The sequence below is a fragment of the Ictalurus punctatus genome, chromosome 1 (genome assembly GCF_001660625.3).
Source record: "Ictalurus punctatus breed USDA103 chromosome 1, Coco_2.0, whole genome shotgun sequence".
Taxonomy (NCBI): Eukaryota; Metazoa; Chordata; class Actinopteri; order Siluriformes; family Ictaluridae; genus Ictalurus; species Ictalurus punctatus.
The window spans coordinates 28,819,164-28,941,344 of NC_030416.2; the positions used below are offsets into that span (position 1 = coordinate 28,819,164).

The following is a 122,181-nucleotide window of genomic DNA, read 5'->3' on the forward strand; positions in this document are numbered from 1 at the left end:
TGATGCAATGCTCTATTTTATTCGCAAGTTCTACATCTGTCTATCATAGAGACGTGGATAAAATTCAACTGATGCTATCCATGCAAACCGGATGAGCGCTGACATGGGCCATCGCTATGTTCAACCAAGGGAAAAGGGACATTTCTGCACTGAATGACAACCATGGCCTAAGGACATCCAGCATAACCAGGTGAGCCACCCCTTTACACCCATGATAGAGAACAAGAAAATATATTTGAAAAAGAGAACAAGAAAAGATCTATCTTTGTATGTTTATTCTGGTGTTCACAATCCCAATACTTTCCAGTGTTCAGAGATTCAAGTGCAGATGGAAACTTTTTGGATGAAGAAATCGCCTGTTCAAAATTTCTCTTGTCTCATGCACATGGCTTGGACAGATCACAACTAGGGCCAGGATAAGTAACCAAGTGTACCATCCCACTACAAGTGTGCACTAGAGTCTTGCAAAATAAACTATTTTCTTCACTGTCACAAAATCGATCTAGAATTACACCATTTTAGGATCATTGTGGCTCTTCACATATGACTCAAACATTTTCTGGAAGGAATGTGAACTTCTTTCATGGGGTTTAAAGTGTTTTACTACCTGTCTCCCTTTTCCCTGTCACATAAACCAGATTGAAAGCCCTGAAGTACAAATCAAAGTTAAGATACCCACTGCTTACCTTACTTAGAAGTGATATAGCAGAGGAACTTCCTCTGAAGTTTCTCACCAATCTTGGGATTCTGCCATCAATCTGCTACCTGCATCATCCCACCCTCATAGCAGAACCTACCCTCTGTCGATTCCAAAGTCAAAAGTTATGGAGAAGCATATCCAGGAAGTCCTTAAACTCGGGTACATTCCTCCATCCACTGGGTTCTTTTTTGTGGAAAAAAGATGGAGCTCCTCAGCCATGCACTGAAGCATGGATAAAGTACACCATGAAGTATCGGTACCCTCTCACAAAACTTTCAAACACCATAAAGTATTACTACCCATGTTTTCGCAAAACTTGATCATGTAAGTTTATCTGCATCTGAGAAGGTGATGAAGCCTTAATGATGACGCCAGGCCACCACAAATATTTGGATATGCCATATGGGCTCATTAACACATCATCATTCTTCCAACCCTTCCTAAATGAAGTCCTCAGAGAGTTCCCGAACCAGTTGATCGTCAACATTGATGGCACCCCGATCTTTTCAACCAGTGAAGAAGAACATGTTCTGACAAGTGATGACAAAATTGCTGGACAGCTACTTCTTCGTCAAAATAGGAAAATGTTAGTTTGATAATCTGTTAGTAAAATGTTTGGACTATGTGCTCAATGACAGGGGAGTGGAGATAGATAAGTCCAAAATGGAGGCAGCTACTTTGCACTACTACGGATCTGCAAAGTTTCCTTGGTTTCTCAGACAATTCCCCTGCAGAAGTAAAAGCCCAAGATACTTAAGTGAACAGAAGAAACCACTCAAGCATTTGAAAAACTGAAAAAATAGTTCATTGGGGCTTCCTTATTGCACCATTCCAACATTTTGCTACCTTTAATTGTGAAGGTTGGTGCTTCAGGGAGTGGAATTGGGACTGTGCTTTCTCAATGTTGGGGGAATCCTCCCAAAAGGCCATCAAACCAGCACTTGAGGAGTAGCGACATTGGGTGTCATGGGATAACAACCATTCCTAATCCTTATGTAGGTTAAATCAGCAAAGAGGGAGGGAGTTCTGTGACCTCTGTCTGGGACAATTCACCACCATGCTACCAGAGGGCACCCTCCCCCAAATTCTAAGCACTTTGTCAGTTGTCTTAGTCACTTCCTGTTCACTAGTATGATAAGGATTTAATTATTTTAATAATCACCGATAATGATTCCAATCCTTCGCCAGTACATCTGTATGTACATTTCCCTCCTAAAATTAGAATAGCCGCTTACTTTTTTTTTGGAAAGTTTATATTAAGTAATCCATGTCAAACACTATTATTCACCCTAATCTACCTGGATCTTACATGGCATTTTCAGATGCCTCTGCAAATACCCTTAATCCCAGGTCTCCCCAGACCATTTACCAGTGCACCCTTCGAAGTTATCAGGCTTTCTGAAATGAGATGTACAATTAAGTATTCTAAAGCCAATTATGATAATGTGCAACTCCCAGTTGTTCTCACCAACTGAGTAAGCTCCTTTGATAAGGCGTTAATTAAAGCAGGAGAGAAAAACAAATGAGTAGATGACTCTCACGGGGAAAGTGTAAATGCATCTTAGTTGTCATTTCGGATTTAATGAGAAATGTGCTAAACTTCCAATCCAGTTGGGTTTAGAATGTGATCAGTTTTTAAGGACTACAGGAAATAGAAAAGCATGGTTCATCAACTACAGCATGATCTGTGTATAGGCTAATGTACCATTCAATGCTTCACTTTAATTCACAGATATAAAATACTTGCCATACCATCTGACTGAAGCCTCTTCTAGTCAGTTTCCTGTTGATCAAAGGTCATCTTTCCATTCACTAGGGCTCTGTAATTTCTAGTTGTAGCATGATTTGGATGTTTAACTCCCAAAAGGCTTTTTACATTGTACAAAAGGAGTTTTACATTGTTAATCTGCAACTGCATAGTGGACCTATGAATTATTGAGTATCAATTGTCTTCTTACTGGTTCTATTAAATGAATCCCAGATAATCTTGGTTATTCCAATAAACATCATATAAGTGAATTTTTGAATGTTAAACCAATAATATAGCGGTTAACATAGAAAGTAAATCCTTAAGTTGTCCAATTTGCCATAACATATCCATCCATCCATCCATTTTCTATACCGCTTATCCTTCCTTCAGGATCACGGAGAACCTGGAGCCTATTCCAGGGAGCATGGGGCACAAGGCGGGGTACACCCTGGACAGGGGCCATAACATATGTATGAGAAATTATCATTATTACCATTTATTACCATAATTGTTACCATTTACCATTTTATTACCATTTTTACACATAATGCACATAATTTAAGAGTTTCCTTTATTCAGTACATGCTGGTTCTTGCATTCCATGCTCTGTGCTGTAAAATATGATATCAAGTTAAAATATCGTGCATATAATCAAATTCATCTACACTGTATGGTGTAAAGTATGTAGACAAATGACCAATCACACCTTTATGTGCTTCTTGAACATCCCATTCAAATTTAGTCCCCCCTTTGCTGTGATAATAACCTCCACTCTTCTGGGAAGGCTTTACACTAGATTTTGGAGAGGTGCTGTGGGGATTTTTGGACATTCAGCTACAAGAGCGTTAGTGAGGTCAGGCACTGATGTTGGATGAGGAGGGCTGGAGTGCAGTCAGCTTTCTGGTTCATCTCAAAGGTTTCAATGGTGTTGAGGTCAGGACTCTGTGCAGGACACTCTTCCACACCAACCTTGGCAAACCATGTAACCATGCACAGTTTAAGACTAAATGCAGCTCATGCCTCCGTATTACTCCTTCATCCATGGCAGCAAATTATAACAAATAATAAAAAAAAAGCCTTTATAACAAGGTGAAAAAAAGAGAAAGATTTAGAAAAAGTATTTCCCCTATTCCCTGTTCAGAGCATAGTATACTGTCACTGAGACCCAGACTACTTACTTGTTCAGCAAATTCAGTCTCATCCCTATTCTGCTGTTCCTGTATCCCATTCTGATTACCATGTGTAGTCTTTTTCTTGCCTTGCAGCTCCTGGCAGGTCTTCTGATCATCATCTGCAAACTCAGCTCAAATCCCTTTTTCTGTGCATTTCTGCCAGTTCATAGCTTCAAGGTTCCCTCTTTAGATCAATATCTGCCATCACAGATCGATTCAACAGTTCAAACACAATCAGCCTGTCACTCTAGGCTTTCAGCTCCAACTTTGATATCTTTTTGACTTTTTTTGAGTTCCTTCATTGAGGCTTGAAAGAAATTATCCTTGAGAGGAATTTGAATCGCCCTGAAGTTTCAAAAATACCACCTTATAAAATAATACCCACAAGTTTTAAAACGTACCTAATTTATATTGAAATTGACTTTATTGTCAGAAAAGGTCTGAAATTTTTCTTGCATGACAGTATGTTCATTCACAATTCATAAATCACTAAACCTTCACATTCAAATAAGTACAACAAATACACATCGCACAAAAAGCACATTCCAATTAGTGTAGTTCTTATTTTTTAGGTGCCTTATTCAATTCAAGGACGGCTTGATGCACGAAAGACTTCTTTAGTCACACTTGATTAAATTTCGGTCCCTCGTACTGACGGTTAGATGGTAAAAGTACAAATTAATTGTGCAGCACATGATTCGGCTCAGAAATAATATTATTGGCCAACCCTAAAAGACTTAATAATTCCTCACTTCATCCATATTTGACAGTGTCAATCATAACTGACCAACAAATGAATATTGAATTTATTACACCTACCGATTGGGAATTGCAGGTGTTTGGGAGCTTTCTGACAGCCATGATTTCTCCAACAAAACCCGAACGCAGCCACTCTATTACATAAACATGTGGTGCATCCAAAGAAATAAAGTTCTATCTTCCAAATTCACTTGCATGAAATCTGTTGGCAAGACTAGAAAGTGACAGGTTACTCACACTCTCAGAAATAAATGTTTTGTACCTTTGAAAAAGCTTTTAAAAAATAATTTAAGGTACACAACTGGACTGTAAAGGCCACTAAACCACAAACTAATTAAAGGTACACCATGTAGACTTTCTCAGGTAAGAGCTGCATACATAATGTTCAAAACATGTACTCTTAGTACCTTTATTTCTGAGAGTGTAGGGCTCAATAACATTTCAGGTCAGGGGAGAAATTTTTTTTTCTCATAATCCACCGAATTTCCTTCAGTTCTGAGATGCAATTAAGCATCATATCAGGAAAACTGTCAGAGTATCCCACAGCCCTGGAAAATCAAGCTGTAGTAGAAAAAGTCTGATAATGTTTCTGAAAAATTAGAGTAGCTGTCAGCCCTCAGCTATGGAGGTGTCTGATCTTCTCATTATGTGGTGAAATATATCATTAATCAGGTTCCATGAACTCACTCGGCATTCTTGCTCTAACTCACAGGAAATGTTTCAGTATCCCACTGTGCAAGTTCATTATAAATGACAGCAGGTGATTTGACATCTCCACAGTGGTGATAGTAGTGGATCTGGTGTTACAGGGAAGATAATATATGTTCAGATGTCCTATTCTATGATATTCATGGTGCCAGATGAAAAAGAAAGATTACTTTTCTTTTTTCTTGTCTTGATTCCTACCGCTGCTCTGTGTGTGCGGAGTTTTCATGTTCTCCCTGTGCTGTGGGGATTTCCTAAAGGTACTCCGGTTTCCTCCCCGAGTCCAAAGATATGCATGGTAGGCTGATTGACATGCCCAAAGTGTCCATAGCATATGAATGGGTGTGTGAATGTGATTGTGCCCTGGGATGGATTGGAGCCTGGTGCCCCATGCTCCGTGGGATAGGCTCCAGGTTCCCCGTGACCCTGAAGGATAAGTGGTATAGAAAATGGATGGATGGGTGGACTTTTCTTTTCATAAATTAGAGTCTTATTTAACTGAGTAGTGGTAATGATAATAGTGATGTAATGAACTTATCTGTAGAGACTATTTAAAATTTTCACAGTGTGCTGGTAGTTTTTTAAAATAGGTGAAGCAATGGAGTCTGTTATTTAAGCCATATCGTACAAGCAAGCGTGTGGTTATATTGAATACCAGCATGGCTGTGAGTCGGATGTAGGCATGAGCGTAGGCAAGCAGGTAATCACAGCTGTGCCGATACAACAGTTCTGTAAACAAGTATGGACACAGTATGGCCCAATGTTCAGTTTATTTTTGCTAATTAGTTTTAATAATAGCTCACATTAATTTGCACATTCCTGTTAAAGGTGTTTGCGGTGAAATCGGTGTGCCTTCTTCGTTTGCATTTTCATCTGATGAGCTACCCACTGGTGCTGACCCATATTCACAACAATCTATATTTAATAATTATATTAATAATTAAGGTTTCTGGGAATTAAGTAATACTTTGGATGCTATACACTTATCCAGTTAATATATACACGTTTAAACATAAAAGGGTTAAGGGTTCAATGGATAAATAATATTTTGTTACCCTCCAAAAAAGTTCTGATAGGATTATTGGAGCACGTTTAGTGGTCTTATATTTTGTTATTACCTCATAAATGTTTTATGAGGTTGGTGGTGGTGGAAGCATAAATATGCTTTTAATACACACAGAACTAACCATGACTGCATCTCCCCTCAAGTTTCCACATCATGTCACTCATATCTGTGACTCACAGCAATGTGAAATCTGCTGAACTTGCAGATTTGAACCTGAATATCAAAACAGCTTCTGTCAGTATGAGCTGTCAGGAGAGATCATGTCTTATGGCCAGTGAAATTTCATTATTCATAATGTAAAAAAAAAAAAAAATAGAAAGAAAGAAAAAACCCTGTTCATTTTCCTTCTTACTGAAGGAGCACATTTTTGTCATTCACTGATAGTAAAATCAGGGGAACGTTACTAATACAGTCATGATACATGATACAAGATTCATTATTCACATATTGCTTTGAAGCATGTCATATGCACTACCAATTAATATCCATAATGGTCAGCGAAATGTGATATTAGCTTCCTGCAGTATATTTATAAATTATTTGGTAATAAATCTGCATAATAATACATAATAACCCTGTCTTAATGCAGTGCTTATTAAACCAAAACTGCATTAGAAATGACTCTTGATCCTGAATCTAAGTAAATGAATACCAAATTGGTTTTAGTTTGACTTTTTATGATCTATATATGCAAAACAAGAAATGCATTTTAAAAAAGAATTCCTGTGTTCGCACTTGTCCTGATTAAATCTTCAGCCGTATTTATAAGTTATTTATACGTAATATAAAGGAATAACAGTGTGTGCTGGAATTGTTCTGAGTGCAGCTGAGTTGTATAGCTGTATTGCATTCTGGAAATTTCCATCCAGCATTTGCTGTCTCCACTACCTCTATGCTAGATTTCTCATTAATATGATATTGAACATTGCTTGGACCCCCTAAAAAAACAAAACAAAACAAAAAAAACCTTATATTTATTTTAGCCAACAGTTTCTTTGTGATTGTTGAAAGTACTCACAGGAATAATGAAAATATAGCAACAACCAACAAATTAGCACCAGCATCAATAAGCACATGTTGAATCATATAAACATGTTGAAATTTTCCTATCATTTCCACAAAATGATTAGAAACAAATAAAAAGCCATAACTAAACTCGAAGGCTGGAATAAATGCAGATAGTCAGGGATACTAAGCACTGGTCACTGGTAGGCTCCGGTGCCACCATGAACCCTCACCTGGATGAAGCACTTACTGAAGATGAGTGAATAAATGAATTGACTTCTCCTTATTGCACTTTCCCACAAGTAAAGAAAATGATTAAAAAGTGACATTAATGGGGCATAAACATTTCAATTGAAGCTTTTATGACCTAATGAGCTAACAATAACTGCAATCAACCAAACTGTGTGCTGGCCTACTGAAACAGGGCATGCATACAGAAATGACAAATATGCTTTCATTTTTACTATAACCTATTGGACCAGAGGCAACAAAAGACATACACAAGATGAACCAGTAATAGCTCAACAACTACAAGTGCTATACTCATCTTAGGGTCTCAGTAACCTCTACACTATGAGAAAAAAGGTACTGTACAGGCAGAGATTAGATTGTAATAGAACTTATGGGAGATGATTTCTCTAACTTTGGTTTATGCAAAAGACAAACAGAACTCAGTGTTAAGTACTATCATTTGATTGGCATCAGTGGGAATGGTGTCTTTGTGGTTAGCATGTTTGCCACGCATCTCCAGGGTTGGGGGTTTAAATCCCGCCTCTGTCCTGTGTGCGGAGTTTGCAGTTCTCCTTGTGCTTGATGATGGATGGATCAAATTGATGATGGACAATTTGATGGATGGATAATAGATCATTGGTGGTATTAATAATGATGATGCAGTACCTACAGTATGCCAAAACTGACAAATAAGGAACATTGAAATCTTTCAGCCATGATTAAATTAAGTCCTTAGGACAAAAAAGTTTATATATATATATATATATATATATATATATATATATATATATATATATATATATATATATATATATATGGTATCTCACAAAAGTGAGTACACCCCTCACATTTTTGTAAATATTTGATTATATCTTTTCATGTGACAACACTGAAGAAATGACACTTTGCTACAATGTCAAGTAGTGAGTGTACAGCTTGTGTAACAGTGTAAATTTGCTGTCCCCTCAAACGGAAGGTGGAGGAGCACAAGGTCTCTAACATCCACCAGCTCCGTAATGTCGTCATGGAGGAGTGGAAGAGGACTCCAGTGGCAACCTGTGAAGCTCTGGTGAACTCCATGCCCAAGAGGGTTAAGGCAGTGCTGGAAAATAATGGTGGCCACACAAAATATTGACACTTTGGGCCCAATTTGGACATTTTCACTTAGGGGTGTACTCACTGTTGTTGCCAGCGGTTTAGACATTAATGGCTTAATGGCTGTGTGTTGAGTTATTTTGAGGGGACAGCAAATTTACACTGTTACACAAGCTGTACACTCACTACTTGTAGTAGTGTACTCACTACTGTATATAATAAATCCTAATTGATCTACGGTGTACAGGTATATTTTGCTTCTCAGGGTAAAACCACTGGAAATATACCCTTACAGTAAATGTACAACATAATTTTCCAATAATGTGTAATAATCCAGTAACATGGTTGATATACATGCAAAATAGAAAGATATTTATTTCAGTCCAGGAAAGACCTGTTAAATTATCTTTTAAATTATTATGACATTTCTGTATTATAAATTCTTTATTGTAATATTTTCGAGATATTGGATTTTTGATTTCCACGAGCTGTAATCATCAAGATTAAAAAAAACAAACAAAAAAAGGCTTAAAATATTTCATATTATGTGTAATGAATCTACAGTATATGAAAATTCTACTTTTTAAATTAAATTACGGAAAAAAAGAGAAATTTTCCACGATATCCTAATTTTTTGAGAGGCACCTGTACCCTGTACACCGGGGTAGTACCATCAAGAGTATCTTTAGTGTACATCTGGAAAGGTACTTCTAGTATAAAGTATTAGAGTGTAAAGTAAAGAATAAAGATACAACAGTGGCCCTTAAGGACCAGTTGTATATTTGTAAATGATTTTTAAAGGTAAATGATATTTTGGGGCATTATGGCGGTGTTGTCTAAAAGAAATCAAATGGATTGTCAATGAGGAAGGAAAAGAGAGAGAGAGAGAGAGAGAGAGAGAGAGAGGTGGTGGTGTGTGTGTGTGTGTGGGGGGGCTGGTTATGGATTTGTTTGCTGTACAATCCGGTGCCTGGAGCAAACCGGGGTCGCCATCTGTTTCCTCCGAGACTGTGAGTCAAATGTTAGAGATCTCTGCTCGCCGTTGACGGTGTGCGCGTGCCGCCGCTTTCCCCGCTTCTGATGCAGCCTCTCCAGTCTGTGTGAAGAAAAAAGGAGGAAATGACAGAGGGGACATTTGGTGAATTACTCTGGGATGGAGATGGAGGATGTATCACATATTACACGGGTTTCTAACCAGATCGTGGGTAGATTCTCTCTCTCTCTCTCTCTCTCTCTCTCTCTCTCTCTCTCTCTCTCTCTCTCTCTCTCTCTCTCTGTTAGAATAAACTAACAAACCCTTATAATAAAGAAACGGAGCGTCTCTGCGGTCATCACTAAGGATGCCATGCTGAACGGGAAATGTGCCACTTTTTCTCTAAATTGGTGAGACACACATTACTTTTGTTTATCAGTATTAATAAGCAGTTCTCTGTGGAGGAAAGTTTTTAAAAAAAAAACCAAAAAAAAAAAACCAAACAATAATAAATAAATAAATAAATAATCTCTAATTGCAGTAGGAAATTAAATACAAACGCTCTAGCTAATTTTCGCATAGACTAACATTTATTGATTAATTGATAGGATTGTAACCTACGCCGTTGCATCCTGTTCTTTGCTTAAATTGGTATTAAATTCGGCATGCATGGATTATAAGGCATTAACTGTTGCTGTTATTATTAGGAAACATGCTATTGCTGTAGCAGCCTTGAATAAAAACGAATCCATGAATGAATGAATGAATAGGGTGCAGTCTGTGAATGGGAGCAGTAGGTCTTAATCCTAATAGAAGTTGCAGACAGGTCGCGGCCTAATCACTTTCTCTTTTCACTGTAATCTGACAGAGATCCTTTCCTCCAGATCCTTGCCCTGATTCTTGACATTGGCCACTGCGCTGACTAACACCCAGCAGGGACATCTGCACCAAGTCATTTCCCATCTCTAGAAAACAAAAACGCGTTTTTATTCTCCGCTCGCCTCAGCGGACGACACGTTTGGCCTCGGTGAGCCGCCGTAGAAATGGGAGACAGTATGTCGAAGAGATTAAAGCTGGTGACGGCGTCTGAGTCGGAGATGGAGGAGCGTTCATTTCCTAATCCCTTTCCCGACTGGGACCAAGGAGTTCTCACATCTTCACCCTCAGCTGCTAACAGCAGTACTGGAGACCTTTTTGATGCAGATGGAAAAGTAAGTCATGCTGTAATTTTGCAGAATTTAACCTGTATTTTCCTGCAGGTCCCGCCTCCTTATGCTAAGCTAGACGCTAGTGTAGGTGTGGTTCCAAATGGCTCCATAGTCCCTTTATAGGTGCACTATGTAGAGCACAAAATAACCACCTCTACACTGTATGTAGTGCACTAGTAGTGTGATAGGGAGCAATTTGGACTGCAACTTCAAAACTGTTGGCTGATAAATAGTGCTTTAAATGATACAGTATCTGGTTTACTGCTTCATTAAAATTGGATAAAGTTAATTTCATAACTTTGTTTAGTTTATCTAACATTTTATTCCTTATTTTTTAGATGCCTATAGGATTTAACCTGTATCCACTAGCACTACTAGTACTACTAGTAGTCATAGTATTACAGCTAGTAGTATTTCTACTTATTTCTTATTAAATTTTTAATTTTGAATGCACAGACTAAGGAGGAGTAGGCCAGGATTTCATTTCATTTTAAGTTATATACCATATGTAACTGTGTATGTGACACAAAAACTCTGACCAATTTTACCTTTACCATGTTATTTGATCATCTAGATTCAATATTTATATGTATAATAATAATAATAATAATAATAATAATAATAATAATAATAATGTCAATCATCACTTATTCTTCTGACGTTAAGGTGTAAACAAGCCTGTACAATGCCTTGCGTAAGGATTGATCCCCCTGTCCTGTTCCATAATTTGTCGTATTAGAAACTGAAATGAGTTACACTATATGGCGAAAAGTTTGTGGACACCTGACCATCACACCTGTATGTGCTTGTTGAACATCCCGTGCAGGGTTTAGTCCTACTCTTTTTGCTTTTGGGAAGACTTTCCACTAGATTTTGGAGCGTGTCTGTTGGGGATTTTGTGATCATTCAGTCAGAAGAGTTAGAGAGGTTTGGGGTGCAGTCAGAGTTCCTCTTCATTGCAAAGGTGTTCAGTGGGGTTGAGGTCAGGGCTCTGTGCAGGACACTCGAGTTCTTCCACTCCAACCTTCACAAACCATGTCTTCATGGAGCTCGCTTTGTTCACAGGGTCATTGCCATGCTTGGACAGGTTTGGGCCTCTTAGTTCCAGTGAAGGGAAATTATAAAACTAAAGCATACCAAGACATCCTAGATAACTGTGTCCTTCTAACTTTGTGGCAACAGTTTGGCGGAGAACCTCATTCACTAATATTATCACCCTTGGTAAATACGAGCAAAGAAGGCTGTGAAAAATTGACTTTATTGTTTAACCTTTTGATCTTTTGTTCTAAAATTTCACAAAAATATTCTGCTCTCATGGATATCAAACAACTGCAAACAAAACAGAGGTGTATCAAAATATATCTTTGTTAAATATAGGTGTGCACCAATTATTGGCACCATTTTAGTCAATACTTGTGGAAAAGTTCAAGGAGGTGAATACTTAAGCAAAACATTGTTCATTTAACTGTGTCACTTTTAAAGGACACAAATAACAGTATTGTTTTACAATTATTTTCCATTATTATCCCTATATTCCTTCAAATGTAGACATCTTTGAATGAAAATAAGGCTTCTACACATTGATTGAACAGCACTTTTGAATGCTAAATAAAGACAATTACACTGATTTAAAAAAAAAACAACAACACTTTATTAGGAATAAATATGTCCACCATCTCCCTCATGTAATTATCCAAGCATATTGGCAGCAGCACAGTGTATAAAACCATGCAGATACAGGTCATGAGTATTTTAGAATAAACTTTAGAATAAACATCAGAATGGGGAACAAAATGTGACCTTGACTGTGGCATGGTTGTTGGTGCCAGATGGGCTAGTTTGAGTATTTCAGAAACTGCTGATCTCCTGGAATTTTCATGCAATGCAGTCTCTAGAGTTGACACAGAATGGTGTGAAAAGCAACAAATGTGATTAATTGTGCAGTCCTGAGTTTGTCCATTTTGAATAGCTGCTTGCTGTATTTTGCTCCTTCCAATTCAGAAGCAGTTTTTTGTGTTTCCACCAGAATTATCTCCCAGATGCCCTCTGTTGCCTCCTGGCTTATTCAGTAAGCTCATTTATCCGACGACGTCCCACTTAGACATAGCTCTGTGTGTGTGTGTGTGTGTGTGTGTGTGTGTGTGTGTGTGTGTGTGTGTGTGTGTGTGCGCACTGTGCTGTAGTATGTGTGTTGGAGAACTGTTAAGGTCTTTACCTCTTTAAAGGTGACATTAAAGGTACAATTCATCTTTTTATGAATTCAGACTCGTGTCATTCGTTTAAAAGTAGGCTAAGTAATTGATCTAAAATGGCATCTTTAGCTTAGTCTCAGTTTCAGCTCGATCCTCTTTGAAACAGTGCTTGTTAATAAAGGTGATACACTCTGTCAAATGACACATAAAATTGACCTTTTGTAGTAATTTTCACAATTTAAATGAACAAAAAACAAATCAGTCACATGGAAAAAGTAAGTACACCCCTACACTTATCACAACTTCAAATCCATCAAATTAGAATCAGGTGTTCAGGATTGGGTGCCAGTGATCAGAACCTGCTTAGGGAGTACAGGTGGAACCTGTCTTATTTACACCCCTCTCATATCTAGTGTCTGGTGTTCCCTTTGCTATCGAGGTGTGTGGTGTCATCATGCCAAGATCTCAAGAGTTCTGTAAGGCCTTCAGAAAAAAGGTTGTGAATGCCTTGCCTGTCTGGTAAGGGATTTAAAAAGATCTCCAAATTATTTGAAATACCTCATTCCACTGTAAGGAAAATCATCTACAAATAACGCAGATTTCAAAAGACTGCCAATTTGTCCAGGACTGGCCGTCCCAGCAAATTCAGCCCAAGAGGAGACCGTCTAATTCAAAAAGTAGTCTCCAAGAACCTCAACATTTCATCACAGGATCTGCTAGTAAGTCTTACAACTGTTGGTGTCAAAGTGCATACTTCTACAATCAGAAAGAGATTGCACAAATTTGTCCTGGATGGGAGGTGTGCCAGGAAAAAAAAAAACCCTTTGCTGTCTAAAAAAAATTTTTTAAAGCAAGTCTACAGTTTGCCAGTGAGTATATAGGCAAAGACCAGGCCTTTTGGAATAATGTGCTCTGGACAGACGAATCAAAGATAGAGTTGTTTTTCGACAGTAACAGAAGACATGTTTAGCGCAGACCAAAGACAGCTTTTCAGGAGAAGCACCTCATACCAACTGTGAAGCACAGTGGTGGAAATGTTATGGTTTGGGGTTGCTTCGCTGCCTCAGGGACTGGACAGCTGGCATTCATTGATTCAACTATGAATTCTGCATCTTATCAAAGAGTGCTTGACGATAATGTGAGTCCATCTGTTCGAAAATTGAAGTTGAACCAAAGGACCTTTCAACAGGATAATGTTCCTAAGCACACTAGCAAATCCACCAAGGAATGGCTCAAAAAGAAAAAATGGAGGGTTATGGAATGGTCTAGTCAAAGCTTGGCTTTGAATCCCATTTAAATGTTATGGGGAGATTTGAAACAGGCAGTACATGCAAGAAAACCTTCAAACATATTGCAACTGAAAGAATATTGCATGGAAGAGTGGTCAAAAATTCCAGCAAGCCTGGTGGACATTTATGCAAAAAGTTATTTCTGCTAAAAGTAGCAATCCTAACTTCTGAGGCCAAGAAGAATTTCACATCTTTTGATATGTCTTTTGAATGAATAATTGAAAAAGCTATTTTCCCCTGTGCTTTTGGTTAATGTATCAACTTTATTAATAGGCACTGACTGTTTCAAAGAGAATCAAATGTTTGCTTGTCCAGATATGTCAAAAAAGCCAACCATTTCCATGAGGTGTACTTATTTTTTCACATGAATGTATTTTGTACACTTTTCTGGCCACAAGCTTCCTAAAGTTTGAATGGTTCTCTGCATTTCCATGTATGCACAGATCTGTGTGCATGAACAAAAACTTTTGAATAATGTCTGCTTTTCTGAGTAAGATATAGTCACTAGATTGAAAATGGTTCATGGAAATATCTTCTTTAACAATTATTAAAGAATTTGTATGAAGCACTTAGGGTAGGAAAAGGTCTGTCCTGTGACCTTTAAAATCAAAATCCAATGTTGATCGCATGTTTGTTGTAGATAAACAGGGACAACTGTTTTCTGTGATCATTTAATAGTATCCAAAAGCAGTCTTGTTTCCAGCCATCATGATCGCCACAGAAGTGGAGAAGTGTCTAATTGATTGACTCCTCTTTGCACAGTAAAAGCCTTTCGTTTTGCTCTAATTGGACATTTCATTAATTATTTATCCAGGCTTGTTTTCTTCTCATTAGACATAGCTACTCTATTTTCCTCAGATGTGAAGAGAACGAATAGTTCATTTTTTTGAGGTTTAATTCTCAATTCATTCTGGCTAGTTTCCAAGTAAAAGCACCGAAAGTATTTGAGTAAATAAGATACTGCTACTACTCTCTCTCCATTTTTTCCACCTGAGATCACATCAGTGACGAGGATGAGGCTCAGTAGTAGACAAATCAGTATCCTGAGCACCTGTGACCTATAGAAAATAGAGTTCTTGTCAGGGTTTTTAGTTTGTTTATTCATAGTTGTCCCATAGACATGTAGATCAGTAGACTTAACAACCAGAAGAACCTTTGTTGCAGAATAAAAGTTTTCGTTTGGTATGCACATTGGAAGAATAAGCTTAATGAGTGCACTTAATTCAAATGCATACATCGATTTCACGTGATTCAAATTTACATTAATGCAGTTTGTTTTTTCGTAGTTTCATCCAACATGATTTTATCAGGTATTTTCAAAGCCCTGAATAAAATCGAACTCTGTGCTCTCACCTGGACTGCGGATCAAACCCAGGCCTCAGCCGTTTTGTATTAGACACACTACCGCTACATTGTTCTACCGCACATGTGTTAATCAAGTTACTTTAATACTATAGTTATAGTTCCTTTAACTGTTATACTGTAATTGGTTTTCGTTAATACTATGTGAATGGATCACATTTACTCTATATAATTCAACCTAGAAATTAGAAATGTGATTAAGTTTACTCAGTGAAACTTTTATTTTTTATCGAAACAATGCGTTATATAATTCTCTTACGTCTGACTGACCACGTATTCCCATTTCTTCAGTGTATGTTTAAAATTTCAGTGATTTGATGCACCTCGATGCTGTAACTTTCAGATGTTGCTACTGGATCTCTCCATCTGCTGCAATACAGACAGCAGCCAAGACATGATCCAGTTGGTGGTGGTGGAATGATTTTAGCTGGATTATTTAGCGTGCATGGATAGCATATGACTTTTTCAAAATCAGGAACATGTAGGTACGTGGAAACGATGAAAAAACTGAGTGAAACGGGAGACAGGAGTGTGCAGAGAGTGAGAAATTAAATATGCCATCTTGAGTCATAATACTTTCTGTGTGTGACGCAAGGACTGAACACCAAATCTCATAGAAGAAACGTTTGGCTTTTTTTTCACCAAGGGTGCAAATGCAGAGTGCTACATGTTCATGTACCTATTTGTTGTTTTCAGTCTGTAATAATACACTTGAACATTTAAAATTTTTAAATTTTTTTTCCTAATCGGTTTCCAGCAACAAAACGGAAGAGGACAAGCACATTGGAGCTTTGCTAACCTGGTGGGCTAGCTTATGAATTTATCATTTGAAACCGTAAGGTGTGAAACAGGCTTCTATTGGTGTGGTGTATTTGATTGATAAGGCAGATAAAAGTATAATAATGAGTCTTTATTGGTCACATATACATTAGAGTACAGTGAAATTCTTTTCTTTGCATACCCCAGCCTGTCAGGAAGCTGTGTTCAGAGCGCAGGGTCAGCCATGATACGTCGCCCCTGGAGCAGAGAGGGTTAAGGGCCTTGCTCAAGGGCCCAATAGTGGCAGCTCAGCAGTGCTGGGGCTTGGACCCCCGACCTTCCGATCAGTAACCCAGAGCCTTAACCACTAAGCCACCACTGCCCCTGAAAAGTACACCATACACTGAAAAGTCTGCTATCATGTTGGATGAAAATTATGCCCGAAATAAAACACAAGGCATACAACTGTGTGAAAACAAGGGAATATTATTAAGGGAAAAGGGTACACAGGTTAAGAATGAGGGCTGGTAGGAGAATAATCAGTTGGGGAGCGGGGAGGAGATAGAGAAGAGTGTGGAGAGTAACTGGGAGAGTAAGGAGAGGGACTGGGAAAATCAGCCGAGTTATCAGCAGGGCTAAAACCATATTCAGCCCCAGACGCAGTCATGTCTTCATCAGAGGGCAGCTCAAAGGGGTCCCCAGAGAAAAAGACTGAAGTTGTCTGTTTGCGCATCCACATATAACTGCAGCTGGGACAATCCTGTAGCAGAGAGGTGGCGGAAAACCAGAGACACTGTGCTCAGCAAGGAGCTGTTATATTAATATGCTGTTACAGCGCTTATTGTTGAGCTCTATGTTCTGTTTCTGCCGCTATTATGGGCATTTCTGTCCCAAAGATTCCGGCGGTCATGTATATATCTGATCTAGGACTTTTCAGGTTTTTGCCTTCACATTTAGGCTATATTAGATGTATGCAATGAGAATGTTTGCTTTAGTCTCAGATGAGCGGAACCCACATGCCATCTGCTCATTTTTCACTGTTTGTTTTCTCTGTCAGTCTGTGGAGGAGTGGAAGTGTCTGCTCGCCGTCTTTATCTTCTGTATGTTAGCGTGCGCTCTGCAGCTTAACACTCATCATGAAGCCTGTCTGCATAAGGGAGTCATTACTGTATCAGTTGTACACAGGTTGCTTTAGTTTGGATGCAGTTACGGATGTTCTGACTGGACACTGAGTATCAGATCAGGGCTGATGGTGGCGTCTTGGATGAGATTTGACATAATTTCCAATCCAGCCTGCTGTATGTGTAACACGACACATCATGCACATGAGCTCGAGTCCTCGCAAGTGAAAACGATTCCGCATCATGGCAAACACAGTAAACACATAGATTAAAAAAAAAAACAAAAACAGTTGTAGCCTAATATTAATCAACAAAATGTAAATCCTTCCAGAAACGTAGCCCTCATGTTCATCTATTGAGTCATGATCATGCGGCAAGTTTAGTGGTCTGATGAAATGCACTTATTGCACATGACCACTGCAAAGCCACTGGTATTAAATGCAACGTGATTAACATTGGAGCATTTGCAAGCCCTGCTGTTCTGTCTTTTTGGTCTACTCGACAGTGTTTAAACACGTCAAGCAAAAAACGAATCCTCTAGCTGATGAATGGAAAAACACTGTAGGCCATATAAAAATTGAAGCGAAATCAGTACCCAGGAATTCGGATAATGATCACATTTTCACATCCCTCGTGAACAGGACACAAGTTAGCTTAAAGCACGCTGCCATCATGCCTCTGCAAGTGTCTGCTGCCAAGTCACGAAAAACAGAGTCGGTGTCGGCTCGGCTGCTGAACGTGTCCCAGTATCAGGAGATATGTCTGTTTAGATAGTTAGCCAGATCCTGTTTATCTCCTTCCAACATACTGATTAAATTTCCTGACTTTTATGACCCTGTGTGGCTGGGATTTTAATATGTGGGTAGACAAAACTAACACAACAGCCAGTTGACTAATAGAACAAGTAAGTAGGCATGAGACGATACTGAAGCCAGGATACAAGACATATCTTGACACAGGCTTCACGACATGATATTGACACACCAAAATATCAAATTAATTACATTTATTTTGTTATGACAACAAATCGAACCACTGACATATTAGTACATTTAAGCAGATCAGGATTTATAATTTAAGGTGTAATTTCCCTGTTATTAATGTTATTTTGATCTTTTTCGGTGTCATAAATGTATTTCATGGCAATGTTATTAACATGGAAAGGATGTTTGATGGTAGATTGTGCTTTAAATATCAAACGTGTGTCACCGTGGACATCCACCCGAAATGCAGATGCTCATCACACTTACCAGTTTAAAGTGTACAGATGAGAAAAATGGGTTTATTTAGTATATTTTCCCATCCCTACTGGATTCATTTCTGGTTATGCAACTGCCAGAACAACAGATGAAGTGCTTCCGAATTGTCTTAGACATGAGAGGATCTTGCATCAAGCACAGCACACAGACATTGATTTTAACCGGCGTCTCAGGCTGCGGTCCAGCCACTGTAGAAACTGGAGTGCAAGTGTATATACAGTGGTTTATGATGAGTACCCTTTGGATAGCTACGGATCTGCTGTGAATTTTGTACCATGTGAAAATGTCGAGCCGTGGTGTACTACGGGCCGTTTCAGTATGATTTTTTTTTTTTTTTTTTTTTTTACCAAATGAAACAAGGCTGCCGTCCGTGTGTTTGACACATGTGCCATAAAGTTTTTGGACTTTAAGTAAGCATTCTTCGAGGCCGTTAGGTTCCCACCCGCAAACTTCGTGCTCTGTATGAAGAAGAGATAGAGCTCATAATGAATACTAAGCTTAAATATTGTGATTATGCTATATGAGCAGCACATTTGTCTTTAGTATTTTGTATTGCGATATTCCGGACAACGATATTCTGTCTCATGCGTACAACCAAGTAGTAAAACACTTTAGGTCATTCAGTTATAAGAAAATAATCAGTGACAGGGTGGTGTCATGTGGCTTAATGTGAAGCGGGCTGAACTTGACTAATTGACGAATGAAATTCTTGGATTCTTGAAATAGTGTTCCCCCCCTCCATTATTTATTATTATATACATTTTTTACTTTTCACCATCTCAGACAACAGGGTGCAGTGTGCTGCAGGTCTGAGCTGAGCCAACCTTCTTTTATTAGCATTCATCTCTCAGAGAGCACTGCTGCAAATGAACTGCCAGTAGACTCTCTTCAGTTCTTTCTTTGTGTTCGAGATACTGATAACAACTTATCTCCTGCCATGTGTGTGAGAGGAGCCGATCAGTAGTGCTGCACTAGCTCTGAACATCCCTCTGTGATTATGATCAGTAGCCTCTGAACCGTCCTTTCTCTGCAACTAAAGGCTTTCTTTGTGTCCGAGCCAGCACCCAGCTCTGTACCACTGTCAGCCAGGAACAAGTCTTTCTGTTGGACTGACCACAAAGAGATCAGACTTGTTCTGTTAACGTGTTAATTTTGTAAGAGAACCTGGTAGAAGTACCTCGGTCCATTGAAATGTAATAAATTACAATATAATGACCTTATAAGGAACACAGGAATCGGTTCGCTATATGAGTACATAGTGTCGGAGCTGCAACGTTGTAGGTCTAAGGCAGGGATTCTCAACCTGCTTTGGTCGGTGACTCCGTTGGCGTTTTTATAATTTCAAAATTCATTTTATGCAATAGCAGAGCAGCGGTGCTACAGTCCCATGTGCTGCTTAGATTATGAGCATAGAGTGCAAGGTATGCCACGAATGTTGTATTTTTAGTGTTTCTAGATGAAACGCGCCACCGTGTCTCATAAAAATGATCTTCATACAGTGTGTGGTGTGAAGACCACTTTGATTAGACTGTCATGAGAGCGTGCCAGGCAAAGTGGTGTAAAATGGGCTCAAGATTAGCTCCAAACTGAATGAAGACTTGAAATGTTAATAATAATATTAATAATAATAATAATCTGACAGTTTGAATTACTTTTATAATATTCCGTAAATTAAGTTCATATGTATAGAACCACATAACTGTTTGTACAAATCTCTTGTAATCCCAAGGATGAGAACCAACGGTCTAAGGCTTAGCTGGAGACTACACTGTAGTATGTTGCTTTGCTTTGTTGCAATATTGGAAAGGTGTTTTTATATATATATATATATATATATATATATATATATATATATATATATATATATATATATATATATATATATATATATATATATATATATATAAATAAAAATATATATAAAAATTAGGCCCTTAATGTACTATTTCTCCAAATTCTATTAATTTCTGGAAGTGCATTGTGAGATCCCACACAGCTCAATGCTGGGTCTTCTACTTATCATACTAATGCAGTCTCGAGTATTGCCTTTATTGCTTTCTGGAGCGCTGCTAAATCCAATCCAATGTCTGTCAGTGTTTGTAATGGTAAAATGATGAATTCTTTTATTTATGTAATAAAAATTTAAGATGTGCAGCTTTAATAAGAAAAGTCAGCAGCCAGTCACGTCTAGATGAAGAATCCTCAACAAAGAGTCTTTTTTTCATAAATGTTAAATAAATGTCTGCGTAAGGGAAGATGATAGATTTTTGCTAAATAATTGCACATTTTTTATTATTAGGTTTGGATTACGTGGCACATCCTCCATACAGTTCGCCGTGTAAGGTGTTAGAACAGACGTGATCGCATGTTAGAACAAGAGCATTAATATAAAACTGTGATCTGCCTTGCAGCCAGAACTGTCCGAGCTGCTGGTAGAGAAAATGAATTCAACAGCGCTGTAGTTTAAGTATTGTAAGCTTATCGCAGTGTTCCACTGGTTGGATTTATGCAACAGCACATTCACAATTTTTTTTGTGCAAGTGTTAACTGCTCAAAAGGTTTACATACAGCCCTAGTTTTGTTTAAAAAAAAAAAAACAAGACATCTCTGTTTATGACTTTTTGTTTCTCACTATTAAACAGATCACAGAGGCCTTTCAGAAGAAAGTACAGAATAAGATCAAAGATCTTCTCCAGCAGATGGAAGAGGGATTAAAGACTTCAGACCCACATGACTTCTCCACCTACACCGGCTGGACAGGTGAGGATTCTCTGGTGGCCTCATAACAAGTAATGATTTTCCCCATCCCCATTTAGTTCCCCAACTAAATTGAACTTCATCATTTGTTGACATTTAATCCCTGTCATTCTAGTGTGAATTTACTGACCGGAAGTTATGTGATTGTACTTTAATGATTGCGTGGCATGTTATTTTAAAGCGGTCGTTGATGTTCTGTAGGAATTGCCCTGCTGTACCTGCAGCTGCATCGTGTGAGTGCTGATTCCTCTCACTTGCAGCGCTCTCTGGATTATGTTAAACGTACGCTGCGCAACCTGAACGGCCGGAAAGTCACTTTTCTGTGCGGTGACGCTGGACCACTGGCTGTTGCTGCCGTCGTCCACCATCGACTAAAGAACCAGGCTGACTCAAAAGAGTTCCTCACCAAGTATGATACTAATTTCACACCATGTCCTTCTAACTCTCCTATTTGTCACCAACTTACACAAAAATGTTCCAGCTTTGACACTGCCATGAAAGCTATGGTTTAAACAGCAGCTTTGTGTGCAGACATTGTACATGTAGAGGGTTGGGAGGTTTAATACCCAGTTTCTACAGACCAGGACTGTGAAGTGGTGCAGGGTCTGGTGCTTGCTCCAGGTTGAGCGCAGAAATGTCCTTTTCAGATGTGAAAAATTGGTGGCTAACAGGGTGGCACAGTGATGCAGAGGTTAGCATTGCCTTCTCAGTGCTTCAGGGTCCTTAGTTTGGTCTGTGGAGTTTCACATGTTCTCCATGTGTCCCTGTAGGTTTTCTCTGGGTTCTCTAGTTTCTTCCCACCTCTTAAACACAGTCCAGTAAGTGTATTGGTGCTAAATTGCCCCTAGACTTTCCGTAGGTGGGAATGTGCATGTAATGTCCTGTAATGGACTGACATCCCATTCTGACTGGATTTTCTGTCTCGCAACCAGTGTTCCCGAGATCCACCTCAACCCTGACCCAGATAAACTGGTTACTAAAGATGAATGAATGGATAAATGAATGTATGGTTGGCTGGATTGATGGATGAATGGCTGGACGAATTGAATGGATGGATAAATGAATGAATGGGTGAAAGAATGAACGAATGGCCGGATGGGTGAATGGATGGATGGGTGGGGGTATGGATGGATGGATGGATGGATGAATGAATGAATGAATAGATGGATGGATGGATGGATGGATGAATGAATGAATGAATGAATAGATGGATGGATGGATGGATTAATGACACCTCTAGAGACTTTCAAGTTACACTTTGGGCTTAAAATAGACAATAGTAAAAATTAGATTAAAATGCCTGGGAGAAGAGATGTGTTTTAAGCCTCTTTTTAAAAGTTGTAATAGAAGGTGCAAAGCGGATGTCCAGTGGCAACTGATTCCATAGATGAGGGGCAGCAACTGAAAAAGCTCTATCCCTCTTTGTTTTTAACCGGGAACGAGGGACATGCAAAAGAGATCTTCAGATCAGAAGATCTTTAGAAGTCTGTTCGATAAATGTGGTGTAAGAAGATCCTTGAGATAGGAAGGAGCTTGATCATTAAGAGTTTTAAAAACAAACATCAGAATTTTAAACTGAATCCTAAAATGGACTGGGAGCCAATGGAGTGATGCTAAAATTGGGGTGACACGATAAAATTTCTTTGCCCTAGTCAACAGCCTTGCAGCTGCATTCTGAACCATCTGGAGATGAGCCAGAGAAGACTGAGGAAGACCCAAGTATAATGAATTATAATAATCTAAGCACGGCGTGATAAAAGCATGAATAACCTTCTCCAAATTTTGGAAAGACAAAAATGTTTTAAGTTTAGAAATAATCTGTAATTGATAAACTATTCTTAACGACAGAATTTATTTGCTTGGTTAAGCATAATTCTGAATACAGAATGATGCCAAGGTTCCTAACCTGGGAAGAAATTGAGGGGAAATGGTTACGAAGCTCATTAATGAGACCATCTCTCAATCTCAGGGGGCCAAAAACAATTATTTCGGTTTTGTCTTCATTAAGTTGGAGGAAATTATTTGTTAACCATTTTTTAATGTCATCCAGACATGGCTGAATGGAGTCACCAGCTTTCAATGGAATGTACAACTGGGTATCATCAGCAGGTAAATGAAAAGGGCCATTGTGTGCCCTAATAATATTCCCCAACGTATGCTGATAAGTTAAAAAAGAAGTGGGCCCAGAATAGATCCTTGAGGTACACCACTAATAATAGGAGCGGAAGATGAGGAGAAATTACCCAACACTACCGAGAAGGACCTGTCCTTAAGATATGAGCTGAACCATTGTAGGGCGGTACCCTTGATACCAAACAGATGCTCTAAGCGCCAAAGAAGTCAAAGGCAGCTGTAAGATCTAGTAGCATCACCACAGTATTTTTTTTTTTTCTTGCATCCACTGCCAGTAAAATGTCATTGGACACTTTTAACAAAGCAGACTCTGTGCTATGATAAGCAGTGAAACCAGATTGTAAAGGTTCCAATAGCACAGCTGAATTTAAAAACAGGAGCAATTGTGACTGTACTACTTTCTCTAGCAGCTTTGACAGAAATGATAGTGTAGAGACAGGCTGATAATTAATAAAGCAACCTTCATCCAAACCCTGTTTCTTAAGCAAAGGTTGAACAATAGCATGCTTAAAACAATTCGGGACCACCCCAGCATTCAAAGATGAATTTATCAACATCTGGATACTGGGGCCAATTTCAGAAAAAGTTGCTTTTATAATCACAGAGGGAACAACATCAAGTGTAGTGGCCGTTATTTTCATCTGGTCAACCAGATCACACAGTTCCTTTAGAGAAACATGTTGAAATTGATCAAAGGAAACCGGTATAGCCAGCGAATTCAGGGACTGGTCTGAGAACTGCGAAGTGAAGGAAGAACGAATGGTAATTACTTTATCGGCAAAAAACATTAAAAACTTCTCACAAGGTGCAGCCGAAGGTTCCCCATGGAATTGGCAACTCGGATTAATAATTGAATTTATCGTGGTGAATAAAACCTTAGGTCTGTGACAGTAGTAATTATAGTGTAGTGTAGTAATTAAATCAGAGAAATACCTAGACCTAGCTGACTTTGCTGCATTCTGAAACTTAAACAAACAAACTTTAAAAAGCTGAAAGAACACAGTTAAATGATCAAAAAGCAGCATGGCGTGGTAAGAGGTGAGGTTGGCAGGAGTGTATGGGATAATTTGCTGCTTTGTGTACTCGTGCATATTCATAGATACGTGCATTCTTTAGGATGGAAGAGATGTCGAGATTTTCATATGCCATTTTGTTTCGGATCTTTTTAATGGCAGTTCCATACACAATTCATTGGAGTTTTTGGCATGACAGCTCATGACTTGACCATTTTTTTGTTTCCAGACCAGCAGGTTTCTGGTGGTGTAGTGGAAACACGATTTCTACCTGAGAACCTGATCTTTTGTGTTGGAAAGATACGGCTCCATCACCTTCATTTGGCATTGTGCACTGTGCACTATTGGTTTGTTCATATTAGCTGTCTGAGTTGAAGCTGAATGCCTCAAGGCATACTACATACCTCACTCTAGGCTTGTGTGTGTGTGTTGAACGTTAATGAGATTAATGAGCAGGACTGCTTGCTGTGTTCACTGCACACCCCTGGCAATGAGAACTCTGCAGCTCTCGGCATGAGACTGAATACATATCGTGTAAACTCAGATCTTGCTCTGTAATATACACATACACAGCTGATAAATGAAAGAAAATAACAACATAAAGTGTCTAAATTATGTGTTTGACTGCCACAAGCCACCAGAACAGCTTCAATGCACCTTGGCACAGATTTTACAAGGGTTGAACACCATTCGTCCAAAAAATATTTGCTGTTTTGATGCTGAAGATGGAGAACACTGTCTAACATGTCAAAATCTGTTCAGTTGGGTTAAGATTTGGTGACTATGAAGGCCACTGCTTATGGTTGATTTTACATCGTTTTCATCTTCATCAAACCACTCAGTGAACGCTCTTGCTCTGTGGATGGGGCAGAGTCATCTTGGAAGAGACCACTTCCATCAGGATAGACATGTTTTCTCATAGGACAATGATGAGTCAGAAGAACTTTGTATTGATTTGCAGTGTCTGTTCCCTCTGAGGTGACAAGTGAGCCCAAAAAATTCCAGCAAAATGTCTCCCAAATTATAATGGAGCCATTGTTTCTTCTTTTAATTTGCCACCTGTCTATATATATATATATATATATATATATATATATATATATATATATATATATGACTGCCAAGTCATCGTCTTCTTTCAGCGTTGCCGTTCCAGCGTTTGTTTGTTTGTTTGTTTTTTTTTTTTTTTTTTTCTTTTCCTCAGCCTGTAGCCCATGCTGTAGTATGTTGGCAGTTTTACTGGCCTCTTGCTGAGTAGCCCATCTGCTTAAAACTAGCTATATCACTGAAATGACTTCTTCATTCTTTTTCATCTCTAAGAATCTCTTTTAGAGGGCAATTTGGTACTGTGGCAATTTGTATTTGCATCTGGTTAATAAGTTTAAGATGATCCTTTTCCTGTTTCCTTTGATTCTGGCATCCTGCAGGCTGCTTCAACTCCAGCGCTCAGTCATCAGTCCAGACTCTGAGATTCCAGATGAGCTGCTGTACGGCCGTGCTGGATACCTTTATGCCCTGCTCTACGTTAACAAGGAGATCGGCCCAGAAACGGTGGATGAGAAGATCATCGCTAATGTGAGCACCATCTTTACTTAAACTTTATACCCAATTTATTGCACAAACTGGTTTAGGCCAAGCAAGGGCACACCAAAATCCTGCCTGAATTAATTAAGTTTTATAAAGCATGGATGTTGGCTTCGGTATTATATGCAATTTATATAATTTATATATATATATATATATATATATATATATATATATATATATATATATATATATATATATATATATATATATATATATATATATATATATATATAAGGGGGTAAAAGTGAGCTAAATCCAAAAAGGGCAAAGCACAAATGGGATTAAGAACAGGTGATAATCAGTGCAACCATTTGAGTGACACAGGATGCGTATGATGCACAAGAAGCGCAGTGGTCTGCATAGGTATGTAGTATGATGAAATCTGGAAAGCGTCAGTCCAATCAATAGGAAACCAGGAGGTGGAGTCAAGGCACATGGATATCGTTGATCATCCAATGAGGAACCAAAGGCAGGAACAATGAACACAGTGATGGGTAGGACCTGAAAGATGGAACACACCCACATACACACATACAGCATGCAGGACAGATAAAATTACAATAAAGTTAGGTAGTAAAGTGTTCACAATATTCACTAGAGTGGCAGTGAGAGTGGCAAATCGTCCACTATATTTTCAGAACCCTGCAAAATCTAGCTCATTTTAGATGTCGGCACACATTTATCTTAAAATTGAAAGCAGTGATGCACTGAAATGAAAATCCTTAGCTAAAACCCAAACCAAAAAGTCAGAATGCATTGACAAATATTGAATGAAGTGTATTTCATTTTCTATTTCCTTATGCATTCGAATGAAAATTATAATTGGCGGGAAAAAAAGTTAAGCATTGAAAAAAGAAAAGGGAAAAAAAAGAAAACATGAATTGTTTACTAATAGTAAAGATTAAGTGTTGCTAGAAATATGATGTGTGCAAAATGGACAAAGGACACTGAACATATATTGCCCAATATGGCAACCCTGAATTTATTGAATCATGACCAGTCAAAAAAAAAAAAAGAGGGAGATTAATTGGCAAATTATAACCACCAGCCCAAAGCCATTAATATTAGTGTCAAGGTCATTTAGACACAGGCCAGGCAAAGCAGTTTGGCAACACCGAAGGAGTTGGTCACTTTTTGAACTTGTCTGTGCAGGAGAGCAAAGGGAATTAAAGCAGTGTAACTACTTTCTTTTTGTTTTTCTAATTTTGTTGACCAAAATGTAATTGCATGTGGGATGGTGTTTTCCTCCTCACTGAACCATATACAATAACGTAAATTAAGCTAGAACAAAAGATAATTATGTTTAAAACGCTTCTCAAGGAGTTTAACTTGCTCGATCCGTTCCAGTCCCCTATACCCCCGAGGCACTTACTGGCACACTGACACATTTGGCTCAGTGGATTGGGAGCTGGACTAGATAAAAGCACAGCTAGCTTGGGACATGTTTGAGATTTCTGTGGCAATACACAATCTACCACCATGCTGTGTGAGGATATGGAAGCGCTGATCTAGAAAGGAGCAAAAAAAATGTTGGTGCTGGAGTAGCTAAGGATTGAGAATCCAAAGACCACGTGATGCTGCTCACAGGTACTGCTTTTTCAGCTTATTCATAACAAAGTGGCTTTCACATTTGAGGGTGTTTTCTTTTTTTTCCCTGCCGCACTTTGAAATGCATTATTTTCAATATAATGCAGGCATGTGGCGTAAGTGCATTTTATTTGCAATTTAACCGAGAAACTGGAAAGCATAAACACTTCTGAGCTGATAAACATTGCAAAACACCTTCACTATTGCAAAGCACTTACAACTGAGTCTCCTTCTGTAAGTATTAAATATGTTAACAACACATTTTTAAACACAGTTTATTATGTGGAGCGTTCACCATACAAGTTCCTGTATATGAACTGTTGCTATAGAAACAATAGTTATAGTGTGTGTGTACGTATATATGTGTGTATAATAATAGTTAACAAAATCAAAATATTAGAATATATTACAATTGGAACGAATGCGTTACAGTATATTAACTGCTTATGTTATATCTGGAACTGTTTTCTGAACCGTGCTGTTATATGAAAAAAATGCACCCCTAAGAAAATTAATAAACACCTTTGTGACCAATCAGATTCGTGAATTCAAGAGCATTGTGGTATAAAATTGGTTAAAGTTACACTCGCTAAAGGGTAGCGTCTATTTTTCTTGACCAGGTATAGTGGGCTCAATATAATATAAGTTGACATAAGGTACCTGTATAGAGAGTCTGTGAGGTAACAGGGACTGTGATGATTTCAGTGCTAAAGGTATGAGTGGAAACCATGTGATTTGGGAAAGAGGAAGAGAAGAGTTGAAAAAGCACAGAGAGAGCAGTGAGAAGAGGGGAGAGGAAAGGGTAAAAAAAAAAAAAACTAGAAGCGAGAGGATGATAAAGACAGAAAAGAAGAGTGAGTGTGCAGTGTGAGTGAGTGAAATGAAGAAATGATGGAGCAACATTATGACTTGTTGCAGCCAGTTATCTGACACCAAGGTGATAAGATGCTTAAATAACTGTGTACTCGGGCAATATTTTACCCGATTTGTAACCCCATGCCTTTTAGTGATATTACATGTAGATGCAATGTCACCATTAACATTAATGAAGTGGTTGAACTTTAAAGTGTAAGAGCAAGAAAATTTCTCATTTGTTGCTTCTTTACATCGGGAAGACCTCCCAGTAGGTCACTTATGTTTTGTGTGAGTCTCTTAGAAAGAGACTTTACTAGATACTGACCTTAATACTGTGTAAAATAAATAAATAACATTTTATGGGAAAAGGGATTACATGGCACATTTTCCCTTCAGTTTATGCATTTGCATAATATTAGTATGAATATTTTTGGTTATAACTACCAAGTGTATTTTGTGTAAACACGGTGTGTTCAAACATTAAGTATTTACTGAACAAGAGGCATGTGCTGCAATTGACTCCTTGCCTATCCCACCAGATAACAGAAGGGGCAGGGCCTGTTGCAGACAAACAGAACAGAAATGGTTACCATTTATGGCAGTGAAGAGTTTGTTGTTAGTGGTGTTTTTGTATCCACCTAAAAACTGCAACTGGTGAAAACTGCAAATTCTATATTACAAAGAAAATACCTAGTATAGTTCATTAGTTAAATCAGCAAGCTAACATTAGATACCATTGCCCCCCCCTCTTTTTAAAAAAGTGGTCATATGATTATTTTCAAAGTACATTATTTTTCTTATTGGGTGTAATAGAATAGGATAACGTTTAAATGATTAAAAAAAAAAAAAAACTTTATTTTTCATATATTGTACATTATTACATACTTTAGCGTTGTTGTGTATATATTGTTGTTGGGCTGCATCATACCACCCCGTCAGTGATTATTTTCCTTTACCAGCACTTCCTGTCATGTTTTATTCCTTACTTGGTACATGTCAATACTTTCCAGTATTATGCCACAGTACTTAGGATGCATTTAAGACACAGTTGGGAAGATGAGAATATGCCATTTTTTTCCATTTCACTTCAATACCCAGTATCAAATTTGTTCATCCATGAAAATCCATGTAGTTTGATAACTACAGTTTGGTGTTCCTAATCTTTGTCTTTTTTATTTGATTCTCTGTCCTCATGTTCCTCACTCTTGCTTCCTCCTGTACTCTCTGGTGGTGCAGTGCTTCTTCGATGACAAAGCTGTTTTGTGGTTATAATTACTTGGCTCTGTATCGTACCGGAAAATAGGCCTGTTGTGGGAGAATGTCATGTTCTTTTCAGTCATCCATGCATAAACTACGAGCTGATTGGGTGGTAAGCTCCGTCTGTGAACACACGAGGTTAATGCTGACTCACGGGAAACCTTCCACTGGGGCTCTGGTTTTAGATTTGTTCCTGGGGTAAAAATCGTAACATGATGATGCATATTTATGACTATTAAACACTGCAGCAGAATTCTTTCTTTGAACTATAATTGCTTGTGGTACTGAGGGATGTTTTCTAAATAACGGATGTTGAATTGCCATTTTAGCATTGATTTAAGTTTCTTCAAAACGAGAGCAAATATACACGTTTCTTAAGTGAACTTAACACCGTTATATGTAACCGTGGTTGTTACATGGCTGGGGGAACCTACAGTATAACTATCATACGATTTCATTTGTTCTGAATTCTTTCCTTTGCCTACTCTGCTTCTCATAGGTGGTGACCGCCATCTTGGAGTCAGGGAAGAACCTGTCCAGAGAAGAGAAGAAGACCGAACGATGCCCGCTGCTCTATGAGTGGCATAAGAAGCAGTATGTTGGAGCAGCACATGGACTGTCAGGCATCTACTACATGCTGATGCAGGTGAGAGGAGGCCTGAGACACTCATAAAACAGCATCTGATCTTTTATTCAGCTCTTAATTAGTAGCTTATTACGAATGAGAAATGCCTGGACTCAATCATGCACGTAAAGACCCCTGAAGGTAGCAGTGCCCTTTTATAATCAAGAACGTGTGTTTGTGTGGCCGTGTGCTAATCCAGTAATTGATTGGAAAATTGCAGGAATGTAGGATAATGAACTGAAGAGGAAAGATACTAATACACACTGTAGTGCAACAGAAAGTGTAGAGCAGTGTAGAGCACTGTAGTGCGGAAATATTGACATAAGCTTAGTTTAGTCTTAAGCTTCCCACATAAAAAGTTGCAACAGCTTATTGTACAGTGGGCCTCTTTAATCTTTCAATAAAGTCCTGTGTAAATGGGTTCATAGGCCAAACCAACCCAAAAAAATCCTGTGAGATTTATGTTTGGGTAATGCTGACTTTCTTTGTACTCACATGCGTATGACGATAGATGCCAATTGACTGTAAATTATTAAGTGTGATTTCAAAGCACGGCTGATTTTCATTGTGATTAAGTTAAGACGACAAAATGACAATTAAATGATTTCCTAAGCGTGTGTGCGCTAAAGCTTCCTGTTATGCAGCTCATCCATTGCAGTGCATCAGCTACCACAGACGTGTACTAACTTCCTCCTTTTATACTCAACATCACTTTTGTGAGGTTGAATATAAAATTAATTGTATAGAATTTAATTAATCAATATAGAATTAATTAAATGGCTAGTCTTATTTGTCTTAATTTATGGCTTTATTTTAGATTGCTTTCGGGAAGAGTGACTTGGTGACTTAGTAGCTTGCACGTTTGCTTCTTCATGGGTTGGGGGTTCAATTCCACCTCTGCCCTGTGTTTGCGGAGTTTGCTTGTTCTCCTTTTCCTCTGGGTACTCCGGTCATGTGGGGGGGAGCTTTTGCAAAACTGCAGTTTCCAAATATGTAAAAAAAAAAAACCCCAACAATTTCCATGGGGTGTATTTGTTTTTTCACATGACTGTATATTCTTTGTATTCAGTTTTCAACAGGATGCACATCTGGATAAATGGAACTTACCATTAACCATATTAGACTTTTGAACTTTGTCCATAGAAAACACAACACTGACACATTCACCGATTGTCAGTTTGATGGAATTATTTTACAACAACAAAATCGGCATTCACAGACTAGCTGAATCCCATCTGGCCAGTGGAAGAATATAGAATATTGGAAGAAACTATTTTAAGACATTGGTGGCATCCTTACTTGACAGGATTAGGTCTGTTAGTAAGTTAAGGTGAAGCATAACCAAATACTATGGAAATAATGACTTTTTTCTGGGTAGCTTATTGTCACTGCAGTTTATGTGGTGAGTTCCAGTTAATTCATTTATTCATCTTCAGCAAGTGCTTTATCCTGGTCAGGGTCATGGTGAATCTGGAGACTATGCCGGGTACACTAATGCATCGCAAGACACTATGCGTACACACATTGACACACTCATTCACACCTAGGGACACTTTAGAGTCACCAATCCACCTAATAGCATGTTTTTGGGAGCTTGGAGGAAACATGGACAAGGGGCGAACATGCAGAACTCCAGACAAACAGTAACCTGAGCCCAGGATGGGACCCTGGAGCTATGAGGCAGTAACACTACCCTCTGTGCCACTAGTCCCAATTAAATTTTACTTTATTTTGAGAATAGCTTGCAGGAGATCATTATGACTGTGACATCAAAATGTGAGATTATGATTGCTGTGACCTAAGGGAATTTGGCCTATGTGTTACCTCGTATTTATACCTGTGTGAAACAGGAAGTCATTGAAACAAGTTACTGTTCCTAGTCACTCAGGTGTACCAAAAAAAAAAAAGAGTAAAATATGAATGGGAATATTCTTCAAAAATTTACTCATATGAATTCACAGGGGTGCCAATAATTGCTGTGCACCTATATTTAACAATATATATATATATTTTTTGGATAAACCCATGTTGTGTTTGCAATTGTTTGACATCCATGAGAGCAGAGTATTTTTTTTTTGTGATTTCTTTTAACAAATGGTCAAAAAGGTAAACAGTAAAGACAATTTTCCCCAGCCTTCTTTGCTCATTTTTACCAAGCGTGCCAATATGTATTTATGATAATGTAAGCCAGTGTGATTTAATTGATTTATTTATAGCCCCGGAGTCTTTCCTGAAGGTCACAGAAATGAAATGGCAGTATATGAGCACATAAGAAGCTTTTATTAACTGTCTCTTTACATATGCACGTAGTCCTCATTTTTAAAGTTATTGGACCGTTCAGTGTAACTTGGGTCATAAATCATGACTGATGTTCCAGCAGTCATCCAGGTGGTGAAGTGCGGCTTTTTAAATGTGGAATTTACTGATTTTTCTATTTCTTTTTATTGCTCTCTCTCTCTCTCTCTCTCTCTGCTTTGAAAACAATGCACACAGCAGGGCCCAGAACACATGCATTACTGTTCTCAGGAGAATTCTGCAGCTCTCTAATGCTAATGCTTTATTGTGCTGTGTAATGCAGAATATCTGATGAAGGCATTTGTTGTGTCTCGGATTCTGTTCTTTGTCGAGCATCATGACCCAGGCTGGCTTCTGGAATATCCCTAAAGATTATCATCCCAGGTTACACTGCATGATTCAATACTATGTGCATATGTAAAGAGACAGCTAATAAAAGCTCCTCATGCACTCAAACACTGCCATTTCATTTCTGTGCCCTTCAGAAAAGACTCCGGTGCTATAAATAAACAATCACTCTGGCATAAAATAATCATAAATACATATTTGCCTGGGCAGAAGTTGTTTAAATGATGCAGCCAGCACAGTCTTGCCTGCATGATGTTCAGACTTTATTCAAGTCGGTGATAAACATGTAGATTTAATCAAGAATACTATGCATAATTCAATATTCTGGGCAGACCCCCCACATTCCTATTATTATTATTATTATTATTATTATTATTATTATTATTATTATTATTTTTTTTTTTCCCCTTTAATTTTAAACCACTACTTTATAAATAATACGATCTCAACTTAGTTCACCTGTTCAGTTATTTGGAAAACCCTGGTGAATAATTTATGTACGTACTTTTTAAGACATCACTCGCGTTCATGGAACACGGGGCGTAAAATGGAAAAACGCAATGGAGTAGACTCCAGTCCATCTCAGGACATTTTTAAGATATCTATTCACATTTACCCGAGTATTAATGTTTACTATATATATAATATATTCTACAAGTTTTAATCCTGCAGTTTTGTTGCTTTATTAGCACATACACTATATGGCCAGAAGTACAGTATGTGGGCACTTGACCATCACACCCATACGTGGTTCTTAATGGTAAGGATAATCAGTCTTTATTTAGTACGTATTTACGTTACAGCACAGTGAAATTCTTTTCTTTGCAAAACCCAAGCATGTTAGGAAGTTGGGGTCAGAGTGCAGGGTCAGCCATGATACAGTGCCCCTTGAGCAGAGAGTGCCCAACAGTGGCAGCTTGGCAGTGCTGGGGCTTGAACCCCCGACCTTCTGATCAGTAACACTGAGCCTTAACCTCCCAAACCACCACTGCCTCCGTTCTTCCACAAACTGTTGCCACAAAGTTGGAAGCCCACACTTGTACAGAATTACTTTGTATGCTGATGTATTGCAATTTCCCTTTAATGGAATTAAGAGGTCCAAACCCGTTCTAGCATGATGGTGCCACAGTGCACAAAGCGAGCTCCATGAAGACATGGTTTGTGAAGTTTGGTGTGGAAGAACTCGAGTGTCCTGCACAGAGCCCTGACCTCAACCCCACTGAACATCTTTGCAATAAACTGGAACACCGACTGCACCCCAGACCTGCTCAACCAATATCAGTGTCTGACCTCCCTAATGCTCTTGTGACTGAATGATCACAAATCCCCACAGCCACACTCCAAAATCTAGTGGAAATCCTTCCTAGAAGAGTGGAGGTCATTATCAAAGCAAAGAGGGAGTAAATCTTTAATGGGATGTTCAAGAAGCACATGTGTGTGATGGTCAGGTGTCCAAAACTTTTGGCCTGTGTATGTATTGTCTTGAATGGTTCCTCTGGTCGTTCCTATTGAGCATGTGGTCCAATTTTAGTTTCCCCTCTCACAACTTTAGTTCCAACCTGCAATTAGTTCAGGTTTACTGTTTGATACTCGAAAATAGAAGAAAAACATATCGATGTGGTTTCATCTTTTCCAGTCCTATATGACTGCTCATTAAGTCTGTGTATAGAGACATTAGGAATAAAACGAAATGAACTGGAAAATGAACTCCTCTTTTTTTTTTTTAATGTGCAGCTGAAAAAGCTGTCTTTGCTTATGTGGCCTGATTACTGACATGCATGCATAAGTGTAGCTCTCTAACCTCCAGTGTGTGACTGGTCATTTGAACTCTGATTTAAACCCTGGAGCTCTCTAGTTTCTTTTAATGGCACTTTCAGAGCTGCTACTGCAAAACCAAACAACGGCTATAATGAAAATCTATGAGGGAGGGAGGGAGAGAGAATGTGTGTTCATGTTCGTTCTTGCATGGGAAGGTGAAAACGTAATGAGGTGATTAAATGATGTGTGCACTGCTGTGTTCAGTCAAGAGAGGAGAAGTCTGCATGCATGTGTTTTTTATTGTGCCGTTTTTTGCCTCCTATAGCGAACCACATTGACAAGGTGCAATCGCCAGCTTTCCTGATGGCAGAATTTCAGGAAGATAACGCACATACATTTTATTTCTTTTCTTTTCCTCCACTTCCTCTCTTATTCTCCATCCACCCCCACCCTTTATAACTTCCTTCCAAATTATCGATCTGCTCACATAATGGGACAGTTCCAGCTTCTTCAACGTCCGCGAATGCGGATGAATTGTCGGCTGCTATCAATAAAGTCAGCCTACTTGTAGCGTTCAGAAGCAAAGCATGGTATTCACAAATAACACCTCGGAAACACCCAGTGGATCGTCTTAGGATCGTGTCGAAGGCAAGAAATGAATTATTAATAAGAGTCATAAATTGTTATGCTTGAACGTCATCCCATAAATGTAAGTTAAGGTAGATGAAGTGGTACACACACACACACACACACACACACACACACACACATGCGGACCTCACACAGAGCCTGTGAGCTGATTGGGTGGAGCTCATGCATGGTTGCTAAGGCGATAGGACCGTGCGTAATGGTGACGCAGATGGACATGCGCCACTGCTCATAATAATGCATTGTTTTGTCTTTGTAATGGTTCAGGGTATGTGTGTTGTATGAGATTTGCTTGAATTCAGCCTCTTTGTTTGTATAGCTCAATTGTATGACAATTGACAGAACACAATATAGTGTCAGGGTGGAAAGGTCAGCCTTTAGAGCACCGTATGAATTTGTGTATGCTACTGCAGCGGTAGCTTATGTGTTCTAAACAGACGTAGCATCACTGATGTTTTTGAGAGGAGGTTTACTGTAATTCCCTGTGAACGGTGCTCAATTGTTCCTGATTAGTGTCAACAATATTGAAATTGGTGTGCGTCGTAACCAGCAGTGCTGTCAGCAGTGGTACCTGCAGCAGCTGTGCCAACATTGGTAGCCCGTTTTCAATGCCGTCTGCGTAGAGAGTGTTCTGGCAATGCAGTGAGATGGCACACAGCTGCTCTGTGCAAGCAAGACTGAGCGCTCATCTCACACCTTCGACTGCTCGCACAGCAGTATGCCATTATTCTTCGAGGAAGCCTTCGGCAGTGCCTCACACCCAAGCCTGGTCCTTTATTTATTTTTTTTTTACATCCTTCCAACCCTGAAGAACAAAACCAGTAAAAGCTCTGCAAAAGCAGCAGTAGTGGAGAGTGAGGGCAAAAGCTGGGGTTTTGGTTCCAACTGAGCTGCTTTTCTGTCAGCAAATGCCTCTGTGTACATGTACTAGACTGCACAATAAATAACATTTTGGGTATGGAAATGGTTTCTCAGTGGTTAAGGCTTTGGACTGCTGATCGAGAGATTGAGTTCAAATCCCAGAATTTTCCTTGAGCAAAACCCATAACTTTGAACTGCTCAGTTGTGTACTGTCTCAGTTATAAGTCGCTTTGGATCAAAGTCACTTTGTTTCCTATCAACTCATTTCCTATGACTCATTTCCTTTCAAATCCTATTGATTCATTTGAGATGAGTTGTTGTTTCCAACAGGAACATGCTGGAAATGGTTAAGGAATTAGTTCTGGTTTTCTTCTGTTGATCTGATCTCCTTCATGACCTTATTGTATGACTTTTTCTTATCACAGCTAATGTTGCACATTTTTCTCTTCCACTGAAAAGCTCCCTGCTTTTATCGCTCCAAACCATTTCTCATTGGAAGTTGAATCATTGGTCACCCCCCCCCCCCCCCCCCCCCCCTCTCTCTCTGTGTGTCTCTCTAGCCCACGGCTAAGGTTAATTCTGAAATTCTGACTGAGTTGGTCCGGCCAAGTATAGATTATGTACGGCACAAAAAGTTCCGCTCGGGCAACTACCCATCATCCCTCAGCAATGAGACCGACAGACTGGTGCACTGGTGCCACGGAGCGCCTGGCGTGGTTCACATGCTCATCATGGCACGTAAGGTGAGTGACAAACAGATTCCCAATCCTTACACATACAAAGCACAGTGTGTTTATTCTTTAACATACACACAATGGAGAGAGATATTCATGCAAGAGGAAGCTTCTTGAAATGTTTTGAAATTCAAATGGACTTGCTTAATGAAATTTTTAAGCAAATTTGTTACAATTGAATGATGAACTGTGTAAATAATAATTTTCACATGGCCTTCCTGGAGTTACAGGTCCCTATATCTGTCTTTTTGTTTCACTCAGGGGTTGTTTAAAAGATAAGCGGCAATGTTTTTGGCCGTAATGATGAATATCAGCTATAGGCACAGGGAGATAATCAGAATGATTGATGAATGCAAAAAAAGATGATTCTGAAGATGGATGACCAGCAGTGAACAGGATTCAGACTCAATAATGTAATAACTCATTCAGTTCCCACATCCTAGGTTTTAAACCTGTAGATTTATTAACGAGGTCAGGACGTCCCAATACCGCTCACTGAATTTCAATGCCTCCTGTTTTTCTCTAAGAATACCACAGTGCCATCTAGTGGTTGAGTTACACATGAACACACTATATGGTTTAACATAAACATAGCACTACGTTCTAGATCTACCAACAAACCAGTGGCTAGATTTTAAGGCAAGGTGTTTCTATGCTGAAAATGAAAATGATGATAAGAGATGGCTTGTTATGGGCTAACGTGAGCAGCATACAGGATTATGCATCAGTGCCTCTGTGATCTCATACATGTCCTTTTACTAACATTCGTCACAGTCATAGTGAGCTTAACGTTGTTTGAGTAAAACAATTTCTCTTATCTGGCATCCAGAGGAATTTGAACTGAAATGGACTTTTTATCGCAGCTAATATGCACCTGCTCCAGTAAAAATTAAATAATTAAATGAATAAATCAATCTTGCCTGCCTTTGCTTCTCATGAACAGATGGGCCATTTGCTTGCATGTTCATTTTCTCCTTCTCTCTTTCTCTCTACTGTCTCTGACAAAATTGATAACGCCTAAGAGCAGTTAGGGGAAATCAAGCATGTGCTATATTTGGAAACTGCATTTCCTCAGTAGCATGTTTAACTCTGCAGTTCTGATAAATTACGCTGTGCTATTCAGCTGTCACTTGAAAGCCAGAGTCAGATGTCTAAGGAGGCATTTTGAGACTAGGTTTACACCCACCACAGTCACAAGCTTCTTAAAATGTAGGCACATTCTTGCGTTACGTTTTCATGTTATGGTAACATTATTTTATTTATTTTTGTTTTTTAAATTTTATTATAATTATTGGTTTCTCAATATACAGTGTATTTAAAATTTTATTAACCTACCTGGTGGCGTATGCTCTATATGGCCAAAAGTTTGTGAACTCCTGGCAGTCACTCCAATATGAGGTTCTTCCCCAAACTGTTACCAGAACGTTGGTAGCACACAGTTGTCTTGGAAGTCTTTTGTATGCTGTAGCCTTACAATTATTATTATTATTTTTAAATAAATCTGTCTTTTGTTTGCAATTGTTTATCCATGAGAGCAGAGTATTTTTGTGAATTTTTAGAACAAAAGATCACAAAGGTTAAACAATACAGACAATTTTTCACAGCCTGCTTTGCTTGTATTTACCAAGGGTGATAATATTAGTGAATGAGGTTCTCCCCCAAACTGTTGCCACAAAGTTGGAAGGACACAGTTATCTAGGATGTCTTGGTATGCTTTAGTTTTATAATTTCCCTTCACTGGAACCAAGAGGCCCAAACATGTTCCAGGATGATGGTACCCCTGTGCACAAAGCGAGCTCCATGAAGACATGGTTTGTGAAGCTTGGTGTGGAAGAACTCGAGTGTCCTGCACAGAGCCCTGACCTCAACCCCACTGAACACCTTTGAGATGAATTCTCACCCAACGTCAGTGCCTGACCTCACTAATGCTCTTGTGGCTGAATAGGCACCCGCTCCGAAATCTAGTGGAAAGTCTTCCCAGATGAATGGAGGTTATTACATATCCAGCAAAGTGGGGACTAAATCTGGAATGAAATGTTCAACAAGCACATACTGTGTAGGTGTGATTGGTCAGATGTCCACATACTTCTGGCCATGTCATGTTTGAAATGCTGCTATAATGATAAAGAATATGCTTATTTTTTAATTTAATACACTTGGTAGTGTTTGATTGTTTGAGATCATTGTGGAAGAGTAATGATTTTATAATTGTAGAGGAGGTCTGGTTCCTGTCTCAAGGGGATTTTCATTGTCTCGGTCACGTCTGGCTTGCGTATCAAGGATCTAAAGCTGCGTCTGAATTTTTCTGCTTTGAGACAATGTTCATTTTATTTTAACTCGGATGATCAGCAGGATTCAGGGCGACCATCATACACTGTATCTCCTGCTCTGTATTCTTAGGTAGGGTACATATGAAAGATAGATCAGACTAAGGTAGTTGGATAGCTACCACATAACATATGCTGTCTCTCAGCTCGCATGGCATTGAATAACCGAGTGTGAAATGAAATTAGGGCTTAATTAAGAGTAGTTGAAAGAAATAATTGCTTGTGGCTGGTGATCAGCTGTTTGTGCATTTTTTGTGTGTGTGTGTTCTCAGGTGTTTAAGGATGAGAAGTATCTGAAGGATGCGGCAGAGTGCGGTGAGGTGATTTGGCAGAGAGGTTTACTGCGCAAAGGCTATGGCATCTGTCATGGCACCGCCGGCAACGGTTACGCTTTCCTCTCCCTGTACAAGCTCACACAGGAGCAGAAGTACCTGTACCGTGCCTGCAAGGTATACAGCAAAATACTGAGAGAAATTGTTTGTGTGGGTGTTCTGCTCAGCAGATGCTGTTCAGTTTGATTTATATTTATGTAGATAGATCAGTGTTGCAATTATTTTGTCTGGATTTTTATTTTTATTTCTGCTCCGCCCACTCCGCCAAGGGCTGAAGGCAGGCAGCACAGCTCTGAGAAAGCGATGACATTTTAGGTGATACATGATCAGTCTTTCTCTCTCCAGTTCCAAATTCAAATAACACCTTCACACTGCAGCACTACCCCCCCCCCCCCCTTCTCCCACTTTCACGTGCAGTTCATTCAGCTCCTCTGAGTGTAAACTGTGGGAAAACTGCCATTTTTGTGGAGTTATTTTCCACACATTTAAAAAGCACCTCGAGTCAGACTGAACACTGAAAATTTGTGCAATATACACTTACCGTTCACTTTATTAGGAACACACATACAACTGCACGTTCATGCAGTGATCTAATCAGCCAATCAGGTGGCAGCAGCACAATGCAAAAAACACCTTCAGATCAAAAGGTTTTTAAGATCATGAGAAACATTTCAGTCAAATGTCTCCAAACTTTTGACCGGTAGTGTACATCTTTTATTTATTTTAATATTTGTTAATAGTTAATATACATTAATATTTATATATTTATTTATTTTTTTAGAAAGTACAGTACATTTTCATGGTACCGTCAGTACTGTTTATTTTTGTAGTAAAGTTCAGTAATATATTACTTCAGTATTTTCATTCAGAACTATCAAAACTATCGGTTTCTTTCAAAACTATTTGTTGATTAATCGGTTAGTGGCAGGTACTGCCCAACTTGATTATTGGTATTGGTAAAATCTACTCAGTCGACCCCTACACACCCAACAGTCTCTAGAGTCTACACAGAAGGGTACGAAAAACAAAGAACATTGAGCGAGCGACAGTTCTGTGGGTGGAAATGACTTGTTGATTGAGAGATAAGAGGAAAATAGCCAGATTGGTTCAAGCTGCCAGGAAGGATATAGTAAATCATATAATCACTCTTTACAACCACTGTGAACAGAAAAGCTATGTGTATGTATATGTATGTATGTGTGTGTGTGTGTGTGTGTGTGTGTATGTGTGTATATATATATATTATATTATATTATATTATATTATATTATATTATATTATATAAAAAAACTGAGACATATTAAGAAGTTGCCTATGGACTGAAGAACGTTATCAGTTGTCCGGTTAATTTAGACAGGAAAGTAACAGAGGTGGTAACCACCTGATGCTAAACATTGTCCATTTTCCTTATGACTTTACAAATACATGATCTACAGAGAAATGTACTATCATGTTTGAAAATGTAGTGAGTAGAAACTAGGTTTTTATTTTTTATTTTAAATAAGTCAGCGGTGAAAAAATAACTGAAGCAGATTTTTTTAGCACTAGACTTAAGTATGGTAAAGTATTTGAAAATTCAATATTCAAATACTTACACTGTATTTTTATATTTTTTGATACTAATTTTTTATATTGTTTTTATATTGTTATTTGACCTTATATTGTTATATTGAACTTATAATTTTCTTTCTTTTCAGTTATTTAAAAAAAAGTGTGTGTGTGTGTGTGTGTGTGTGTGTGTGTGTATATATGTATATAATATATTATATATAATTATATATAATATATATAATTTTGGAGCACATTATGTGATCAGTGTGTGGGTATATATATTTTTTATAAAGTAATTTTTTGATGGTTTCGCCCAACACTGTGGCAACATTGTGTACAACAACCTCCTGGATCAGATGGTTTCCTAAAACATTATGCATGCTGAAGCTCACAGCAGAACTGCTCTCCACACTGACTCTCTATCCCTCTCACTACTGAGGGACAGAGGAGGAGCTGAGAGGGGAATACAGAGTGTCCTCTTCTAGTGCAAAGCCACATTCCTGCTAGAACACTGATAATTACTGCAGTCTACCCAAAGTGCCATGTAATGAAAGCATAATGGACTCTGCTGTTCCCACATCATCACAGCAGCCTTTTATAGCTGGAGTCATTTTCTAGCACAAATGAATCACCAGCTTTCATCTGTTCCTTGGTTTACTTACTGACTCCTGGTTGAAGCGAAGAACTCCAAATGCGAGGCACATCAGATGTTCCTGAAAAGGTGAAACAAAAATTGCCTCGCCTTATCCAAACAGTTTGATTGCACTAATTATTCGGGTGTTTATTTTTATTCAAGCAAGAATTTTATGTGAAGACACGGGTACAGGTCTTAATTTCAACTTCATACTTTTAACGCAAGCTAAAAATGACTAGGTAACAGGGGTGTACACACCATAAATGTGTAAGCTAGCCCATCGTTCAAGTAAAACCTCATGTGCTGCCCAGTCTTGTGTTTTGGTGGTTCAAAAACATGATTGTATACTTTAGCTACCACATTTTAGCTTAATGTAATAACATGTGGTGAGCTAGTTTTGTGATGTAGAACCCTCCAAAAACATTTGGCTTGGAGCTGTGGTGTTTTCTCTTAACTTCGCGTATAAAATATCAGTCCCTCCAGGATTCTGCAGATTTGCGGTCGCACAAATTAACGCGAAATCAAGCAAGCTTTGTTTTGTCTGCAATTGTTTGATATACATGAGAGCAGAGAATTTTTGTGACTTTTTGAACAAAAGATCAAAAGGTTAAACAATAAAGACAAATTTTCACAGCCTTCTTTGCTCCTATATTTAAATTAAAATGAAAAAAGGAGTAGGTTTTGTTTTTATTTGTATGGTTTCTTACTTGTTCACAGAATCATACACTAATAGCTCGTACACAAGATCTGCTCATCCCAGGCACATGGGAGGATAACAATAGGAGGATTTCAATGTAAATATTTAATCTAGAAATACACCTCTATGGATTTTCCATTGATCTCTGTTGGACCCTATTAGTAACAGAGCAGGTACTGTTTCCTAATGCATATCATATTTACATTTTTTTTTTTTTAAACAATTAAAAAAAAGAAACTGACTTCTTACCAGTTAAATCTCTCATTGCCTATGAACAGCACACAAACAATCCTATGCAACAGTTATGATATAGTGTATGTTTAGCGTATAGCTTTTTAGTGTAAAGAATTTTGTTCTCATGGTAAATTTAGCATTTTCCCATGCAGTTGGCTTTCTTGGATCATTGATTCATAGTTGATCAATACTTTTTCACAATATTTTCGTATACAATATAGGTTTTTTTTTGTTTGTTTGTTTTGTTGTTGCTTGAGTTGTTACTGACTTTTACTGGCTGATTTTTGATTTGCTTCTAGGGGCTTAGTGGTAGTAGAAAGCTTGTGTATGCAGGTTTATGCACTCGCATACAAACCACTGTGATGTTATTTATCCCTTCTTGTTGTGTATGTGTTTTAGTTTGCAGAGTGGTGTCTAGACTACGGGACGCATGGCTGCCGTATTCCAGACCGACCGTATTCCCTCTTTGAAGGTAAAGTTTTTGTATCCGTCTCTCATACACGTCACCCGCAAATTATGTTCGAAGCACCTGACCTTAAATATCTGCTCTCTAAAAAGTGAGTCGGCGAAATGATTGCCATAATTACTGTGACTCATTCAACCCAGACAGCCTTCTGCAATTGTATTGATGTTTTTATTTATTTAACAAAAACCAGTTACGAAAACGTTATTAGGCGTTTTTTTTTTTTTTTTTTGCCTGTGTGCTTATCCATAAAGACACATGCCCTCTTGTTTAACTCATCTGTAATCAGACCTAGTCATTGTCTGGGAGAAAATGACAGACAGACAGAGGTTTCTGTAAACTCTCCTTTGTCTGGTTTATGTCTTTCTGCACGCTAAACTATCATCAGTAATGAAATCCTGGGTTTTATACTCGTGGGCTGAATGCAGTAAAAAGACAGTCTGTACACTCATTAGGCAGAATAGAGCGAGTAGAAATGGAAGAGGAGTAGACATCAGCCTTTTAAAAAGTCAATAACCGAGTGTTTGCCAATATAAAATGAAAAGAAGCTTGCTCTTTAATAACAAGACTAGGAAGACTAGAAAATGTATTATTGTTCTCAATTTCAGACTACATTACACACTCACAAATAGCCCGTCATCATGGCAGGTTCAATTTAAACACGAACCATTATTATTGTTACAGCCCTTTTTCCAAGTACCAAACTGAAGCTATTATATTTTTATTATATAATACAGCAGTGGGTAAGGTTTCTCATCAGGCACGCTGGATCTGAGAAGGCTTCTTCAAAAACTTTCCGAATGCACTTCACCCTTGTTAAGGGGATGATAAGCAGGTGCTACATGACCCTGAGTCTGTCCACATGGCACCACAGTGGCACTCTGGGCTGACTGCCAGCCTGCCATCTAACTCCACTCCAGTCTCAAAGAGTTGGCATCCAGCACCATGTATCTGCTGCCTCACCTTATTGTTGCCATAGTAACACCCTTTTCTGCTCCGGAGTCCGAGTAGTGGTGGCCTCTGATTGGTGGAGCGGTTCCTCTCGGTAGTTTCAGTGTGGCTAGCAGTAGACATGAGCCTCGGGACACATTCCCACACACACACACACACACACACACACACACACACACACACACGTGTAATGCTCCCACAGTTTTCGTTCAGTGTTACCTCAATGTGCTGGATGATCATGTACTGACTTGTTGATCATTTTTAGTGCAGGAAAAATAAATATGCTCACTGGCCACTTTAATAGGGACACCGTTCACATGCGCATTCCTGCAATTATTGAATTAGTCAATGGGCTACTTGCACTCCTATCGTATCATTGGGCACGTTAGCTCGCGGGTTGTTTTGCATCACTAGGTATTTTCTTAACTTCATAGTTGTTTATGTATGATGAAGCCTACAGTCTAATTCAGTTCACAGGTTCATATCAAACGTCAAAATGGGGATTTTTATGGGATATTCACACACATTTCTATAGAGTATACACAAATTGGTGCAGTTCTGTGGGCGAACAAGCCTTGTTGATGAGAGAAGTCCACCATCCTTCCCATAGACTGTTCACACTCGATACCAGAAGAATAATCCAGCCTCCCATGTTACAGAGCCACATTTGTGCTTTCGTTTAACAAAGATAATAGTTAATGACTCTTCACACCTACTGCAGTTCTGCAGCACTCATCTAGCCATATGTACAGCAAAAAGCTGAGTGTGTAGAATACTTATTATTATTATTATTATTATTATTATTATTATAGTAATGTGTGTTAATATAGTAATGTATATTAAGGTGTATTAAATACATGTTCTTTTTGTAGTATTGTTCAGCCATGACCAAAAAGGCGTTTGAAAATCTCTACTAGTTGTCAAATTTCCAGCTGTTTTCTTTTGTTAGACCTTCCAGCATTAAATAATGATCATGTTTTCCTTATTGCCTTAAAGCCAAATCATTATATCAGTGTAGTTTTGGTATATGGTTTAATCTGTCATTATGTGACAAAACACAGATCTGGTGTGCCTTCAAGCAGATTTTCTGAAACCAAAGGCTTTGTGTCTTCCTCTCTCTCACAGGAATGGCTGGCGCGATCCACTTCCTCTCAGACCTCGCCCAGCCAGAGGGTTCTTGCTTCCCTGCCTTTGAACTTTGACCTGGGCTTCTGGGCGCACTGACTTTTACTTTGAACAGTTCTGAGACTGTGAAAGCTCTTCTGGCTCTTCCAGCACTGAACAGCATCACTGAACTTGTGCAGACGCAAAACAAACAAACAAACAAACAAACAAAAAAAAAAAAACACCTCCTGCCTATAACTTTAAGCCACATTGAGTTCTCACTGTCGTTTCCAAGTCTTTGCTCCTTCTGTGGTATAATTTTAAATATAATTTTTACTGTAAAAATGATCTGTGTTGCCATCCACGGCACTGTTTAATGTTTTCACTTCCAAAGCTTAGCATTCAGTTGAAATGGGGTCTTTGTGCTGCATGCTTGTGTTCTGAATGTATTGCACTGCCTCAGTTGACCTTGTCTTTGTCTCGTGTATTTCAGTCCTGTCTTTGTTGTCTATGCATGGGGATGGCTGAAATGAGCTTGTGTACGCTTTAGCAAAAATTATTGACGTCTGTAATATCAGTTAAGCGTCCACAATGGCTTGGGTGTCACTCTGTCTGTATGATGAAACTGTGTTTTTGAGGTTGATAACTCGGTGAAAGATTGTGAGAAAAATGAAGCAAACCTTTCCATTAAATATCATTTCATTAGGCAATGATGTTATGAATGTTACAATAAATTGGACTCCTTTAACTGAACCACATGTGACTGCATTTAAAATCTATTATATTGAGAACAAATCACAAGGGCTTGGCATGATGCCATTACCACCCCGTTGATTATTTTCCTATAACAGGAAGTCTTGAAGTAGTTTATTCCTATTCCACAGCAGTTTGCCACCAAGTGTTATTTTTGGCTAAAAAAAAAAGTGATACTTTTTGTCTGTTTATAATTACATGTAATCTTGTGAAACATCCCCAAACAGTTATTGTTGTCATGTTACAGAGAACATGTAAAGCCCTGAACACTTAGTTACAGCTTCACCTCTAACGGTTACAAAGCCTCGACACTGGAGACTCCTTCCCAAAATCTCATGTCAACATCTCCTTCTGATCAGTTGGAATGGAGAATTCAACAGCTTTGTGAGGTAACAGGAAACAATGCCTGCAGTCTTTTTATTATTGAAAATATTGATGATAATAATAATAATAATAATAATAATAATAATAATATTGTCTATTTGAATATAACAGATGAAAACTCAATTAAACTCTGAAATTATTACACATAAGGGACAGATGGTTGATGAGATAACGGATAGAAAGAAATACTTAAGCAGTTGGAAATCCCATTAAGTACAGTGAAAAGTTTTAAAAGTCTGGCGCAGTTGAAAATTTGCCAGAAATGAGGTGCGTGAGTATACTGACCTCCTGCACAGTGAGAAGGATGGTGAGGGATGTGGGGAAAAAAGATCAAAGATTACAGTTTCAGAATTGTTTCTTGAGGAGGAGCAAGTTAGAAAACTATTAGATGCTACCTTAGTAAAAACAAGCTGTTTGGACGTGTTGCGCAGAAGAAACCCTTCCTGAGAGCAACATGCAAACTGCAGAACCTAAAACTCGCCAAGAGTGATTGGAAGTACAAATGGATCTGTGTTGTGGCCAAAATCAAACTTAAAAAAACCCCCAAACAATTACCCTCCTTCATATTTCATTGAATGTTGCGTTAAGTGTGATATTTTGTTTTTTTTATGGGTTTTTATATGTGGTGGTATTTTCCTAAAGGTTGCTCATTAATAGCGAAGTCCAAGGTCGACTAAGGAGGGCTGCTGGTAATTAACAGGCGTATTTCGACTTTTATTTAACAGTTAACAGTCCTTAGTCAGCCTTGGACTCTTGGCTTTCACTATTAATGTCCAATTTTCAATTTAGTTTTCAGTTAGATTTTCAGTTAAAACCAACTGGCCACTCAAGAGGTCTTAAAATGGAGAATAATTCTGAACAAACATTATATACTTCTTAACTCCAAGTGGTAAAGGATTTAATTACTGTGACTAATTCAAGTCTGATCTATGAGGGTGAGTCAAATGAAAACCTTTACTATTTAAATTATTATTTTTTAAATTGTTTATTTCAAATAGGTGTCTCAAAGTTGTCATGTTTAAGGTTGCAGTAGATGGGGGACATGTAGTACATATTTCCTTTTGCAACTACAAATGTACTGTTTCTCTAATTTATTACACACTTTTAAGGCAAGATCATGTGACTCAAATTCATGTATGGTGATGGTGTTGTGGCATCATAGTCACAGTAATGATCACATATATTTGAAAACATATTCTGGACTTTTACCTCTATTGAACATTGTAGAATACTTCTAAGTTTAGTTTTAAATAAGGATCCAGACCAGCATGAACATCAGGAGGCATCATCATAAACACTCAGGCAGGATTATTAGTATTCCAGTAGTTTGCGAGTCTTTAGTTCAGAAATCAGTGTTTTCAGTTGTTGTTGCAGTACAGTGGGGTTCAAAAGTCTGAGACCACATCAATTTAAAACTGGAAATAAATAGTGTGTTAGAATTTAGAAAATTCTAAAGAAAAAAATATATGAAAAAGCAAATATGCAACATCTTGAGTGTCATCAAGATGTAGTAGAATTTCTAGGTCCCTATTTAAATGTAAGCAAATTTGATATTGACCATGTTGACTCCTTTGTATGGGGGCACGGTGGCTCAGTGATTAGCATGTTTGTCTCGCACCTCCAGGGTTGGGGGTTTGAATCCCACCTCTCCCCTGTGTGCATGGAGTTTGCTTATTCTCTCCATGCTTCTGGGGTTTCCTCTGGGTACTCTGGTTTCCTCCCCCAGTCCAAAGACATGCATTGTAAAGTGATTGGTATCTCTAAATTGTCTGTAGTGTGTGTGAATGTGTGCGAATGTGTACAATTGTGCCCTGTGATGCGTTGGCACCCCGTCCAGGGTTTCCCCCGCCCTGTGCCCCGAGTCCCCTGGGATAGTCTCCAGGCTCCCCCACGACCCTGTGTCGGATAAGTGATACAGAAGATGGATGGATGGACGGACGGATGGACTCCTTCATACAAAAGGTCAGATTTTCTGTGAGTCTTATCCCATCCACTGAAGGACGTATTCAGACAACACGCTGATGGATTCGATATAACATGGATCATCGGGTTTTGCACAAACTCGTGGAGTCTGGGTCAACTCGAATGCACACCCTCAATAAAGCAAAAAGGGGACCATATCAAATACTAAGAAACTCTGAAATTCATGTAAATATTTCTAAGATTCTATTTTTCACTCAAGCTGTCGTCAATAATATAATTTGTAATGAAAATTGTTGTATTAAATTAGAAAAGAATGCAAAATACAAACATTTTCCCTAGTGCTCTCAGACTTTTGAACTCCACTGTATTCATAAAGGGGATATGCACCTAAAAGTTGAAAATGACGGATCAACTAAAATGTCTCCAATTGAGTCCTTATAAATAAACTTAAATGTCTTACTGTGTACAGTTGCATGGATACTCGCGGCATACAAATGCAGTGTGGAAACGGGGCGGGGGGGAAGCACATTTCTGATGAGAATATAAAATTTTTGTGTTGAATTCATAAATCCTCTGACATTAAGCATGACACTTGTTTGTTGGTTACTGACATGTCAATGACGGTTTATTGGATACAATATGACAGAGAACAGTATATCTTATTTAGATTAAGGACGGAAATTCTTGTGTCTTAATTTTTTACGGCTTGTCACTTGATTTCATGTAATAGCACTTATACCTTCAACTTGCATGTCTTTCAGCCAAGTCTCATACAGTGATACAACACACACCTAACAGCTACGCAAGTTGTACATATAACAGACCCGATCTTTACCTTGCATAGAACAGCCATGAAAATGTACATAATCAACACAAATATAACTAGCAAGTGTAATCCTGTCCAAAATTTTATTTCCTCATCTCTCCTACTCAGCCTACTTGAATATTTTAACTAGAACATCTAAAATCCCTTAAAACCTTGTAAGAATACCTCAAACCTTTTTTTCTTTAAAGATCAATTTAAAGTCCTGTTTCTTTTACATGATAAAAGAACGATGTTGGGCTTCAATGTATGTCATCATTAAGGTGTTGATCAAATGCTAATTACTTATTTCATCACTGTACCTTTTTGTCAAAGAAAGTTGACACAGCTGTGATAAGAATAATAATTTATTGTCATTTTTGGGCTGAGTTTCTGCCTAGGTTTTATGCACTTTTCTTTCAACCACAAAGCTATAAATTGCTAAAAAGCATAAAAGTTCATACTAGCTGTTAATTGTGCACTTTGTAGTTCTTATCTCCATCCATCAAGAGTGTGCTTTTGAGCGAACGCTTTCGGTCCTGGACACTTTTACATGTATTTATGATTGGAACAAGTTACAGAGGATCACCAGACTGCCTTCATGTTCAAGGGTAAAATGGCAAGTCCAGTAACTACATTAGGAAAACAAAGTAACTGATTTTGATCACTTACATTTGGGCAAGGTGGCTTGACCTCAGCTTGGCTGTATGTATGGCAGTGAAATGGCTGCATGCTGGGTATCAGGGATGGACTAACCTTGGCCTTGTCCTCATCAGTTATAACACCGTCAAGCTATTTGAAGATGAAGCTGATTCAGGATCTGACCTTCACTTACAATAACCAATGGCCTTTGGTGTATAATGGATTACGAGGATGAATGAATGACCTGTATTGACCTGCTTGAGTATTGGATTGAAAGGTGTGCTGTCCTGCCGGCTTAGTTATCACCACACTCTGCTCAGTTGCCTTAGGATGTGTCTTCACACTCTGCTTCAGCACAGAAATTGTCGGTGCCTGCAAAGTTCCTCTTCTTCAAACACAACAAAGTCCTTGCTACAGTCCCTAGTAAAGATGGTCTGATTTTCTCTGTTCCAAGCCTCCAGGCTTCCAAACTGCCCAACCAGCACAGTGGACTTGGTAAGGGAAGATGTCCTTCAAAGATAAGTCATTTTTGTCTGTACAGTTACTGAACAACAGTAAAATCACGACACAGTTGGATTTACTGCAATCCTCTTTCCAGTGTACCATTATCCATCTTTTGCCTCCACCCAGTTCCTTTACCCTGAACTCTGAAACTCTGAATATTTGAGCTGAGATGCAGTTCATGTTCTGCATGTCCTTCCATCCAGAAAATCTTCATGTTCTTTTTTTAAATTGTTTTATTTAAATACACAGTCCAATAAAAGCAGCTCTGTCCACCTCTAAAATGTTGAACAATGAACATAAAAAATGCTGTATCCTAAAACAAGCACACAAAATTAAAACAAGCCACTTGAAGCTACTCGAGACTGAGTTGTAGGCTGCCAGAGGTTCAGGGCAGCATCATGTCGAGTTGTCCTGACTCAGATCGCTGATCTGCTGGAGTGTGTTGTGCCATGGTGACCATCTGGACCTACTTCTTTTCTGTGGAATTGAAGACCTGGTCATAAGATGGTGGAGGATGGTTGCAGTAGGACGGCGGCGGTGGGTATGAACTCATCATGTGGGCTGTGCTTGGTTGGCCCGGGTAGGCCGGAGCCAGAGGCATTGTCATGGCAACGCTGGGGTCACCATAGCCCTGAATACCAGGCTGCTGAGAAACTGTAGAAAGAAATATAAGAGATTGAGCTTCTTGTAAAAACGAACAAAAATACACAAAGTATAATGATGTGAAATAAGTTAAATCAACATCAGTTTTGCCTAAAGACCAATTCTGAAAATTACAGATCATTTACATTTACTGTCACCACAGAGGTACAATGAAATGATCAACAAAAGATGCACATTTGCTTCTGGTATTGTTTACTTTCCCTTCCTTTGACCTGTGAATTCACGAGTCTTGGTCTTGTGAGCCAACAGAAAACTAAGTGGGTGGGACTATGGTCTCTTATTCAGTTAAAAAAAAAATCAAATGTGTTGCTGCTAATTATTAAGTAGGGGTTATACCAGACTTTTGTCTTGCTGTTTTCTTACTGTTGCTTGGGACAAAATGACAGAAAAAAGAGCTGATTTGTGTAAAAATACTGTTTTTTCCTCTCTCCCTGCCTCCTAGCATTTTATTGCAATGTTGCTGCCACTATACTTGTATTCTTGATGATTTTGTGTCTATATGTGTAGCCACAGATTTGATTTTGGGCATGCTGTTGGCTCTTTAAATACCACTATTGAAAGGTCAGACATTTCAAAGGGCAGACAGACAACATCAGAAGAAATACAGCATTTCCTCTTATCTATGTTATGATGTTAACAAGTAATAGGGATTGGTGCTCTGCAGGGAGACAGATGTCCTTTAGAAACATACAACTTGGTCAATTTTGAAGGTTGACAAGACATGTGGAGGACATGACCTTGTTTGTTTTTACTGAAGGGAAATGCAGAGCTCTCAGACCAAAGGAAGGACCAGTAATAAATCCTCTCTCATACTATTGTTATAGTTTTTGCCATTTTACTTTCCTTATATCTAATATTATTTCTGCAGTGCACTATTATTGCTGAGAGCATCATAAACATGTTTTATTTTTTACTTTGGCAAATGCTCCAAATATGTCTTCCAAAGGGATTTTGGCATTTTTGGACTTTCAGACTTTTATTTAATAATTCTTAGAAGGTGCAGGTGTCCATGGAGACATGGCTAAATAAGCTAATTCCAGTGACAACAGAGACCATTATGAATGGAGCAATGAGGGAAATCATTAAAAGGTGCTATTTGGTTTTATATTAGGAAGATAAACCCATATATTTCCCCTGAGAGTATTTTGTATTCTAACTGCCATTTCTGTTCTTCTGTTCATATGATCTACAGAAGAATAGATAATTAATATAACGTATGCCACTAGGAAAGAGAAAATACTTGATCATTGCTGCACTAAAATCAAAAACAAATACTGTGCTGTCCTTTGAAAGGCCCTTATGCATTCCAGTTATGCAGAGGACCACTTTATTCTTTTATCCAGGCAAAGACTGCATTGTAATAAGTCTGTGGTTAAAAGAACAACATAATGGACATGTGGAGCTGTCTTAAAAGCTCTTTTGATTCCTCAGACTGGAACGTTTCTAGGAACATATGAAGGACTGTTATATTATCAAGTATGACTGTGATACAATCAGATACAGTTGCAATCAAAATGATCCAACCTCCATTGCAAATCAGCAATGAACAAGCAATGAACAAATCAAACAAAAGCAATTGAAATAGTTCAACACAACGAATGCTTCAAGTAGTTTCCCCAAATTCAACTGAAAATGCAACTTCTTCATGGCAAGCATCTTCAGTACTGAGTAGAGCACCCTTTTGCTGTTATGACCTGCTGCAAATGAGATGCATAGCCAGACGCCAGCTTCCTGAGGAATCTCAGCCCATTTCTCATGAGCAATGGCCTCCAGTTCAGTAATATTCTTGGGTTTGCGTGCTGCAACCGCCTTCTTCAAATCCCACCAGAGATTTTCTATGGGATTCAAGTCAGGTGACTATGATGGCTCTGTAGAATCTTCCAGGACTTCTGCAACCAAGCCTTGGTGGAATTTAAGGTATGCTTTGAATCATTGTCCTGTTGGAAGGTCCAATGATGCCCAAGCTTCAGCTTCCTCATAGATGCCATGACATTTTAGGATTTAGGATTTCCTGATACTTCACTGAATCCATCTTACCTTCCACACGCTGCAGATATCCAGTGCCAGAGGATGCAAAGCAGCCCCAGAGCAACACCGAGCCACCACCATGCTTGACTGTGGACAGAGTGTTCTTTCTTCATTCTTCTTCCTCCAGACATACCGCTGATCCGTCGTACCAAAAAGTTCCAGTTTTGTTTCATCACTCCAAAAACATCTGTGGCTTATTGATATGATTTTGAGCAAATTTTCTTGTGCTTTTGGGTCCGTAGTGGTGTACGTTTTGGAGTTCTGGCAAGGAAACCTTCTGTATTTAGCACATGCCTTACTGTGCTCACTGAAACCTCAGTGCCTGTTGCCACCAAGTCCTCATCTTTTGCAGTCACTCCAGGGTTTTTCACAACCTGCCTGCTCAGAAACCTGGTTGCAGCTGTTCATCGCGTCCTTTTTCTGCCCCGTCCAGGTATTTCATACATTTTCTGCCCCTAGCCAGTTCAGGTGTTTCATGTGTTCCAGCTCGACACACCTGGTGCAACTAATGAAGCTCTTGATTAGTTGCGTCAGGTGTGTTTGAGACAACATCTGTTTTGCATATTTGTGCTATTGTGAGGGATTATGTTCAGGGAGTTGAATAATTTTGAAACTGGAGAGATCATTATAAGTTGCATTTCCAGTTGAATTTGGGGAAACCACTTGAAGCATTCTTTGTGTTGAACTATTTCAATTGCTTTTGTTTGATTTGTTCATTGCAAACAGCTGAAAGTTGAATACAAGACATTTATTAACTTATGCATGTTCTTTAAGTTTTCCACTGGAGCTGGTGGTATACTTTAAATAGCAAAAGATCTAATTAAAATCTGCACAACCAAACATGCAATTAACATAGATCTTTTTGGAAAACTCTGCACTTGGATGCAGAATAGCTTTAAGAAGATGTTGAGCTGAGCAGACTTAATATCATTACAGCAGTACCAGGCTGTAATGCCACTGCAATACCATCTCGCTCATATCTACAGCTACCCATAACCAATGATAATCAATGAGAGGCTCTTTGAAAGAGAAAACTAGCGACCTTATGATCCACACTCACTCTCCCCAGCCATACTGACCAGCATTCTTCACTTACCACGTATCTTTGACCTGCCATTGAACCGTTGCATTATTGCACATTGCTTAAAAACCTCTGCGACAATAATACCCAAGGCCCAAATAATGCTGACATCTGTAGAAAGGCATCACAGATCCCATCTCAGACACCATGCAGTTAGCCTGCAAGACCAACATATTTATGGATGCTACAATCAGTCTGCACCTTTTGCAGATACTATTACATCTGCCTGGAAGCACATGCAAAGATTCTGTTTCAGGATATTACCAGTGCATTTAACACCATCATCTCAAAGCACCTACAGATCACATTTTCTGAGCTGTCAGTGCTGTAAGTTGTCAGTAGGTGGACCAACAACTTTATTTTTTCACAAACAGGAAACATAATGTGAGGCTTAGCAAATTTACTGTACATGTACTGTAGATCTACTGACCCTTAGCACTGGCCTACCACAGACTCTGTACTGTCACCTCTTCCGTTTTCTATTTACACCAATGATTGCATCTTAAAATAGCTCTCTGTAAAACTCCTACAGTTTGCAGATGACACCACACTGTTTGGACTGATACTCAGTGGGGATGAGTCTGCTGTTAAATGTATGATCGATTGTAGACTTTAAGAGATCAATCCACTTGTACCTCATTCTGGCGACCATAACTGTTACATGGTTATAGGTAAGTAAAATATGAGAAGTAAACATACTGCCCCATAAAACAAAAATCTTTTTGCAATGTGTTATTGTATCATGTTGTGGAAAAGGACTATTATAGTCTAGAAGGTTGAGATGCTGGAGGTTCAAATAGGTTTCAGAATGTGGTGTTAGTCCAAAGTAATCAAAGTCCAGAAAGTGTCAGGGATGAGTCATCAGGGGCAGTAGTTAGGGGTATAAGCTGGTTTTAAACTGGTAATTACAGATGTCTTTTAAGAGTATTACTAGTCACACTGTAGGAGATGAGCTGAATTATATAAGGGGCTGTGTGAGAACCTGTGTTCTCCATGTCCAATTATACGATGAAAAACTAATGAGTGACAGACCTGAAATTAAAGACAATTAGTATGTTATGCTTACAGAAGAAGAAGCCTGTATTTGTCACATATACACAGCACAGTGGAATTATTTTCTTTGCATATTCCAGATTGTTAGGAAGCTATGGTCTGAGCAAAGGATCAGCCATGATACTGCACCCCTGGAGCAGGAAGGATTATGGGCCTTGCTCAAGGGCCCAACAGTGGCAGCTTGGTGATGCTTGAACCCCTGAACTTCCAATCAGTAACCCATAGCCTTAACCATTGAGACACCACTGGCCATCAGCCATCAGTGCAAAATGTTTTTTTTAAATAATAATGATAAATCCCATAACTAGAACTGTGCTTCACTGTGAGCTTGATCAAATATTTATATTTTATCTGGATATTTTTTTTCTGTCCATTAGCATGTTTGGTTTATGTTTTGCCATTGCCTCTACTATATTTGTTGCTGCCAGTTTTGAATAATCCTATGTTATCCTCCTATTGGTGGCATTTAAATGAGCATTTTACCAGAAGTCGCACTCAGACATTTTGAGAAAATATTTCTGACAGTGCCAGAATTTTGTTGTAATGTCACTAAGCCAGCTAAGATCGTTCTAAGATCGTTCAATCTCAACTCTCAACCAAAGAATTCTTTACTATGTGTTTTGTCTTCAACAACAAATATGGGGTACAGTGTAAATCTATCTTCAGTATTGGGTCTAGATGTAGGCAGTGATGGTGTATGGAGGAGCCAGGAGCTCAGCTGGGTAACAACGTTGTGTGCACAAATGTAAACCTATAGCACTCCTCAGATGGACAAGCAGACTGGATAGGTCTGGTAAAAAGGTTGGGTTGTTTAAACGTTTATGTCTGTGAGAGATTTTTCATAATGCTCGGCTGAAATCAATGAATAACACTGTGTAAGACATGCCAGACTTTGTGGGAGTGTTGTTTCTGCTAGATTATAAGTAGCTACCAGATTAGAACGAATTATATAAATGAATGAATACAGTACATAATTTAAAACCCCCTGTTCAAAAATAAAACACTGCTTTTGGCACATTTTAGAAATTAGTCTTCTTAATTAATGTGGGGATTAATATATTTTATATATTGTTACTCTTGTGTTTTAGTGCCTAGTTTATCTCTTTTCAAAACTGTACTATTTTCCCCTATATTATATATTTTATACAGTCTGTATTGTACAGTATATGAGGTCCGGCTGGCCTAACAGGGGTTGTGAGTGAAGCAGAGAGCAGGGTGGTGGTGAACAACCACAGGGTGTCACTAAGCACAAATCAGTGCTGCGCTGGCAGTTAATCAGCTAAGACTCTGTTCACTCTGTTCAGTAGAAACACTCTTGACACACAAACCTCAGTTCTACAATTGAATGAATGCACTTGTACAATTAGATAAAAAACAAAAACTGAACACTGTGGGATTTCCATGTTTCATGTTCCACAGAGCACACATGAACAGTCCAACCTTATGAAAAGAATTAGGTACCACCCTGCATTATTTAAGCTTAATTCAGTTTTCCACATGAGCGAGTGTGCTAATGACAGAACCCAATTAATTCCCCTCAATTCATATAGTGATGATTCAAAAGCCAAGGAAAGCCAATCACCTACTTTTGTCTCTAAACGCTAATGAAAAAAGGTTAAAAAAAAAAAAAAGTATCAAGCTAAAGATACAGAAAGCAAACAAAATTACAGTTAAGTACAGTACTCACAGTAAAATACAGTATGACCATCATTTTACCCATTCAGTTACAGTAAGCATTAGTAATTTTAATGCTGGAAGATTTCTAGTCTTCCTTTAACTTTAGTATGGATTATGTTTTTTTTATTGTTTCATTTCTTTGCTGTAGATTTAGTGTTTATTAACTAGAATAAATTCTAATCTATACTGTCAATAAATGATTGAAATCTAAGTTATAAAACCTATATAAAAATGTACATAAATGAAAACTACTCTTCTGGTGGGATATAGTTTCTGAGTGGTTAAAATGTTGTCTATAATAATCAATTCACGCAGGATAAGCACTCTCTGTATGGATGTAAATCACAGAGGTGGGAGTGTCTTCATGATGTGCGTGTGGGCATTACTTTAAAAATTCCATGCGTGTTCTCTACATCTGGTATTAATACAAACTGATTGTTTTGACCTTTATCATAAGCACTTGTTGGCACGCAGGTTAATCATTAGTAGGTCACATGACTATAATATGTATGCAGGCTATACTGTACTTGTTCTAGAAATTCAATAACTTGCGTAATAAACCCCTAGAATCATCACTTCTCTGACATATCCTGTTAAACATCATCTATATTTTATTGTTCTACTTGAATACTTGATTTAAGTTTGCTTTTTGATGCGAGACAATAGATGAATAAAGTGTCTCCATACTGAAGAAAAAGCACAAACCCTCTGTTCCCATAGTATATAACAGAACTTTACTGACATGTCAGTTTATATTGGGATATATATTACTCAGGGTTATATCTACTGGTCATTCCAAATCCGGGAATGTGAAGTTTGTAAAAAATGTAGATTGAGACAATCCCAGAAATACACTAGTAATATTTAAATTGGCCAACACTCCCGATGCAAAATTATTACAGCCTGAATAGGGCTTAACATAACTAAACTACAAAACTAAAATAACTGAACATGATATAAAAAGCAACTCTATAATAATACTGGAGGATACCTTTGGAGGAAAAAAGGGTCCATATTTGTAACACTAGTGCATGTGTTCTAATGCTCTCTAAAATGAACGCCAATACTTTTGGATATTCTGATACTTACAATAGAACAACAGAGATTTTATCCTACTATGTAAATTTCACTATTCCAAGTACAGCATGGTGAGTACAGAATTGTATACGCATGCAGTTACAGAAGTCTGTTGCTCAGTAATATTGTTTGCCTCATCTATTCTGAACAGCAGGAAGTTGGTGGTGGCCATATGCTCATGCCATATTTGTTTACAATCACACATGCTTTATCTGAGAGTTCCTGCTTATCCTGCAAGCAGAGAGGGAGAAATGTTGGGAAGGGCAGAAACAGAGGAGATGCAGTTGATGAGGAAATATCTCACGCCTGTAACTAGCCTGTGGCTCTCTGGACCTCAGAGTACAGGACTGATAATAAATGTCTGTCTCACTGTCTGAGCTATGGCTCCCCACTGTACTCCAAGCTTATGTGTGTTGGGAAATGTGGAGGTAGAAGGATCATTAAGAGCTTAGGTAACACAAAATCTGTACGAAGTTGTGTGTAGACAATCCGGAATGTCCTGCAATGATATAGCAAGATTAAGTGTCCCATTGTTCATGACCAAAACAGAAAAGCTAAATAAGCATAAAAACTCCTTATAACAAACTGGACAGGAAGTAGGCGTCCTTACCTGGTGTGCTCACAGGGTGTCTGGTGAATGACACGTTAAAGGCGGGCTCTTCGCTCAGAGGAGATGGATACATACGTCGGCGAATGAAAAAACCAGCTCCGCAGCAGAAAAGCACTCCCATCATCAGCAACAGCCTAATTTACAGACAGGCAACGGAAATGAGAGGAACACCATCACGAGTATGTTCTATTACATTCATCTCTGTGCATTATCCTAACTTCATTGAAGCTCCCATTTAATGGGTACATTATTAAATCTGAAGCTTTTACAACATCCGAGAAACAATGCTCCCTACACTTACAGTATATTCTCTATCAGAGTTCGTCATTTTTAGAGATCTTGGCATTGTTCAAGGCTATCAAATGATCTGAAACTGTGTTTGTCTGGTGGTGTTTCATCTACATTAAGAATAAAGCTATATAAATATGTACAGATGCCTTAACCCCTTAGAGCAGGATTCTTTAATCCTATCCACAAAGGCTGCAGACAAACAGCAGGAGCCACACCTGATTTCACTTGTTTAATCAGTTCACCTTAGTCTCCCATTGACTATTAAGTGTGCCTCCAATGTGGCTGTAAAGAAAACCTGCAGCCACACTGACCCTTTGCGGATAAGAATGAAGACCCCTGCCTTAGAGTCTTCATTAGTCATTCATCTTAAAGCATACCATTCAGTAAATACTATATTATTTAATTCAATTCTATTCAGTTTTGTCTGTATAGTGCTGTTTTTAACAGTATATATTATCACAGAGCAGCTTCGCAGAAATTCAGATGTAGAATTAGATCCTAGAGGTGGCAGTGGCAAGGAAAAATCTCCCTCACATGAGGAAGAAACTGTAAAACTGTGTACTATGAAGTCAGATAGTACTAATAGTGTTGAAAGGATGTTTATTATGAGTGTCATAGTGTTTATGCTTACAGCAGCAGGTCTTAGGTACAAATCTACAGTAGCCAGATGACATTACCCACTGAAACAAGCATAAGACCTGAGCATAAGCTGTTTTTGGTGTGTAATAAACATACATTTTATGGCATTTTGCAGATGCCCTTATCCAGAGCGATTTTGAAGTCTCTATCAATAAATGCAGTCTGATACCATTTCACTAGGTCACGGACTAAGAATACCATCAGTATAAAAAACTCTGTTGGGAAGGTTATATAGTAATAAAAGCACACAGCCAACACTTTTCTAATTTAAGTCCTTCAGGAAGAGTTAGCTCTCTCTTTAGACATCATTTGGAGACTGCCAGTGACTCATCTGTTTGGACAACTAGTGGAAGTTCATTCCACCACCTAGGTGCTAGAATGGTGAAGAGTCTTGATGCATGCCTTCCCTGTACCCAGACAGATGGTGGGACCAGTCGAGGAGTGATAGAGGATCGGCACGAGCATGGTGCAGTGCTTAACATGGTTACCCTAAAGCACTATAATAAAACTATGGCAGTACTGTGGTTTAGCATATAGTATCTTTCGTACATTTATGGCTATATCATGTTTGGGTTTGATATCTGTAGTAATGACATAGTGTATCACACTGAAACTACAGTGTTATAGCAAAACCATAATAAAATATAGTGAATCATCATGTACAATGATGACTATGTACAATACTAAGTCTACATTAGTATTTAAAAAGAAATAGTAACAAGTTCAGTTCAGCAACATGAACTGAACAAAATCCAACAGTTATATCTGTGTGTTACATACAGTGAGGGAAAAAAGTATTTGATCCCCTGCTCATTTTGTACGTTTGCCCACTGACAAAGAAATGATCATTCTATAATTTTAATGGTAGATTTATTTGAACAATGAGAGACAGAATAACAACAACAACAAAAAAATCCAGAAAAACGCATGTCAAAAATGTTATAAATTGATTTGCATTTTAATGAGGGAAATATGTATTTGACCCCTCTGCAAAACATGACTTAGTACTTGGTGGCAAAACCCTTGTTGGCAATCACAGAGGTCAGACGTTTCTTGTAGTTGGTCACTAGGTTTGCACACATCTCAGGAGGGAATTTATCCCACTCCTCTTTGCAGATCTTCTCCAAGTCATTAAGGTTTCGAGGCTGACGTTTGGCAACTCCTACTTCAGCTCCCTCCACAGATTTTCTATGGGATTAAGGTCTGGAGACTGGCTTGGCTAGACCACTCCAGGACCTTAATGTGCTTCTTCTTGAGCCACTCCTTTGTTGCCTTGGCCGTGTGTTTTGGGTCATTGTCATGCTGGAATACCCATCCACGACCCATTTTCAATGCCCTGGCTGAGGGAAGGAGGTTCTCACCCAAGATTTGACGGTACATGGCCCCGTCCATCGTCCCTTTGATGCGGTGAAGCTGTCCTGTCCCCTTAGCAGAAAAACACCCCCAAAGCATAATGTTTCCACCTCCATGTTTGACGGTGGGGATGGTGTTCTTGGGGTCATAGGCAGCATTCCTCCTCCTCCAAACACAGCGAGTTGAGTTGATGCCAAAGAGCTCCATTTTGGTCTCATCTGACCACAACACTTTCACCCAGTTGTCCTCTGAATCATTCAGATGTTCATTGGCAGATTTCAGACGGGCATGTATATGTGCTCTCTTGAGCAGGGGGACCTTGCGAGCACTGCAGGATTTCAGTCCTTCGCGGCGTAGTGTGTTACCAATTGTTTTCTTGGTGACTATGGTCCCAGCTGCCTTGAGATCATTGACAAGATCCTCCCGTGTAGTTCTGGGCCGATTCCTCACTGTTCTCATGATCATTGCAACTCCACAAGGTGCGATCTTGCATGGAGCCCCAGGCCGAGGGAGATTGACAGTTCTTTTGTGCTTCTTCCATTTGCGAATAATCCAATTGTTGTCACCTTCTCACCAAGCTTCTTGGCAATGGTCTTATAGCCCATTCCAGACTTGTGTAGGTCTACAATCTTGTCCCTGACATCCTTGGAGAGCTCTTTGGTCTTGGCCATGGTGGAGAGTTTGGAATCTGATTGATTGATTGCTTCTGTGGACAGGTGTCTTTTATACAGGTAACAAGCTGAGATTAGGAGCACTCCCTTTAAGAGTGTGCTCCTAATCTCAGCTCGTTACCTGTATAAAAGACACCTGGGAGCCAGAAATCCAGGGCCATACTTATTTCCCTCATTAAAATGCAAATCAATTTATAACATTTTTGACATGCGTTTTTCTGGATTTTCTTGTTGTTATTCTGTCTCTCATTGTTCAAATAAATCTACCATTAAAATTATAGACTGATAATTTCTTTGTCAGTGGACAAACCTACAAAATCAGCAGGGGATCAAATACTTTTTTCCCTCACTGTACCATGGTATAAATACCATTCTGATTAAGGGCATCAGGCCAAAACCACGCCCTTTGATATGTGCGTTTAACCTTTCTGTACCTGGGCAGAGTTTTCAGCAGTATAAAATTCGAAAAATAACCAAGGGAAGTGCACGATGCAGGAGATTAATAGCTTTGAGTCTATCTCTCGGTCCACACACAGCAGGTGACATATAGCTCTATAAGGCAGAGTATTGATCTGTGACGTCAAGAAGCTGAGCTATTTTCTTTACCACACCAAAGCTGGACATTCTACAGGTGTTGTATATGATTTAACACACGACAGTGGAGCAAATTACTTACCGGATGCCTGATATGTTTGTTTAGAACGTTTAATATCTGAATTACTTATATAAAAAAAGCAACTCTTACCAGAAGTACCAGAGTCTCTGGATGGACAGAGCACGCACACAACAGCGAGTCCCACAACAGTCCTCATACGAGCGGCATCTGTCCATACAGAGGAGATAAGAGTTAGTTGGAGCAATATTCAAATGCATGTATAGACAATGTAGTGGAGATAAACAAAGAAAACAACCGGTATTAAAGGTTATGATTTGTGACGTGGCCCTGTGAAACCCATCAGATGCTGATGTAGCAAAAAGGTCTTGGGTTTTTCTGCCTAAAACATGTTGTGATGCCTTAACTTTAAGAAACCATAAATATATTTCACTAACACAATGTGGAAATGTTGCTTTTATGTTTTAAATTTTTTATCTTGCTTAGACTATCTTCCTACAAATATCATGTTGGGTAAGGAGCCAGTTTAACAAACAGTAGTAAAACAGTCAGTCTGACTAAAGATGTCTGAAACATTGCTGAAACTTTAGCTTCTCAACACAGTAAATGTCACAAATTGGGCCTCATTTATCACTCATTTAGTAAAGTTGTGTGTAAATGTTCGCATAAGCCAGACCGAACAAATCTTTTCTGGTGGATTTACAGAAGTTAGGGAAACACTGATTTACTTCTTACTCGCATGCTTATACTGATCACCTGTGGAGTGAAAAAGTGTGTTCCTGACATAGCTGATTTGCGTTTAGTGATGCCCTCAAAACTCCATAAAAGTTCAGCACACAGAGGGTTGGAAATACAAAAAAAGTTATTTTGACCAATATGCCAACAACATATTTAGCACCGTAACAGCACCTGAAAAGGTCAAAATCTAAGGACAAATTACAGAAAAGTGAGGTGAAGAACATAGTGTGACATGGAAACAAAAAAAGTCTACACTGTATCCAGGTGCTCATACACACTGAGTAGGTCACACAGAGAAACTGCTATTTTAAGATTGTTTTAAGTGCCTTAGCTGACATGCTCGAAGTGTTATACAGCATAAGAAGTAGGTGCTGCGGCAAACGGAACCAATTTATAAGCCAGCTTTTCTCCTCTAAAAAAAAAAAAAATCATATCCTTACCCTCATAAGCACAACCTTAATCTTCTGTCAGCTGAGGCATTAGTTCACGGCTTACTGCTATGTACAGACAGACTGGCCCATCCTCCGTTTATACGGTGACATTTCTTTTGCTATAACTGAATGAATAATTGTATTTGTCTTAATTTACGGGGTTGTGTTGGCTCACTTTCTTTATTTATCTCAAATTCTTTAATTAATGGCAATAATATATAGTAACACAAAACTTTATATTAAGTCCCTGACTTAATAAAAATAAGCAATTTATATGTGACAGTATATACCATATATAAAAGTGCAATAATGCATGCAAATTATATAATTTGAAATCGATCAAATCAAGATTTACATAACTTAGTATTCTTATGCGTAAAATTAACACACTCAGTAGCACAATTAGGATACGAATGTTTTTATAAAATTACGGGGTTTTATGAATACTAAAATTTCTTGTGTACTGTAAATGTTTTTACAAAGGTTTTACATTTGAACCTTTAAAAAGGTTTTACTTGCCATTGAACGTCTGTTCAATGGCAAGCTTGATAAATGAGTTATTAGATAGCTACATGCTGCAGTGAAACGTATATAAACCTAATCAATTGAGTGTGTAATCGGATACCAGCTCTCAAAATGTCTGTGATGCTCCTGTGCCACAATCAGAACTGAATCTTTCAATACAGGTTCTTTCTGTGGCACTTTTTGGGTGTAACCAGAGATTTAAATTGCTTTAATTTTACTTGATATTGCGATACATGCAGAAGAGAAACTTATTTGATATCCATATATTCATATATCCATCCGTAAGCTGTGACATTGAAAATACACCCAGTGGACCATCTGCATTAATACCAATTAATAAATAAGGAATAACAATGTGGAATACTGTTATAGGGTAGTGGGTAGTGTGATGCAGTTACCACTCTGAAGTGGATTATTTTTTTATAACAGCATATCTTGTAGTGTTTTATTCTTATACCACAGCACACACCTTTTGGCTATGATTACATTTTTGATTTATTAGAATGATACATTAGCCATTTATAGTTAGTTACGTGTTCACGGAAGAGGTGGGTCTTTAGCCATTTTTGAAGGCTCGAGGTTGGAAATGCATAACACCACTGAGGGACAGTTAGTCTGAAAGTTCTGGAAAGGGACCTTATGCCTCGCTGAGTAGGCACTACCAGGCGTCGGTCGTTAACTGATTACTTACCTTAAAGCAGATATAAAAAGTCACCAGCATCTGTTTTGTTTTTCTCACTTTTGAAGTTAATAAGAAAGAAAATTGCAACCAGAAAGCACAAAGTTCTCTGTGCTGAAGACTTTTCCATGGTGTAAAACTTATTGACTGTTTCCTAGCACTGATACCTGAGACTCTTTCAATAAATAAATACCAAATAAAAGTCAGAAAACTTGAGCTGTCAATAAGTATACCTTTGTCTTTGTTAAATAACACCACACAGAAAAAAAAAAATCCATTTATTATTAGCTCTAGATTACGTTGAGGGTCCGCAATACAAATCCCTCTGAATGAACTGTTACTATAAAAATTATCATGAATGAATGAATAGAATTAACTCAAAAATATAATCCTATCATTTGAATTACAGACGCTGCTACTGTTAGAACTGCTGTAACAGAATATTAATCCACACCTGAAATTTGGAGCCCTTCACCCATAATAATGACTGCTCAGACTGCTCTTCCTGAAATGTCTAGAATTGCTTTACGTTTGGTCTAATGATGTCCTAACTTCATTTATTTTAAGACCCTCCTGTAGCCTAAAAAAAGGATACAGAATGGCTGGACCCAAGTCCCAGTGCTTATACAATCTAATTTCCGTGGTGACTGTGCACCTGGAGCCTTGCCATTCCCCCATGTGTTAAACTGTATATCTTTAGCCATCTCCAAGCAAGCAGGCTCTCTCATGCAGGAAGTGATCAATTATAAATGAAGAATGTGCTCGTGCATGCTCGTGATGAGATGTGGGCAGAAGGAGGGTACTATGATTGTATACCTGTCACTCTAAAGCACATGGGGACACTTCATTTCCCCTTAACCAGAAAGATCTGTCTGAGCAGTTGAAGCTTCAATACCTGGAAAAGGCAGGAATTGCTGTCTAATCAAGCGTCAGGACACACAATTCTTTCTGGTCCAGTTGAGAGAAAAGACCAGCTGTTAGTTCTATTAGCTGTTTGACTCAGTGTCACATTAAAGAAAAAAAAAAAATCAGAATTCAATCAGATTCAATGAGAATGAATAATCAGTCTTAATTAGGGTGGCGTGGGGCGGCTGTGGCTCAGGTGGTAGAGCGGGTTGTCCACTAATCGTAGGGTTGGTGGTTCGATTGCCGCCCCACATGACTCCACATACCGAAGTGTCCTTGGGCAAGACACTGAACCCCAAGTTGCTCCTGATGGCAAGTTAGCACCTTGCACAGCAGCTCTGCTACCATTGGTCTGTGTGAATGGGTGAATGAGACACAGTGTAAAACGCTTTGGATAAAAGCGCTATGTAAGTGCGCCATTTATTTTAATTACATAAACATAGACTTTAGCTTACAGGGGTATATTATTTGATATGCATACACTGTATTAATTTCAGTTATGCAGGATTTTGACTGGAAGAATGAGTAAATAGATTAACTGCAACTGATCACATGCAATTGTGCAACTCTACTTTTCTCCTGCCCAGAGGATACTACATAGAGTCTGATTACTACATATAATTTAACCTACAGTAAGTGTAATCATGCTGTCTATGGATCTGATTAGATTAGGTTTAAAGCTAAATAGCATGTCCACATTCCATGAGGTGTGAATAACAGGTGATCGATCACAAGAGCACTGAACATCCAGGAATGACATGGAAGTGAAGCAGTGGTCACAGGTCACAGAGCAAGCAATTGCAAGCCAGCTGTGTGTGACTTAAATGCCTGATGCATTTAAATAATGCACTTTGAGTTGCTTCAGTCTCTGGGTTTAAGTGCTCCAGTACTACTAATCTATTGGACTTCATCTTATGGAAAAAAAAAAAAAAGATAAAAAAATAAATTTCATATAAAATGATATCATAAGAAATAAAAACAAATGCTGTCTCTTCCCTTACCATTCCCTAACCTTTGTCAATATTTTTTGCAAATTAAGTTAAGCGAAGTTCTTTATTATTATTATTATTATTATTATTATTATTATTATTACCATTATTTATCATCATCATCATTATTATACATACATACTAATTTACACTTGTTTAAATTATGTTATAGAAATTAAGTAAAAAATAAATAAAAATGGCTAGGAAAGAGGCTACTTTTTCATTTTTTCCCCTTGTATGCACGCATGTGTCACACATCGTAGCAGAGATACGAAGCAGAGATAAGGCGGATGCAAGTGCAGGATAACAGTTGTTTATTTAAAGAGACAGGCAGGCAGACAAATCCAAAAACGTAATTCATAAACAGGCAAGAGGTCAGGCGATTGGCAAACAGGTATACACGGGGCTAAGCAGGAATCTAGGTCGAAAACCAAAACAAGAAACAAACTATGACGATGAACTGGAAGCGGATATCCAGCGCGAACTGACTATGACTATGACGCGAACTAAACTAACGCTAAACATTTACTTACGACTTATTAATCTTCCGCATTGTGTGCTGGGAAGCGCGCGGTATATATGCGGACCTGATTAGCGTGTAAACTGCTATCAGCTGGGAGCAATACAGACCCACGTGAATTCCCAGCCAATGACGGAACAGGGAGGAGACATGACAAACAAACAAAACACACGTGTCCCAATGTCACTACGGTCGACAGCGGAAAAGCAGGTGCTCGCGCATTTGCGCTTAGAGCACACTGCTTCAAGGGGGAATCGTGACAGAACCCCCCCAAGGGCACTCCTCCCGGAGTGCCATGAGTCATCCCACTTCATTGGCGGCCCCGGCCCCCTGGGCTGAATGTCCCAAGCAGAGACATGAAACTGCATGGTGTTCTTGGCGGCGTAGGGAAGCAGAGCGAAGACCTCAGCCGGACAGGGAGGCTAAGCGACGACCTCAGCCGGACAGGGAGGCTGAGCGACGACCTCAGCCGGACAGGGAGGCTGAGCGACGACCTCAGCCGGACAGGGAGGCTGAGCGACGACCTCAGCCGGACAGGGAGGCTGAGCGACGACCTCAGCCGGACAGGGAGGCTGAGCGACGACCTCAGCCGGACAGGGAGGCTGAGCGACGACCTCAGCCGGACAGGGAGGCTGAGCGACGACCTCAGCCGGACAGGGAGGCTGAGCGACGACCTCAGCCGGACAGGGGGGCTGAGCGACGACCTCAGCCGGACAGGGGGGCTGAGAGACGACCTCAGCCGGACAGGGGGGCTGAGCGACGACCTCAGCCGGGCATGAGGGCAGAGCGACGTCCTCAGCGGAGCAGGGAAACAGAGCACTGTACTCGGCGGAGCAGGGAAGCAGGGCGACGTCCTCGTCGGAGCATGAAGGCAGAGCGACGTCCTCGGCGGAGAAGGAAGGCAGATCGACGTCCTCGGCGGAGAAGGAAGGCAGATCGACGTCCTCGGCGGCGCAGGGAAACAGAGCACTGTACTCGGCAGAGCAGGGAAGCAGGGCGACGTCCTCGTCGGCGCCAGAAAGCGGAGCGACGTCCCCAGCTGAACTGGAAGGCAGAGCGAAGTCCCCTGTAAGGCCAGGGAGAGGAGCGTGGGTCTCCTCGAAGCAGAAGAGGGGAACGCTATCTGCCATGGAGCAGGGAGGCCGAGCGACGTCCACAGCTGAACAGAGAGGCCGAGCGACGTCCACAGCTGAACAGGGAGGCCGAGCGACGTCCACAGCTGAACAGGGAGGCCGAGCGACGTCCACAGCTGAACAGGGAGGCCGAGCGACGTCCACAGCTGAACAGGGAGGCCGAGCGACGTCCACAGCTGAACAGGGAGGCCGAGCGACGTCCACAGCTGAACAGGGAGGCCGAGCGACGTCCACAGCTGAACAGGGAGGCCGAGGCTCTGAGGTCACTAGGTGAACCTTGGGCATGGGCGGAGCTTGTCTGGGCGTGTCAGCAGACTGGGGCGTGAGCGGAGCTTGGCTGTGCGTGTCAGCAGACTGGGGCGTGAGCAGAATTTGGTCATTAGGCTGAGATATTAGCAGAGCTTGGGAAACTGGATCAGCAGGCTTGAACGTGAGCTCAGGGACGTGAAGCTTGGCTTGGGCGTCAGAGCCTGGAGGCCTGGCTTGGGCGTCAGAGCCTGGAGGCCTGGCCCTCAGGGAGGTGAGACTTGACTTGGACTTGGATCTCAGGGACTAGAGGCTTGACTTGGATCTCAGGGACTGGAGGCTTGACTTGGATCTCAGGGACTGGAGGCTTGACTTGGACATCAGGGACTTGAGGCTTGACTTGGAGCTCAGGGACTGGAGGCTTGGCTTGGCGCTCAGGGACTGGAGGATTGGCTTGGCGCTCAGGGACTGGAGGATTGGCTTGGCGCTCAGGGACTGGAGGCTGGACCTGGAGCTCAGGGACTGGAGGCTGGACCTGGAGCTCAGGGACTGGAGGCTTGACTTGGATCTCAGGGACTTGAGGCTTGACTTGGACCTTTTGTTGGAACTCGGCGGGTGAGCCCACCTCGTGGGGCTCAGGTTCGAGCTCTGAGGTCACCCTGTCGGTCCCGGGCTGGGTCTCTGCACGGGCTCTCTGGTGGAGTTTCTTATGCTCCCGCCAGCTGCTCTTGAAGCATTCCTGAGAGCAGAAGAAAGCTTCCTGGAGGCCCAGCTTCCTGCAAGTGGGACATTGAAGCTGAGTCTCTCTCCCGCAGCCCTCGGTCATACATCTCGGGGATTTCGCCCCCGTGTTGGCCAGAAACTGAAGTGGATCGCTGGTTGCTGCCCTGTCCATCTCCTCATAATAGAGGTTGAATGGTGGGTCCACCTGGGGCTGTCCATTGACTCTCCACCCCAGTAAATCAAGACCACGAAGTTGTCCAGGCTGTGAAAACTCCTCCATAAACAGCTCTGTAAACTGAGTGACATCATGGAGGGCTGGCGACCCAGCACTCACCAGCTGCTCCGCCCAGTCACGGGCCGGGCCGCAAAACCTGGACACCAGGAACCCGATCCACTTTCTCTTAGTAGCCTTGGGAACCGCCAAGCTGCAGAAATACTCCTGGCAGCTGAAGAGAAACTCCAGCGGGTAGCTCCCCAATCCCGCTGTCTCTGGCGGCAATTCAATGGTGTACCTTTGGGGAAATTGCACGGATGAAAAATGTGGCCAGTAATCCGAGCGTTCCCCGATGCGGTATTGTCCTACGATTTTCCTAGTTGCTGTGGTGTGCCTTCTCTCTAGTCCTCCTGCTGCATCCATGTTAAGGCGGAAGATTCTGTCACACATCATAGCAGAGATACGAAGCAGAGATAAGGCGAATGCAAGTGCAGGATAACAGTTGTTATCAAGAGACAGGCAGGCAGACAAATCCAAAACGTGATCCAAAACGTAATTCATAAACAGGCAAGAGGTCAGGCGATTGGCAAACAGGTATATATGGGGCTAGGCAGGAATCTAGGCCGAAAACCAAAACAAGAAACAAACTATGTTGATGAACTTGAAGCGGATATCCAGCGCGAACTGACTATGACTATGACTATGACTATGACTATGACTATGACTATGACTATGACTATGACTATGACTATGACTATGACTATGACTATGACGCGAACTAAACTAACGCTAAACATTTACTTACGACTTATTAATCTTCCGCGTTGTGTGCTGGGAAGCGCGCGGTATATATGCGGACCTGATTAGCGTGTAAACTGCTATCAGCTGGGAGCAATACAGACCCACGTGAATTCCCAGCCAATGACGGAACAGGGAGGAGACATGACAAACATAAACAAAACACACGTGTCCCAATGTCACTACGGTCGACAGCGGAAAAGCAGGTGCTCGCGCATTTGCGCTTAGAGCACACTGCTTCAAGGGGGAATCGTGACAGCATGTCTCTTCTGACAGATGCATTGTGGGTAATTCAGACACACCGCCACTGCCTATAATAAAAGAAGTATATTTAAACTTAAACCTTAAATTTAAACATAGATTAAAGCTCAGCACAGGAGCTCATCTTCCTTCACAAAAACATGACACCATATTATATATATATTATATAAACACCATATTTTAATACTCTGTTCATCACAGACTGATGGAAGGCCTAAAAATGGCCATTTATCAATCTTTTTAATTTGATTTTCCTCCTCTGTGCACTGTGAAAAATTTATGAAGCTTCCAGAAGCAAAAGCCTAAGTATACATTAGCTATGCAATATACAGTATGCCTGGAAAAATGTTCATATTGTGTATTTGCAGTTTCAGTGGTTGTAGGCAGAGACTGAAAAGTGAAACTGTTTTTAAATTCATCAACATTTTTAAAATTCAGCAAGCTCAGATAAAATTGGGAAATAAACAAAAGTTATTCATTTACATCATATTTACATTTATGGCATTTGGCAGACGCCCTTATCCAGAGTGCTGGTCCATTTTTTGGCTTTGTACACAAGCATCAGTCTTTCTTTCAGGTCATTCTTTCATCACATCACAGGCCCACTGCACTTAGCCTATGGGGCGGTCACAGGATGAACGAAAGACTCGAACCCGCAGACTCGTGAGCTAAACTAATAATTTCTGTTTCCTGGGAACAGTGTTGCCAAATGGGACGTGACAAAATGTGGCGTGACAAAAGCATCACAGAAACGACTTGGATCGGGAGGTGAATTAATAGATGAATTAACAGGTGAATTAACAGACTGTGTAGCCTGATGACCCAGCTAGGTTATTAATGTATCATTTCTGTTTCTCATAATTCAGCCTTGGTTGCATTAGCCTATAGTTTATTTATTATTCTAAATGTGAGCAACGTTTGCGTAAGTAATAGATGTGTTGGGGAATTTAACATGTAACATTTTAATTATATGCTGAACGAGATTCAAAGAGCCAAGTCAGTAAAATGATCTGAATTTCCCATTACTATTGGATACAAGTCATGCAGATGCATTTTGGATCTGTTGCAAAGGTCTAATGGCGCTCAGAGGCAGACCTGTCAGGAGCGAGTTGCTGTAGTCCAGTCTCGAAATGACAAGGGACTGAACAAGCACCTGAGTGGCCTGTGTGGCTAGAAATGGATGAATCCTTTTGATTTTGTAAAGGATAAATCATCGTGAGCATGTCAGTTTAGCAATGTGAGAGGCGAAGGACAGTTGATTGTCCATGGTTACACCAAGGTTGCGTGAAATGACAGACGGTGAGACCTAACAGTTGTCCAAGATCCTGACATGAGGATGCATCTCCTGGGATGAACAGCACTTAAGTTTTGCTGGAATTAGGTTTCAGCTGATGAGCTGCCATCCATGATGAGGTGTCTGCCAGGCATGCTGAGATCCAATCTTTTTATTCATCTTTTAATTCATTGCTGATGAGGTTAGCCCTTCAGCTTAACAATATAATAGTGTAGATACTGTATAATTTTGTGAAGCTATTTTACCTCGATAGCAGCTGAGACACAACGCAGTGGAACACAAAAGAGAAAGCCATAAAGCAAAATAGATTTCTAAGGAAGACAGGAAATAAGAAATCATTTTACTGTCCAAATCAAACAGATGCAGAATATATGCAGGATCTTATGTTTGAAATTTTTTATCTATTAGACAGACTCTCTAATGATTCACATTTTGAGAAAGTGAAAACCGTGCCCTTTTTGTTTCACACCATACTGAAAGTAGCACAACCTCTGCAGAGGCAGTTTCATATAAAACAAAATCAATCAATCAATCAACCTACAAATAAATAAATAATAGGAAGGTCTTGAAAAACAAATGGCTCCCATTAGAAATATTCGACAATATTACCATACTTAATGGGCCATATAAGAGGGAAAGCTTGGGGAATATGCAGCATAGTAGCATTACTAGCATTGTGAGAGCAAGCAAGTGGAGTGCCTCTTTATCTAAGTGGAACTCTGTTATAGCAACACAAGCTGAAATAGACTCCAGACTGAACATTTAGCTTGAAACAGAACTGGCCTGATATCTGAAGACTTAACTTGAACCCACTTCAAATCTCCTGCTGTTTGGATTGCATTCATTAATTCCTAAATCCAGTAGGGTAGCACATTTCCTGTGTAGGGATAACAATGATTATTTTCACATTAAACTGCAGGGCTATTCTAAATGGGGTATGCCTCACCTGACTTTCAAAAAATATAAACACATCAATACAAGGCTTTATTTTTGGAATCCACATCAGATTTTTTAAAGCTGTTTTAAAGATTATTTTGGTACCAGGTGCAACAGCACCACACGGGTTCATTAGATAAAATAGAAGAAAAAAAAAAACCCAACAAAACAGAATGGTAGCAAGACTGGGGATGATTTCTTTCTAGCCCAGACTGTAGATTCATGCAGCCTATCAGTGAGAGTCATGTCAGGCGATTACATCGACTGAAACACCTCCTAGGCTTTATCTCTATTTGGGATCAAATTTTCCACATTGTTGACACATCCGTAATGTGTCATCTTCAGTGATTGAGAAGAGAATATGAAATACAGTCGCAGGTGTAATTAATGCGAACGAGGTGTATTATTTACTCTATCATCCTTTATTGTCATAAAATATTGACTTTGGAGGAGAAACTAAAAGATAGATAGAGAAAGACCTTAAGGTTTTATTTTTATGTTGCTTGAATGAAAGAATTCCAACTTTTCTATTTGGTATTTGGAGGAAACATGGTATTAACCCAGTAGGGCATTATGAATAAAAATGAATTCATGAATGCAGCAGGATATCTGTCCTCTGTGTGTGTGTGTGTGTGTGTGTGTGTGTGTGTGTGTGTGTGTGTGTGTGTGTATATGAGGTTATGTAATCAGCGGTCACTGGTAAACTGTTTTATACAGTAGAATGATGACTGCAAAACACAATATTTATTTATATCTAAAACATAACCTGATCCAATGAATTACATACAAGTCATATTGTCAGCTGCTACTGCCAATAGACCCGTCATTAAAAAGATATAATAGATATCTGGTTGTTCACATTCAAGAAGGAATATAGTCATTGATGCATGTGAGGAGAATGTTTGTGAACATGAACACCATACGGTGGTCACGTCAGTACAATGACTTCCATGAATTGCCATTAAATATGTATGGAGCTGCATCCAGTATTCATTGGTGAGGGATTAAATATTTCAACGTATATTGTGCACACACATGCAGTATAATGGCTGAATGTTTTGGCTGGATTGAAATTGGCTGATGAAACATTGTACTTTGCTCAGACTAAACAAACAAACTGTAAACAGGTAACGATCAGGTGATAATGCAGTGTGTAGATTAGGACAATGTTATTCAATGTTACTCTGTCTATACTCCAAAAGGAAAAAAGAAAAAACAGAGCCCATTTCAGAAGACCAAGCTGATTGGTAGCCTGTACCAGAGCCAGTTTTCCCACCAAGCTGAATGCACTTCAACTAAAGAGGGAAAATGTTAGAGAAAATGTTACATTTTTTGGATAGAAAGACTCGTTTTTTATTAAAATGATAGAGGAATTCAAAGCTCTGAAACATTTGTTGTAACAAATGCAGCAATAATACCCAGAAGCAGCTCTCTGTGGAGTGAAATAGAGTGGAATGAATTGGAATGTCTTTGGTTATATAACTCTATTAGAAGGAAATGGCCTGAAAGACATCTAATGGCTGTCTCAGTTTTGAAATTCGCTTTAATAAAATGACTCAAAACTGAAAGAAAAGTTATCTCGCTACATGGGAAAGTTGGTGCAGGCAGTTGGAAATGTGGGTCATCATTAAATGTAACTAGTGTAATAGCTTGGCCTCTGACCTATGTTCAGCTAAATCGCTCTAATTAACAGTGAATGTAAAGTAGATATTTAAAAAATCTATACTCCCCCCCCCCCCCTTTTTTTTAGTTTTCTGTTTTAGATAAAAAATTAAAACAAGATAAATGATGTAAGATTTTTTTTCCCACCTTTAATATGATATAGCAACCACCAAAATCCAGATGACAAAACAAACAGAAATGTTTTAGGAAAAAAACAAAAAGAAAAAAAAAGTACATTAACCTGGTTGTAGAAGTTATTGTAGAAGTGTGAACACCCTTTTATAATGGGGCTTTAAAATTGTGTGTGTGTGTGTGTGTGTGTGTGTGTGTATACATATATATAGTGAGGGAAAAAAGTATTTGATCCCCTGCTGATTTTGTACATTTGCCCACTAACAAAGAAATGATCAGTCTATAATTTTAATGGTAGATTTATTTGAACAGTGAGAGACAGAATAACAAGAAAATCCAGAAAAACGCATGTCAAAAATGTTATAAATTGATTTGCATTTTAATGAGGGAAATAAGTATTTGACCCCCTCTCAATCAGAAAGATTTCTGGCTCCCAGGTGTCTTTTATACAGGTAACGAGCTGAGATTAGGAGCACACTCTTAAAGGGAGTGCACCTAATCTCAGCTTGTTACCTGTATAAAAGACACCTGTCCACAGAAGCAATCAATCAATCAGATTCCAAACTCTCCACCATGGCCAAGACCAAAGAGCTCTCCATGGATGTCAGGGACAAGATTGTAGACCTACACAAGTCTGGAATGGGCTATAAGACCATTGCCAAGCAGCTTGGTGAGAAGGTGACAACAGTCGGTGCGATTATTCGCAAATGGAAGAAACACAAAAGAACTGTCAATCTCCCTCGGCCTGGGGCTCCATGCATGATCCCACCTCGTGGAGTTGCAATGATCATGAGAACAGTGAGGAATCAGCCCAGAACTACACGGGAGGATCTTGTCAATGATCTCAAGGCAGCTGGGACCATAGTCACCAAGAAAACAATTGGTAACACACTACGCCGCGAAGGACTGAAATCCTGCAGTGCCCGCAAGGTCCCCCTGCTCAAGAAAGCACATATACATGCCTGTCTGAAGTTTGCCAATGAACATCTGAATGATTCAGAGGACAACTGGGTGAAAGTGTTGTGGTCAGATGAGACCAAAATGGAGCTCTTTGGCATCAACTCAACTTGCCGTGTTTGGAGGAGGAAGAATGCTGCCTATGACCCCTGGAACACCATCCCCACCGTCAAACATGGAGGTGGAAACATTATGCTTTGGGGGTGTCTTTCTGCTAAGGGGACAGGACAACACCGCATCAAAGGGACGATGGACGGGGCCATGTACCGTCAAATCTTGGGTGAGAACCTCCTTCCCTCAGCCAGGGCATTGAAAATGGGTCGTGGATGGGTATTCCAGCATGACAATGACCCAAAACACACGGCCAAGGCAACAAAGGAGTGGCTCAAGAAGTAGCACATTAAGGTCCTGGAGTGGCCTAGCCAGTCTCCAGACCTTAATCCCATAGAAAATCTGTGGAGGGAGCTGAAGGTTCGAGTTGCCAAACGTGAGCCTCGAAACCTTAATGACTTGGAGAAGATCTGCAAAGAGGAGTGGGACAAAATCCCTCCTGAGATGTGTGTAAACCTGGTGGCCAACTACAAGAAACGTCTGTCCTCTGTGATTGCCAACAAGGGTTTTGCACCATGACCAAGTCATGTTTTGCAGAGGGGTCAAATACATATTTCCCTCATTAAAATGCAAATCAATTTATAACATTTTTGACATGCGTTTTTTTTTTTTTTTTTTTTTGTTATTCTGTCTCTCACTGTTCAAATAAATCTACCATTAAAATTATACAATGATCATTTCTTTGTCAGTGGGCAAACGTACAAAATCAGCAGGGGATCAAATACTTTTTTCCCTCACTGTATGTATATATATATATATATATATATATATATATATATATATATATATATATATAATATACACAGTATCTCACAAAACTGAGCACACCCCTCACATTTTTGTAAATATTTGATTATATCTTTTCATGTGACAACACTGAAGAAATGACACTTTGCTATGATGTAAAGTAATGAGTGTACAGCTTGTGTAACAGTGTAAATTTGCTGTCCCCTGAAAATAACTCAACACACAGCCATTAATGTCTAAACCACTGGCAAAAAAAGTGAGAACAATGTCAAAATTGGGCCCAACTAGCCATTTTCCCTTCACGGTGTCATGTGACTTGTTAGTGTTACAAGGTCTCAGGTGTGAATGGGGAGCAGGTGTGTTAAATTTGGTGTCATCGCTCTCACACTCCCTCATACTGGTCACTGGAAGTTCAACATGGCACCTCATGGCAAAGAACTCTCTGAGGATCTGAAAAAAGAATTGTTGCTCTACATAAAGAAGGCCTAGGCTATAAGAAGATTGCCAAGACCCTTACACTGAGCTGTAGCACGGTGGCCAAGACCATACAGCGGTTTAACAGGACAGGTTCCACTCAGAACAGGCCTCGCCATGGTCGACCAAAGAAGTTGAGTGCACATGCTCAGTGTCATATCCAGAGGTTGTCTTTGGGAAATAGATGTATGAGTGCTGCCAGCATTGCTGCAGAGGTTGAAGGGATGGGGGGGTCAGCCTGTCAGTGCTCAGACCATACGCCGCACACTGCATCAAATTGGTCTGCATGGCTGTCATCTCAGAAGAAAGCTTCTTCTAAAGATGATGCACAAGAAAGCCCGCAAACAGTTTGCTGAAGACAAGCAGACTAATGACATGGATTACTGGAACCATGTCCTGTGGTCTGATGAGACCAAGATAGACTTATTTGGTTCAGATGGTGTCAAACGTGTGTGGCGGCAACAGGTGAGGAGTACAAAGACAAGTGTGTCTTGCCTACAGTCAAGCATGGTGGTGGGAGTGTCATGGTCTGGGGCTGCATGAGTGCTGCTGGCACTGGGGAGCTACAGTTCATTGAGGGAACCATGAATGCCAACATGTACTGTGACTTACTGAAGCAGAGCATGATCCCCTCCCTTTGGAGACTGGGCCGCAGTCAATAAATAAAAACATCCAGACCCACCTAAGTCACCCCAAACCATGTGCCAAAATGTGGTATAGTCTGATGACATTTTTGGGCATAATTTTAAAAGATATGTTTGTCACAAAGGCAAGACAGTTTGTCACCCAAAGAACACTATAAATTCAGTGAAGCAACAGTGCAGCAAGGGGCTGCTTCTGTTCAGCTGGGACTGGGGCGCTAGTCAAGACAGATGGAATCATGAATAGCTTCAAATCCCAATCTCCTTTGTCACCTAACCTGCAAGCCTTTGTAAGACAGCTGAACATGAAGAAACAAATTCACTTTCCAGCACAATAATGACCCAAAGCACAAATACAAGTCAACAAAGCAATGGCTTTAGGAGAAGATGATCAATGTTTTGGAAATGCTCAGTCAGACAGGAAATCCACTCACCATTTGATAGATATGTTTTTGACAGGAAGCAAAAAGTGCTTTAAAAAGTATTATTTAAGGGGTGTGCACACTTGTGCAACTATGTTGTAACATTAAAATGGAAAAAAAAGGTTCTGACATGATTTATATTGGTTTCTTTTTTTTACAGTACAAAACCCAGCAATTTTAACAGGTGTGTACTGTCGCATCATCCAGGTGGATGCTACACACTGGTGGTGGTTGAGGAGATTTCCCCCCATACAATGTAAAGCACTTTGAGGGCCTAGAAAAACTATTTCGGATAAGACTCTTATTTAAAAATTACGAAAACTGCCAAACAGCAGCTTTAAATGGTGAATGTTTAATAGAACACTAAACTCATGACCAAACTAATATTGCCTTCTTTTAGATTTCTTATTCACAATGTCCGATACCAAAATGACAAATCTGAATCTAAATATTAATGTAAATGTTGTGAGCTATGCATTGATACCTAGTTAAAGACTTCATTTGAGCCTCATAATACTGACCTAATAATATGACCCCTGTTCCATCAGAAAGTTCTGCTTGATTATACTTCTACTGGATCAAAATTAGAAACAATTACAGATCACAATTGCAGCTGCATATCTGCCTTTAAGAGTGTGTGTAGTGTGTGTATGTGTATGTAATAGTATTGTAATAGTATCTGTCCACATCATTCTTATTAAGCCATGGATGAAACCTTGTTAATGCAATGCTCATTAGCAAGAGTCAAGATGATCAAGATTCATTATCTAGCAACTGATGGATATTACATTTTAGCCTCCAATTTTATATCACAGACAGCTGTCACTGCTTCCAAACCAAGATCTGTACTTGTATTACAGTGAAATATGCTGCTGCCTTTGTTCCAATGGGTGTGGAAATGAAAATGATGGATATTCTGAACCCGACACTGCAACTATGTTAGAGTGAATCTGCTGTTTAATCTTGCTGTTAAGGGCACATGTCAAACATTGTGACAATAGCTAAAAAAGAAAGGCTGTAAAATGTGAAATCTGTAATACTGACATTTCAGCTATGACCATAAATCAAAAGAGTGTTGTGGAAAAAAGGCATGTCCGGATGCAATTTTGAAAAAAAAATACAGTTAGAAGTTTTTTGTTCTGGGTTCCCAAACTTTTAAAAGGTCCTCTGTTAAATTCGCAGCTATAAAAAGACAAATGTTTGAATGGCTTCCTATGTGTGTGACACCATGGCAATTTTGTGGAGGATCTCCGGTTCCACTGAAGAGACTGAAGAGGATAATTACCCACTGATAATAACCTTTCCATGAAATGCCTCAAATTGAGGAGTCCAATTACTGGCACTTTTTCAGAGACAATAGCTGCCTTTTAAAGAGCAGGGTGGCATGCTCAGAGAATCTGATATTTACTTGGCTCAGTCAGGTGTAATGGATCTCTGCCTGAAGAATCACACTCCTACAGTTATTCACGACATTGCATCCAAAAACACACACCACCTGCTTCTAAGCTGTGAGAGTGGAACAGGATACCACCCTTAATATTCGTTATTACAAGCAATATGAAGTATTTTATGGTTTGCTTGAATGAGGAATAATGTATGAAAATAATATTTTCCTAAAATAACACATTTGTATGAAATTAGGTAAAAAAATTTCCAAGAGGTTTCACTTGAGAACCCTACAACTCATTGTTTCCCTATAAGAAACAGTTCACACTAGAAGCATTTTGGACAACTAAGAACACTTATGTATCCAAACAAAGGGGTATATCTCCTAAGACAAAATATTAAATGGTGTATTGTATTGAAAACAAACCTTTAATATCCATCCATCCATCCATTCATACATTTTCCATACCGCTTATCTTACACAGGGTCATGGGGGAGCCTGGAGCCTATCCCAGGGAAAGCAACACTCCTACACTACAGTATGGCTTGCCTGGATATGGGAACTCAGTTGAGAAGATCGAGTGCCTGGGGTAGAACTTCATTTCCTCACCACTAATAAATCATGCAGGGACTCATGCATCACCTCAAAGACAGCTTGCCTGCTCTGGCAGTTAAGATAAGACAGAGGTCAGTGTGCTCTCGGTGGCATCAGTGGTGCTGCACAGCACACAGTAAAAATCAGAATTTTCTGCCTATAAATTATACTATATGGCCCAAAGTATGTGGACACCTGACCATCACACCGATATGTGCTTGTTGAACATCTCACTCCATATTTAGTCCCTGTTTGCTGTTAAAATAATCTCCAATTTTCTGGGAATACTTTCCTCTATATTTAGGAATGTGGATGTGGGGATTTGTGCTCATTCAGCCATAAGAGCATTAGTGAGGTGAGGCACTGATGTTGGGTGAGGAGGCCTGTTCCAATTCCCCAAAGATGTTCAGTGGGATTGAGGTCAGGCAAACCATGTCTTCATGTAGCTCACTTTGTACACAGGGACATTGTCATGCTGGAACAGTTTTTAGCCTCTTAGTTCCTGTGAAGAGAAATTGTAATGCTGCAGCATATAAAGACATTCAAAACAATTGCGTGTTTCTAACTTTATGGCAACAGTTTGAGGAAGGACCACATGTGGGTGTGATGGACAGGTGTCCACAAACTTTTGGCCACATAATGTAATTTGACACCTCAACCTCAAGGAACAATAACTATATTTCACAAAAATGATGTGAAAATGTTTTATTTACTTAATCTTTAGTCTTACGTTGGCAAGATCTACAGAGTTCTGCAAAGATCTACAAAGATCATGTTGGGTAAGGAGCCAGTTTATCAAATGCAGTGGTAAAAACAGTCTGCCTGAAGATGTCTAAAACCTTGCCAGCTTTCTCACACAGGGAATGTCACTTTGATCAAGTTCTTTGATAGTCATGAGACATAGCAAAATTGAGATTAGGTCTCTCCCTTTTCACTTCTGAGGGTAACAAGACTTTTAAAAGGACTTGTGGTGGATACATGTTTACAACCTTTGGTTTCACTACAAATAGTAGAAAATGTCAAAGTTTCACCATGTGAATGTGTTTTGTATGTAGAATGTCTAGTTACAGTAGCATTAGATCCAGCTGAACTACACAAAATGACTGTGTTGCATTAAAAAAAAGTTTTTACCTTCAATAATTTCCATCCACTAGAAATATATCTCACCAAACATAGACAACAGTCCATAATGAAAAGAACAACACTGCTGGCTTTCTCGATTCGTCTCTGTACGCCTGCATACTGATATGAAATAAACCCAACTACAAGGTTAAAGTACACAATGTCAGCTATTAACAGTTATGGATGAAACATAAAGCAGTAACCCTTTTTATTCAACAATACCCCATATTTCAGGGCTCCAGCAAAATAAAGTGATGAGCTGAGCCTTTGAGAACACACACCCGCAGAGGTAATAAATAGCACTGTAAATTTTCTGCTATGACTCAAACACTGTGGCCCTGATTCCACCCACACACCTGTCCACAAGAGTTAAATCAGCAAACTGTGCTGCTGCCGTGCGTCTGTATCAGACCTGAATACGTGAATGTGGAATGGGGCAAAAAAAAAAAAAAGGATCTATGATCTGACACCAGACGTGACCATGGGGCCAGCTTTCATCATCTTTGAGAGGTTTCAAGGACTGTTTTAGCCTCTTAATGCAAAACTTTAATCTTGTAGAAACATGGACCCTTATGAAGAGGACATAAGACGAATGCTGAAACATCAACAAAAAGCTTTCCTCCATTCACTTTTCAGTTCACCTGCTTGAATAAAACCACTGATGTACTGTATGTTTCGTAGTCTATGAAGCAGCCTGTAATTGAGGCTACCAAGCTAAAAAGTGGTGTGTGTAGTACATGGATATGCACAAGCTCTAAGGTGTAATAAATACAGAAGCTTGACTGTGAAAGGTAGGGGGAAAAAAACACTTAAGAGTACATAAGAGTCCACTCAATCTCAGCAAATGATTTACTATACACAATTTGGAAGCCAGCACAGCAAAAAAGCTCAATCCCTTTTCTAAACTGTTAATCTTAAAATCACCAAAGTAGTTAGAGAAATCAAATCAACAATTAAGAACTTGATTATAGTTTTTACCATAATGATAGCCTATAGCACGGATTGTCCACTAGTGGAAAGAATTTCCGAGGATTGAACTGAGCACTTGAAAAATACTGTAGCACAGCCTATCAACATAAAAAACAAAACAAAAAAGCAGTCTGTAGTTCAACAAATTCAGTTTTTTAAACATAAACCAGAGCAATTTCTGTAGCAGATCCTCTGTTGAGTCCAATAACATGCATATATGTAAATTATTTAACTGCATGCAGCTCACAGAGAAATGAAAGTGTTTTCATAGACTTTAGATTTTTCTTTTAATTCAATTACCCTCTCTGGTCTGATAAGTGAAGTAAAGACATGACTTGTTGAAAAAAAAAAAAAAATCAATGACAAAAACAGTATGTTGATGGATGTTTAGACAGGGATGTATGTTTTCTACGTGAGAGCACCTGGGCATGGCTTGTATCCCTTGTTTGTAGCTCTATGATTTCTTTCGATAAAATGTCAAGATTTTCTCTACTTGTTGCAAGTAGCCTTTTTTTTTTTCAGCTGTGATTGTTCAATTCAATTCAATTCTATTTGCATAGCATCATTCCCTTCATACACATCATAACATTATTATCTTCCCTACATACACTGCCACAATAGTGATGTTTATTGTTGATTATTAAACATTATCAGACCTGCCAACTGTCACACATTTTGCTTGGCGCTTCCGCAAAAACAATGGAGTACGCTTGGATGAGATATCACTTAAAAAATATGACAAAAGAGCAGTATTTTTCTCCTCCATAAAACAGGAGATGAGCTGACCGACATGTCAATCTGGAATGATTTTCGCAGTTGTTTCCACCCTCTTCCCACATCTCATGTGCTCTTGACTAGGCTCCCTCTCTTTCTGTAAAGCTTTTGAGTTTAATAATGTTAAATAAAATCTATCAGGGTATATTCGACCAAACTAACATTAGACAAGTATACATTTAACATCAGTTTACTATGTTTTATTAGGGATTCCCCTAAAAAAAAAAGGACAAAGATTTTGAAGCAAAAAGATTAAATAGGCCTACAAGGAAGATTCAAATCTAACACGTTACAGATAATGTTAATGGTGATGATAATTAGAAAGTGATTAAATACGCTGCTTTTTTTTTTTTTTACTGCCCCGCTCCTGTGCTCTCCTACTCAACACTGTGATCAGCATCAGCAGTGAAAATGGCAGGCATATGTACATTAGACAACTAATTTGTAAAATGATTATATCGAAATGTACATATTTGCTGAATGCAGAATCACTTACAAATCCACCATCCAAGTACAGCCGAGGTCATAAATTTACATGATTCTATTTTATGAAAATTTTTTGCAGATTCTGCAAGGCATATGTAAACTTGTGACCTCGACAGTAGGTTTTCATGATTGCCATAGTTCCGACTGCACAGTTGATAATAGTGTGTGTGTGTGTGTGTGTGTGTGCGTGCGTGTGTGTGTGTGTGTGTAGAATGTAGATTACTAGTGTTCTGTGTAATGACAATCTAATCTCCTTTTCCTGTACAGGGGCAGATGGAGCTCTAGTTGGAGTTGAGCCAGGTCTGCCTCCTGTAGCAAGCGAGATCTGGTGTTATCTCATTACCTCTGTGATCCTTTTTCATGCGTGGGTCTGCTCGGTTCCTAATGAACACACTCCGACACTGGAGCTAACAGTTAGTGAGAATAAATAGCAGGCTTAAACAGAGGGGATGTGCACTGGTCTCTGTATTAAAGCTAGCCTCAGATTTCTATACAACTCCTGGACAGCATGGAATAATGAGGTTACTGTAAGAATCGTCTATGACCTGGCTAGTTAGGATAACACATGATTTGTGGGTAGTAAAAAGAAAGAAGTACAATACAATAAATGGACTTAAATGATCAAGGGGATTGCTTTTATAAGGTGAAAATGTACTTACATGAAGTAGGTGGGATATCCTTCTTGAAAATACCAACAGTACTTCTTTGCTTCTATACACTGAAATAAAATCAAATGGATTGAGTCAAAAAAGACAGAAATTTTGTAACAGTTTGTAACAGTGTATATTAATGAGCTGAAATGATGTTTGGTAAATGTGGTTCATTCAAATATATCTGTTTTATTTCCAAAAATAACACTGCTACTTTGACACAATAATTATGATGAATATGACTATGAAATAATTATGATGAATATGACTGTCCTTAAACGAGGTACATTTATTTATTAGGGTCCTAATTAAAGGTAAAAATAGCAAGCTTGTCTCTACATGCATTGTACCACTAACAAACACACTGGACAAAAATCTGACAGACTCAAGCTACCAACGCCCACGCAGGCACAAATGAGCTCAGTGGTGGACTGCAGTCAATGTGAAGGTGATTTGCCCTTGTGCAGTCGACCCTTTCATTCTGACAGCAGTAGAATTATGCACATTTGCAGTGAAGTCAATGTCTGTGGAGTTTAACCATCTGTCACAGTGCATCATTCTGAGAAGCGCTTGCGAGAGTCTGGCCTTCAATTTGGGTGTGCTGGGTGAAAGTTCTTAATGGGGCAAACACAAACACTTTACAGACTATATGACAGCAATACATACTCCCAGAAAGAGAAATGAGCTGTCATATTTTCTTTATGAACCCTGTTATTTTGGGTGTGAGCAGCACAGTAATGAGGCAGAGAGCCAGATGCAAAAAAGGATGACCAAAAAGAACACACAATGCTGTATTATTATTATTATTATTATTATTATTATTATTATTATTATTATTACTACTACTATTATTCTGTCTTGGAAACACTGTTCATAAGACAGGAATTCACCCTGGATGGGCTGAATCACAAGGTACCATGCACGCACACACACACACATTCACCCCTTGAGGCACGTTTTAAGGGGTGGGTGGAAACCAGAGAACCCAAAGAAAACCCACATGGCCATGAGGAGTACATGCACAACTCCATACAGACAGTAACCTGAGCTCAGGATTGAACCGAGGACCCTGAAGCTGTAATGTGACTACACTATTATTATTGTTGTAGTTGTTGTTATTATTATTTTAATGACTTCTTTTATGGAGTGTTTACAGCAAATGCAGTGCCAGCACTTATTACCATACTAGATACCCTGGAGTAGAGAAAAACAGATCACAGATGCTGTACTTCATCTATTGCAACTGCAGAAGTTTGGACTTGGAGACTACAAATGTTTGTCTGGCTCATTAGTTCAGTTCCTCCAGAGAAGACGTCAGTCCATGTTATTCAGTCATCTATTCAGTTCTGAGAACCAAAGCCTACAGTCCTAAGTAGCCTGTACAGTATATCACAAATGATCCATAATTAAACTTAACAATATAGAACTACAATCATCACACAAAATATTGTTAATGTGAACATGTCTAAATATCCTAACTACCACTGTATGTCATTTGAATGATGAGGTTGAGAAGGTAGGCAGCAATTTGGGGCAGCTTTTACATTCATGAGATAAAGAATGTCTCATTTGGAAGAAATAATGGTAAATGGTCTGCAATTTTATAGCGCTTTTATCCAATGCACTTTACACTGTGTCTCATTCACCCATTCACACACACTCACTCACTCACACACCAGTGGTAGCAGAGCTGCCATGCAAGGTGCTAACTTGCCATCGGGAGCAACATGGGGTTCAGTGTCTTGCCCAAGGACACTTCAGCATGTGGAGTCACGTGGGCCGGGAATCGAACCACCAACCCTACGATTAGTGGACAACCCGCTCTGGCACCAATGAGAATAAGCAATGGTAAAGAAATGTAGTATTGTTCTTTATATAGTACGTCAGTGCTGTTGGATTCTCTGATTAGTCAATATGTGTTGATTTCTATGACAGCAGCACTGACAGCAGGCAAATTACTGGTATATATTAATGCACTCATTTAATGTTTCTATAGTAACAACTTGCACAGGTACTTGTATGGTAGATGGTCCACATACAGTGGGGGAAATAAGTATTGGATGCGTCAACATTTTTTTCAGTAAATATATTTATAATCAGGCTGTTCACATGAAATTTTCACCAGACATCGGTATTAATTCAAGAAATCCGGAAATATATAGAATTCACAACATTAAAGTCCATAAGTAAAGTTATGTGTAATAAAGTGGAATGACATTAAAAAAGTATTGAAGACGCTAACTGAAATTTATTTAATACTTAGTGGAGAAGCCTTTGTGTCACGGTCTCCCCTTTAGGCAGCGCGCTTGTCGAGCCGGAGGGCGAGCGCGTGCACGAGCAAGGTGCACGAGCAAGGTGCACGAGCATGGACTATCTACTATTATACTATACTATACTATATCATTGTCTATCTTGACCTGTGTCCCTGTACCATGTTTTGTTTCATAGTTTATGTTTAGTCTTAGCCACAGTATTCTGCCTAGCTGTCTTAGTGTCTTTGTTTTGTTGTTTGTTTGTTTCTTAAACTGTTTGAAGATCTGTGATTGCTTCTGTATCTACCTTTGAAACGTGACACTTTGTTTGTAATGACAGCTTCAAGACGCTTCCTGTATGAATAAATTAATCGGCAGTGTTCGGGTGTGATTTTGGCGCATTCTTCTAAACATATTGTCTTTAAATCTTGTTCAACTGGATTCAAGTCAGGTGACTGACTGGGCCATTCTAATGCCATTCTGAAACCAATTGAGAGTTTCCTTTGCTGTATGCTTTGGATCGTTGTCCTGCTGGAAGGTCCACCCATGTCTCACCTTCATCATTCTGGAGGATGGCAGCAGATTCTTCTCAAGAATCTTCCGGTAAAGAGTAAATTTATCGTTCCTTCAATTATATGAAGTCTGCCGGTACCATGTGATGAAAAACAGCCCCACACCATGATGCTTCCACCTCCAAATCTTTTTTTGTTTTAAGGGTGATGTGCAGTGACATTTCTTCTCCAAGCATGGTGTGTAGTTGACAGCCAAAAAGTTAAATTTTGCTCTCGTCTGACCAGACTACACTCTCCCAGTATTTCAAAGGCTTGTCCAAATGAGTTATAGCAAACTTTAAACAAGCTTCGACTTGCCTTTTCTTTAGTAATGGAGTCTTGCGGGGTTAGTGTGAACAGTGGAGGGCATTGCCTATTGTTTTCTCTGTGACAATGGCACCTGCTGCCTCCAAGTGTTTCTGGAGCTCTTTCCGAGTGGTCCTTGGGTCTTGGGCTATTCTTCTGACTATTCTTTTGACTCCCTGGTCAGAAATCTTGCGAGGAGCTTCTGTATGTGGCTGGTTGATGACAGAGTGATGTTACTTCCACTTACGGATAATGGCCCCAATGGTGCTTACTGGAAGATTCAGAAGGTCTTGAGAGAGCTCTTTGCTTTTACCCATCATGAGATGTTTCTTGTGTGACACTTTGGTAACAAAAAGCCTTTTTATAGACCATCAATTTACTAACCCAGCTGATATTAATTTGCACAGATAGGAGGTATAATTACTTATGGATTTCAGCTGGTTGCTTGCCTTACCTTGCCTTGGAGAACTGCTTTTTCGTAGCGTGTTCAATATTTTTTTCCTGTGTCATGCCACTTTATTACACATAACTTTATTTATGGACTTTAATATTGTATTATGAGGAAACGGTGGCAAGGAAAAACTCCCTGAGGCAATATGAGGAAGAAACCTTGAGAGGAACCAGACTCAAAAGGGAACCCATCATCATCTGGGTAACAACGGATATCTGTGATTATAAATAAGTAAATCCTTTCTATAAATATTCTAATACTACATGGTCAAATAGTGCAATTGTGTAACCAGGAATATTCATTCAAGTCTATTTTGTTGAACTGGAGTTCAACATTTTTGTTGAAATCCACTGTTCACTGATGGAAACTTGAGTGTAAAACTGTTTGTGGTAATTGCAGTAATAAAACTATAATAGCAATTGTAATCCTACACAGTCTACACTGGTAATATCAGTTGTTAATCCAAGTGCCTTTAATCCTAGCCATCATAGCATAACTGTTCATATGAATTGAGGTCCAAAGCTACTTTATGGTTTTTCAGTAGTACCAGAGATGAGACTAAACAAACAGCAAACAGAGATCCAAGATGGATCCCTTTTCACTTTCATGATCCCATGTTTGAGTGATAAACAAAAGCAGTTTCAAAGTCAGAGTTTGACTGCAGGACTCTGGAATTTCTCTCTGAGTGCTACAGATGCACAAATGTGTGCCATGTAGTTTAATCTGTTGGAATTTGGAAGAGCTGAATAAATACCAGATGACATTTTACTTCAGTTAACTTTAACTCCAATATTTATACCAAGCTTACTGAAAAAAGCACATGCGAATTGTTAGTGCTGCAAATGCTTTTAAACTGTAACAACTCTAGAGTTTCTATGTAATATCCATAAAGAGCACACTGTGTCCTACACAATCTACACTGGTGATATCACTTGTTAATCCAAGTGCCTTTAATAGTTTTAAAAGTGTTAAAAGTGCCTGTTTTTAGATTCCTCGACATTCTTCGGATGTTATCTCTCCCGTTCCACCGATCACATGCAATGAAAGGCTTATATATAAGGAAAGCAGTTTGTATTATCAGTTAAGTGGTGGGAACTGCACTTCTTGTTACAATACCAGAAGCAATTTAGGAATGGAGACAATGTATCAAGTTGAATCCGAGGTCTAAAATGTTTGTTCAATGGTTTTTGCACATTAGAATCAAAGAATAGCTTGTCTTCCTGACAACTGCATGTAAACCATGACAACAACAACTTTAGCTTCAGGTCTGTGCTGGAGTTGAGATTTCTCATGAATATTAATTAAAGAAAGACTTAATGAGAGAACTGCATAATCAGGAGAGTAGTAGAGCCTGAGATTGCTGTGCAAACTCTATAGGATCCAACTATCCAGACATAATTTTTCAAATACTGGTCTTGGATAGAATTTAAGCACTCAGAATTTCAGTCCTGATTATGTAAGTAATGACTGTATGGTTATACCAAAATAATCTAGTGGATGAGTGGATTATTTTTGAATAACCGCACAGTCTTGAGTATGTTATTCTGCTTACACCACAACAATGTGGCAACAAATATTGTACTTACACTACAGCTTTTGATTATGTGGAGCGTCCTTCATACAAGTCCCTGTGTATGAGCTATTCCTATAGAAACAATAATGTATAAGAAAGAGGGCATTAATATGACCTATCGTTCATGTTACAGCAGGAACTACTGTCTGAGCTGTGCGGCTATAAGAACACCTTCAGACCAATCAGATTTGAGAATTGGATCACTGTGATATAATTAAGGAATAAAACACTTGGATAATTTTCCTACAACAGCACACCCAGAAGTGTTTTATTCCTCATATTACAGCAATTTGACAACAACTAAATTTTTTATTGATTAAATAACGTCATACTTCTTAAAAAAAAAAAAAAAAAAATATATATATATATATATATATATATATATATATATATATATATATATATATATATATATATATATATATAAATAAATAAATAAAAAGTTTATAGTTACATTGTGGAACATCTGTGAAACAGGGTAATTCCTGTTATCATTTACATTTTAGCTGCTATAAACAGTTGCTCTGTCACCAACAATTTCTTTTCCCGTCTCTTGAAGTTAGTAAGACAGAACTCTAGCTTGTCATGTTGCAGAGAAACTGGAAAGCGCAAATTTCTGTCCTTAAGGCTTTCCAGTGCAGAAAACATGCTGACTGTTACAAAACGCTGACGCTTAAGACTCCTTCCATAAATATTAAATAAACCTCTCCTTACAGAAAGATTCACCATATCACAGATTAGACATTTTTCTTTGTGTTGTTAACACCTTTTAATCAATTTATTTTTAGTCTTAGATTACATGGAATGCTGGCCATACAAGTCCCTGTGAATTAGCTGTTACTCTAGAAATTATAACGTATTCAATTGAGCACACTAATATAAACCTGTGACTTGCTTTGCAGCTGGAAGTACTGTCAGAGCTGCTGTAATGAAATTACGATGTTAAAAACAAACATTAAACTTAGGCTAGATGTAGGATAAATTATCTGATATATTGTTCATGCACCTAGTGCACCCCTGGAACAATGCGTTGGTATGTTGTGTAAAGTTTATTAATACTGAAAACATTTGGGATATTGTTGGAAGTCAGTAATCAATGGATGAAGTGGTTGAAGTGGATTTTTTGGTGGATTTGACTGATTTATTTAGTTTAATTTTGTTTACTGATGCAGTGTTGATAACAGTCATTGTTGCTAAGGTACCAGACACCATCATTAGGAAGGTGAGAACTGATTCGGCCTCCAGATGAAAATGGTTGGCTGCTATCAAGTTTGGATAAAATTTAGTCAGTTTAAATGAATTTTCTGATTTATAACTTGTTACTGTGGGTCAAGTCAGATGGGACTGAAACAGATTGCTCTAATCCAGTGTTTAAAATCTCAGGTCCAATTAAAACTATTAGCAAGGAGAATAACATAACATTAAGAATGCGCTTTTTAAATAAAAATCATCCTTGCTCTTGGCTGACTCTCTATTCTCGACTGACTGCTCCATGTGCTATTAAATCTCTATTGAGCAGTCACTGTTGATGTTCAAGCATTAACATGAATAGAATAAAGCTTTTAAACCTTGTAAAATGTAGAATATAAACATCCTGTTAGCAAATGCAGACAACATTCTGTCTTATTTCTGCAACAAGAAATGAGATCCGACAGGAAGATAAAGGTTATGGAGACCTTTTCTGCAATGCAATTTACAGTGTGGCCACAGAGCCAGAGGCACAGCAGCATGCCATTGTTTCTGCCAACTGCTTAGAACAATATAACTGATGAGTGGCCGTCTAGAACAAGGGGCAGGTAGAATCACAAATGATTCCTAATTGTTGTAGACCAGCATTGTTTTTCTGACCCAATAATCATACTGTTTAAAACTGTTTATACATTATGTTAAGTGGCAAATTTATAAATGTTTTGCTAAAAAATAATTAAGCTGTGGCAAAATGATATATGCAGGTAATGTCTTGCAGTGCCAAATACTACATACTGTCACTGCCTGCTGCCAAAACTGTCAAATATTCAAGTATTTTCTGACAGTTGTATTACAGATTTAAGTACATCTTGGATAATGATTGGTAATGCACTTGTCTAATACACTGCAATTTGTGCCTACACTGGAATAGTATAGCCTGTGCTGCTTCCACAAAGATTTTTCCCACACATCCTGTCAATTAAAGGCAGAAGGGTGCCAACTTCAGCTTCAACATTCAACTAGCCTTAAGCCGTCATCACTGGGATAAACAGGCTGACGGAACAGGACCCGCACAATGAGGCTTTTGTTAGACACTAGGAGAAAAGACAGCAACAGGCACTAACAGCAGAAATGTTTTGGCAGAACATAGGGGTCCAGGCTCAGCAAGACTGTTCCATGCCTTAAAGAAACACGAAACGATACTAGACACTAGACTAACGTCACAACCAGCAAACAGATGAATACCAACCTCACTAATAGGCTCCTCCTTTAATCTGGGACACAAAAGGCATAAATTATACAGTGAATCACATCTACCCTAATTGCATCCTGTGTCTTTGACACTTTGTGCACGTTGCGTGCTACTTTGCACTGGCAGTAGCATTGTAGAGTGCTTGATTAAACCTCAGAAGGGAGATTCGTTTTAAGGAAGGTTAAGGCTAGATAGATAGATAGATTTTCCATTCCATTTTTATTTGTTATATAGTTATCATTTAGGCTTCAGGTTTTTTTGTCAATAAAGTTAAAGTTGTGCATGGTAGTGACTCTTGTATCAAGACTGATATTTTAAAGCCATACTGCCAAAAAAACCGCCATGTCATCTGCTGTAAAGCTCATGTACGATTTTATTGTGTAGGGATAAATGAGAGGATAGTGACACATTCAGAAATTACGGCATTGCTTAATGGCTCCTCCATGTCCCGCTGCGATATGCAGTACACTCTACCTAGCAATAGCCCAAACACAGCTTTATACAGTATTACTCTAAGAGAGCAATCTGTCAACTAAATATATGAAACTATAACTGAAGAATTCCCTAGATCTTCTGAAAGTTCTTCTCCCTCTGCTCTGCTGTTGCAGAAGCCAGTGGCAAAAACATGACTGAAGTCATAGCTCACTCATCCTTAGAGAACTGCAATCACTGCAGACACATGGATATTTCTGCACTTCAGCAGATGATTCAGGGAATTTTTTTCTCCACGCTTCAAATTTTTTTTGCTTTCGCAACACACCCCATCAGTACACAACATGGAAATTGATCAGTTTCCAGCACTCCCATGGCTGATTCCATTAGCAAACAAAAACAGACCAAAGAGAGCAATTTCATCCTGCCCAGCCGTGGCAGCAGATTACTGAGGGACTCGTCATTAATCCTCTCAAAAGAATTTTTTCACAGATTAGTGCACGTTGCAGCAGTATTATGGCCCTTTGCTCAAAGCCATGGCCACTTTAGCTCAAAGTCAAACTTTGGAAACAGTGTAGGCCCACTTAATACAGGACAAAGAGAAACTAGCTCAGATGAAGTGTGACATAATACAAAGCCTGGCATATTTCAGAGTGCTAAGAAGATTTTATTGTAGGATTTTGTTCCTATACAGAAGGACATTGCTGCCATGCAAAAATATATATATATTTTTTAAATCCAAATCAGCATGTCATAATTTTGAGATCTGTATATCATTGCTACAAGAAAAGAATCTCATTATTAAATTGGACTAATTCTGTTAACTGTGCCATAGGTAACTATGTAGGTTACGAACTACATTGTGAAAACAAGATCAATAATGTTGTTTATACATACTTATCTCTTATTAAATGTTTTTTTTTTCTTGTAATAATAAGATGTTTTCTTTAGTAACAAGATGCTTTTCTCACAATAACGAGACAGTATTTTCTCACAACAAGAAGATACTGTTTAGGATTTTTTCTTACATGGCCGCAATTCACTTTGTAGTACCTTATAACTGGCTTATATAGCTGCCATTTTATGTTTTTTAACATTCTGTATTTTTATGATTGACAATAAAAGGAGACACCTCTTCTGCTGGTGGGATTGACATTCACAACATAGCAAAGCTCTGTTAAATGAAGCTTTCAGACCGATCAAAATTCAATTATCACATTAATCAAAGATTCACGTTTCAATTTGGGAATGTCAATTATTCATCAAAGTAGTCAATGATTTAAACACATGCTGCATGCTAATGTGATTATTACAGCACTGAAACAGGAGAGCGTGTATACAATGTCTCCACACTTCTTATTTCTTGGCTGACTGAACTAAACAATGGCTGTGCGACAGTAGCGATATATAAACATACAAGAAGGTCAACTTGAGAAATGCACTAAGCTCTATCTCACAGGACACATGCACACAGGCAAACACATTACACCATCGTCTTCAAACACATTACGAAAGACTTTGCATTAACAGACCAATATTGACATATACTAGCCTTAAATGCTTTATTGTTTGCTGATTAAAGGTTGGAGGATAATATTTATTCAGGTACTAACAGTCAAAATGGATCTCTTGAGCTTTTTGTTTTTTTGATCAGCATATGTTAATCCAAATACAAAGCAAAGACAGTTGAGCACTGAGAATGAGAGGTGATCTGGGAAGGAAGCTACAGTAGAGAGTTAACTGAGCATGAGGCAAAAACATTAGGATAATACCTTTGCCTTTATAAATATACACTTACAGATCAGACAGAGCAAGTGCCCATATCATGCTCAATAATAAATAAGACCAATAAAACAAGCCCAATAAGACATCTCATAAATAAATAAATAAATAAACAAACAAACAAACAAACAAATAAATAAATAAATAAATAATCAGCCTCAGTGCTATATTACTTTAGCTCCATTACCAATGCATCTTCTCACAGAAATTTAAATTCTGAAAGAAAACATACACCTTGCACTTTAGTGTTGCAAAATCAACTAAACAGGATGTTTAATATGGATCAACACACAGTGGATCATGGTTTTATAGGAATCAGCGTGATTTCACATGGAAGTGGATTAACACATACCACAGCAATTTGCCAATGATTTTTTATTTTTTTTACTTAATAAAGAATAACATGACAACCTTTTTAACTGGTTATTGTTACATTAATGTTGTGGAACGTCCATGTAAGTTCTTGTTATCACTTACATTACAGCATCTACAGCAGTGGTCACCAACCCTCTTCCTTGAGATCTACCTTCCTGCAGATTTCATCTAACACACCTCTTTTAGGTGACATATAACTTCTTAAGGCAATGTCTAGATGGTCAGGTGGGCACGATTATGGTTGGAGCTAAAGTCTCCAGGAACAGGGTTGGTGACCACTGATCTACAGTATAAACAGCTGTTCCCTCACCAAACACTTTTCCCTTTCTTGAAGTTAATAAGATAAAATGACGTTACTTGTCGTGTTACCAAGAAATTGGAAAGCCTACAATGAAGACTCCCGCAGTGGAAAACTCACTATAACAATAAATTTCTGATGCCCGTGACCCTTTCCATAAACATTACATAAACGTTTCCTAATAGAAAACTTCACCATCAATAATTATACATTTTCTTTGTTAACTAACAACTCAATTTTAAAAACCTATTTATTATTCAGCTTAGATTATGTAGAGTGTCAAGTCCCCATGAATTATCTGTTAAGTCACATCCAGGATTACTGTCAGAGATGCTACTACAGAAAATTAATCAAGACCTTCTGATGCAAGAATTCAACAGCACTGGGGTATAATTATATATATATATATATATATATATATATATATATATATATATATATATATATATATATATATATATATATATATATAAAATAACCTAAAATGTTGTACTTTATTATATTAGTAATAAACGACATATTCATTACAAGGCCCATATTTTATGCTTTTCTTGTGAATTTCTTCCCGAAATTCACAGTGGTTTATGTACAAAAACAGCCACTGTTAATTTGTACATAACCAGATCTCTTTGTTTATGTCATAGAAATAAACAGGAAATCTTAAAAATAAAATTTGAAAATTAATATGAAAATAAAATCTCTTATGACAGAATGAATCCTTTACAAGATCTTCCACACCACAGCATTTGTAGAATTATTTGAATTATTTGGAAAAAAAAAAATCCAGGAGACAAAGAAAGCCACATTCACCACACATACAGCCTTATTTATTTTTTTCTTTTTAAAAGCCAAAGTCTCTTAAAACTGAAAGGAAAGACAATAAACCGGCTCCACTGCAAATATTACAGAAGGCCATTTCAGAAGGGTAAATTCATAACTTTGTTATTTGGTGTTATTATTTTTACTAGAAGGGTGCAGTAACCTTTCCCTCAGCAAAAATCAGATCTCCATGCAACACCTTCACACCAATATGAACAGTGACATTATAGTATTATGCTTTAGACAGACGTGACAGCTCGCTAGGTAATATGATTCAGTAAAGCTAATCTCGCTCACAAGAAGACAGTATGTCTAGGCTAATCTAAGCTAATATTGCTCATATTGGAAAGCTAGACACAAGGGAATTTTGCTCATGGAAAACCTCAAATTATACATGTTACTTTTGTAAAATAAGACTGCCAGCATGTGTATACAAATCTCTCTTCAATACATCCCTGAAAATCAGCAGTTCCAAAACTAGGCCAAGATTTAAAAATTAGAGGTTTATCTTTTTCTATAATTGGTAGCTATTAAACTGTAAATAGTAGATAAATAAACAGATACATACACTCACCATCCACTTTAATAGGTAAACTTGTACACCTGCTCATTAATGGAGTGATCCAATCAGCCAATCATGTGGAAGCAGCATAATGCATAAAATCATGCAGATACAGGTCAAGAGCTTCAATTAATGCTCACCTCAAATATTAGAATAGGGAAAATTGTCAACTCTATGACTTTAACCGTGGCATGGATGTTGGTACCAGATGGGCTGGTCTGAGTATTTCAGAAACTGCTGATCTTCTGGGGTTTTCACTAACAACAGTCTCTAGAGGTTACACAGAATGGTGTAAAAAACAAACCAAAAAAAACATAAAAACAATCAAACAAGAATCCTGAGTGAGAGACAGTTCTGTGGGTGGAATGTGGTGTGTATTCTGTGAGCCTTCTCTGCTCATGGTTGTAAATAATGATTATTTGAGTTACTATAGACTTACTGTCAGCTCAGAGGAGTTTGGTCATTCTCCTCTGATCTCTCTCATCAACAAGGTGTTTCATCTTGCAGACCCTCCATACACATGGTGTTTTTTGTTTTTCATACCATTCTGTGTAAACTCCACAGACTGTTGTGTGTGAAAATCCCAAGAGGTCAGCAGTATCTGAAATACTCAAACCAGCCCTTCTGGTAGCAACACCCATGCCAAGGTTAAAGTCACAGAGATCACACTTTTTCCCCATTCTGATGTTTGATGTGAGTTTTAACTGAAGCTCTTGACCTGTATCTGTATGATTTTATGTGTTGTACTGCTGCCACATGATTAGCTGATTGGATACCTGCATAAATAAGCAAGTGTTTAAAAGGTGCTCCTATTAAAGTGGACAGTTACTATAAATGTAAATACTCCCATTACTATTAACACAATGACAATAAAACCTGCTAGTTAGCTCAATACCATCAGTGCATATGCTGGAACTATATAGTTAGCATATTACTAATGGTGCGTTCATTGCTATCTATTAATCTATTTTTAAACATGATTTTCAGATAAACATGCACAGCATCTTTCCTCATATCTGAACCAATAGCTCTGCTAGAGACTGCAATAAAAGCTCTTGTGCGTTGTCTAATATTGATTTACACTGTGTACTGAGAAGGACGTCATATGTTTACATGCCTTTTTGACCCCCAATAACCACAATGAGTATGTTTTACTTGAACTCTAACAGCTAGAATGGCCAGGCACATACTGGCTTTATGCTTCCTTTCTCCATCCTGAGAGCTTCTCTGCAAGTGTACAGGTTTACTAATTATGTGTGAGGGTTTTTGCTGTTGTTGTTGTGGGAGTCATCGTGTGACTGTGCGAAAATGATTAATGAATTCACAGGAATGTGAATTGCAGATGTTCACAGTATGTGATGTTTCAGAAGCATACAAGATGGCTCATACAAGTAAAACGCAGCAGTGTGCTCTAGTTTTGGAAACAATTAAATATAACCGCCACGTAAGCACTTCACTGCAATTCCTTTTTTTTCCAAGAGTAATTCATCCTGAATTTTCAGATGATCCTTTTCTGCACCACTAAGTGGCCTTTAGATCTGTATCTTCAGCAAGCTATGTAAGCATCTAAGCTATTTAAGCAAAGCTGAAATGCAGTAGTTATGAAGACATTACTGTAGATGCTGGATACAGTATCATCTGTGTCATCTGCTCATATTACAGTGCCTACAGGATCATGGAACAATATATTATATATATATATATATATATATATATATATATATATATATATATGTATATATATGTATATATATGTATATATATATATATATATATATATATATATATATATATATATATATATATATATATATACACACACACACTGTATCTTCAGCAATCTTGATCTGTATCTTGATGCCCAAACTTCAAGAAGCTGAAGCTTGGGCGTCATTGGACCTTCCAACAGGACAATGATCTCAGGCATACCTGAAATTCCACCAAGGCTTGGTTGCAGAAGTCCTGGAAGATTCTACAGGACTGTCACAGTCACCTGACTTGAACCCCATAGAAATTCTCTGGCGGGATTTGAAGACGGCGTTTGCAGCATGCAAACCCAAGAATATTACTGAACTGGAGGCCATTGCTCATGAGGAATAGGCTGAGATTCCTCAGGAACGCTGCCAGAAGCTCTGCATCTCGTTTACAGCAGGTCATAACAGCAAAAGGGTGCTCTACTAAGTACTAAAGATGCTTGCCATGAAGGGGTTGAATAATTTTGAACTGTAGAAATCATTATAAGCTGCATTTCCAGTTGAGTTTGGGGAAACCACTTGAAGCATTCATTGTGTTGAACTATTTCAATTGCATTTATATATATAAATGGTTAATTTTGTCTTCTGGGAGATATGTAAATATCTTATTCAGCATCTGAAGGGAAGTACTAAATGAAAAAAAAAAAATCTTTGAACAAAATAATAACAATTTACACCGATCCTCCTGTTCAAAATTTTACACCCCCCTGGCTCTTAATGTATCATGTTACCTTCTTGAGCATCAGTGAATGTTTGCACCTTTTGTAATAGTTGTGTACGAGTCCCTCAGTTGTCCTCAGTGTGAAAAGATGGCTTTTAAAATCAAATTGCCACTGTGAGAAAGCGGTCAAATATGCAGAAAATACTGTAAAACCAAAGAATGTGCAGGACTTGGAGGATTTTTCTGAAGAACAGTGCACAGTTTAACTGCTCAGGACTAACAAGAGACTCATGAACAACTATCACAAAACATAAACACAGTCATGGATCATCCAGGTAACAACACACAGTATTAAGAATCCAGCGAATGTAAACTTTTTAACTGGGTATTTTTTTTTTTTTTATAAATTCAGCTATTACTGAGTCTTGTGAACTATATGTAAATATCTGTTATGTGAACTAGCTTATTCAGGGCAGAACTAAATAAAAAACAACATGGTTTTTATGATCCCTCTTATTTTGTTAACAGTATTAACATTTAGCAGATTCTGCAAGGAGTATGCAAACTTCTGGGCACAACTGTACATATCTTACCCATATACATATCTTATCTAAAAAAAAAATAAAAAAAGATACATACCACTTTACTCTAATAGCTAATTTCCAGACAATTATGTAACTTAAATCAGGGTTAAAGTTTACATTATGTTTACATTTACAAAGTATAAAAAAGATAAAGGTAGCACTCCAGCTATAAGAAAAGGTACAGTTTTGTACTCTTTTTCTGAAAGTGTACTACACACCCTGATCTCAATCATCAAGTAAAGTTGAAATAATATGCTAGCATTAAGCCAACATGATGGAGATGTCTTGCTTAATCTCATTAATATGACCAATACTATAATGCTAGCCTAATGGGGTTGTGTTGTTGATAAACAGTAATAAAGATAAGAATGTTGTGTGTGTGTGTTTGTTGCGTTACTATGACTTATGACACTAAGCGGTAACACAAAGGATTTCCGAAACGTGACACATTTGCATTCATGATCTTCAAAAGCTGGACCGGTGATTACACCGAAAAGTGTCTGAAAGATCTAACCGGCTCCCATCTGTAGACATTTCTAGAAACCGCACTGATCTTGTATCCTCTTGTATCCCCTCTCTCTCTCTCTCTCTCTCTCTCTCTCTCTCTCTCTGTATATACATACATATATGTAAAGACATCTTTTCAAGCGACTCACCTCCATAAAGAGCCACAGCGTCAGTAAAACACACACTCCATGCTGCTTCATCTTTACTCGCTTTAGCTTTAATTTTGGCACCTTAGCGCAAAAACAGAGAGGATTTCCGGTCACCACGAAGCTTTCATAGCAGATCTGTGTTTATGGGCAGCGCGTAAAGAAAGATCCTTTCAGTCCATGGTGGCTTCGGGCTGCAATACAAAGCGCTAGTCGAGGCTCGGTGTGTATCCGTAGCGCCTACTGTCAATGCGGGACGGACGGACGCACGCACGCACACGCGCGCGCGCGCGCACTCTCTCTCTCTCTCTCTCTCTCTCTCTCTCTCTCTCTCTCTCTCTCTCTCTCTCTTACAGTGCCAAGATTCACACTGAACTCTCTCAAAGGAGACCTGAACCTGAACCAACACACATGAACAAAAAGATTAGACTTATTTTCCACGCGCAATTTGACTTTAGTGTTGACCACAGGCTCGCGCTGAGCAGCCTCCGCAATCCCACGCCTCTTAAATCAGTGCACATACACTCCAGAGTGCACTGAAGTGCAAATAGCTTCCCAGTGTCAAAGTACTGGATGGCAAAGAATTCAGTGCCGGCCTACTTATCTTCTTTCAAGACAACGGTATACAGTCAACTCCTGAATTACTGGCGGTATTTAAGCATGTAGAGGGGGGGGAAAGTGAATATATTCATTATTCATTCATTCATTCATTCATTCATTCATCTTTAATAACAGCTTGGTCAGGGTTGCAATGGATCCAGGGATTATCCCTAGAACACAGGGTGCAAGGTGGGATACCAGTCACCAGGCACACACATTCACTAGTGGCAATTTAACATAGCCAATCCAGGAATCTGGAGAACCCAGAGGAACAGGGACGTGCAGACAGTTCCTCAGGGGCAGGGGCTCGAATGTACAAAAAAGAAAAAAAAAGGGCTATATCACCAAAGAGCTAATTTTATTACTTTACTACTTTTTACTACTTGTTCTTATCACCCTGGTAGACATTGTAAACAGACAGTGTGTGGTCACAATAATGAATATGACAATGACACTACTAATATATCCTAATGGTATTTTATCTTTTACATTTATAGAAATACTTACATAAAAACGGCAACTTTTAGTGAAGAGATGAATCCAAATAATAATTAAAAGAAAATGTAAACATTATGAAAAAAAAAACTATAGAATTACCATCCACAAATGTAGTGACACACGCACTGTAAGTCAGTAAAACTATTAATTTCACAATTAAATTTAAATTTGGAAGCAGCACTCTGATTTCCATAAAACTGCAGCACTGCTTGTTGAACTGGCTTTTTCGTCTCAAAGTTTTAAGCTGTCCCTTTTGTGCCTCCTTCTTCAGTTTTTCTTTAGTTTTCTGCAGTCTCTGTCAGAGGTGTAACCTGCCTGGACATTAGGGTCTGTAGCCTCAAATATTTTTTCTTTAGGCCCAGAACAATACTCCACCTGGAGTGGATTGTCACTACATAACTGAACGTCAGTAAAAGAAGACGGCTGTGTTGTAATTTTATATCTTCATTGAACGGAGGTGAGACCAATCAGACAGGGTTTACAGGAAAATACGTGGAAACACTCGTGTCTTATTGGCTGACAGTCTCTCAATTCTGGGTTTAAATCCATTGACCTAAATGGCCACTTCAAATTGGTCATTGATGGGTTTTTGTTAGCAGTTATTTGTGCATGTGAGTTGGGTCATTATCAGTGTAGTCAATGTTCGCAAGAGCTCATGGACCAGCTTTTATTCTGATGCATCTGACTCCAACATATGATTTCACTTGTAGCTTCATTGATTGTTCAGGAGATAAATTTTGTGGGTTGCTCTCAGGAGGGGCTTTTTTTCTTGCAACCTTTCCAAACAATGTGTTGTTATGGAGGTGGGTTTAAGCAGTTGGCAAACCAAAGAATCAACTAAACCATTACTGAGAAAATTATGGCCCCTATGGATTAAAATGACCACAATAGCCTGCTTCATATGCTAAAAAGAGTCTGAATGAGCAGCTATGTATTTGTGTCATGCAAACATACTTAAAAACATCAGTCCATGTCCAAGACATCATTCATGATTATTTAAACAATATCCTGATAAATTTAAATTATATGATTTCTGCAGGCAGGCAATGGGCCACATATGGCCACATATGGCCCAGGCACTTATATGCGCCATAGTTTATGAGTATGCACCATAAAGAATTGCATTATTCTAGTAACAAAATGACAGACTTGAATAAACAGTTAAAATGATAATATTACATACAGACTACATTCCTGTGATCCACAGCCCACAGATCTCGCAACATAATTATCAGTCACAAGACCAAACACCTAGCCCCATTTTTAATCTCCAGTGTTTGGACTCACGTGTTCATACTCACCCACACTCCCATAAATAACCTGGACAAACTAACAGACTTTGTGAAGTCTTGCCCTTGAACAGCTGAAAACATCTTCATCAAACTGTGCAGTGCATATACAGATGCAATCAAAATTATTCAACTCCTAAGTCAGGTAAGAAAAGGTGTTGAGTAGAACATGGCCCGTGGAACAACTTCGGGACAGTATGAATACTTGGTAATGCCATATGGACTGCTCTCTGACCTCTTAGTTTTTAAAGCATGCATCAATTATCTCCTTAAAGATATGCTGGTAAAATTTGTGATCACCTACATTGATATCATCATTATCTACTCAAACTCTCTGGTATAATTTTTAAAAAGGTGTTTCAGAAACTCATCTAGAATAACATTTCTGATGAGTACAGTATTATGAGACAAAAGGGTGTTGTCATGGACACTGCCACAGTCCAAGCAGTAGAATTTTGGCCCACTCCTCAAAATGTATATGACCTGCAATGTTCATTCACAACTTCCGCACCATCCCTACACCTCTCATGTCACTCCCAAGGGAGAATAAAAGAAAATTGTTTTACAATTTTGCCAGAGCCATGTTTCACCTATGCCATTATCCGTGACATTGACTGCCAAATCTCCCAGACACTTCAAGATCACCCTGCAGAAAATTTTTTTCTCCCAATCTTCATGATGCCTAAACCAACTAGTCGCTTACCTCCCTATTTACAAGTCACCCCGGTGTCACAAAGACTGACCAACTACTTTCCAACAAATACTGATGGGAATCCATGCTACAGGACATTGATAGTTTCCTCCTCACATTTATAGCCAAAACATATTCTTAGTTGCCAGAAATCCCTTTTTGCCTGGAATGCTAGTCCCACCAATGCACCAGCAGTCAATGTGTGGTTCCAAATGTGTGACGGAGCATGGGAGGAGACTTACAGACAAATGTTAAAATAAATTTCCTAACAATCAACATTTGAAGTTTTCTGTCTATGAACCAGAACACTATGTATGGTTTCAATAAATGACTTTTCATGAGTGGTAGAAAACTCATGCTTCATTACATCAGCCCATTTCAGGTCATTCAGCAAATCAATGAAGTATTGTATAAACTGCTACACCATATCTATACCACTTATACCCAAGCTTCTATGTCTCACTTCTTAAGCCTGTCATTCCAGGTCTGCTGGATGAATCAAACCCCAATGAAAGCTCCCAATGGATAATGAGGGAGCACTACCATTCTCTGTAAGTTTCATTTTTGACTCTCACTGCTACCGAGGGCAACTCCAGTACTCCAGTGAATGGGTGGGCTACGGCTCTGAGAAACACTGCTGGGACAAGATAACCTGGACACCAAATGGCCTATGTCCTGATTAACCAGCCCTTTGTCCAAACCCAGGAAAGAACCTCAATAAACTCCTTGAGTTGCAGACTACAATCGCCGTTATCCACAGACACAAGACCAAGGCGTACTGTGACAGCATGTACTGCATTTGATGCAGTATCTACTACACAGCCGTTGAAACAGTACATACTAATCAGTATGTATGTGTAGTATGAATACAATCCTGGTCATACTACAGCAGTCATATTGGCATTGTCATGTGCCCTTCGACGTCATCATGAACACAAAAATTTTAAAGGGACCTCCAGTTTAAAGCAACCGCACTAACGGCAAAATGCACATCAGGAAAGTTAACGGTTTTAGCAATTTAATGTGGACACTGTTGACAGGTTGAGCTAAATCTGTTGCCATTAGCATGGCCGGCTAAGGAATGATGGAGATCACAAAAAAGGTTTCAAACGCTGTGACAACCGTTTTCTTGTTTAAACCTTCAAGAAGTCAAGAACAATTTATTCTGGTATTGTTAATCAAGTTATGTTTATCCAAGGTTTAATACTTAAAAAGTATTAGTCTTCTGCAATTTTTATTTATTTATCTGAGCTCAGCAGCATCAATCTGGTTGCATTATGGGATTATTGACTCGCATAGAGTCCATCGGTTGCAAAATCTTGCCGGAAGCAGTATGCCATCTGGGTATTTATCACCTACTGAGAATTCGGACATACTACCCCTCTGGCATACTGCCTTTTGCCTGCTTTTTTTTTGTGTAGTAGGGTAGTATGCAATTTCAGACGCAGCCCAAACACCTATCTCTGTTTTTGCAATCTCCAGATTACTGATTGGACTCACCTGTACACAATCACCCACATTCCCATAAATAACCTGGACAGACTAACAGATTTTGCAAAGTCTTGCTTCAGCATCGCACCTGTGAAAATTTCAAGCCTTAATTCTCTGCCCATCTGCCTCTTTGTTTTGACCTTTGTCTGCTTATCATTATCCCATTAGCATTGTGTATTTTATGCATATTTGCTGATGTCTTGACCCTTAGCATGACTCTCTTTTTGGAGTATTCACTAGCCCTTTTGTTTGTTTTTGACAGAGTGGTTTTACTTTTTTTTAGCGGGGGTTTCCTCCGGGTACTCCGGTTTCCTCCCCCTGTCCAAAGACATGCATGGTAGGCTGATTGGCGTGTCCAAAGTGTCCATAGTGTATGAATGGTTGTGTAAGTGTGTATGTGATTGTGCCCTGCGATTGGCTGGCACCCTGTCCAGGATGTACCCCACCTTGTGCGCGATGCGCCCTGGGATAGGCTCCAGGTTCCCCGTGACCCTGAAAAGGAGTAAGCAGTAGAAGATGGATGGATGGATGGATGGTTTTACTTTTTTAATAATTATAAACCTGCATCTGCATCCGTCTGTCTGGCTCCATGACAGGTATTTAGTCTGCAAGGGTTCTTGTGTGCAGTTGCTGCTTTAAGCCAATTACACAGCTGTCTTCTATAATGAAAATCACAAGAAAACACTGTAAAAACATGTCAGCACCAATAGAAAGAATAATAGGAAATAATCCTAAAAGCCTTAAACAAATTTAGGATTATGTATTTATAGACTGTATTATAAGGGTTTTGTATTTACGAAGTATATACCTGTTTGTGGTGCTTGAATTTTAATTAACTCCATGCTTCATTAATAATAAGGCTATAAAGAGTTTGTATTATTCAGTGAACTGGGTGATAATTTAATGGGAATGTGTTGAATGTTAGCACAAATTCTTAAGAGCTCTCCATTTTCTTTGCCACAAACCTTTGAAGATAGGCTGGGGGAATCCAATTTGTCCTATGTTATGACTTCAACATGTAACTAGCCATGAAGCTCAGATTGACATATCCTGTTTCTGCATTCAGAATATGAAGTCATCCAATGTGATGGCTGTTGAGTTGAAGTGTCGAGCTGCTTCCTTGATTGGATTAATCAAGATTTCCAATCTAGAAAGTTAAATTTTTTCCTACCAGAATTCGGATATTCTATTACAGTAAAAATTATCAGTAAATATTATGAATTGATTGAAATCCATTATTAAAGTTCACTTGCCTGATCTGCATTTAAAAACTACCTTCTCCTGTATCTAAAATCTTAAACAGCACAGCCAACCAAACATCCAAGATGATGAAATTTGGACCATATTGGGTCATTTTTGCTTATATCACAATAATTATTTAACTCAAATAATAAACAACCAATTGTATTTAAGACATCACTACTTGGTTAGACTAAAACATGGCAAAATTACAATGAGTGATGCTTAATGTAGGTTCTCGCTATGGAGGCACAAACATTTTGATCAGCACCAGCAGGAAAAACAGCCTGGGTAGTCAATGTGAATGTAATTTTGTTGTTAGATGGCATATACCTCATCCTTCCCACACTGCATCCTTCCCACACTTGTCTGAAAATGTACCATTATGTAAAGCATATCAGATAACATATTTTTGGTTTGGCAGATTCTTTTATCCAAAGCCACCGACAAATGAGACAGAATTCAAACCAAGTACACAACCGAGCAGCTCAGTTAACACTGTACCTGTATATAGTACAGCCGAGTCGCTGCAGTGATCACCAGCCATGTTCCTTGGGATTGTACATTTCTACAGAATTCCACTCCTAATCGAACACACCTGATCTAGATAATCAGACTACTTGATTAAACAGATCAGCTTTATTGGATTTGGGATATAATTAAATTCTGTACAAATTCAGTCAGCAAGGATGGTAATAACTTGCTTAGTTCATCCACAGTGAGCATGTCTAAAAATACACCAGTCAAACACACAGTACATTGGGTGAAATATTTTCATTCTGGAAATTTCTAATTTCTTATTTCAGGTACAACTCCTACAGAATTAAAGCAGCGTGCTTAAAGTGCTACATGGTTTGAAAACGCAGTTAAGATGGAGATTCATGTTTGGGACTTGGAGTCGAGTTGCTCTTGAGTTTTTTGTTGATTGACTCGTGATTTGACTCAGATTGAAATTGACTGACTTGCTAATTGAATTGGAATCTATACAGAAGACTTTCAACCTGTATGAAAGCATTAACAACCTTACTTTTCTGCCCTACACACCCTACATGTTGTTGATGTTGATGATGTGCACCATAGGTCAACAAGTGATCAAGGCCTTGTGGGTGGAAATGTGAGCATTTGAGACAGTCTTAATGACATCATCAACTTCCTGGATGCTCCTGATGCACTGTTGTGTTCAATGCAGTGCTTTCGCTATGACTCACTATTCAGTATTCTGGGTGAAAGACTTAGAAAATCACAGTGTAATTATTCACTCTAATGCTTTAATTGTTTCTGCAAGCTCTAAGACAAAAATAATTAGAAATGCTTACATATAATTGGCTGCACTGACATAACCAGCAAAAACCTAAACTTTGAATTCTACTCAGAGAAGAATGATGTTCATAATCCTTCTGTCAATTCAAATGAGGTTCACAGACCGCAATAACAAATTCAAATGGTGTGCAGTGGTGAAATCTACTTTTACAAGATTTGTTTCACATACGTTGCAACCATAATACTGCTTAATGACAAGTTAAATTAATAATTAACAAATTAATTTTCTTTCGCCTTGCTTCTCCCCTGCTATGGTTAGCCCTTGCTGTTAATTGCAAGGGGTTTGGCGTAAGAGACCACAGCTTTCTCTTGGGCCTGGATTCAGATGGACAGCCATGGGATCTACTGATATGCGGAACTATAAGGAATTGGCTAAAAACAAAGGTTTGTCCTAAGTAAATTGGGTTCTGGATTCACCTAGCTTCTGTATAGTGATTTCAAATGCTGGAAAAGGGTTGTTGTAAATTATAAACTGTAAAACTAACCTCCCTACCAGCTCTGGATGTTTTAGTTGTAGAAACACTTCTGTTCTCAATTAATGAGCCTTTATTATCGGGCTTAGTTATAAAAACCTTCAGTGAGATGAATATGATTAAAGTGCTATGGTCAATAAATGCAGCATGAAAGTAAAGGACATCAGCACTTTCATGAGTAGTTTCAGGTTTTATAAGACACTTTAAAACACACAGAAATGTTGGGTAGTTTGGATAGCCAGTGTGTTATCTATCCAACGTAATAACAAGCTTTATTGTTATGATATGCTTGTTTATACAGTACTGTGCAAAAGTTTTAGGCACATACAAAGAAATGTTGTAGAGCAAAGATACCTTCAAAATAATGAAATTAAATGTTTCTACATTAAAAAATACCATAAAAAGGTGTAAACAATAGTAAATGAAACAAAGTCAATATTTACTGTGACAAAAAATAAAAATAGTCTCCAGTACAATTAGTGCAGTTTTATAAGGAAATGAGCTGTAAGTTTTATTGAGCATCTTGCAGAACCAACCACAGTTCTTCTAGAGACTTTGACGGTCGCATTTGTTTCTTATTTTTGCAGCAAAACCCAGCAGCCTTCATTGTGTTTTTTGTCTGAAAAGTGTCTCTTACCACTTAATATACTGCTTTCTTTACTGACATACAAACATCTTTCTGTAACATTTAATTTTGTGCTAGAAAACTAATGTTGGGGAATCTAACATGTTTTTTGTACTGACTTGATAATGTAGAAGTCAAAAAATACAAATCTATAACAAAGTTTGTACTATGAGAAATAGGGTGCCTAAAAAATTTGCACAGTACTGTATGTGTCCATTGAATTTTTGCTATTAAGCTTTAATGGTCACATACAGTGAAAATAGCATAGTAATATAGCAGTGTTTTACTCATGCACATTAGACCACATACACCCAACATTTTGAGTGTCAAGTGAAGATGAAGAAACCAAACAGCACATATAATTACAGCACAGTGAAATTCTTTTCTTCACATACTTTATCTCAGCTCATTAAGAAATTGGGGTCAGAGCGCAGGGTCAGGCATAATACTGTGCCCCTGGAGCAGATAGGGTTGGAACATGGCATCTTGACCATGTTGGAAGCCCCGACCTTCTGATCAGTAACCCAGAGCGCCACCACTGGCCTAAGTGTACTAAAGATTGAGACTTGACTTGTGAATATCCCTGTAGTTAAAAATAATGCCCAGTGAATTATTGACATAATTAGTCTGTTGTTTTTCTTCAGAGCAAGAATATGTAATCTGAGTCAAAGCATACTCTGTTGGAGCTGGTTCCCATGGTATCTGTTTACTGTAAATCAGTTTAATTTGTTTGTATTGTGAGAGAGGTGATGTAACCTCATCACTTCAAGTTCAGTGCAGAGAAGTCCAGGGGTGTCATTGTCTATATAGTTCACATAAACTTTAATTAAAAAAAAAGTTTATATAATAACTTTCAAGGAATTAACAAAAAAACAATCAAACAAACTCAACAGTCCTGTGTAAACTCTGTGTATGAATAAAATGGATTATTAATGGCAATCTAAATCAAAACATACTACTATAACAAAAGACTATATGGATTTCCTAGAATAAGAAGACTTACATTAGTCATTCTCGTAATCACGTACATTTCCAGGTCCCTGGTTCAATCCTGAGCCATAGCTACTCTTTGGAGTTTTGCATGTTCTCCCCTATCTCCATTGATTTCCTCTGGGTTCTCCAGTTTCCTTTGCCTCCTCAGTAGGCAGATTGGCTACATTATATTGTCTTTATATAGGTGTGAATGTATGTGTGTGTGCATGGTGCCCTGCAATGGAGAGGCATCCCAATCAGGATATGTTCCCGTCTCATGCCCACTGTTTCCAACTTAGTCTTCAGATGCACCCTGGACCAGGATAGACTGGTTACTGAAGATTAATAAATGAATAAAAAAGAAGTAGCCGGCAACTACTTAAAAAACTTTAAGAAAAGCCTTCTGAGTGAAGCTCCTGCATGAAACTGGTTGACAACAACAACAACAAAAAAGTAAGTTATTGGCTGTTTCCCAGAATCCCAACACTGCTTATCACCCTGAGAACACCAGTGAATGTGTGAAGCACAGTGAAGCATGGTTCGTGGTGGTAGCATCATCTTGTGGGGATGCGTTTCATCAGCAGGGACTGGGAAATAGGACAGATTTTATGCTAAATAATTAATATTTGTAATGAAAATGTGTTTCTAATAAACATGAAGGAAACTGGATTTTGTCCAGAAACATACAGATATTTATACACCACGTACATATACAGAAATTCTTTCTCATTCTCTATATACAGTATGTGAGTGGGTGTGTTAGAAGTGGTAGAAGTCATAGAGATGTTCTTATTATTAACATTAGAAAGAGGCAGCAGGGTCAAATGGACTAGTAACTAGCTTTAAAACCTAGACACAGTAAACAAAAAACATGCCTCAGAATTACAGTATTAATTCATGACCATACCTTACAAACTTACACCTAACAAAGGGTATACTTTGTATACACACACTGGGATGACCAAATAAGACACAAGTGAGAACACTCTGCACTAACAATGACCAGGGGGAATGGACAGAATAGAGGTAAGACAGGATTTAGGGAAAACAAGGAGTAACAAAAACCTGTCATGACCACTGTATAAATAAACTATGATTTACTTATGAGCTAAGAGTACAAGATTAGTTATGACTGAATATTTCAATACTACTGAGGTATATGTGGATTTAAAACCATTTTCTCCCACAAATTGTCATCAAATAATGTAACAGTCATACTTTTCTTGCTGTAATATTTCCCACAACCAGAATTTGTCAAAAGTTTTAAAATGTCTGTCTTACATAATTCTTCTTTCTCTCTGTAGAGGCAAAGTGACAGCCCTTATAGAAGCCAGTCCTTTTTCTGCTGAGTCGGTGAGTCTGTACTGCGAGGCAGGATATTAAACTCCTGAGCTGACGCTTCACTGATTGTGTGGAAAGTGAACTGTGACTAAATATCCTATTAAAGGAAATGGAAATCCAATCTCAGATCTTGCTTTGAGGGGAAAAGGGGCAAGCCCATAAACAATGGTTTAACACATGGTTATTGATATATGAACAGGATTGGGTCAGTTGTAGCATTTCTAGAATTCTTTAATTTCCTAGTTAGGACACCTTTGAGTATGGGGTGTCAATTCAACAGGTAAATCTAATTTCATTTTTAGAATGAGTGATCCAATCAAACTGGGATAAAAAAAAATTAACATGGTCTTGTGAGAAATTCATACAAATTAAAAATGGGTGAGGGTAACGTGATTGGATTTTGTTTGAATTTTCATATATAAGTCATAAGAACCTGCCCTACCCTAACCTTAACTATGGTATCTTTTCATACAAATGACCTCAACTTCTCAATCACTGCTTTATTATTGTGTCAGTGCCATGGGATAAAAAATTTCAGCCCAAATGAAGATCAAATGTAAGGGCTGTTCCAGTCTGTGTAATCACCGGACACAACTGTCACTGGTAGGCTACATGAATCTACAGTCTGTGCTAAAGAAATCAGCCCCAGCCTCAAATTTTCTGCTGTTCTGTGTATTTTTCTTCTGACCATTGGTGGTGCTGTTACACATGGTTCCTCAAAAATCCAAAACAATCTGCCTTAAAACAGAAAGTAATCTAAAGTGGATGCCAAAAATAAAACATTTTATCTTTGAAACACAGGGGATCTTTTCTTATACTTGTTCATTTAATCGATGTGGTTAAGTAAAAACAAAACAAAAACAATAACTACTGTAATAATATACTATACTGTACTATAATAATAGTAAATAGGCCTGTTCTTTTTTTTTTTTTTTTTTTTTAAATCAGCATATTAGTCAAAAGTCTAGAAGCCTTAGTGCAGGTGTGGGGAACTCATTTGGGGTAGGGGGCACATTGGCTAAAAGATCACTGCAAGCAGGAAGAACAATCTGAAAATTGAACTTGACACTTATTTATCACCCAAAATGGAATTCTGAGGTAAATTTTCTTATAACAGCCATAATAGGCAGGATTAGGCTAACACACAACATGAAGGATAAAACTCATACAAGACCAGACCCATCATTTCATCACAACACACTGAAATTGTAATTCAAATGTACTTCATCCTCAATTTTAATAAAATTTTCATTTCAAGGGAAAAAGAGGGAGACAACAGACTGCTGCTTTTTAAGTGTTGCAAACTGTAATTTGCTATTGGAATTTGGCCTATGTGTTACCTCATATTTATACCCCTGTGAAACTGGAGGTTATGGTTGAACAGTTTCCTGTTTCAAGTCACTGTGTACAATAAAAAAAAAAACAAACAAACAGGAATATACTTCAAATATATTTTTCTCATATGAATTCATAGGGGTGCCAATAATTGTTCACATCTATATTTAACAAATAAAAAAATATTTTTTTTGGAGAAACCTGTATTTTGTTTGCAATTATTTGATATTCATGAGAGCAGAGTATTTTTGTGAATTTTTCAAACAAAACATCAAAAGGTTAAAAAATAAAGGCAATTTTTCAGAGCCTTCTTACTAGTATTTACCAATGATTCCAATATTAGTGGAGGGCACTGTATGCATGTTTCATCAGGGGTTTTTCTAAGACCGCATAAAAACTGACAATCAAAGGCAGAATGATATTCTGGTTGTCATGGCAATTGGGTGGAAGGGTGGATGGAAGGAAGAAGATGTGTGCCAGCATCAACTTCACTTGTTAAATTGATGCTCAGACATGGTTAATCAGTAGTGAGCTGTGTGTGCATCCAGTGTAGAACATGTTCAGGCTCCCAAAAATCACAGGCTCTGAGCTTATGTTGACTCAAATCTACAGTGCTATGCTTAGTTTCTATATACATCCCTATACATTTACGCTCCATTTTTATTGTACAGATGAACAGGAGGGCAAATTGTTAAATGCAGAGTTGACTATTCAAGCTGGCAAGTTAAAACTGGTAAATATGCAAGATACAAATGTTCCTTGTGAGGACTGTCTACTGACATAATTATTAATGCAGCTACACAGAAAAAAAGGGAATGTGGTCGGTCTGATTTAAGAAAATATATTACATAGTTTACATCAAAATATTTAGTTCTCATCAAAATGTGATTTCATTGCTTATACTAAAATTAAGTTAAGTTTTTATTTACAAGTAAATTATGTAGAGTGAGCATGATCAGTTCACGTAGTATTAACATGAACCGATTACATCATAAAATCTTGCGAGGATGTAGGCGCTGATGAAATAACTATAGTATTAAATTAACCTGATTATGTCATGTGTGGAATGATAAAAAAGTGATGCTGTTGCTGCCTCACATCAGCAGTTACCAGGGTTCGATCCAGTGCTCTGGTGAGGGAACTGAACTGTAGGGTTTGATTATGAAAATACAGGATAAAGTTGTGTTGGATTCAACAAAATAAGTTGTGTTAATGTAAGTCAGTTCATTTATGTGGACCTGATATACACATTTGAATTAATTAAGTAAATTCAATGTGCTTTTTTCAGTGTAATTAATACTGTGACTAGGCCTAAATTTAATCCTAAGATTAATATCAGTGATTAAAAACCATTTGGCTCTTTTGTTTATTTATTCTTTTTTTTTTCTTATTAAAGGCTGTAGGGTTTGTATAAAAAAAAGCCAAATTATCAAATCAAATAGCAAATATCCTTAGAGAGAGAGCTAGAGGAGGAGAGAGAGAGAGTGTGTGAGAGAGAGAGAGGGGGGGGGGGGCAGTGTCTATTCATCTTTTAATTTTTTCCAATAAAGAAATTCTTTGAATGTGCTTTACAGTCGCTTCAGGATACATAATTTTTTTAATAAACATTTTTTATGTATTTATTTTTATGTATTTATTATTATTTTATTTATCATTCTGACTTTTCTCCAGACAAGGGGGAAAAAAAAGTGAGAGTATAGCTCTATCCATATGAAATAAAAAAAACAAAAACTCTGAAAATCTAATTGAATGAACATAAAAATAACCCTAACCCTAAAAATAAAAGACACAATAAAATGGTACATCTATTTGTAAACTGGTGCAGTAAAAGTACAGAAAAACTGGCAATGCCAGTAGGGTTCTGTAAAATTATAAGCTGTAACTTGTAAGCTATAACTGTAAAATGCATTACTGTAGTTACTGTAAATACTGTACATAATGTATCTTACTGTAATACATAAATAATTGTAACTTGAGTTAACAGTAAATCACAGTAAAAGTAGTCGTTTGGTTTTAACTGCAAACAATAAAATCCACAACAAAACAGGAAGAAATAAATCAATAAAATTCACACCGTATATTAATGAAAAATGGATATAGCATTTTCCCCATTTTGTTTATTTATATATCATTACATAAAACAAATGAACATTGGTATTTATATTAGGTCTTCAGTAACATGTGTAGTACGCCATTGTAAAGTTGTTAATTCAGCCTTTATATTGTCTAGCTTTCCTTTAAAATGCACTTTAAAAAAAAAAAAATGTAAGTGCCAGGCAGCTCATTCAATGTGAGTAGAGATATTGGTGTGAATATTCAAATGACATTCTGTTGTATGGACAGTCCATAACGGTTTCCATACTCAAATAGCTGGCTTCTGTCAGCAGGTCTGCATATTAAACACTTCTGTCACACTTCTGCATCGGGAAGCACACATACACACACACGCGCACACACACACACTGTATTCGAATCAAACACAAAGGAGTAAAACACATAGACCATGCTGTTACACATCATAAAAGCTCAATGGCTTGAATATATCACAATACAATCTGGAAATTATAAGAGAGTGATGACTGGAAATCAATCATTACAAAACATCTGTAGTAATCTAGTTAGGTAGGCAACATAATGCAACAAAATTCTGGATGTTACTTCAGTATGTTTGGCTACAATTATATAGATCACAAAAACTGAAATAATGTAACTTTAACCATACAGAAATCCCAACCATGTCTACAAGTGATGAATGCAATCTAGTTTATTAGCAGTTAGCTAGCTAGCACATCAGGTGCTAATGTTTCCTGCTGTGCATTTTAGTTGTAGAGTATCTGGAAGAATGTCAGTAAACACTGTAATAAAAGTTGATCATTACTACCATACATACATTCTGATGCATCAATAATGTCCATATTTTGCTTAGAGGTTAGCATGTTTGCCTCGCACCTCCAGGGTTGGGAGTTCACTTCCTGCCTCTGTCCTGTGTGCATGGAGTATGCATGTTCTCCCCGTGCTATGGAGGTTTCCTCCGTCTACTCTGGTTTCCTCCTCCAGTTCAAAGACATGCATTGTAGGCTGAGTGGCATTTTGTTTGTGATTGTGCCCTGCGATGGACCGGCACCATGTCTCGGGTGTCCCCCACCTCATACCCTGAGTTCCCTGGAATAGGCTCTACAACCCCGTGTAGGATAAGCAGTGCAGAAAATGGATGAATGCATGGATAATCCCCCCTTTCCTTTTTTTAGTCAGGGGTTGGGATTAGAGAAGGACATGGGACAATTTGAATATTAATGTGTATTCACATATTCATATATTCTCTATAAAAATAAACGCTCTAGATAAGTTTAGCTGCCTTCTTTTAGTGATATTTAAATCACTGATATTATTTACATATTATTTTAATTGTTTAAAATTAAACCTATAATGCTACTTTAATTTAATTGAAACACGCAAATATCATATTTGAAATGGACTGTTATAATGAATATTACTGCAGAGCGCACTGCATGGTAGAGCAGTGTTTATCATATAGTTGTTAACCTTCCCTCATTAAAAGAACATAACGTACATCAAATATTTATTGTGATGAGAGATTGTGGAATGTACCTTTAAAATAAGTAGGGGCGCACAAGGAACAACCTAATGTGGGGCAGCAATATATAACATGGTGTTTTTATGCTATTACACAAGGACAAGCAGTATGTATTTCTGGTTTATATATACCATATTTGCTAGCGATTGTCTGCAGCCACGCTTCAGAACAAATTGCCTGTATTCTGCGTTGAAGAGTGTTTTCAGGGCCTATAAGTAATTCTGTATTTATAAAGTTAATTTAAGATTTTAAAAAGTTGTTTAACTAAGAATGTTATTCTTGTTATTCATCAGGAGAAACAGCAGGCTGACATTTGCACAAAAAGATTGATCACAGTTAAATGCTTATGATCAAAGCAACATGTTTATCTTCATCTATACTGTACATTACTTGGTGCACAGTTGTGTTCGTGAATCATAGTAACAGAATTTGAACCTGTTTTGTCATGCAGGCAGGGTTGTGAGGATTGTCTCCATTTGGCAAAGGAAAACCACAAATGACTAACTAAAGAACATTAAAGCAAATGTGGCGAACAGATGGAATACTTTGTTACAGTTTGAACGTATTTCAAAGCAGGAAAAAACTCATGAATATGGTGGATAAGTAGTGTACTGCCTTAATACATTAAAGTAAAGCAGGATTACTAAAAGGCTCTAGTATAGATGTTATGTAGAAATGATTCATCAGAAGTCAGTAACCTTAACTACACCACAATATTGAGGGAAGTGGTTTAGGTTGGATGTCTCCATTTGAGAGTTTGCATTTGTACCATATTAGAAGTAGACAGTGTCTGCAGGACTGCAACTGGACCCTATCCTAGCTAATATGAACTAGGTTGCTAACTACCGATTCAATTCATCTTGCAGATACCGATTTAGCTTTTCAAGCTGACTAGCAATGAAGGCTACAGTATATAGCCAGCAATGATATACAATATCTTTCATTTAATTTCACATCTATAACAAATCCTGCCATTAATATAGCATACTTATATAACATGTCGTTCCTATGAGTTCCTATGAGTTCCTAACAGTATTTTTATACCTTTATGCAAACCATGTTGAAGGGTGGATTCTGGAATCCCCTGCCTCTTCGATATATATCCGTTGAGTGGTTTGTAATGAATTATTAATCAACATTTAGCTTTCAAAATATCAAATGATTTGAACGGCTTCTACAAGTTTATAAGATTTACTAGTACATGTGAGAAAAGCACCTAACACTTGTTAAAAGACTAAATTTACTACTAGGAAGAAATTTACCTCTTCTTCTTCTAGCTGACCCTGACAGCCCAGGCCATTAGGGGTCATTCAGGCCTGTGCCTACTGACTATTCTTAGATAAAGCATTTACTTTACTTTTCATCTTCTATCACTAGAGAATAATGATGAATATTGTCTGAAATTCTTACTGAGAGAAAGTATATCTAATTATTATGTTTTGGGAAAGTTTCCTGGTCAGAGCTAGAGCTCGACCAAATCCAACCTTGAAGAAGCTGTGTATCTGTGTGCGTGTGTGCGTGTGCGCGCGCGCGGGCGTGTGTGTGTGTGTGTGTGTGTGTGTGTTTGTGTGTGTGTCAGCATTCTTTTATCACAGGACATTCAGAGGTGAACAACTGGCAAACAGAGGAGGTGAACTGACCATATGATGAGACTACAGATAATCGACAGAGATATTCTTCTGATACACAGCCCATATGTGGAAAGTTTTAACCAATCAGAATCATGCAACCTGACATGATGACCAGCTTACTGATTTTGTGAGAGTATAATTGATGCTATAATGAGTGTGTACGCAGAGCGGCCTACAAACTCCTTGCTGAGTGCGAAGCCGACTTCTGTTTGATGAAACTGCAAACTATTCTTCAGTAAAATTTTCTTAAATTGATTGCATCTCTTGACTCCTGGTCTTCATTCATCCTATTTGGTCCTTGGGTCTTTAACTGTACATTCCCCTACAGTGTCTTGACATACTGTATGTCAATGCGTCAGACCCAAACCCCCTGTTACTTACTGTGTTCTCTTTTGATTGATGGATACATGTCTTGATTTTTCCCCTTCTATGCATAGAATAACAGATGAAAAGTTTGGTGTCACATAATTTCGAGAACTGTAGATAGACAGAAAAATGAGCAAAACAGATCTGGCAGTTATAACCAAGATCAATATTTTTTAGATGTGAAATTTGTATTGACTGTACAGTGCATACACATTTAAACCTGAATTCATATTGGTGTATATGTTTTGGACCCAGTACTATAAGGAAAATGAGTGTGGACATCTGGATGGTTTCTATTTCATCAATCTATTTTGACCAAATTGACTAATTATAATAATTCACTCATAACTCTATCATTTATGTTTTGGTGAAACACTCCTGAACCGTGGAGTTTAACCAAACATATTAAATCAAGACCACTAGAAGGAGCCAGAGCCTTTCCATCACAATTTCACTGAACTACATGTGACACTACTGCACTCTGCTGGCCATTGAGCTTCACTGGCGTTGCCTTTTAGAAAGGGGCAGTGGTTTGATGGTCTGGCCAGTGTTCTTGACTCCTGTATGTTCTTGAAATTGTGTCGGTATATTCGAAGGTCACAATTAGGGATTTGTAGATGATCGGTTTGCTGCTCTCGGATAATCATTTAGATCACATTTACCAGTTTAGATTTTCAAATTTTATACTTAATTAATAATTTTTATAAGCACGGTCATGATACGCATAGCACAAAACTTTCAGTTCCAAATGTTCAGCAATCATCGTATTTGGGCACTAAAGTTTTTTGCAATTTTAAACGCAACATAAACAAGAACATGCAAGCGATAATATACATTAAATGTGTCCATCAATTTTATTCATAAAAAAATTACTAATGTTATACAATCATCAAGTATATTCAGTATTACTGCAATGTGTGTCATTACAAAGAAAAGCTAAAAGCTGGTCACCTATCAGTAGATAATCAAACTATAGCATTTTATACATAGTGACTTTATTGGCTAAAAACAACTAGGGGTTCTGTGAAAAGTTTCTGATCCAGTCCAGTATGTAAGGTAGCAAGAAACCAGGAAATGATCAGGACACAGAGGAGTTCATAGAGATTCTTGATGTTGGATTCATTTTGTGCATGTTTACCTCATGCTAGTTCTTCAAACCAGACTTCTAGCTTTTGATAGGAAGCTTCACTAAAAAAAAGCCTCTGCACAGGAAAAGGCCATTTAATTGACAGTGCAGCTGACCAACATAGTCCACAGAGACAAGTGTCAAGCTTGAATACCTTTTAAAGACACAATGTGGTGAGTTTTTTTTGTCAGTGACTATTTTCCTCTGAAAAGTTTATTGAGTCAGGGTGTTTGTTTACCTTTTGGAAGCTAGTTCATGATTCTGAAAAATGTGGTTTACAATAAGCACAAAAGCTCTGTTGGCTCTAAATGGAGATTTGGAGACCATGACTAATCCACACTGTCCCCTTAAGTATTGCAACTGGTTGCATCTGTTATGAAGAGATAATTTACATGTTAAGGTGTTTGGCAGACACCCTTATCCAGAGCAACTTTTAAAAACAAGCTTATCTCATTTATACAACTGAGCAGTTGAGGATTAATGGCCCTGGGGCCTCAGGTGCCTCGCTCAACGGCCCAGTAGAGGCAGCTTGGATATGCTGGGATTTGATCTCACAGCCTTCCAATCAGTAGTTCAACATCTTAAACACTGGGTTTCCAATTCCCTGATAATAGTTTCAATGTTATTTATTTTCACATTTAATAGAAGTCTAAGGATAGTTGGTGGGACATTCAATAAACATTTATGCAAAAAAAATGGTCACAATAGATTTAGTAATTCTTTCATTAAAGCTCCAATTTATCCACCAAATGTTTCTAAATTGTCTTTTATGAGATGACCATGCTTTCTCTGAGGCAATAATTCATTATCAGTAAACCTCAATGAAAGTATATGTATCTGAAACAGCCAATGAGATTGCAATTTTCTAGATTCTGAAGCTTGCAAGAAAGGTTTAAAAATATGTATCAAATACCTTATAGATTGAGATTCTAGACCGAGACTAACCCCATCCAACTGTAAAGGTTTTTGTCTTGAGAAAAAACTTGCTATATTATATCTTGCAATATTCACACATTAATTCAGTATTTAAGTTATGACAGTCACATTTTTTTGGTTTTAAGTAGGCATATTTTTGCATATTTAATAAGGCAAAGCCTAATTTGCATCAATAAATTTACGTTTTAAAAACTTCCTATACCAATAATACTTATAAAAATATCAGCAATAAACTGACAAAGATTGATGGTGATGTCTGCTGTGGTTTAGTTGCAGGGGAATAGCCTTAGGTGCATAGCCAACATAACAATGTCCCATTTGTCCAGTCTTACACAAAATCCAGTGACCCAGATGCTAAAGATGTCCCAATTATTGAGAGAAACTGCCAGCAAATCAGTTTTATTAGGTATTGTTATAATGTGTGCAAAATAGGACCTTCATTTCAAGCATACAGTGAAATTTATTATTTGAATAACAAAGACAATCTCTTGGAAATGTTTGACATTAATTCAAAGCATAACCGAGAAGTGGAAATAGATATCAGTCTTGATGAGAATAAAAACTTAAAATGAGTTGCTTGAGTGACTACTTCTTTGTTGCTTGTTAGAATTAATCCCATGTTGCATGATGCTTATTGAATAATGATATCTAAAGATCTAAAGTCAACATATGCGTGATTTGGGTTTTTGAACAGCAATAACTTCTAAGGGAATATAAGAGAAAACTCCACAGCTCTTGCAGAGTTTGAGCTGGACCCTTTTCTTTGTGTTGGATTGTGCTTTGACAGTAATCTGTTATGACAGGAAAAACTCAGGTGGTGCAGGTGATCGTGAAACAAGCATTTTCTAGGACTGCATTAACTGAAACTCCCATTGGCTAAATCGCTGCACAGTGGCTTCAGTGTCTGCCCACATTCTTTAAGGCATTATATATTCTACATACTTTTGAACTTATAGCCATGCTATCTTCTTGGAAATTCTGAGAGAAATCCACCCCAATTGACAATTCGTGGAGCTTGAATGCTACACAGACATGTGTTCAAGCTCCAGAGTAAACATGCTGCAAGATGTGCTATTAATGAAGATTCTTTCTCAATGTTACACTTTCAGAATAAGAAGTTTTTGTTTCTTTTTGATTTTAATTGAAAGTTTTAAACTGTCTTTCACAGACACTATTGGAGTGATAGTGATAGTCACATTTAATATACAACAGTAGGTTCATCAGGGATAAGTTAATGAAAGTTAAAGATTTAAGTATGAATTAGAACAATATATTGCAATTTAGTGGATTTCATAAGTCATAAGAAAAGGTACAGTTGTAAACCACACCCCTAATTCTAACCATGGCCTTTGCTAGTTCTCAAGTTTTTGTAGGAATTGCATTGTGTAAACAGTTATGAATGTGCTAGTGTGATATCTTTTGTGTGACTAAGCATTATATTACTGACTGCAGCATCTGTACTGGTTTTAATACTTAAATATTTATTTAATGTGCAAGTGCAACAGAACCTTTCAATGTTTTAGACAGCTTCCTCTTTCGCTGCTTCACAAAAGAGAAAGCTGTCTAAAAATTTTAAAGGTTCTGTTGACTTGAACATTACAAACAATATTTAAGTATTAAAAAAAACACAGACTTTGCATAATATAGAATATATTATGAATAGAGAGATTTCAGAAAAAGATACATATGGCATTATATACAAGTGGCAGATGTCTGTTTGCTCATTTTATTATAAGTGATTGAATAAAAGGGTTGCAGTGAGAAAAAGGGATGAATAGCACCTTGGAAAGGAATAACCAGTGGAAAGCAGGTAATGCAGGTCATCTCATCAGCTCTGCTTTCAGCTGCTCTGCTTTGTCCATCACAATTTGAGTAAATCAACATGCAATATCTCAGAACCAGTAAAGAGAATTGAAGGACCCGATGGACCACACTCAATTCTAGCTGGTTGATGTGTTCTGAGCTTACACCAGGGAGCCACATGCTCCCTGTGCTCCAGTAGCACCAGACCGCTCCCCAGCTGTGGTGACTATCCTTCCGCAGTGAGGTGCTGCCCCAGAGCGGACCCCTTTCATTAGAAAAGTTCTGCGTTTCCAGCAAGTGAGCCTGGATTCCTCTTACTGAGACGAGGACAGTTTTCATATTGCATCATTTGGGGTCCAGTCGCAGATTATATGTATATAATGTATATAATTTACTTCTGAAAAATTCTACTCTACTATAATCCATGACAGAAGTCGATACTATACATAGCAGCCTGGCTGAAGCTAACTGGCAAATATAATAATGTCTGTGACACATTTGGATGAAAGGGTGAATCTTGCCTTATGAATTGTGTGATAAGTTTCAGTGTTCGGAGCTCCAGATTTCACAGTGAGACAGAACACAGTAAAGATCACAAGGAGAGTAGACATGTCACAAATGGCCTGCTCCTTGGTAGGGGTACATGGAAGCCAGTCATTCAGTACACGCAAAATGCCTGCAGCGCTAAGGAGAGGCCGAAGGCAAGGACTTTCACTTGGAATGCCTGTCTTTGAATAGCAAACCTTAGACAACATCTTGGATAAAAGGAATATTGGCAATAACATAAATACCAAAGACAAATCGCAAGTTAAATACAGTTAGTGGACATTATAACTCAAATTAAAAGGCCAGGAAAGACATGATGAAAACTAAAATTGTGAAATCACTACACAAAAACCAGTCAAAGCTGAGGGACCATTCTCTCTCTCTCTCTCTCTCTCTCTCTCTCTCTCTCTCTCTCTCTCTCTCTCACACACACACACACACACACACACACACACACACACACTCTCTCTCATATACCAATCAAGATGTGATTGAAGTGTCAACTTTCAGCTTTAATTTAAGGGGTTTAACAAAATATTGCATTAAGACGTTTAGGAATTATAGCCATTTCTTGCAGAGTCCCCCCATTTTCACAGGCTCAAAAGTAATTTGACAATTGACTGAGAAGCCGTTTCATGGCCTATTTCTTCATTATTTCATGACAAATGAATGGAAATAAAAGGCCTGGAGTCGATTCCATAAGTGTTGAATTTGCATTTGGTAGCTGTTCATGGGAACTCTCAATATGCGGTCCAAAGAGGGGTCGATGCAATTGAAGGAGGCCATCATTAGGCTGAAACCCCCCCAAAAACATACCTATCAGAGAGACAGCAAAAACGTTAGGAGTGGCCAAATCAAGATCATGGAAGACAATTAAAGTGGATGTCTACACTTCAATCACATCTTGATTGCTTCATTTCAAATTCATTGTGGTGGTGTACAGAGGCAGAAATACTAAAATGGTGTCCCTGTCCAAATACTTATGGACCTGACTGTATATTGTGCATTTTAATAGAGAAGCAGTCCAGTTAAAAAACTGTCCTTTATGAAGTGAACCAATGAGGAACTGGTTCAAATAAAAGCTCTGGTAAAATTCAGCACCAAATAAAAGTGCATTCATTGTTAGACA

General features: G+C 38.5%; 2 protein-coding genes across 4 annotated transcripts; one reads left to right on the plus strand and one right to left on the minus strand.

The window, feature by feature from the left end:
• Window positions 1–9,531: 9,531 nt before the first annotated feature.
• Window positions 9,532–46,150, plus strand: lancl2 (LanC lantibiotic synthetase component C-like 2 (bacterial)). 2 transcript variants are annotated; one of them, XM_017479434.3, is made up of 10 exons: window positions 9,552–9,866; window positions 10,325–10,667; window positions 21,289–21,406; window positions 21,605–21,812; window positions 25,977–26,124; window positions 30,335–30,481; window positions 36,931–37,113; window positions 39,704–39,880; window positions 43,279–43,351; window positions 45,419–46,150. In XM_017479434.3, the coding sequence occupies exons 2-10, from the start codon at window positions 10,500–10,502 to the stop codon at window positions 45,493–45,495; spliced, it is 1,299 nt and encodes a 432-aa protein (XP_017334923.1). In that variant the 5' UTR covers window positions 9,552–9,866; window positions 10,325–10,499; the 3' UTR covers window positions 45,496–46,150. The 2 variants fall into 2 exon arrangements, with proteins under 2 accessions (XP_017334926.1, XP_017334923.1); XM_017479437.3 differs by lacking the exon at window positions 36,931–37,113 and having other exon boundaries at window positions 9,532–9,866.
• Window positions 46,151–49,609: 3,459 nt separating this feature from the next.
• Window positions 49,610–99,742, minus strand: vopp1b (VOPP1 WW domain binding protein b). Of its 2 annotated transcripts, XM_017482065.3 has the most exons (5): window positions 99,179–99,670; window positions 83,692–83,750; window positions 62,294–62,371; window positions 58,595–58,728; window positions 49,610–51,059 (listed from the first exon to the last, which is right to left on the minus strand). In XM_017482065.3, the coding sequence occupies exons 1-5, from the start codon at window positions 99,227–99,229 to the stop codon at window positions 50,872–50,874; spliced, it is 510 nt and encodes a 169-aa protein (XP_017337554.1). In that variant the 5' UTR covers window positions 99,230–99,670; the 3' UTR covers window positions 49,610–50,871. The 2 variants fall into 2 exon arrangements, with proteins under 2 accessions (XP_017337554.1, XP_053539645.1); XM_053683670.1 differs by lacking the exons at window positions 49,610–51,059; window positions 58,595–58,728; window positions 62,294–62,371 and adding an exon at window positions 68,216–69,704 and having other exon boundaries at window positions 99,179–99,742.
• Between the last annotated feature and the right edge of the window lie 22,439 nt (window positions 99,743–122,181).

Coding starts and splice junctions, on each gene's coding strand:
- lancl2 (XM_017479434.3), top strand. CDS start 10,500: ATGGGAGACAGTATGTCGAAGAGATTAAAGCTGGTGACGGCGTCTGAG. Junction 30,482..36,930: donor TCTACTACATGCTGATGCAG/GTGAGAGGAGGC, acceptor GTGTCTCTCTAG/CCCACGGCTAAGGTTAATTC. Junction 39,881..43,278: donor ACCTGTACCGTGCCTGCAAG/GTATACAGCAAA, acceptor TATGTGTTTTAG/TTTGCAGAGTGGTGTCTAGA.
- vopp1b (XM_053683670.1), bottom strand. CDS start 99,229: ATGAAGCAGCATGGAGTGTGTGTTTTACTGACGCTGTGGCTCTTTATG. Junction 83,751..99,178: donor CGCTGTGGCTCTTTATGGAG/GTGAGTCGCTTG, acceptor ATTTTATTTCAG/TGTATAGAAGCAAAGAAGTA. Junction 69,705..83,691: donor GGATATCCCACCTACTTCAT/GTAAGTACATTT, acceptor GATGTGTGACAG/AATCTTCCGCCTTAACATGG.